At 47.1% G+C, this 119,970-nt stretch overlaps 2 protein-coding genes and 1 pseudogene across 7 annotated transcripts; 1 reads left to right on the forward strand and 2 right to left on the reverse strand.

Moving 5' to 3' along the window:
• Window positions 1-15,485: 15,485 nt before the first annotated feature.
• Window positions 15,486-32,800, reverse strand: LOC146049547 (alpha-1-antiproteinase-like; annotated as a pseudogene). The gene is made up of 4 exons (XR_014466141.1): window positions 32,159-32,800; window positions 30,982-31,252; window positions 30,289-30,433; window positions 15,486-15,674 (listed from the first exon to the last, which is right to left on the reverse strand). The product of XR_014466141.1 is annotated as an alpha-1-antiproteinase-like (transcript).
• On the reverse strand, window positions 29,217-108,947 carry CDKL1 (cyclin dependent kinase like 1). 2 transcript variants are annotated; one of them, XR_014466318.1, is made up of 10 exons: window positions 108,826-108,947; window positions 96,399-96,694; window positions 85,295-85,416; window positions 74,231-74,303; window positions 72,161-72,251; window positions 70,861-71,061; window positions 70,636-70,775; window positions 68,432-68,587; window positions 65,455-66,260; window positions 29,217-29,232 (listed from the first exon to the last, which is right to left on the reverse strand). XR_014466318.1 is itself a non-coding variant. In XM_083167544.1 (9 exons), exons 2-9 carry the CDS (start codon window positions 96,564-96,566, stop codon window positions 66,156-66,158), a joined length of 1,056 nt encoding a protein of 351 aa, XP_083023670.1. In that variant the 5' UTR covers window positions 96,567-96,694; window positions 108,826-108,947; the 3' UTR covers window positions 63,187-66,155. The 2 variants fall into 2 exon arrangements, 1 of the variants encoding a protein (XP_083023670.1); XM_083167544.1 differs by lacking the exon at window positions 29,217-29,232 and having other exon boundaries at window positions 63,187-66,260.
• On the forward strand, window positions 44,737-58,201 carry DMAC2L (distal membrane arm assembly component 2 like). 4 transcript variants are annotated; one of them, XM_083165889.1, is made up of 5 exons: window positions 44,737-44,887; window positions 48,321-48,431; window positions 53,014-53,222; window positions 54,871-55,042; window positions 56,581-58,201. In XM_083165889.1, the coding sequence occupies exons 2-5, from the start codon at window positions 48,331-48,333 to the stop codon at window positions 56,693-56,695; spliced, it is 597 nt and encodes a 198-aa protein (XP_083022015.1). In that variant the 5' UTR covers window positions 44,737-44,887; window positions 48,321-48,330; the 3' UTR covers window positions 56,696-58,201. The 4 variants fall into 4 exon arrangements, with proteins under 4 accessions (XP_083022015.1, XP_083022018.1, XP_083022017.1 ...); XM_083165891.1 differs by lacking the exon at window positions 44,737-44,887 and adding an exon at window positions 45,106-45,124; XM_083165890.1 differs by lacking the exon at window positions 44,737-44,887 and adding an exon at window positions 45,253-45,990.
• Window positions 108,948-119,970: the final 11,023 nt, after the last annotated feature.

Raw genomic sequence — 119,970 nt, forward strand, 5'->3', positions numbered from 1 at the left:
GTGCTGCAGGGTTACCTCCTCAGCCTGATCTTGGTCAACCAGTTCCTGCTTTAGGGCCGAAATCAGCTCTTCAGGGCAATTTCTTAGGATGTTCATACCCAGGATGATGGGGGAAACCTTTCCTTCTTCACAGGTGATTACCAAATACCCCTGTTTGGGTAAGTGTGCTCGTCCGATCTTCAGGTCGGCCTCCCAGTACCCGTTGCAGGTGACCTCTCGGCCGTTGGCAGCGACCACTTTCACCTGCGTGGGGGGCGGTCTAAATGGTACTTCTTTTCCCCAGTATTTTTGGAGGGTGGGTAATCGTATCATGGATACTTGCGACCCGGTGTCTATCATGGCCACTGTCTCTATCCCATTGATCAGCACTTTGATCCTCGGGCATTGTCCTACGTACTGGGACCACCATTCCTCTGTGTCTGGGTCTACTCCCGGTGTTCTGGGTCGCTGGCGTATTTCCCTCTGCATATTTGCCATGTCGACGGTGAGGTTCTCAACCTGCTTCTGTAGATCCTTAAACTGGTCGTCCGATTCTGGTCTGGTTCTGTGCGGCCTGTATGGCTGTGTCTCTGTTCTTCTTTGCCCCATCTGGGCTCGTAGAGAAGGCTCTCCGTGAGTACGGCTGTTCGTGAAACCCTCGTGATTCAGAGTATTCCTCTCCCGCTTCATCCTGTGTCCCGACCACCCCAATGGCGGCGTCTTTGAAGTCGGCGAAGGTCGCACCCGACATCTGCCTTCGCAACAGCCTCAGTGCGGCCCGTATGCTCTCTCGCTCGGCCCCTTCGGTCAGCTTAACTATTAGTGTCTCATCCACATTCCTCATTTCTTCTGGGTCGAGGGCTTGTATCGCCTTACTCATTTCTAGTAGGCTGAGAGCATAGTCCCTCAACGTCTCGCCCGCTCGTTGTTTTCTTCCGTAAAACTTCACTTTTAGTTCTGGGAGGCTTCGCGTCTCGAAGGTGGCGGATAGCTTCTTTAGTATCTGTGCTACCGTCGTCTTGTGTTCGGGTGCCCATGACCTCACTTCACGGAGGGCAGATCCGGTCAGTTGTCCTATTAGGATCTGAATCTCCTGTTGTTCCTGCAGGGTATACAGCAGGCATGTTGACTCCATTCCCCTCTTGAACTCCGCAAATGTGGTTCCCGGTGCCTTCTTTTTGTCTCCGCTGTAGCTGGGCAACCATGATGCCCCGAAGTAGTAAGGGAGCGTGATTTGGGTGGTTGGTGCAGCGGCGGCTTGTCCTTGTTGTTCATCCCCAGGTGCTGGTATCTCTCCGCCTTGCGCTGGCGCAGCTGGTTGCGCCGGTGTTTGTACCGCCGGTTGTGCAGCTTGATGTTCCATCTTCCCTGCTTGGTTGTCCTCTCAGCCGACTCGTATCCTGTTCGTGACGCCAAGTGTGATACGCCGCCGGTGGGGGTAGATAAATACCTTGAGTCGCGGGATACTCCTGGTTCCACACCGGTTCTTCGCCGTGTCGGCCGCAGAGAACACACCACCCTAGGAACTCAAGCAAGGCGCCCAGCAGGTACAACTACTTACGTTTTATTTAGTATGGAAGGTAAATCAACAATTGTCAAAGTATATCAAGGCTGTAACCGGCCTAACCAGCCTAACACTGCAATACTGACTGTACACCTGCCTAGCAGGATCCTAGGTACATGAAACTTAACCAGTTACCTCTAACATACACCGCGGTCCTACCGCGTCTCTGGCGAGTGGGAACACACCTCCCGCAGACCGTCACTTAAGCACGGGAAATGATGTTCTCACTCGGCAATACTAGCAACTCTATGTGGGCCTAGCCACCTATTCACATACGCTAACAACCCAACACAGGTAATACATACAAAACACAGGGATGAATCAACATACAATATGACAATCAAATATATCTTATCGCTACCCATCCTGTGGGCGAATCCCACCTAGGCATACGGTCCAGAATGCTGTCCCTGGGCCAAAAGGGCGGATGCTGGGTATTTCAAATGAATTAGGCAACATCTCCTGGTAACCTGGACTTTAGCCACAAGAGGGCAGTGTTCCACAGGTTAAGTCAAGGCAGAAGCAGTACTTTTCAACTTGCAGGAATTTACTGAGATCCCCTGAGGGGAAAGAATGAGCCCCCTGTTTAAATGGGACTAATGTGAGCCTCCATGGTGCTGCGGGTGTTAGGAGGGCTAACTTCACATTGTTCAGGTGCCCCTAGGTGTCCAGGATTCTGGGGCTCCGCTGCGCTGGTAGCCTTACGCCCACCGATGCTTCCTAGTGGGGTGCTGAGGGTGGCATAGGATAAATGTAATCTGCCGGCCAGTAAGGGGGCGGCAGGCATTCTGGGGCAGAGACCAGGGGGGTGCCCGATTCGGGTAATTTGCGTTGGTGACAGGGAGTGGGTCCTAGGAGGCAGGGCTGGGATCACCAGTGGGTAGGTTACCTTATGTCAGCAACCCAGTTGCAGGCTCCTGCCTGTCGCTATCGGGTCCCCTGCGGCTGAACGGCGGATTCTGTTTCTCCTCTGAAGAAGGGGGGAACGCGCTAGTGTGGGCGCTGCTACTGCAGCGTTGCCACACTCAGCCACGCTACTCCAGCCCCCGCTGCGCTCCGTGCTCAGGTCTCTCCTGCCGGCTGCTCCACTGCTGGGCAGCGTCCTCCTGCTGCTGCGGTGTAAGCGAGTCTTCGGCCGGTGTTCGGGCACTGTCTGGAACTCGCCGCTGGTCTTCTCCAGGCGCACGCTTCTTCTCCCTTCTGCCGGGCTCCACGTTTCTCCTGCTCTCCTCCGTTCCACCAACAACGCCTCCCTCCTCACTTCCGGGACCTCTGACTCCCCCAGGTACCTCCTCTCCGCTCCGCTGATTTGTCCCCTTTTGGCTGTCAATCAGCCTGGGGACAGGTTTTTCGCGCCCTCTGCTGAACGGGGTATTAACCCCTTCAAGTCCGCGGTCCTGGCGGCATGTAAAACATGGTTGCTCAGCAACCCGATTAACACAGCCCCCGCTGGACAAATTGGTCCAGGTCGGGGTGCCACACGAACACTCCACAACGCTTACGGACGGGTCTCTCCGTGCGAAAAAACCTGTACGCGAGAGTACGGGCATTGGGGGCGGCATAGGGGCGTGTTGAGGGGAGCGGCCGAAATAATGAGGGAAAATGGGCGTAAATATGGGCGTACACGGGGGTGTGCACCAAAAATGAACGGTGCTACTACCGCACGATCGCCTAAAGCACCGTTCATTTCGGACACAAAACAGGCGCCCGCCAACCGCCACCTCAGACCACCCCTACAGATACCGCATGCCAGCGTGCGCCTGGGTTTGCTAATTTACGCTGATTACTACTCAAACACATACACCTGAATGTAATAAGCAATGCTGCAGTCTATTAAGTCAAAACCATGATTTCACTACCTGCAAGCCACACACAGCACTCAAACACATTGGAAGCTTATCTTTCTATACTTCTCTACATTTAAAGGTTTGTTTAATTTAAGGTAAGAATCTTTTTAAGACCTGCTTATATATGCTAAGGTAGGTATTTGTTAAACAGTTATACACATTCACTACGTGCTTTCATAGACTTTACACAGTAGCACACTCAATCTACACAAGTCGACATGTGTCAACGTGTTCACTCTAATACAAACATAGGTTTTGTATTTATGATACAATAACATAAACCACATCTAACACCTACAAAGTATGTTTCAGCAATGTTTTAAACCCATGCCCACTATTTTGCACACAATCTTTGTATAGTACCCAAAATACAGAACTGTACCACTATCTGATCTGCTATGAATTGGATTTTACTACACTCTGGATGTAAGATGCCACCAATCACATTATTGCACTCACATCTCTCTAACAAAGGATTCCTACATCTGCTTATGACACTGTAAAATCATATATATTTAAAAAGTTATACATGTTTGTTCACAAGCAATTTTCTCATGTTTGGCCGATTCACACATCTTTTTTTAGGGAGGACACATATGCATTCCTACACAAATGTACCTTTTGACCCTTGTTTGTCTGCCTCACCCACTCCATGAGGAAAGCATTGTTCTGGACCTGCTTTTACCTACTACTGTAGGAGCTACCTCACCTGCACACAAACTGCTTTCTCACCTATTTAGTTGCTCTGCACATGTGCTGACACAAACTAATTAGCAGGGAAAAGTTGGATAGGAACATGGGAATGGCCATGGAGAGGGTTACACATGGGAAACTTCTACCACACTTCAACAAATGTTCAAAAATACCCTGGTCAGTAAGTACACATAAATGTAGTATTTGTTTCACACAAGAAATTACACATACAACAATTTTGTTTTAATTGGTAAAATAAATTTATTTGCTGTTCAGCATCACAGCTTATTTGACACTTTAATGTCATAAATCAAATAAACAAATAAAATAGACACAAAAATAAAAAAAAGAGCCAGAACAAGAGGTTGCATATCTCCAAACATGTGTTACCCTGCAAATGCAATGATGAAAGAAATGGGGACACCAGAATACGTACTGCAACAAACAGGGTGAATACTAAGCAAGATACACACCACCAAAAATTTATCCTGCATTTGTAGAGGTCAAAATAAGAACTTTAATGCCCATGGCACGAAAATGGATCGATGGCCAACTCAGGAAGTGGATGTCCAGTGCAATTTAAACATTTGGGGTCCAACCACAGAGGAAGTGAACCAGGTCTCATTATTTGGGCCCTTTTTTCCCCTTTTTAGATGGGGCCTTGGGGACAGGGGCCTTTGGCTCAGATGGCTTGCGCCGTCTTCCCCTAGTGGACACAGGAGGGTCAGCAGAGGTGGAAGGTTGGGGAGCAGCTTGGAGTGGGCCAGCAGATGGGGGATTGTCCCTTAGGGACCTGGCGGTGGTCAGCAGCTCCGCAAGAATTTTATTCTGGCGGCTGAGGTGTTGGCCAATGCTTTGCATGCCAGCCGCCAGAGTGTCATTCATGCGGTTGAAGGCCTCACACTGCTGCCTGTTTGTGGCCTTCCAATCCGCCAGAAATTCCCCAACCTGCTGCTGACGGACCGCAGCATCCACCCCTTGCTTCTCGATCCTCTCCAGCATCACCATCACGCTGGCATCCCATGTCTCCTGTGGCTGGGGGTGTCGTCTTGGTGGAGGCTGGACCACTTGCTCCACCTGTGGCTCTGCAGAGGAAGATGCTGCCGGTTCATCCTGGGTTTCTGCTTCTTCTAGGATAATAATTGAAAACAATGTCACCATCACATACGCACAAAAAAATATCTTTCAAAATACAATGCATTACTGTGACTTACCATCAAAAGCAGCAGCAAAGACCTCCGCCGGGAGCTCACTATCCATATTGGATATCCCCCTGACCTCGGCCACATCAATGACATCCAAGGTGTCCTGCTCCAGGGGGGTATACTCCAAATTATCTGGCATAGGCCCCCTCCCGGTGGACATGCTGTGGTTGTACCGGTCAGTCATCTTCCTCTTCAGTGTCGTTTTGAAGTCTGTCCACCTACAAGTTTAAAAATACAAATATCACCATGAGATATGTGCACCACTGTGCTACGTGACATTTCCTAGTGTGGGTGATCTTATGTTTTTTAGCCATATGTGTCCCACACACACATTAATGTCTCCATTAGGAGGCATTTCAGTGTCTCATCTCATTCATTAGGCCACTAAATGCACATACATAGATCACTATGCAGAAATGACATCATCCATGGCCAAATTATGCACCTCCACCTGTTGTGAAACTACACATTCCACCATAGCTTGACAGTGTGGTTATTATGGAGTAATTTAACTATGGGATGGCATACTGGGATGTGTAGTTTCTCACCAGCTACATGTGCACAGTTTGGTCATTCATGTTTCAGTAGCATCATATGGAACATGTTACAACAACTCTTTCAAAAACACACTTTCTCTTGTCCCATCACATACTTCACATACTTCACATGAGCAGAACTGTGCCCATAACCTCACATCACACCAATGGTGCATGTTTCATATATAAATGTGGGTTATGAGACATGGGCCCTTATTCAGATCGGTGCGGCCGGAGCCGCATACGGTGCTCCGGCCGCACCAACCAATCCCCGCCTACTATACGGATCGCCACGGCCGTCCGTACACGGACGGCTGGCGATCCGCATGAAAATGGTGGGGCGTACGCCTCCACCATGGTGGGAGCTGCCCCCTGCATTCGATGGTCGGCGACCATCGAAGGCAGGGCCGCACGCCCCACCAGCTCCCGCAAGCTGAGACCACACGGACAATCGTCCGTGTGAAAGCTTGTTTGGGGGCTGAGAGCTGACATCCGGCGATGTCAGCTTTCCGCCCCCATCACTGGCGTCATAGCCTCATTACCATGCATACGCCCCGCGTTTGCATGGGAACGCCCATGAAACGCGGGGCGTATGCATAGGGAAATGAGGGTATGAAGCCCCTCACGCCCCTATACGCCCCCTTTGCGGCGGCGAAACTTTATGTGCGGCGATTTCGGCTGCACATGCGCAGATTGACCTCTGCGCATGTGCAGACTGAAAACATCGGCGGTACGGCCGCACGCGGGCCGTACCGCGCGATTCAGAATAAGGGCCATGGTTGTGTTCACATGTGACATTGAAGTGTAGCACTATCTACAAACACACCTTTCTATTATTCTCAAAACATACATGTAACATATGTACACACATATGACATTATCAGGGGGACAAACACACTTGCCTTTTCTTCACCGCTAGCCAATCTCTGACCACTGGTGACACCTGGTTCACTTCCTCTGTGATCTTGTCCCAAAGGTTTCTCCTTGCACTGGCACCCGGCTTCCTGGTTGCCAATTCTATCCATTCGCGTGCCCTGGGCACTAAAATTCGCAATTCTGCCTCTACAAATGCAGGGTTTCTCTTTTTGGTGGTGGTATCCTGCTCAGTCCTCACCCTAGATGTTGCAGCTCGTTTTCTGGTGGCCCCAGTTCTCTCACCATGCACCTGCTGGGTCACACCTGTTTGGAGAGATGCAACCTCTTGTTCTGGCTGGTTGCTTGGCCCTTGTGGAGCTGGTGCAGTTTGAACAGGGCCTGTTAGTGAGGGGCCCGCTTGGTCTTGCAGGCTACTTCTCTCTTGGGCCCTCCTTCTCCGCTCCTGTTCCCTCTTCTGCAAAGCTTCAAGCAGGGATTCTGCTGTAGCTCTCTGTAGAGCATCCTCAGCTGCGGAATCCTCTGAGCTAGACATGTTTGCAGCAATTCTGGCCTGCATCTGACTGAATATTTATATGGTAATCTCCCGCCATGAACAAGGGGGCGTATATTTTCCCCCGCATTGTAGTTGCTAATTTACGCCGATATTTCCCGCCGATAATTCCCGCTTAAATTACGCAGGTCTCAACGCACCTGATCAATCACCTGTATATGCACATACACAGGTTGTGGAGCATTGTGTACTACATCGTGAAATGTGTGCACCTGTCATTCCAATGATGAGTGTTGTCAGCTGGTATCTGTTGGAGTTTGTGTATGCTTTCTGAGTCACATTTCAAAACATCACGTTATAATGCTTTCCTTACATATGTAATGAGTATGAAATTGTCATACGCCAACATGTTGCATTGTGCCTTTTTTATCAGCGTATTTATTAGTAGACGGTTGCGTGTATTATTTTCAGCACACTGTATATACAGTACGTCTCTCCATGGAAATCGGTGTATTGTGCCCTTTTATCAGCGTATTTATTAGTAGACGGTTGCGTGTATTATTTTCCGCACACTGTATATACAGTACGTCTCTCCATGGAAATCGGTGTATTGTGCCCCTTTTATCAGCGTATTTATTAGTAGACGGTTGCGTGTATTATTTTCCGCACACTGTATATACAGTACGTCTCTCTATACATTGAAAGCATGCTGTTGGTTATGGTGTGTGTATATCAGAACGGTCCGCGTAAGTTTCTATTCGCATCCAGTTTGTTAATGTAAGAAGGATTAATAAAGTTAATACTAAACAAACAATTTTTTTACACCAATCAGCAAGCACCAAAAGTGATATATGTACCTGCAATTAATAACTGCGCCATTGCCAATATAACTTCAACCAGGGCTAGGGCGTTTTCTACCCAGGAGCTGTTGGCCTTGGTTGAGGTCATGGACCGGCGCCTGGGGCCCAGGGGCCCATATGTGTCCAACATGGACAAGCGGCGGGCATATAATGCTGCCCGCCGGCTAATCTACGCCCGGACCGGCATACGCAGAAGCCTGGCACAAGTTGAGCGGCGCTGGTCTGACCTGCACCGGCGGCAGCCAGTGATGCTTTCCACACTTCGCCGCCATATTGCCCGATGTAAGTTTTTATTTACTAGTATGTCTGCGTTTTTTTTTTTCCAATGATTTCTGTAATTTTTATAAATATGTTCATGAGTATGTGGGTGTATAGGGGGTGTATATGGGTGTATAGGGGGTGTATAGGGGGTGTATAGGGGGTGTATAGGGGGTGTGTAGGGGGTGTATAGGGGGGGGTTTAAGTAGTCGCTCTGTTTTTGGGTGTAGCATATCAATTAGTTTGCATGATAAATGTCTGAAATATAACAGCAATGAGAATTTGTAAGGTTATGAGCATGACTAATGTGACATTTTCTTTCCCCCATTTTTATGAAACCCAACCTTCGATTTCTATGCCATCAACATGAAAATTTCAGCACGGGCAAGGGCACGCATGGAAGCCCGGGAGGAGGCAGCCCGGGAGCAGGCAGCCCGGGAGCAGGCAGCCCAGGAGGAGGAAGAGGAGGAGGAAGAGGAAGAGGAGGAGGAAGAGGAGGAGGAAGAGGAGGAGGAAGAGGAGACAATGGGTCCAGCTGGGGACCACCAAATTTCGACATCCCCTTCCACCAGCCACTCCCCTACCCCCACCCCCTCCCCTACCCCCACCCACACCACTACCCCCACCCACACCCCTACCCCCACCCCCTCCCCTACCCCCACCCCCTACCCTACCCCCACCCACACCCCTACCCCCACCCCCTCCCCTCCCCTACCCCCACCCCCTCCCCTACCCCCACCCCCTCCCCAACCCCCACCCCCTCCCCAACCCCCACCCACACCCCTACCCCCACCCCCTCCCCAACCCCCACCCCCTCCCCACCCCATTTCCAACCCCCCTACACCTCTCCACCACCCACCCCCAAACCTCTCCAATCCCCACTCCAACCCACTACCAGTATCCCAAGTCCTATCCCATCCCCCTTGCTCCTGACCCCCCCAACCACCGCACACCCAACCAGCGGCGAGCAGGATGGCTCAACTAGCCGTAAGTAAATAATGTGTCTAATGTTTACCTACACATTTCTACACATAAACAATCACAACAACCACATATGTGTATCCAACATCAACATTAGTTGCAACATATCACTGCAGGGCGACCATGAGGTGTGGCCTGTCCTTCTCCAGGAACAAGGGTCCCCTTGGTGGTTTTTTGGAGTGTGGCCATGGCTCACCCCTTGAATAATTGACATAACAGTACATCCAATGAGATATCCGACATTAGTGGTGTTGTAGTTATGTGGGTCCAGGTGTTGGGTAACTCCACTTCCCAGCATGATGTGCAACATTAATTTATAGATTGTTTTGTTCATAGTGTGTGAGGCCATGCGGATACATGCTTTACAAACATAGCTTTAGGCCTATAATTTGTACAGCAATGTCCTAAATTTAAAATATTAAGGAGTGCTTAAGCCGCAACAATGTCATAACCCTTAAATAGCACAGCCTAATTGTGAGGTTAGAGGTGAGTCCCCCAAAACAAAACTACCAATTGGGATACAGAAAACATTCATCCAAGAAGGAGTAATTTAATTAATGTTATTTACTATGTACAGTATGTGTGTAGTTTTTAGTACTGTGTTTACATCAGACCCATCTTCAATGTAGTTAAAAAATGTATGTGGCCTTCACACATAACTCACAACTTCTTATTATGTACAAATACAACAAACATTTGTGTATATTATATATATATATATATATTTTTTCATCCCTTCACTACAGACACTGAACAGCACCAGGAGGAGGTGGACAACATTTTGCGGGAGATATTCCTGACGTTATTTTATTTGAATATTCTTTTTTTACGTTTGGAGGCCCTCATTTAATTTATTTTTATTCCCCCCCCCCTTATTATGTTTGTACTAAATAAAAGTTTTTGTTGAGTTAGAAGTTGGCTGTGTTTTTAATCATAAATATGTTATAGGGTTTGTAAGGGTAGGTACATACAGATGTGTAATGTAAGTTATATTTGTAATTTGAGGTGAGGGGTAACGATTGCTGTGTGAATGTGTTTGTTTTTGAGTTAAATAACACATAGTGAAAATGCATGAATGTTCGATTAAAACATCACACATAACATCAGGGTAGGTATACATGGTAAAAAAATCAGATCAAACTAATTAGGGACATAATTTAGTACATACACACAAACACCAACATAAATTTATTTACAAGTAAAAGCAATGTGGGGACACATAGATAGTGATTAAAATGCCACATTAGAACATAACAAATATACATGTAATGAGGGTTAAAATGTTGTTTTATTAGGGTCTTTATTAAGGTAGACAATTGAGTTAATAGAAAACAATAATTGAATAACAATTAGAATAATTAATTAATTGTCAGAATTGTAGTTGAAAGGCAAGATTTGCAGGTCCATATATGTGAAGGGTATGCCAGCGTGCACGGACGTACGCTCACTCTCACGAGCGGTGACATAAGCTGAGTTTTCCATTGAAAACAATAGCGACCCGTCCGTGCAAGCTGGCGTACGCTCAGATAGCCGCAAGAAGTCGGTGGGAAGACGGACGAGAGAAGTCCGTAAACGGTGGCGTACGCTCTGTTGTACGCCAGTTGTCGGAGTGTAAGGGCTGGTCCGTCCGTGTACGTTGGCGTACGCTCAATTGTACGCCACTCCCCTTCGACGTTGTTTCTGCCCGTACGTATGCGGCTGATTTGTGGGTGGACTTAACACCAACGGCCGCGTACGGAGAGCGTACGTTAATAGTGAACGTACGCACGTTTGGCTGCTCCGATCAGAATAACCTCCTTAGTCCCTGGTAATATACCCATCAATTTATCATATGAATTATGAAATTTGCACCTTAATCCCCAGGAGTGAGCAATCCAATCAGTTTTAATCACATATTGTATGTATTATTGTACTATTTGTGTTTATATAAATAATTCTACTTTCAATATAATTTGTGTCAATCATTGTAGTAAAAAGGCGCTGCTCTCTTTGCATTGCTTTTTTCCTATGGTAAAACTGTTAGGGACTGACTACCCCTAAATAGAGCAGCTGCCTTTTCTTTGAAGACCAGCTCATACCCTCAGGCGCCCTTGTCTTTGTCTCTAACAGGACAAGACCTTTGCTTTTTTGAAACTTAAAATAACATCCATTAATGGTAAACGCCTGAATGTCCCAGAGAAACGGTCAACTCTCCTTAGATCCCTTTGGTCAGAGAGAGTAGATATCGCCGTTGCACAGGAGACTCATTTCAAAATGTCCGCCGTACCCCATCTCTTACCACCCACCGCTTCTTACTGGCATTTTATTCTAACAAACCTGACAGCAAGTCTAAAGGGGTAGCAATCCTATTTTCTAAAAACCTACAAGATTCTGATGTTTCGGTAGAGAAAAGTGTCCCGGTAGACCATTATTGGTGCATTGTAAACTATTCACCCCTACACATTTGTATCAATCTATGCCCCTAACACTGCCCAAATGTCCTTTATCAGGTCCCACCTTCCCCACTTAAATCCCCTTCTTAAGGGTACGGTAGTCCTAGGTGGAGATTAAAATTGGGTCCTGGACCCATCCCTTCACACGTCGTCCAGCGCCCCTCGAGTCTCCACACGAAAATTCCAGCAGGTTAAAAAGATCTTTCATGAGTTCCATCCTTTAGATTACTTTAGATTACTCCTCCTTCTCTGACCCTTAGAGGTTACTCCCGATTAGACTATATTTTCATTAGCTATAGACACCTTCCTTCTCTACTTGAGTCCTCCATAGGCTCAATAACCTGGTCCGACCATGCCCCAGTATATGTGACCCTGATGACTACCCCACAACTTCTGGGTCAGTGGACCTGGCGCTTAAATTAAACTTTGTTACAAGACTCAATCTGCTTTGGTGGCAGCCCATAGACGTTAAATCCCGGTCCTGGAGCCTGTAGAATACAGATAACAGGCACCAGGACCGAGGCATGCGCAGTACCAAACTAGATACTGTGCATGCACCTGCCCCTGGTTCTATGGGCTGCTGCGGGTACTGCCCATAAAAGCCAAAGGGGCAGCCCCGGAGTGAGGGAAAACCTCCCAGTGGGACTGCCTTGGGTGACTGGCAGGTCTGACTTCTAATAGGAAGTCACTGCCAGTCACAGTGATTCCAGTGCAGTCTCACAGGCTGCATCTGGCTTCACTACAGTGGTGGATTTTACCTAGGTTGGTATGCAATAATACAGGGCATCATATGGCAGAGTCTGGAATTATGGGTTGGTATACAATAATACAGGGCATCACATGGCAGAGTGCGGAATAATACAGGGCATCACATGGCAGCGTGCGGAACTATGGGGTGTTATACAATAATACAGGACATCACATGGCAGAGTGCGGAATTATGGGGCGGCATCCAATAACATAGGGCAGGGGTGTCAAACTCAAATTCATCGGGGGCCGCATCAGCAGTTTGGTCACCCTCAAAGGGCCGGTTGTATCTGTAGGTCCCCCTGTATAATTATAATGCCATGACACCACAGGCTGCTCCCCCTGTATAATATAAAATGAATGCCATGACACCACAGGCTGCTCCCCCTGTATAATAATAATGCCATGACACCACAGACTGCTCCCCCTGTATAATATAATAAAAGTAATGCCATTACACATAAATGATTATACAGGAGGAGCAGCCTGTGGTGTCATGGCATTATTATTATTATTATTATTATTATTATTATTATTATTATTATTATTATACACGGGGACACCTCAGGAAACAGCAGATATATATTTTTTTTTTATTGTGAGTGTGATCCTCATCCTCACTTACTGTTTCTCCGTCTGTCATGCAGCTGCTGCGGCTTCCAGCTTTTCTTCACTGCTTGCAGCGGACACACTGTCCCCGACTCCCGGTCCAGCTTCCCTGCCTGCTCCTACTTCTCTACAGACGCATGGGAGGGCGGCGTCATCGTCATGACGTCCCCACCCAGTGTCTGTCACTGCCGGGCATCAGAGGGAACAGGCGGCCGGGCCCTCCTCCACGTAGCCGTGGAGGCCGGCGGCCATGTTTCTGTAGCCGCATACATATGTGCCTACAGGAACATGGCCGCCGACAGTGGAGGAACAGGTGCCGCGGACGTGGACGCGGCCCGCAGCACTCCTGTATTAGACACACTGCCCCTGCGTGCTATCTCCTTGCGCGGGCCACATGACGAGGTCTGGCAGGCCGGATTTGGCCCGCGGGCCTTGTGTTTGACACCCGTGACATAGGGCATCACATGGTTACATGAGAGTGGTCACCTGACTATTTCTTCAACCTGCAGCTTTCCCCCATATTTGCTGCTCAGCACACCATTTACTTTCCTATCAGAAACGGAATACGCCAAGTATGGTCTCCAATTGATTCATATGTGCACATATTTGTTCTTATTATATTTTATATTTCAAATTTTTATCCATATATGGTATTATTAAAGTATTATTGTTTAGAATAATGATCATAAAGCATTGTATTATTCAGTGAAACAGATCGCTGGCCACAATTCCTGATTTTTTTTCCCATTGTATTTACTGAGGGATCTCACCCACCACTCGTGGACAGCAGCTAGTGTCAGCGCCTAACGATTCACCAGTTTTTAATGATGCATTTGATAGACATTGACAAAAGTTAGATAAGCATTAGTTAGACATTGACAAAAGTTAGACATACATTAGTTAGACATTGACAAAAGTTAGACATGCATTAGTTACACACGTTAACGCACTCAATATCCCATCAACTAACTTCTTTTCAAACCCCCAAAAAGTAAACCATGTGAGGGGACACAGTACACTTATTAATTGTGTGTCCATGTACACATATTAATTGTCCATGTCAACATTTTACTTGTGTCATTACTCTTTTCACCATTGGACTAATGCATGTCTAACTTGTGTCAGTTTCTAACTAATGCATGTATAACTTGTGTCAGTGTCTAACTAACGCATGTCTAACTTGTGTCAGTGTCTAACTAATGCATGTATAACTTGTGTCAGTGTCTAACGCATGTCTAACTTGTGTCAGTGTCTAACTAATGCATGTGTAACTTGTGTCAGTGTCTAACTAACGCATGTCTAACTTGTGTCAGTGTCTAATGCATGTCTAACTTGTGTCAGTGTCTAACGCATGTCTAACTTGTGTCAGTGTCTAACGCATGTCTAACTTGTGTCAGTGTCTAACTAACGCATGTGTAACTTGTGTCAGTGTCTAATGCATGTGTAACTTGTGTCAGTGTCTAATTAATGCATGTGTAACTTGTGTCAGTGTCTAACTAATGCATGTGTAACTTGTGTCAGTGTCTAACTATCGCATGTCTAACTTGTGTCAGTGTCTAATGCATGTCTAACGTGTCAGTGTCTAACTAACGCATGTCTAACTTGTGTCAGGATCTAACTAATGCATGTGTAACTTGTGTCAGTGTCTAACTAACGCATGTCTAACTTGTGTCAGTGTCTAATGCATGTGTAACTTGTGTCAGTGTCTAATGCATGTTTAACTTGTGTCAGTGTCTAATGCATGTGTAACTTGTGTCAGTGTCTAACTAACGCATGTCTAACTTGTGTCAGTGTCTAATGCATGTCTAACTTGTGTCAGTGTCTAACTAATGCATGTCTGACTTGTGTCAGTGTCTAACGCATGTCTAACTTGTGTCAGTGTCTAACTAATGCATATCTAACTTCTGGTTTTAGCCTACTGACTGTCTGACTAGACATTGGGCAGGATGCACTAAAGGAAAAATGTGGTAAAATCCCTGTTATTGGGGTTTTTACTGCATTGTGGTATGCCCGTACCAGTGACCTCCTTCTCACTAGCACCTTCCAGGTGCTCGGTTCTGAGCAGGGAGCTGCCAGGGAGACGAGAAGGGGTAGAGCCGTGGGGTCCCACTCACCCCCCACCAGCTACTTCACAGAGGGCAGCTGTTAAAGCATATGCGTTTAGTATAATTGCAGTAGCTGGCAGAGCGGGGGGGGGGGGCGGTAAGGGGGCAGAGGGTGTTAGTGCATCCCGCCCATTGCCTATTAGCTATACCACACCCATGTGACTCTATGTCCATAAACTTGCAGTGACCCAAATGAAGTCAGAGGACACACACAGGGGGAATAATTATCACAGCTCGGAGAGAGATAAAGTGGAAAGAGATAAAGTGAAAACCCTTTGAGAACAATGCTATTTCCATGTAAACTCATTTCTTTGGTTCTGCGATTCTTCCAGTGAAGAGAATGTTCCCAGGGTCTTTTTGCTGAATAATGCACAGGAAAGGACGGTTTAGTGCAATTTCCTTTGGGGCACTCTGTATCCCAAATCCAACAGCTGTGGCAGCGGCAGCCACTGTGCCCTTCTCATCCATGCTCAGCACAGCCCTATGTACAGCCTGCATTGGCCAATAAAATAAAAATATAGAATGAGGACAGTATACATAAAATATTTTTGAAAATGATTTGAAAGATCATTCTATAATACCTACATAGAAAGACAAAGTCATCCATTATAGCTGTATGACTGTATGAACAAAACCATATATATATCTATATATCTATATAGATATATAGAGATATATATATACACAGGGCCGCCGACAGGGGGGTCTGGGGTGTACTTGAGCCCCGGGCCCTGCCGCTCTGACAGAGGGTAGGGGCCCGGGCAACTCTCCCCAGCAGCAATGTCACAGGCTGTCACTCACCCCCACGGTTGCCCGCCCCTTCACTGTCCGGCTTGAGCCCGCCCACCGCCCGGCTCCGAGCTGATTACGAGCCCGGCGGCCGCGGTGGCACATTGTGACTGCGCACTTACTGCACAGTCACATGCATCCTATAGTGTCAGTGTGTCACTGACAAGACAGCCGCCGGCGGCGGGACTCGGCAAAGGAAGCCCCAACCGCAGTGTGACGTCATGCCGCGCGTGACTGACAACCGAAGAGCAGCGCAGCAGCACAGTCACGAGACTGCTGCACACTGCATGATATGGAGAGAGGAGCTTCCAGACCCGGTCCCCGGCCTTAAGGTACCAAAAGTTATCTAAAAGTGCTCTCTGTTGGAGTAAGATCTCTTGTTGCCTTACTGCCTGTCTTGAAGAAGGTCTGAAATGCGGACCGAAACGTTGATGACTTAAAGTTCAATATTTTAATGGATTTAATATATTGAAGTTTTATCTGCGAATTGGTGAGTGCCCTCCTTCAAAAATACTATGTTATGGTCTTGTGCCCTGGAGTGAGCACAACCTGGATGAACCAGTGAACTGTGTGCGGACTCCTTGTATATATATATATATCTATATATATATATATATATCTCCTATATATTTGGCTACATCTGTCACTCAAAGTGGGTGTCTGTGTCTATAACGCTCTGTTCCTGGACTTTCCTCTTAATGTGTGATTGCCTTCATCTGTGCTGAACACCTTTCAGCACAGATAAAGGCAACGCCCCCCTCCCGTGATTTGCGGCAAAACCTCCCCCCCCCCGCGCCCCCCCCCCTCCCCCTCCCGCGATTCGCGGCAAAAACACCCGCTCCCCCGCGACCCCCCCTACCGCGATTCGCAGCAAAAACACCCCCGCGACCCCCCCTCCCGCGATTCGCTGCAAAAAGAACCCCCCACGACCCCTCCCGCAATTCGCAGCATAACCACCACCCGCGACCCCCCCTCCCGCGAATCGCGGCAAACCCTCCCCCGTGACACCCCCCCCCCCCGATTTGCGGAAAAAACACCCCCCCCCCGCGACCTCCCTCCCGCGATTCGTGGCAAAAAGAACCCCCCCACGACCCCCCCTTGCACGATTGGCGGCACCCCCCCTGCGACCCCCCTCCCGCGATTCGCGGCACCCCCCCCCCCGCAATTCGCAGCAGCCCCAGGATTAAATGGCACATGCAAAACACTGACATGGCTATGGTCGACAATGAAAAAGGTTGACATGAGTTTTTGAAGATTTATTTTTAATTTTTTTAATTTTTTCATATTCATTGTCATGTGTCGACATGGACACCAATGAAGTGGCACACTTATGTCAACATTTACATGTGTTGACCTTTCTGTGTTGATTTTTTTCTTGTGGCGATTCGCGTCACACCCCCCGCAACCCCCCCTCCGGCGATTCGCGGCACCCCGGCACCCCCCCGCGACCCCCCCCCTCCCGCAATTCGCGGCAACCCCCCACCGGAACCCCATGAACCCCGCTCTCCCGCGATTCGCGGCACCCACCCCCCGCAACCCCCCCCCTCCCGCAAATCGTGGCACCCCCCGCGATTCGCGGCAGCCCCAGGATTAAATGGCACATGCAAAACACTGGCACGGCTATGGTCGACAATGAAAAAGGTTGACATGACTTTTTGAAGATTTATTTCATTTTTTGAATGTTTTCATATTCATTGTCATGTGTCAACATGGACACCAATGAAGTGGCACACTTATGTCAACATTTACATGTGTTGACCTTTCTGTGTTGATTTTTTCTTGTGGCGATTCGCGTCACACCCCCCCCGCAACCCCCCCTCCCCCGATTCGCGGCACCCCCCGTGACCCCCCACCTCCCGCAATTCGCGGCAACCCCCCACCGGAACCCCTGTGAACCCCGCCCTCCCGCGATTCGCGGCACCCAACCCCGCGACCCCCCCCCCTCCCGCAATTCGCGGCACCCCCCGTGATTCGCGGCAGCTCCAGAATTAAATTGCACATGGAAAACACTGACATGGCTATGGTCGACAATGAAAAAGGTTGACATGAGTTTTTGAATTTTTTTTTTTCATTTTTTGAATGTTTTCATATTCATTCTCATGTGTCGACATGGACACCAATGAAGTGCCACACTTATGTCAACATTTACATGTGTTGACCTTTCTGTGTTGATTTTTTCTTGTGGCGATTTGCGTCACATCCCCCCCCACCCCTTCCCCCCCCCCACAACCCCCACTCCCGCGATTCACGGCACACACACACACACCTCCCCCGCGATTCTCGGCACCCCACCCCGTGACCCCCCCTCCCGTGATTCATGGCACACCCCCGCGACCCCCCCTCCCCTGATTCGCCGCAACCCCCGCCCTGTAACCCCCCTCCCGCGATTCGCGGCACCCACCCCCGCGACCCCCCCCTTCCCGCAATTCGCGGCACCCCCCACGATTCGCGGCAGCTCCAGAATTAAATTGCACATGGAAAACACTGACATGGCTATGGTCGACAATGAAAAAGGTTGACATGAGTTTTTGAAGGGTTTTTTTTTTTCATTTTTTGAATGCTTTCATATTCATTCTCATGTGTCGACATGGACACCAATGAAGTGCCACACTTATGTTAACATTTACATGTGTTGACCTTTCTGTGTTGATTTTTTCTTGTGGCGATTCGCGTCACCCCCCCCCCCCCCCGCAACCCCCACTCCCGCGATTCACGGCACACACACACCCCCCGCGATTCTCGGCACCCACCCCGTGACCCCCCCTCCCGTGATTCACGGCACACCCCCCGCGACCCCCTACCATGATTCGCCGCAACCCCCGCCCCCGTAACCCCCTCCTGCGATTGCCGCAACCCACCCCGCGACCCCCCTCCCGCGATTCTCTGCAATCCCTCCCCTCCCGCGATTCGCAGCATCCACCCCCCCACAACCCCCCTCCTGCAATTCGCGGCACCCCCCGCGACCCCCCCTCCTGCAATTCGCGGCACCCTCCGCGACCCCCCCTCCCGCGATTCGCGGACACCTAAGTTGCAATACAGGGCATCTTTTATACAATTCTAACCATATTTCTCATATACAAACGTTCACAAATTAAGGGGGCGCAGCCCCTTACGACGGTGTGAAGAGCGCCCGTAGGGCGCGATGAATCACCTAGTATATAGATATATATATATATATATATATATATAGATATATATATATAGGGTACGGAAGAAACATGGCACTCCAAGGAACTTTTTTCAGACATCAGATCCATCTGACTGATCCATGCAGGCTATAGCCAAATACGACAGGAAAATAAAGTGTATTTTCCTGGCGTATTTGGCCAGCATTTAGCGGCCATTTTACGCTAATTAGCAGCTGGCCGCTTAGTAAATTGGGAATCACCATTCTTTTTGAATCGTGATTCGTATTCGTATTTTCCGATGGAGTATACATTCGTATTTGTAAATACAAATGTGCCATAAATAAGAATACGAATATTTGTATTTTTGGCATAGTAAATGCCAAAAATACGAATATGCCAAAAAAAATCGTATTTTACTATGGAAATACGATTTTTTTTTTTACGAATTCATCTTAGTCAATTTCCCCCCAAAAGTTAGACATGCATTAGTCAGACATTGACAAAAGTTAGACATGCATTAGTTAGTCATTGACAAAAGTTAGACATTCATTACACATTGACAAAAGTTAGACATTCATTACACATTGACAAAAGTTAGACATGCATTAGTCAGACATTGACAAAAGTTAGACATGCATTAGTCAGACATTGACAAAAGTTAGACATGCATTAGTCAGACATTGACAAAAGTTAGACATGCATTAGTCAGACATTGACAAAAGTTAGACATGCATTAGTCAGACATTGACAAAAGTTAGACATGCATTAGTCAGGTCCCGTGAGCATCAGGTCGGACCCTGCAGATTGAACCTGCTTGATCAATGGCACTTCTCGGGTGCTTTTTAGCACCCACGATGTGTTGTTCCGAACTGTAGGTGTGTGCCAGTTGTGAAGCACTCTCAGCCAATCAGTAGCCAGCTTATGTTTTGAAAAAAAACCATCAAATTCTGCCACCACTGTGCGCAGTGTCCAGTCAGCGCTTCCCAGACACTGCGGACTGACCGCCCCGCTGCGACGCTGTTTATGCACCTGCTGAAGACTACTATATTTATGCTTGCTTTTGCCCTTAGTGGTGATCCCCGCGCTCACTGTTCACATATGACTGCATAGCCTCTTGGAATTCCGACTATCTTTTGCTTCAGTTTCCCCATGGCAGGTTTTGTTACATGGTTTAGAATTCTTTTTTTTCTGATGTTCCCTTCCTTCCTGGTCCTATTCACTCCTGTCTTTCCTTTCCTCCCCTTCCCCCTGACTTTCGTGTCCTCCCCTTCCCCCTGACTTAGAAATCGCCATTGCACAGGAGATTAATTTCAAGATGTCAGCCGTACCCATCTCTTACCACCCACCGCTTATCACTGGCATTTTATTCTAACAACCCTGACAGCAAGTCTAAAGAGGTAGCAATCCTATCTTCTAAAAATCTTCAAAAAAGTTTCTGATATGTTGGTAGAGAAAAGAGTTCCAGGTTGACTAATATTGGTGCATCGTAAAATTTCTATGCACCCCTACACATTTGTATCAATCTATGAACCCAAAACTGCCCAAACGTCCTTTTTCAGGTCCCACCTGAAAGACCCTTGGATCACCTTCTAAAGGGTACGGTAGTTCTAGGTGGGGATTTAAATTGGGTCATGGACCCATCTTTTGACACATTGTCCAGCACCCCTCGAGTCTCCACATGAAAATTCCAGCAGGTTAAAAAGATCTTTCATGAGCTCCAATTGGCAGATTCTTGTCCTTCACCCGCAGAAACGAGATTACTGCTTCTTCTCTAACCCTCATAGAGATTAGACTATGTTTTCATTAGCTATAGACACTGTCACAAACCGCAGATCTCACCATCGGAAACATCGGTCATTACCCTCTCGATGGTCTGCGTTGCGTGGGAGGTCTGTCATCCGCATGGCATCCGATATGTGGCGTGATGTTCCCAGTGTCCCCGCGGGCCGATGCCATTGTCCCCTGCCGGGTTCACGTCACTCCCCAGCAGCATGGGAGCCGCCATGACACTCACAGTCAGCTGACCATCCAGACCAATCCCCGCTGACCATCTGCTCAACCTCTGACCTGCACACCTGTACCTGAGTCAAAGTGTGTGCTCCATTCCCCAGTGTTGATTGGTGCTGCGGCTGGCAGCCAATCACAGACAAGCAAGGCCTGCGGCCTTCCTTCCTTGTCTTGAACAATTGCTTATCTGCTCTCAGTGTTCTCCTGTGTCAGAGAAGTTCCAAGACTCCGAGATCTCCAGGCTCCCCTGTGTCTCGTTCCAGCGTCACCTGCACCTGCGATACTTACCTGGTTCTGTCCATCTCCAGAAGACTCCTGCCATTCCACCTCTGCAGTCGAGTAGCCGGTGCCCCGCTGAGTATCATCATTGGCTTCCGAGCCATCAGTGATATTTCACCATCTTGTCCTGAACTGCCGACAGGCTCCGTCGACTCCAGGGTTGACACCCCTCTGCTGTGTATCATAGTGACTTACCATCTACGTGCTATTGCTCCAGCGTATTCCTTGAGTCTCGCACCAGCTGTCGGCACCACGATCGACACCATTGGTCGACATCTCCTGCAATTCCCAGATTGCGTCCCCCTCGCTGAGCTCTCAAAAGCTCCTTCTCAAGCTCAAGTATTCTCGCCCCAGCCTGCGTCCAGAGGACCAGGGCAGGGGGCCGCGACCTGCCTGTCAGACGCAGCTAAGTCCAAAGCTCCTTGCGGGGCTCCCTGGTGAATACCGCTGGCAGGTTAGACTCCGCGCCCCTGTTCCTGGTCTCCGCCAACCCTCTGGTTCGCTGTGCCCTGATCCCCCTGTGTATGTCCTATATCAAGCCTTCTGCATTTGGCTACCCAGCGCCCTCCACTGGTTCACCACGGTCACAGCCGGGAACACAAAAGCCGCCTGCGCTGACAGACACCTTCCTCTCTACTTGAGTCCTCCATAGGTTTGATAACCTGGTCCGACCATGCCCCAGTATGACCCTGATTACTACCCCACAACTTCTGGGTCAATGGACCTGGCGCTTAAATGAAACTTTGTTACAAGACTCAGTTTGCAGAGGTGAGATAGAAAAAGCCCTGAAAGAACAATCACCAATTAGGATCCCAGCAGTAGGTATTCAGGTGTTGGGATCCTGATCAATGCGGATTACTGGATTCTGTGTTTTCAGGGCAGTAGTATATTTCCTGTACACATATGTCTACACACAGTTTGGCCCTCTGGACAAGGTGTCTGCAAATCTGGGTCTGATACTAACCAGTGCCCCCCCCCCCCCCCCCCCTCCCTACAGCCGTTGACCTCACAGGCCATTGTGGTGACAGAATTTGGAATCAGGGTGGTATACAATGCAGATTTATGGGTTGGTATACAATAATACAGGGCATCACATGGCAGGGTGCGGAACTATGGGGTGGTATAGAATAATACAAGGCATCACATGGCAGAGTGCGGAATTATGGTGTGGTATACAATAATACAGGGCATCACATGGCATAGTGCGGACTTATGGGTTGGTATACAATAATACAGGGCATCATATGGCAGAGTGCGGAACTATGGGGTGGTATACAATAATGCAGGGCATCACATGGCCGAGGGCGGAAATATGGTGTGGTATACAATAATACAGGGCATCACATGGCAGAGTGCGGAATTATGGTGTGGTATACAATAATACAGGGCATCACATGGCAGAGTGCGGAACTATGGGGTGTTATACAATAATACAGGGCATCACATGGCATAGTGCGGAACTATGGGGTGGTATATAATAATACACGGCAACACATGGCAGAGTGAAGAACTATGGTATGGTATACAATAATACAGGGCATCACATGGCAGGGTGCGGAACTATGGGTTAGTATACAATAATACAGGGCATCACATGGCAGCGTGCGGAACTATGGGGTGGTATATAATAATACAGGGCATCACATGGCAGTGTGCGAAACTATGGGTTGTTATACAATAATACAGGGCATCACATGGCAGTGTGCGGAATTATGGGGTGGTATAGAATAATACAGGGCATCACATGGCATAGTGTGGAACTATGGGGTGGTATACAATAATGCAGGGCATCACATGGCCGAGTGCGGAAATATGGGTTCTTATACAATAATACAGGGCATCACATGGCAGAGTGCGGAACTATGGGTTGTATACAATAATACAGGGCATCACATGGCAGTGTGCGGAATTATGGGGTGGTATAGAATAATACAGGGCATCACATGGCATAGTGTGGAACTATGGGGTGGTATACAATAATGCAGGGCATCACATGGCCGAGTGCGGAAATATGGGTTCTTATACAATAATACAGGGCATCACATGGCAGGGTGCGGAACTATGGGTTGTATACAATAATACAGGGCATCACATGGCAGTGTGCGGATTTATGGGGTGGTATACAATAATACAGGGCATCACACGGCAGAGTGTGGAACTATGGGTTGGTATACAATAATACAGGCATCACATGGCAGGGTGCGGAACTATGGGGTGGTATACAATAATACAGGGCATCACATGGCAGTGTGCGGAACTATGGGGTGGTATACAATAATGCAGGGCATCACATGGCAGAGGGCGGAACTATGGGGTGGTATACAATCATACAGGGCATCACATGGCAGGGTGCGGAACTATGGGGTGGTATACAATAATACAGGGCATCACATGGCAGTGTGCGGAACTATGGGGTGGTATACAATAATGCAGGGCATCACATGGCAGAGTGCGGAACTATGGGGTGGTATACAATCATACAGGGCATCACATGGCAGAGTGCGGAACTATGGTTAGTATACAATAATACAGGGCATCACATGGCAGTGTGCGGAACTATGGGGTGGTATACAATAATACAGGGCATCACATGGCAGCGTGTGGAACTATGGGGTGGTATAGAATAATACAGGGCATCACATGGCAAAGTGCGGAACTATGGGGTGGTATACAATAATACAGGGCATCGCATGGCAGCGTGTGAACTATGGGGTGGTATAGAATAATACAGGGCATCACATGGCAGAGTGCGGAACTATGGGGTGGTATACAATAATACAGGGCATCACATGGCAGAGTGTGGAACTATGGGGTGGTATATAATAATACAGGGCATCACATGGCAGGGTGCGGAAATATGGTGTGGTATACAATAATACAGGGCATCACATGGCAGGGTGCGGAACTATGGGGTGGTATACAATAATACAGGGCATCACATGGCGGAGTGCGGAACTATGGGGTGGTATACAATAATACAGGGCATCACATGGCAGTGTGCGGAACTATGGGTTGTATACAATAATACAGGGCATCACATGGCAGAGTGCGGAACTATGGGGTGGTATACAATAATACAGGGCATCACATGGCAGAGTGCGGAACTATGGGGTGTTATACAATAATACAGGGCATCACATGGCAGTGTGCGGAACTATGGGGTGGTATATAATAATACATGGCAACACATGGCAGAGTGCGGAACTATGGGGTGGTATACAATAATACAGGGCATCACATGGCAGTGTGCGGAACTATGGGGTGGTATACAATAATACAGGGCATCACATGGCGGAGTGCGAACTATGGGGTGGTATACAATAATACAGGGTATCACATGGCAGAGTGAGGAACTATGGGGTGGTATACAATAATACAGGGCATCACATGGCAGAGTGCGGAACTATTGGGGTGGTATGCAATAATACAGGGCATCACATGTCCGAGGGCGGAACTATGGGGTGGTATACAATAATACAGGGTATCACATGGCAGAGTGAGGAACTATGGGGTGGTATGCAATAATACAGGAGAACTTGCTCCTGAAGAAGGTGTATGCTACCCTAAAACGCGTTGAGCCTATAGCAGACTGAATTCCTGCCCAGCATCCTGGGAGAAAGTGTACTTCAATTCCGTCATTAATCATAAAGCATTGTATTATTCAGTGAAACAGAGCGCTGGCCACAATTCCTGTTTTATTTCCCATTGTATTTACTGAGGGACCTCACCCACCACTCGTGGACAGCAGCTAGTGTCAGCGCCTAACGATTCACCAGTTTTTAATGATAGACATTGACAAAAGTTGGACATGCATTTGTTAGACACTGACAAAAGTTAGATAAGCATTAGTTAGACATTGACAAAAGTTAGACATGCATTAGTTACACATGTTAACGCACTCAGAGGTAGATTTATTACTAGGCGATCAGGGGAATCTGCGCTATCCCTGTGCGTTATAGCAGGGGATAGCGCTTCCCCATATATTACACCTGCCGAGCGTTTACTCTAACGCCGGCGGTGTGGGGCAGGAGGCATAGCGCAGGGGCGATATTTTGCACTGCGGCCCTGCTTCCTGCCACATTTATCGTTCCGCAGCCTGCAGCTGTCGACTTTGCCAGCTGCAGGCGGCGATGCCCTATACCTAACAGCAGGGACAGCGCTGTCCCTGCTGCTGGCGCTGAGCTGCGCTGGGATCTCGCGAGACTAGCGAGATCCAGCGCAAGCGCAGTGAGCCGGCCGGGGGGGGGGGGGGGGGGAGGAGGGACATCGCCGGAGGGGGGAGTAAGCGCTCCCCGACTCCGGCGGCAAGATCTTAATAGATTTTGTCGGTGTCCCCTCCTGCTTCGCCTCGCTAATGAGGCGAAGCAGGAACTGTTATAGTGGCGCGATAGGCGCCGCTATAATAAATCTACCCCTCAATATCCCAACAACTAACTTTTTTTCAAACCCCCAAAAAAGTGAGCCATGTGAGGGGACGCAGTACACTTATTAATTGTGTGTCCACGTACACATATTTATTGTCCATGTTGACATTTTACTTGTGTCGTTACTCTTATCTCCATTTGACTAATGCATGTCTAACTTGTGTCACTGTTGAACTAATGCATGTCTAACTTGTGTCAGTGTTGAACTAATGCATGTCTAACTTGTGTCAGTGTCTAATGCATGTCTAATTTGTGTCAGTGTCTAACTAACGCATGACTAACTTGTGTCAGTGTCTAACTTATGCATGTCTAACTTGTGTCAGTGTCTAACTAACGCATGTCTAACTTGTGTCAGTGTCTAACTAACGCATGTCTAACTTGTGTCAGTGTCTAACTAATGCATGTCTAACTTGTGTCAGTGTCTTACTAACGCATGTCTAACTTGTGTCAGTGTCTAACTAACGCATGTCTAACTTGTGTCAGTGTCTAACTAATGCATGTCTAACTTGTGTCAGTGTCTAACTAATGCATGTCTAACTGTGTCAGTGTCTAACTAATGCATGTCTAACTTGTGTCAGTGTCTAACTAATGCATGTCTAACATGTGTCAGTGTTTAACTAATGCATGTCTAACTTGTGTCAGTGTCTAATGCATGTCTAACTTGTGTCAGTGTCTAACTAACGCATGGCTAACTTGTGTCAGTGTCTAACTTATGCATGTCTAATTTGTGTCAGTGTCTAACTAACGCATGTCTAACTTGTGTCAGTGTCTAACTAACGCATGTCTAACTTGTGTCAGTGTCTAACTAATGCATGTCTAACTTGTGTCAGTGTCTAACTAATGCATGTCTAACTTGTGTCAGTGTCTAACTAATGCAGGTCTAACTTGTGTCAGTGTCTAACTAATGCATGTCTAACTTGTGTCAGTGTCTAACTAATGCAGGTCTAACTTGTGTCAGTGTCTAACTAATGCATGTCTAACTTGTGTCAGTGTCTAACCAATGCATGTCTAACTTGTGTCAGTGTCTAACTAATGCATGTCTAACTTGTGTCAGTGTCTAACTAATGCATGTCTAACATGTGTCAGTGTTTAACTAATGCATGTCTAACTTGTGTCAGTGTCTAATGCATGTCTAACTTGTGTCAGTGTCTAACTAACGCATGGCTAACTTGTGTCAGTGTCTAACTTATGCATGTCTAACTTGTGTCAGTGTCTAACTAACGCATGTCTAACTTGTGTCAGTGTCTAACTAACGCATGTCTAACTTGTGTCAGTGTCTAACTAATGCATGTCTAACTTGTGTCAGTGTCTAACTAATGCATGTCTAACTTGTGTCAGTGTCTAACTAATGCATGTCTAACTTGTGTCAGTGTCTAACTAATGCATGTCTAACATGTGTCAGTGTTTAACTAATGCATGTCTAACTTGTGTCAGTGTCTAACTAATGCATGTCTAACTTGTGTCAGTGTCTAACTAATGCATGTCTAACTTGTGTCAGTGTCTAACTAATGCATGTCTAACATGTGTCAGTGTTTAACTAATGCATGTCTAACTTGTGTCAGTGTTTAACTAATGCATGTCTAACTTGTGTCAGTGTTTAACTAATGCATGTCTGACTTGTGTCAGTGTCTAACTAATGCATTGACAAAAGTCAGATATTGACAAAAGTTAGACATGCATTAGTTAGACATTGACACAACTAACAGCACAAGTAAAATGTTGACATGAAAAATCAATATGTGTACATGGACACCCTATAAGTGTGGTTATGGTATATTAGATCTACAATATCTAAGTCATATGGTCGATCACTAATGGTCGACAGGGTCAAAAGTTCATCAGGGTCCAATAATCGACAGGTTCAAAAGGTCGACGGGGTCCCATGGTCAAAAGTAAAAAGGTTGACAGGGTCAATAGGTCGACAGCCAAAATGTAGACTTGAAAAGGTCGACATGTTTTTTCTTACAAAAATTTGAGTGGACATGTGACGACAGGCGGTATTTCATGCCCTACCGTCCACTACGGCATGTAGGGCGAATATAATAGTGTGCGGCGCGTAGGGAGCCCGATGCATGGCGAGCATAGCGAGCCATGCAAGGGGACACGGTTCACTTAGACAGTGTCCATGTCGACATAGACACAAAAAAACTGACTAGACATTGTCTGCGAGCTGTACCACACCCGGAGGGTATTATCCATAGAAGCCTATGGGCTTCTTACCCCATCTCTCTCCCTCACCTTGCAGTAGCCGGCGGAGGGGGGAGCGATAAGGGGGCGGCGGGTGTTAGTGCATCCCGCCCATTGTCTATTAGCTACACCACACCCATGTGACTTTATAGGTGCCCATAGACGCTCCGACGCGGGCGTCCGTTTTGTGCTTAAATAGCACGCATCACATCACATCGCATTCCTTGTGCATGCGTTGTGCATGCAATGCGATGCGATGAAAAGCCAGTACAAACACTATGTGCAGCACATACTTTTTGGACTGTACGATGAGATGCCGCGGGAGCGCGCATCTCAAAGTACAAAACGGACCCCGCCGCATCGGAGCGTCTATGGGCACCTTTAGTCCATAAACCTGCAGTGACCCAAATAAAGTCAGAGAACAGACACAGGGGAATAATTATCACAGCTCAGAGAGAGATAAAGTGGAAAGAGATAAAGTGGAAACCCTTTGAGAACAATGTTAGTTCCATGTAAACTCATTTATTTGGTTCTGTGATTCTTCCAGTGAAGAGAATGTTCCCAGGGTCTTTTTGCTGAATAATGCACAGGAAAGGACGGTTTAGTGCAATTTCCATTGAGGTACTCTCTATCGTAAAAACAACCGTGGCAGCGGCAGCCACTGTGCCCTTCTCATCCATGCTCAGCACAGCCCTATGTACAGCCTGCATTGGCCAATAAAATAAAAAATATAGAATGAGGACAGTATACATAAAATATTTTGGAAAATTATTTGAAAGATCATTCTATAATACCTACATAGAAAGACAAAGTAATCCATTATAGCTGTATGACTGTATGAACAAAACCCCATATATAAATAAATATATATATATATATATATATATATACAGTATATATATGTATATGTCTGTCTGCCTGACAATGGGGTATAGAAGGCCAAACATCCTGCATTTAGTATTCCCCGGTGCACCAGATGGATGTTGGCGGTGACTGGGAGTTGGCTTTATGGACTCATGGAGACGGTCAGTCTTTCGGCCTGTTACGGGAGTGTCAGAAGTGTGTCGCTGACAGTGATCGCATACAGAGACACAGGGGAAAATTTACTAAGATGATAGTTCTATTGAAGATGGGATGTTGCCCATAGCAACCAATGAGATTCTACTTCTTATTTATTTAGCACCTTCTAGGAGATATAATCTGGTTGCTATGGACAACATCCCATCTTCAATAGAACTCCCATCTTTGTAAATTTGCCCCAAAAGAATCACTCACCTAGGAGGCCATATTCAGGCGGATAATCTGCATGGCCATCCAACAGCTGAAAGTTTCAATCGTGCACCTTCTGGAACAGTGATTTTCAACCTTTTTACCTTGTGGCCCACTAAATAAGATTTTAAAATTGCCAAGACACACCATGAGATCCCCACAGGCAGGGCCGGTGAAAGGCACCGGAGAGCCCTAGGGGAGGGAGGGGGGGCTGAGGGGTACCTGCTGCGCCGTCTGGCAGGAGCGGGCAGGGGTGTCCATGCCGCGGGGTAAACTGCGGCGCTGTGTATTAAGCTGTCGGCGGCAGCAGGGTCCCTGCAGTGATTAGCAAATAACTAGTGCTATCCGACGGCCGGGCGGCATCACGCGGGAGGCGCTTCTGATTTTGAAAACACTTGCCACACGCTGATTGGCTGAATCTCAGCCAATCAGCGTGCGGCAAGTGTTTTCAAACCCAGCAGCGCTTCCCGCGCTGCCGCCCGGCCGCCGGAAAGTGCTAGTTATTTGCTAATCACTGCAGGGACCCTGCTGCCGCCGACAGCTTAATACACAGCGCCGCGGCATGGACACCCCTGCCTGCTCCTGCCAGACGGCGGCACGGACACAGCGCCGTAGGTAGTGGTACCCCCGTGGCACGGACACCCCTGCCCGCTCCTGCCAGCACCTCCATGCGGGGGGGGGGGGGGGGCGAGGGGCGAACTGCCGCCCTCCAGTGGCCCTCCAGTGGCCGGCGCCCTAGGCAAATGCCTAGAGCTGCCTAGGGTTGGCGCCGGCCCAGCCCACAGGGCAAAACACATTGGCCCCCACCGGAAAAAAATACTTATTGGCCCCCATATTTAAAAAAAAATCAAACTGGTCGCCACAGGTATCAAAAATAAAAAACATCGCCCCTTTACATGAAAAGAAGAGACCAGCAAATAACAGTTGAACTGGATGTGGCTGTAAACTGGTTTGGGCATAACAGTGTGACACAATTCACTAAAATGTTCAAAATACAAAAGTGATACAAAAATAAATCCTCACCTTGGACACAGTCAAAAATCTACCTGTAACGCCAGTCAAATCTGCATATTCAGAAAACACGTCCGGCATGCCCAGTTCACTTAACTCACGTCTAAGATCAAGTGTGGCAGATAATGAGAGTTTGGGAAGTGCTAAAATGAACTCCCTGTGTACAAAAAAACACGAAAACAAAATATCTCTGTTGATATCTTTAGGACATTGACTTGTCGTATTGTAAATCCTGACATTGGGACATAATTGCAAGCATGGCTATTTTTCAGCAGGGTCCAGCAGGAACTGAGGCCCTTATTCTAGTTCACGCTTTCTGACAAAATATTTCTTAGATGGACAAAACCATGTGCACTGCACAAGTAACACCTGCCTCACCTGCAGTACACATGGTTTTGTCCATCTAAGAAATATTTTGTCAGAAAGAGTGAACTAGAAAAATAGCCCTGCTTGCAAGTATTAAGCATCCCCGGAGTGGTAAGTAACCACCGATTAGCGGGGGGTACGTTCGGTGGGGCGGCATTAACCTGCTCGCTGGACTGCACTGGGCCCTTAACTCCATCCTTATTGTTGAGGATTAGCATAAAATGCAGCACCCAAGACTGGGCATGGCATATGGGAATTTACTTTTTGAAACGTAACCGTAATCAGAGTTACTTATCTATCATCAAATCTCCAAGCTCTCTTACACAAGAAGAGTCTTACATTGGTCTCAGTAGTTTGGTCCATGTCTGCAGTGACCCGTTCCGGAGAACCTGTTCCACCTCGGGCAGTTTCCCAGCATCTGGTAATATTAGGACTGCAGCAGTGTTTCCTTTGTATGGGACCTCGACCACTACACATCCTGGCTCCTGTATGAAAGCCACACGGTACACCCCTCGTCGGCTCATCATTGGCACTTTCACAACCGTGTTTTTATCCACATGAAAGTCTCTCTCCCTTGTGGCATTCTCATCGAATTCCTGTTTCCATGTTCCTGAAATAAATTTGAACATCAAGAAATGCGACTGGTATCGCTCTCTTCTGAAATACCAAATTCCATTTTATTCCCAAAGTCCTTGCTCCACTTTACAACCAAGTAGGAGAAAAGTCCATGTCCAAACTGTTCTGCTCATATTCAAAGCAGAATAATTGTATAATGACAGCAGGATTGTCTAGTACATTGAAGAAACAACATCTACAGTAGGGAAACAATTGGTCATCAATGCCAAGAGGTGGATCAGTCATGGACTTCACTGTTCCCTGGGAAGCTGTTTGTCTCATGGGGCAGGTCATTGTTGTCCCAGGTTGGTCAACGCCACGACCAGTTTTCTTTGTGGACCACCGCTGGGCTGATCCGTAATGACCCTCTAATAAGTCTTATTGGGTCACTACAACCCGAGCAAATACAACTGGGCTTTTTCTACTTGCTTTCAAATCTCCCCATTTCCTCTATAATCGACATAGGCTGCCGCTGCTACATTTTGTCTGCACTGTGTAACGCCGACCTCCACAATAGGTGTTGAGGTCTAACCCACATACCATTATAAGAAGTTCTGATGTGACCATATTATAAATTTAACATTTCGCTAATGATTTGAGACTTAACAGTGTTCAATCTGCTATCACCAACTGAGTAGACCTCTGTACCAATACCCAAAGGCTACATTTATACAGTACTCACTATCTCAGATTTGAGGTGGTAGCGGGGTGCATCAGCCTATTTTAATGTTAGCTTTGCCTATGGCCTATGCAAGGCCGCTCTTTTTCCATTTTCTAAGCCCCAATTGGTTTTCCCTTTGTAAAAATCCACAAGAATACCAATGGGATTCCCCTTATATAGACTTGAGCATGTAATCATCTCTTAATGATAGATAATTAGCTTTCCCAATTTCATACTTACCCTTAAATAAAATTGTGTTTAGGAGGACTAGAACTGTCATTGGATCCAGACTATCCACCAAGTCTTTGATTTTCCCATCGGTTTTCTTTTCCGCGTAATCATTGATTTGTTTTCTTGCTTCTTCTGAGTTCTGGAAATCTGTAGGAACCATCTCAGAGTCATAGTAGTTCTTGGCATCATCTACAAACTTCTTCAGAAGTTCTACTCCTTTGCTAACAAATAGAGCGTTGACATGCTGAGCTGGACGTCATCGTTAGGCTGATTAAGAATGTGCAGCAGCTCCCGGAAGCCCTTATGGATGTCTTCTGTCGCCAGAGCAGAAGTGTTGAATCCAAGTCCTTCCAGGATCTGACTGTGGGTCTGAGACTTGGCACCAAGAGAGACCATACTAAATGCTACAGAAATACTTAGCGGAGAGAAGAAGATGTTGCCAGTGGGATATTTGGCAGCTAGATGTCCGTAGAGCTTGTATGCAAAGATTGCATTATATGGTGCTATGTGAAGGAGAGAATTTGTCTGCAGTGTGTGGTGGTGGTCATCATCATCATCATGATCATCCTCATTGTGTTGACCGAAATGTTGACCTAGAATCAGCGAGCAAAAAAGAGCTTGGCTCAGGAGCCCGATCAGAACGACCTTCATTTCTCTGCAACACATAAATTATCAATATACAGGTCTATATACATAAATATATATCATGCACCAGATTAGATTGTGGATTCTAACAAAATCCTAGCATAAATAAAACTAATAGTAGTAATTAATGGGGAAAGCTACTTGAATACCGTACTACTCATTGTGATTAATGATACCCTGGAATAGTAATTATTCTCAGGCATAGAAAACCTTCCTTGTCAAAATAAATTACAAAAAAAGGTTTACCAAGGCCAGGGCCACCATCAAGGGGGGATTACGGAAACTGGAGTCCTGGGCCGGATAGACAGAGGGCTCGACCCTGTCTCCTACAATTAGAGTCACCTGACTCTGAATAAGCTAACATCTACTTCAAAGCTACAAGTTCCACCAGCCGTTGCTGTCTGGGACCAGACTCAAAAGATGGCTCCTGACCATACATATCCTCAGTTCAAAAGGTCAGTGGCCATTTTCTGTCATACCAGTCCAACAGCGGTCTGTTACCTGGCCATGTAGTGGAGTTTGGAGCGGTGGTGATTTTACCGTGGTCTGAGCTTTGCACTCCCATAAGGAAGAGCAGCCACGGCCGTGTCTAGCAGCAGGTAATTATACTTTATTTGTGTTCGGCTGAGCAGCTCTGGTGTTTACAACCTCTGGGTGGGGTTACCTTAAAACAGGTGGTGCAGCCTCTGTTGTTACTATAATACAGATGGCGCAGCCTCTGGTTTTACTATAATACATGTGGTACAGGTGTTGGGTTTCCCGCAAATACTATGGATTTATTAGTGGTAAGCTTATTGCGGGTGGTGGCAGAGGTGTAAACCTGATTGGTGGACTTGCAACAAGGGCCTGGTTAAAACTTACAGCTGCCCTAGGCTAATACACCTGTAGCTCTCCTTATAATGCTACTATACACACGTGAATGGGCGCACAGGGATTCGACAGTCATACTGCCCATGTGCATGTAACAAGGATCATACAACTGGCAAAGATCATACAACTTGTAGCGTGGGAAGGAGACTTTGGCTTTAAGCAAACCCCCACCTCAGCCCTCACCACCACAGTACATCGGGACGGGTGATAGGCAGCTAACAAACATGGACTAAATTATGGGCGATGGTTGTGGATCCGATTCAGGCTGCAGTCTTGGACCGGTCTGTACTGGAAGAGCTGAGAGTTTAGCAGGCAGAATATACTACCTACGCATAAACCTTCTTGATGTGAGTGTTGACTAAACTCCTTGGCGAGGTTGCGGAGTCTAACTGCCCAGCGGGGGTTATCAGGGACCCCCACAAGGGAGTTTGGACAGCAGGTTGCGGCCCCTCGCCCCTCGCTATGTACTCACTATGGACAAGAGGATGGAGTAGAACTCGCTGAGGGTAGACCTAGTTTCAGGAAGCAAGACTTGCTGGGACTGAGTAAAGATCTTATGGAACCCGCCTTGGCCAGATATCAGAGTCCCGAAATAGCAGATAAAGAACTCAGGAACAACTACTTGGCTTGACTGGAATCTAAGGATAAACTTAAAAGCCCGATTTGTTTAGAAACTAATCCGTTTACTGCATAACTTAGACTTTAAACTGGCTATAAAACGGGATCCGGAATTACAGGAACCCAGGAAACAAACTAAACACACCTTCTTGGCATATACCGAGAACGTGACCCTGTGAGGAGTCCAGTGACGGTGGCAGGTGCTGATCCAAGAGCAGGCTGACCGGCAATCGAGAATACAGTGGTCCAGAAGTGCCAAAGCCTGGCCAACTCGTGTCGGACTGGAACCAGCTGAAGCTGGACAGGACCCAAGTGCGGAACTGGTGCTGACTGGTAACAGGCTGAAACAGGACAGGACCCAAGTTGGTACCAACTGATAGCGAAACCGGACAGGACTGGAATGGAGCTGGTACGAACCTGTGCTGAATTAGTACAGAGCTGATACTGATAGTAATGATCCGAACTGAGCTTGAACCAATCAGAACTTGCAACTAAAAAGTTGCAAAAATATATTTTGTCACGAGGGTGACGAAGGGAGAACAACAAGGTTTTGGGGGCACACTTATGTAATGAAAAAGATTGGATGTATTAAAATGTAACTTTTATTGGGTAACTATGCTAAAATATCAGTACGCGTAGCAACAAATAATTCTATCATACAAAATGAACATAATAAATACAATTTCGTGGTCACAAATTGAATTTTTTGGTAGCGAAAATAATTAGAATGAGTACACCATGTGAGACAGTCTGATAATATCCTTAAATAATTTTAGACAAATTTACAGATATGATTTTTTGCTCACACAGATGTATTTGACACATGACATGAAACCCCCTCTATGTATCATTAGTGCGGTGTGGTCCTGGTTCACAATTTGGAGTGTGAAAAGGAGGCAAGGAAAGTGGAGAGAAATGTATTGCTCCTTTAGGCCAAATGATGGTGTTACTGCTATCCGGTGTGTTACAGCTCCAGGTATTCCCCGTCGGTCACCCCTACGAGTACTGGCCCGGCCAATCACTGCTTAGCTTCTGAGTTTTGCAATCTGGCACTCAGTAACATTTGTACTGATACCAGTTACACTACTCCATTTTGGAGACTTGGGTACATTCCTTACCTAGAAATCTCTTTTTCACGTTTTGCTGATGGGATCTCAGTGACATCCTCATCACTCTCAATCACCATTCGATGTCTAATGATAGATGATGAGTAGTAGAAGGGGGTGCCACAACACCCATCTCTGTATCTATTTCTCTCCCTACGCTGCTCTCTCATTTGTTGCAGTATCCCCAACTTCTCTGCAATGTCAAAGGCAACAGAGGAGTAGGTGCTATTTTGCACCAAAAAGCAGAATCACACTTTCACGACCAAGGTGTGCTCTCATCCAAGGGTGAAATTACTGCCATACATCACTGGCACGCCTGATTCTCATTCCGAACTCAGAAGCTAAGCAGTGATTAGCCAGGCTAGTACTCGTAGGGTTGACCGATGGGGAATACCCGGAGATGTAACACACCGGATAGCAGTAACACCATCATTTGGCCCAAAGGAGCAATACGTCTCTCTCCACTTTCCTTGCCTCCTTTTCACACTCCAAATTGTGAACCAGGACCACACCGCACTAATGATACATAGAGGGGGTTTCATGTCATGCGTCAAATACATCTGTGGGTACTTGTTTCCTAGAACGGCGCCCATCGCGGGCATCGCATGAACATCGCATGCCATTATAATGGCATGCGATGCGACCGATGCGATGGCTGCATGCGATGCGACCGACGCGATTACAGATTTTACATAGGGAACAATGTTAAATGGCCCAATTGACCCGATTTTACAATGGCCCACAGACCCCAAATAGCCAACCTGAAGTGTGAAATGCCCCCCCCCAATTGTTAACGCCACCCCACGATCAACGTCAACCCGAAGCGTGGCGAGCCCGTGAGGGGCGGCGGTACGCGTCCTCCGACCTTTTCAAACCCCCACTATCCACGTCGGCGTGGAGTTGAGAATAGAAAGTGTTGCGAGTGCAGTGAGCCACCGAGCCCGAAGCCTGGCGAGCGGACGCAGAATACGAGCCCGAAGCGTGGCGAGCGCAGCGAGCCCCGCGAGGGGACGTGGAATACATGTTAAGTAATCCGTGTCCCCTCACGGGGCTCGCTGCGCTCGCCACGCTTCGGGAGCATATTCCGCGTCCGCTTGCCACGCTTCGGGCTCGGTGGCTCGCTGCGCTCGCCACACTTTCTATTCTTACCTCCACGCCGACGTGGATAGTGGGGGTATGAAAAGGTCGGAGGACGCGTACCGCCGCCCCTCGCGGGCTCGCTGCGCTCCCCACGCTTCGGGTTGACGTTGATCGTGGGGTGGCGTTAACAATTGGGGGGGGGCCATTTCACACTTCAGGGTGGTTATTGGGGGTCTGTGGGCCATTTAACATTGTTCCCTATGTAAAATCGCGGTAATCGCGTCGATTACATCGCATGCGATTTTTTGGCCGCATGCGATGCGACCGACGCGATTTTTTTCCTTGCGATGCCTAAGATCAAAATCGTGGGCGCCGTTCTAGGAAACAAGTACCCATCTGTGTGAGCAAAAAATCATATCTGTAAATTTGTCTAAAATTATTCAAGGATATTATCAGACTGTCTCACATGGGGCCTTATTTTGGATCACTCTTTCTTACAAAATCCTTCTTAGATGGACAAAACCATGTGCACTGCAGGTGGGGCAGATGTTACTTTTGCAGAAAGAATTAGATTTGGGTGGGGTTTTACTTCAAAGTGAGATCTATATTGCAGTGTAAAAATAAAGCCGTCTATATTTACCCTGCACAGAAACAAAATAACTCACCCAAATCTAATTCTCTCTGCATATTTTACATATGCCCCCCTGCAGTGCACATGGTTTTGTCCATCTAAGAAGGATTTTGTCAGAAAGAGTGAACCAAAATAAGGCCCATGGTGTACTCATTCTAGTTATTTTCGCAACCAAAAAATTCAATTTGTGACCACGAAATTGTATTTATTATGTTCATTTTGTATGATAGAATTATTTGTTGCTACGCGTACTGATATTTTAGCATAGTTACCCAGTAAAAGTTAAATTTTAATACATCCAATCTTTTTCATTACATAAGTGTGCCCCCAAAAACCTTGTTGTTCTCCCTTCGTCACCCTCGTGACAAAATATATTTTTTCAGTCTTTTCCGCGTAACTCTTTTGGGAGCACCGCCAACCAGACACCGCCAATTATTATGTTCTAAAGTGCGGTAAATATGTTGGTACAATATACAATATGTACGTATGTAATTTTCAATGAGAAATTGTTAAACTTGCCAGTGCCGACCCACACCCATATTGTAAACTAAAAAGTTGCACCAACAGAGAGGAAGTCCTGCAGCTGGGTTTTTAAACCCAATGCAGCCTTAGGATTGCCCTGGAGACCTCAGACCGACATTAGAAAAGAGGCCTGCAGATCAAATCACATGACCTGGCCAAGATGACGGCGCCCAGAACTGTGAGCTGACCACCCGCTGCAGCTACCGAGGATGGTGAAACAGTCCGTGACCCCCGCCCACCAGACCCCAGCGGCCAAGCACCGGAGAGACTCAGGAACCGCTGCGCCCAATGGGGTGAGTACCCACTCATCCTACTGCGGATTACCAATAACTAGAAAGAAGGTTACTAGGTTGACTGGGTCAAAAGATCAATCTATAAAAAGTCATCAGTAAATAAGGTCAACACGGTCCTTTATTTTTGTGGTTTTTTTTTTTTATATGTTTAACATTTATGACCCAAATTTAAAAAATATGTTCACCCGCCACAACTTAATGTTCTGAATAGTTGTATACATGGATAGCAAAATAAGCAAAAGTTAAGTTGAAACCCCCCCCCCCACCTCCCCCCATATGTGTGTCCACCATGTTTTGAAACTGTAAACCTTTTGACTGTAGACCCTATGGGTTGATTTTTAATCAATCATCCACCACCCAAATGATTGACAGGAAAATCACCCAATTGGACTATGGAGGATTACGATGCTTCTCCGCCAGGCGTAACTGGACATTAAAAGAATGAAACAAACACATGAAACTATAAATGCATAATAAATAAAATCTAATGAATAAAATATATACAATATAATAATATAATAAAATAAATATACGGTACTTGTGTATTATAGCGGCGTCCATCGCATCGCATACCAAAAGGCATGCGATGCGATGCAATATCGCGCGATATTGTACAATGTCATACAATTTTAAAATTGTATGACATTGTATATGGCATACAATGCCATACAATGCGATGCAATTAAAAATTGTATAAGCACCCTAATGGGTGCTTACAATGTTAAATGCACCCCCACGCCACCCCCCCACTATAAACGTGAACTCGAAGCGATGGCGAGCGCAGCGAGCCCGCGAGGGGCGGCGGTACGCGTCCTCCGACCTTTTCATACCCCCACTATCCACATCGGCGTGGAGTTGAGAATAGAAAATGTGTCGAGCGCAGCAGCCACCGAGCCCGAAGCGTGGCGAGCGGACGCGGATACCTGTGAAGCCCGCAAAGGGACGCGGATACCTGTAAAGGTATCCGCGTCCCCTCACGGGGCTCGCCACGCTTCGGGCTCGGTGGCTCGCTGCGCTCGCCACACTTTCTATTCTCAACTCCACGCCGACGTGGATAGTGGGGGTATGGAAAGGTCAGAGGACGCATACAGCCGCCCCTCGCGGGCTCGCTGTACTCACCACGCTTCGGGTTCACGTTTATAGTGGGGGGGGGGGTGTGGGGGTGCATTTAACATTGTAAGCACCCATTTGGGTGCTTAAAAGCACCGTTTAGGGTGCTTATACAATGTTTCATCGCATAGGGGGAAAAAATCGCGTTGCATCGCATGCCATCGGGTGCATGGCATGCAATGCAATAAAAACATCGCACGATGAACATCGGGGGTGCCACTATAATACACAAGTACCAAATATACTTCCTAAAATGCACATTCACGCCACACTAAAAAGAAAGAAACACACCCGGGAAGTAAAAAAACAATATACATAACACAATACAAGACATGGTCATATAAAAGACTCACCACAATAAGCAATGGCGTTGTATCGTTCTCCCACAGCTTCCCTATAACTTTCTCCTCCTCACAAACAGGGCTTGTGATTTCTAATCTTTCGGTGGTGTCACGGACCCACCGGTCGCCTGCTCCGATACGTCAATCTGAGCAGCTCCGGCCGTGACTGGGGTTCACTTTGGACTCTCGGGTCCTTTACTTGAGGTACACTGCCACCAGCCAAAACCTGATTTTAGCGCCTGAAACTGCGCAAGGGGCGGCTTGGCTCGCCCCTGACCACACAATACAAGATAACAATGGTAACGTTTCCCAGCCTTTCTCTTCTGAGGCTAATGAGTTTTAGGAACACAGAACCAGAACTGGGAATATATATTATTTATTCCTAGAAATACTACAGAGCTTTAAACAAAATGGTTACAAGACATTACAATGATTTTAAAAGTACACACAACGATTAAATGCAAATTTCAGAAATAAAATAAAAAGGGAAAAAAGACAGAACCGTATCTTACAATCCTGAAGTGGGGGGGTTCTCCACAAGAAATCTCTCGTCGCCTACAGCCTGTTTGCTAGACCCCCAGGTAGTGACGCTGACTATAGGGAGAAAGGTCTTAGTTATACCTTGCAGACTCCCTCATCCCTCCCACCCTTGGGATTCCACTCTTTCCATGCTGAAGGAGTGTGGAAGGTCCCTGGCAATGTATCTTTGACAGTCTGCTGTTTTTAAAGTGATTGATCCTCCTTCCTTGCATAGCAGACCCACTGATAAGAGATGTGAAGGAAGGGGACAAACTCTAACCTCTTCTTCTGGACCATGGTTTATGAGGGGCTCAGATCTTATCTTACATCCTAACTCCGGAGGAGTCCACAGATGTCACACTGAGGGAATACAGGCCTCAAACTCAAACCAGGGTCACCTACAGTTTACATACAAGACATGTCCTGATTCCAATACTCACAGGAGACATAACTATTACACCAATATCAGACATACATTGATTGAACAGATAATCATAACAGGAGGCATACGTTAATTTGATCGATCACCTGATCTGATCGTTACAGGTGGATTATATTTAGGTACGTAAAAATGAATTCAACCAGATGCGAAAACTTCCGTCAATCCGCGGCAGGTTCTGGCAGGTTCTAAACGACACTTAACCCGTTGCTTAGTAAATACAGCCCTTGTACTTGGGAAGGGCATGTCCAAGATTACATCTACATTTCGCAGTAAAAACAAAGCTGCCCAGTATTTCCTCGCAACAAGCAGAAGATGACAATATGGCCCTTAATCTGGCTCACTCGCAAACGCAAATTCCTTCTCAAATGGACAAAACCAATACTGCAATATAGATCTCACTTTGAAGTAAAACCCCACCCAAATCTAATTCTCTTTGCACATGTTACATCTGCCCCACCTGCATTGCACATGGTTTTGTCAGTTTGGTAAGTGAACCAGAATAAGGGCCTATGTTCCTTGCATTGCTAATTCTATATAAAGCAATATATATATTGTCAATTGTACAAATCGTGTAGCTGGATACATCCAAAATGATTTAAAAAGAATGTGCCTAGTAAATAGACCAGTATATCTGCAGTTAGTATACACTGGGAGGTGATTCAGTACGGCTTGGAAGGAGATGAATTAGGCCTCCTTCCGATGGTGGGGGTCTGCCCCTGAGCATATTTGCACATGTGCAGAACCCCTATACAAACACCTTCGCCAGGTCGTTTGCACGGGTGGGGGGGGGGGGGGGGGTTGTTTGAGGGCGGACGTGGAATGCAATTTCTAAGGCCCCTTTCACACGCTCCGGCTCCTGCCAGGCGGCGAAACCCCGCACGGCCAAAAGCCATGGCATACACAGAAGTTAATAATGTACGATTGTGTCCATTCACACGGGACGGCCACGGACCTGCCGCCGGATTGCAGCCGGATGTCTCCACTGGAAGGGACGGCTGCTGGGCTGTGGCCATCACCACCATTCTAAACTTCTGTGTGCGGCACGGCTTCTTGACCGTGCGGGGTTATGCCATCCGGCAGGAGCCGGAGCATGTGAAAGGGGCCTAAGGAGACTATTATACATTTTATACCATCGGGTAGAACACAAAAGCATGAACAAAATTATGCGGTTGAAACAATCAACAAAACCCGTTTATTAATCAATGTTTGACAAAACAGATCCTGCTCATTGCCGGCATTAAGAATATATAAGGCTTTGATAATTATTCCCCCCTAGCTGGCCACTTGTCTTTCATTAATAGTTTTTGGTATTTTTATATGTGGTTTATAACTGTGTTTATTATTATTTGTATATTTGTACATTTATTGCTTATTTTTAAATAATTGGCAACAATAAATGTACTAAGTTGCTTTTGAAATAGTGTGTGATTCAATCAATTCAGTCATACTGCACATGTGACTTAGGCCCTTATTCTGATCGGTGCGGAAATTCCCGCATGCGGACGGACCGCCGATGTTGATCGTCTGCGCATGTGCAGAGGTCACTCTGCGCATGTGCAGGCGATTTCGCCGCACGGATTCTTTATACGCCGCACAGGGGGCGTAGAGGGGCGTGAGGGGCTACTTAGCCTCATTACCCTATGCATACGCCCCCCGTTTCATGGGCGTTCCCATGCAAACGCGGGGCGTATGCATGGTAATGAGGCCGTGACGCGTGGGTACGGGGCGGGCATCTGACATCGCCGGATGTCAGCTGCCCGCCCCCATACATGATTTCACACGGACAAGTGTCCGTGTGGTCTTGTGTTGCGGGACCTGGTGGAGCGTGCGGCCCTGCATTCGATGTTCGGCGACCATCGAATGCAGGGGCTGCTCCCACCATGGAGGAGGCGTATCCCCGTCCAATTTCATGCGGATCGCCACATATCCGCATACGGACGGCAGGTGGCGATCCGTATGGAAGGCGGGGATTCGCCTGCACGGTTGCGGCCGCATATTCTGATCGGGCCGCACCGATCAGAATAAGGGCCCTAATTAAGAAGCGCAGCACCTCATATGAAATGTTGTTGTTGGTACAATAACCGGAGAAGTCTACCAGTTGTGGGGACTTCCAGGGATACTTCCTCATCTTTGCAGCCACCACAGCTTACCCCAGTTACGTTAGCAACTTTCATAATAGCATCATCGTGCCCTCGGGGGCTCGCTTCACTAGCCACAACTTTACTAAAGGTAATAGATGATGATGTAGACAAAGGAGGGTGGCGTGGACCCAGGGTGGTGCGGGTTACGCTACGTAATTTCCGTAGCATAAGCTGTGGCCGTAAAGATGAGGAAGTACCCTTCAAGGCTATTGTTATGTGGGAGTGTGTGTACAGACACACCAGAGGACAGCAGCTGGTATTACTGAAATCATTAAGGTTTATTATCTTAGCGCCTGACCTTTTTCTTTGTGATCACAGGCTCCCCAAATTGTAAACCCCCCTGTGGAACATTACGATCCACAGGTGGGACAGTGTCCAGTTAATGGAAATTGGGACAGTTAAGTACACCTTAAGGTGAGTACGCACTTGGTGATATATTGAACGATTGTGCTCCTTTTTTCCCTTCTGAGCGATATTGTTTATTATATCGTCCAGTCTGCTCGGCGAACGCTGTGCGCTTCCGTGACTCGCAAACGCCCCCCTCCGTCGTCTGCACATGTACAGAGAAGGGAGCACATCGTTAACGAGGGACATGTTGCCCCCCTCCACCAGCATTGCCAAGTGTGGATATACTTGCCGATGCCGGGTCCCGTTGCCACCAATAGCGCCCAGTGTGTACGGGCTATAAGACTGTTCAGAATTTTGTCATTTGGGGTAGCTCATACCTGTTATAGGGAAGGAAGCTGCTTCCCTATTACCTGAACACAGCTCTTGGGATAGGGACTGAAACAATAGGGCACAGGTTCACAAACTCGGTCCTCAGGACCCCACACAGTGCATGTTTTGCGGGTTTCCTCACAGAATCACAAGTGAAATAATTAGCTAAAACCTGTGGATCTTTTAAAATGTGTAAGCTTAGGGCCCTCTTACCTCCAAGTCTGTCAGTTGTTACCCAGTTTGTGTTATCACTGTCCACAATTGTAAAATGCAACGGAATCTGCTACGCTATATAAACAATTGTAAATATATAATAAAAGAATGTGTCAATGAGTATATCCCACGCTAAAGTTCAGACTCTCCCTAACTTTGCAAAGCTTCAAACGGGCTCTGAAAACTCACCTATTCATCAAAGCGTACCCTTCCGCTGCATAAACTAGTCCTGAGGCTGGTTCTCTGACCCCTGTCACACGCCTTGACCATCTCTGCCTGCTTATATTACTTGTAATCTATTTCTGTTATTTAATTACTGTAATGTTAAGTTTTGTCTCCCTGTACTGTTCCTTTGTACGGCGCCGCAAAACACTTGGGGTGCCTTATAAATAAAAATAATAACAATGAGTAATGAGTGACCTGAAAAAGTGCACCATTGGGGGTACTTAAGGACTGAGGTTGAGAACCAATGGGTTATACTATGGTATTTATTATTATATTTTATTAACAAGGTGCCACAAGCATACCTCCGAACTGTCCCTCTTACTGCGGGAAGGTCCCGTTTTCGGGGACGTTCCCGCGTCCTGCCCGGGGCCGCCACTGTCCCGTGGTGCGGTGGGGGTGGGCAGTTGGGAGAGAATAGACGCTGTGTGCATGCACACAGCATCTATTCAGCGACGCAGAGCAACGGAAAACTGGGGCGCGGCCTTAGGACGTCTTCCCGCGAGGCAAAGCCCCCTTTTCACAGGCCACGCCCCCTTTTCAGAGCTTGTCCTGCTCCTCAAAGACCAAAAGTTGGGAGGCATGCACAAGTGGTTGGCAGCACCGTACAGGTGGCACACATCAGAACAATACAGGGTGCACAGAACTAAACATAGTAGTAACTGCAAAACTAGAACCTAGAATGATGCTTCCATAAGAGTCAGTGCATTTGCTATTTCAAATGTTATTGGTGGATGAAGTAAAGGAAGCATTTGTAACACCTGAGGTAACAGGCAACAAGCAGCCATGACTTATTTGCCTATGCTGGGGAAAGGGGTACATTAAAGACTGTTCCATTTTCCAGAGACATAATGGAACAGTCCCTTTATAACACAAAAGCTCAGTATATATTAGTGATAGAGTAAAAATAACAATGTAGTATAATACAATACTATTATTATAGGGGAGTCCACAGAAGCGTCCCGCCTCTTTATACCGTGCAACCAATCCCGTATCAGCACAGCACAGACGGACAGTCGTTGTTGACCGACCCCGCCCCCTCCCGCTCTGAGCAACGCCTCCCACTTCGTTCTTCTCCACACTGGAAAGAACGCGCGACTACATGTGGGCGGAGCCTCCTGAGGAAGGACGACGTACAGCGTGCCATACATATGTGCGAACGAAAACAGGGCTCCGGAAACATGGCGCCGGCGCATGCGCGGAAGGGTCCTGCAATACACACTGGCAGTGCCAGTGTAGTGTACGCAATCGTTCGCGCAGGCATCTGAGTAAGTGTTTCCGTGTGTGTCTTGTTTTTTATATCAATGATATACGGAAGACCCGGCGGTGCCCCCGACTGTAGTAATTGATTCTATATACAGTCCGCGCCGCACTAGTATGATTACAACGACCGCTAGGGGGCGGTGTGACTATATGGCTGTAATGGCGTCACCCTAGTGCACGAAGTGCATGACAGAGCTGGTGCTGGGCCGTCATTGCTCTCTAGTGACTCCAGCAGGACACAGGTCGGCAGTACTACTGCAATCAGCATAGTGTGCAGTGCTGGGCACACCAGGGGAGGGAGAGAGAGAGAAGCAGCCATAGAGGGCGTATGGGTCATTAGGGTGACCAAATTAAGGGTAAGGTCGACAGGGTTGGAAGGTCTACATGAGATTTTCACTTTTTTTGTCCCAAATGATGACACAGTCGACATGGACACCGTCAAAGTGTATTGCGGCCCCTCACATGGCCCGCTGCGCTCGCCATGCTTCGAGCACGGTGCCTTGCTATGCTTGGATGGTAGGGCATGAATACCACCTGTTGGCACCTGTGCCCCTCCCCTAAGAAGAAAACCTCATGTCGACCCTTTAACTGACGACCTTCCCATTGTCAATCTAATGCTTGTGTCGACATTTCAACACTGTCGACCTTAGCCATGTTGAGCCTTTTCAGGTGTCGACCTAAGCCCTGTCGACCTTCAGTGGTTGTCCCAATGCATGTCGACATAAATGGGGTCGACCTAGTGACCATATCCCCCACAGAGGTAGGTGATGCCCCTATAGTCTCTTTTTCCGCCCCTAGCAGCACTGCCCATATCACTCCTGCTCTCCTAATGCCCTTCAGCAAGGCCATGGTATGGGGGCCAGTGTGTAGTGGCAGCATGTTGTGCGTTGGCATATAGCCATCACATGGTAACCACCCGGCTGGAGTGCCACATGAACAGCGGGGGATGGACATACACCATGGTGCTGTAGGCACTCATACTAGGTGTACACAGCAGAGTGGCTGCCCTCGGAAAGAAGCATACGATGGTGGCAACCTGACATCGTATGGAAAAAGCATTCCCATTGGATCATGAACATCGGTGATTGCCAACCATCGGTTTATTATGGTAATTCCTACTCTAACCCTGGGCCTGATTCACGTCCAGCTGCTTTATATTGGTAAAGTCATCATTTTCTGATGTTTGGTACATTGCGTATGCGCAGGACCCGTACGGCATATGTGCAATATGTGTCCTGCATCGTCACTCACATAGTCAGGGAGAGGGTAGCGATGGTCTGCGTCTCACATAACTGAGGCGTGTCACCTCAAGGCCAGGATATAGGTGTTCCCACTGAGATTTCCTGCCCACAGTGACTGAGCTGTGCCAACCTGTCTGTAGCCTGAGGGTTACTCCGCGTCCTCTGACATGGCGCTGGATCACACGTGTGTTATAGCACAGGCCTGACGCTGCATTATCATATGAGAGAATCACTGCTCTTTCCAACAGCTGCATCTGAATCATGCCCACTATTCACTCCAGAGGATGGGGGCTCCCATGTACAGGAACTCCCACACTGAGGTCACAATGATGACCTTCTTCTTATGTAGCAGCCAGGAGAATGCTCTTTGTATTGTAGTCTGTCACTGGGTTGCTTTATTCTATATGGGCAGTCACTATGATGCCCCCTGTATTCCCTGGATGTCACTAGGGTACTCTTTGGATTGTATATCATTCCATGGGTTGATCTTGCGTTCCCACCATGACCTGGTGTGGAGTTTGTATGTTCTCCCTGTGCTTGCGTGGGTTTCCTCCGGGTGCTTCAGTTTCCTCCCACATTCTATAAATATACTGGTAGGTTAAATGGCTCTTGACAAAACAATAAACCCTAGTTGTAAGTGTTTGTGTAGTATAGTAATTTGAGGGTAGCTAAGAACCAGATGACCCATCCAGCCTGCCCTTCGGGGTTATGGCCCCCATACAACAGGCCGACAAGTCAGCCACCAATTTCCCCTGAGCTGCCCCGGGAGAGATCGCTAGGTTTTGGCACTTGATGTGCATTTTATTTCTATGTGATAAATCACATGCGATTTATCACATGTAAGCCGTGGGGCAGCAGAATTGAAAAAATTCTATTAAAAAAGAAGGCGGAGCGATGTAGGGGCGATTTCTAAGTGATGTAGAGAGATCGCTCAGATTAAAATGCCCTGAATTCACCCCTTGTGTAGGGCCCATTAGGCCTGCCTACATGAGATCACTGTCATTATTTCTAGGGTCAATTTCAGTTCCCAATTTGGGAAGTTGGGTGAAAAAATTCCCATTTCCTTAATTGCGGGAGGTGTAGAAGCAGGTATGCTGTTTCGGATGATAACACACGGTGCCATTTTGGTTTACTATTTTGACTATACAGTCAGTTTTACAACAAGAGAGCAACAAAACTGATATCTCAGCGGTATTGTATAAACAATTCAGCCCAGGGTGACACAAAAGAGCCATCACCAATTAAGCTCTGATAGCATACAAATCCACAGAAATAGTGACACCCACTGGCGAAGAGTTATAAAACATATAACTGACTCATTTTGACGTTTGTGAGTGGAATCTATAAATAAACACTTCGTCCATTCCTGCACAGTATTGCACCATGTGTGTTTTTTTATGTTTGGACTTTTTTCAGATAGTCCAATTATCAATAAGTTCATAAAGACCGCATGTGTCAAGCAGTTATTATTGTGTAAGTCAGTTACATGTTTTATAACTTTTCGCCAGTGGGTGTCACTATTGCTTTGGATTTTTATAGTCAGTATTGTAAGAAAAGTTTGCCAGAATCGCAGTATGATTGTACCGCTTGCGATACCGATGCGCGGCCCCACGACGTTGGTATTGCAAGTAAATAGACTGTGCAGGCAAGGCAAATTTGTCTGTCGCATACAGCGTATTTAGCCATAGGCCAATCGCACATAGACAAAATTGGCTCCATGCACTTCAAGGGGAAATGACATTGGGGGTTATTCTAGTTCACTCTTTCCGACAAATTCCTTCTTAGATGGACAAAACCATGTGCACTGCAGGTGGGGCAGATGTTATTCATGAAGAGAGAATTAGATTCGGGTGGGTTTTACTTCAAAGTGAGATGTATATTGCAGTGTAAAAATAAAGCAGTCAGTATTTACCCTGCACAGGAACAAAATAACTCACCCAAATCTAATTATCTCTGCACATTTTACAGCTGCCCCCCTGCAGTGCACATGGTTTTGTCCATCTAAGAAGGATTTTGTCAGAAAGAGTGAACTAGAATAAGGCCCATAGTGAGAATCAGCCATAGCCAGAATCTTGCCGTGTTTATTTCCTTTTACAATGTACAGATCCGTTCTGCAGTAGTGCAGATTTTCATTATTGAATTACTTCCTATTTGCAATAAGATTGTAATCTACATTGTTTTATCTGATCTCTTCCAGGTAATACACCATGATTCTTGCACACCTTGTACGATCATCTCTCCGCACCCAGAAACCTCCCTCCTCAGGATGCCGATATTTTTGGGGGTGGCTAAATGCAGTGTTTAACAGGTAAGGCGCATTGTCACATTCGTTAAACAATGCTTTAGTACAGTGATTGCTAACCTTGACACTCCAGCTGTTGTTGAACTACACATCCCAGCCTGCCCTGCATCAGTTTTAGCATGGCCAAATAGTAAAACTGTAGCAGGTCATGCTGGGATGTGTAAACATAGAAACATAGAATTTGACGGCAGATAAGAACCACTTGACCCATCTAGTCTGCCCCTTTTTTTTAAACATGTTACCTCAAACCATATTTGATCCTTATTTTTTTGTAAGGATATCAATATGCTTATCCCAAGCATGTTTACATTGTACTACTGTATTTGCGTCTACCACCTCTGATGGTAGGCTATTCCACTTATCTACTACTCTTTCTGTGAAGTAATTCTTCCTCACATTTCCCCTGAATCTTCCTCCCTCTAGTTTCAGTGCATGTCCTCGTGTTCTGCTGCTCCTCTTCCTGTGACTAATGTCTCCCACCTGTACCTTCCTCCCTCTAGTGTCAGTGCGTGTCCTCGTGTTCTGCTGCTCCTCTTCCTGTGAAGAATGTCTCCCACCTGTACCTTCCTCCCCCTAGTGTCAGTGCATGTCCTCGTGTTCTGTTGCTCCTCTTCCTGTGAAGAATGTCTCCCACCTGTACCTTGTTAAAACCCTTGATATATTTGAAAGTTTCTATCATGTCCCCCCTTTCCCTTCTCTGCTCTAAAGTATACATATTAAGATCTTTTAGTCTTTCCTGGTACGTTTTGTGATGAAGGCCATGCACCATTTTAGTTGCTCTTCTTTGTACAGTCTCTAATGTATTTATATCCTTCTGGAGATATGGCCTCCAGAACTGAACACAATACTCTAGGTGAGGTCGTACCAATGACCTATACAGTGGCATTATTACTTCTTTCTTTCTACTGCTGATACCTCTCCCTATGCAACCAAGCATCTGACTTGCCTTCTTCATTGCTTTGTTACATTGCCTACCTGCTTTTAAGTCCCCTGAAATAGTGACACATAGATCCCTCTCTTCCTCTGTAGTTTCCATTATAGTGCCATTTATACTATATTTAGTCTTTGGATTTCTGAGACCCAAGTGCATGATTTTTGGCATTAAACTGTAGTTGCCAAGTGTAGTTCAACAACAGCTGGAGTGTCAAGGTTAGTCATCACTGCTTTAGTACCTACTCTCCTGGTTGCTGTATTGGAATACTTGAATAACAGGGAAGGCATTATGGGACTGAACCAGACCAGTGGGTACCATATAATGTGCTGGCTTTCTACAGGACATATAGACAGGTGCTAGCTGCTAGATTGTAGCCTGTAGTGCAAGTACACAACACTAAAGGGACCTACACACGGGGAGATTTGCTGAGAGATGTTAGAGCGCTCAGCATACAGTGATGTATCAGCACTGTATGCTGAGCGATCTGTCAGGGCCAGTGTTCTCCGGTGAGCGCACTGGCCCTGACCATCGATCTAACTAGATTTATCCAGCATGCTGGATATTTCCCAGAAAAGGACTGACTTACCAAAGGGCAAACAGTCCTTGTCTGTAGAAACGTGTTTAACTGATGATAGGGCTTGTTGTTATATACACGTGTAGAATTTGTCCCCTCAGCTACTGTCTCTCAATAATGTGGCACGTGGGCTACGGAAGCCCAGATGTACAAAAATGTGGCAATGAGTAACGGCACTAGATGAGATCACTGGCGATTTCAGTAGATCTTCAAGATCTGAGCCAGAGATGGCGTCACGGGGGACCGCACATCGCCATTGCTATGGGGCATACAAAGGGGCCATCCGTGCTTAATTTATAAGGCAGATCACTTAGAATACGGGCTTTTATCACCCCTTTTAGAATACCAGGGCCCAATTTATCTGTTCCAGTGATAAGCAAAGTGATGGCATTTATAGCAGATATTTTATGCATCTCTAGCAGAGATGTTGGCACTCAAAGGAAATTGCACAGCCCAAAATCCGCGTCACGGCAAATCCACAGTCCCCAAACCTCCATATACCCTCATCCACTCCAGAATTCTGACACTCAAACCTCCTACTTGCTCCAAAATTGCCGCACATTCCCCAACATCCCACTTACACCCCTTTCACACCAAGAAGCAAATTACTGGGTTAAAGCTTTTCAACCCGGTAATTTGCTGAAGAACCCTGGTATTTTGGTGGCTTGAAAGGGTCACAACGGGTCTTAAATCCTGGCACTCCGACCCTACTCTTGACCAGGGTTGGAGTGCCGGGATACAACCATACAATAATAATATTCCCCTCGGACTCCTAACAAGCTCTCGGCCGACTCCTGCATTCAGCATTATTTTGCCCCCCCCCCCCTGAAGCCTGTACATAGACGATAGTTTGTCCTCGCCATGCGAAACCTTAAACCGAGATGCGCACAGCGATAAACTCCCAGTAAACCATTGGCTGCCCCGTCCTGCACTCCCAACGCACAGCACGAGACACACAAGGAGATATAATACAGTGCGATTATTGTTGCCGAGGCTCATGTATAGGTCACGTCAGTTATCTTTTATCTGGAGTCAGTCAGCTCTGGAAGCAGCTGTAGCTGGTCTCTTTCTCCTGAGCAATAAGATACCGCAGGACTCTTATCTGAAGTGCAGAGGTAATCAAATCTGAGGCGTATTCAGACTTCTCTATAATCACCAAACTTAATCTGGGATACAGCGCAACAGCAAATAAACATTGTTCCAGCTGAAAGCACACTTGGTAATTAGGAATATAGAAGATTAAAAGCCAATCTGCCTGCAATGGGTGTGTTTCCCTGTGGTCCGCAGAGCCTGACGCCTTAAGCTGGTTCCTGCATTTCATAGAATTATTTAAGGCGTTCCAGTGATACACCTTGATGGACATGTGTGCTGTAATTGCAGATGCATCTTCTGTGTTGGTGTCATGACACAATCACAAGCGTTCTAGAATAAAAAGAAAAGGGTATTCGTGTGATGACCAAATGAAGCCAGTAGTAGGGACGGAATTGTATGTTTATGCCGTGAATCCGGTGGATAACTGTCTAAGCACACGTCGAAATAACGGACCACCACCGAATTCTAGATTGTGTCATTGAAATGACATTATTTAAACCATGTAAATCTGGCATGTCCAAACTGTGGCCCTCCAGCTGTTGTGATATTACACATCCCAGCATGCTTTGCCATAGTTTTAGCATTCACTCATAGCAAAAATGTGGCAAGGCATGATGGGACTTGTAGTTTCACAACAGCTGGAGGGCCATCATTTGGACATGCCTGATTGTAAATAGAATGAAAGTGTAATTAAATACAATTACATCTCACCCTTTACATTACAATTACACCCTTAACAGGTGTGGTATGGGACTTTGACAGTCGGGATCCCGACAGTCATTATCCCGACATCGGGATCCCGACTGTCCGGAGTCAGACAGCATGACGAGCGCAAAAAAGCCCTTGCGGGCTTGCTGCACTCGCCAAGGTGCGGGCACGAGCGAGGCACCTATTCTATTTTCCCTCTATGGGGGTCGTGGACCCCAACAAGGGAAAATAGCGGGTGGCTGTCGGGCACCCGGCTGTCGGCATTTTGACAGTCGGGATCCCGATGTCGGGTAAATGACTGTCGGGATCCCGACTGTCGGGAACCCGTCGGGCACCCCCCTTAACCCCCAACTAAGGGCATGAGAACCAAATAACGGGGTACCGGGCTCAGGGATACTTATCAAAGAGAGAGAGAAAGTGGAGAGAGTTAAAGCACCAACCAATCAGCTGCTGACATTTTTCAAACACTGCCAATACCATAGTTAGGAGCTGATTGGCTGGTACTCTGGGCCCAATTCAGACTCTTTCAGAAGGCTGTGAATTTGTAGCCCATCCGACCATTTCTAAACCGCGTACACGCATGGTATGCTGTGTGCATGCACGGGGTCCCCTTGTGTACAGACTGCGCAAGGGGTATCCGTCGCTGGCCGGACACCTGGGTAACTGACGGGTGGGAGGGGGGGCATTCCGGGGTGGGCGCTTCCATAGAAACGCTGTGCGGGCATGGCCCTCGCATCCATAAGAGCAGCCGCCGAGTAACTCCTGGGCCACGTGGTGACTGCAGGCTCCGGGCAGAGGAGGAGAATCCTTTAATGGTGAGTAACTAACGAAGGATTTCTCCTCTGTGCGGTCCCGTACACATCCGCCCGCAGCCCTGCACATGGGTTCGGCCAGCGGGGGGCGCTGTTAACCTGCTCACTGGGCTCCAAACACACACAGCCCAGCGAGCTGGTCTGAATTAAGCCCTTTATCCATCTTTAAGCTTTGATAAATATTTCTTTTGATTTCTGAATAAATTATAATAAAGTCAGTAGATTAGAATAAATGACTGAGAATTGACCCCTCGTGTATGAAGGAGAAGCGTACAAAACAGGCCATTGTTAACGTCTGCAAGCTCCTTGCCCTTCACCACGGGGCGCGCCGTACCTTCTCGCAAGAGTCTTTGTGCCGCTACGTGTTCCAATTCTTAACATCGGACTTGCGCGGTCTGGTGTTCCCTTGCCATCCATTGGATGCAGGTGTGTTACCCTGATGTGTTTTCATGTTTTTCCCCTTTTCAGAGTTGACCATGAGCGTATAAAGGAGGTGGGCCCCGACCGAGCCGCCTCAGAATGGCTCTTGCGCTGCGGCGCCAAAGTACGTTTTACGGGACTTGAGAAGTGGCAGCAGGATTATAACGGGCTCCCAACCGGACCTCTGGGGAAATACAAGATCCAAGCAATCGATGGCAGCGAGTCCTGCATTATGTACAGAGGGTTTGACTACCTAGGTGAGGACATATCTGTTACTGGATGGCGCTAATGGGGCCGGTATCATTATGTATTGGGCAGAAGAGGAACACTGACCGTAAAAAGTAGTTATGTAGCACTAGATAATATCCTGACCGCAGGTGGAGGCGATCACATCTTGTGAGTCCTACCTATTATATTTCTGTTAGCGAGCAGATAAATGGGGCCCGAACGAATGCCCGTCCAGCGAATCCTGTTGGAAGCATGCAAATGGATGTGTGCGCTGACAGTGGCAGCTCGTTCCTTTTGGCAGGACGGGGCTGCCGTTGACCACGATGCAGGCACCCCTGCTGCAGCTGCTGTCACCGCTTCTCCCGGTCCCCGCCACGCTGCGTTCCCGGTGCCTGTACTATTATTATTATTATAATTTTATTTATAAGGCGCCACAAGTGTTTCGCAGCGCCGTACAAAGGAACAATACCCGGAGACAAAACTTGGCATAACATTGAATAAATAACAAAAATAGAGTACAATTAAAGAGCGCCACAGTTCAATACACATTACTGCTTAAATATAAGTAGTGAGGACTCAATAAACATACAACTAGAGGCTTGAGGCCAATGATGGAGATGAGTATGAAGATGGTCACTGAGTGTTGGAGTAAAGGAGCGCTGTGAGTGACATGTGACGAGAAGAGGGCTTTGACTACAGGAGGGAAGAGGGCCCTACTCGGAGGAGCTTACAATCTAGTAGGAAGGGGAGACAGACAGATTACAAGAGGTGCAAGCGAGGGGGTGGTGGTTAGATAGCAGGATGTAAACAGGCAAGGGGTCGGAGAACCAGCTGGTTTATGCAGTGGAAGGGTACGCTTTGATGAATAGGTGAGTTTTCAGTGCCCGTTTGAAGCTTTGCAAGGTCGGGGAGAGTCTAATGGAGCGAGGGAGTGCGTTCCACTGAAGGGGTGCAGCACGGGCAAAGTCCTGTATTCTAGCGTGGGAAGCAGTGATCAGGGTGGAGGAGAGACGACAGTCGTCAGCTGACCGTAGAGGGCGGGAGGGGGTATGAATGGAGATGAGGTTAGAGATATATGGAGATACTATGATGACAGGCACCGGGACTGGCGCATGCGCAGTACAAACCTCTGTACTGCGCATGCGGCCAGCTTCTATGGACTGCTTCGGCAACAGCCCATAGAAGGGGAATCACGGTCCCGACGCCTGAGTAATACAGATGACAGGCACCGGGAGCAGCGCATGTGGAGTACCGACGTAGGTACTGCGCATGCGCAATCTCTCGGCAGCCCATAGAGGTTCGTCCCGGAGGGAGGGAACACCTCCTAATGGGGCTGCCTTGGTGACTGGCAGATCGGACTTCCAATAGGAAGTCACAGTGAAACACATCCATTCACATGCGAGGGGACAGGGAAAAAAAATCATTCGATGGTCGCCGATCATCGAATGATTTTTCCCTCGTTTGCGATTAAAAGTCATTCTAAAAAAAGTCTAAACTGACTTTTATTTTGGCACGGAAATGTCCAAGAAAGGGGCAGGCACTGACGTTGTGTGACGTGGCAGTTAGGAGCTGATTTCCCAGGCCTAATCAATCTGCCCCTGAGTGAGAAGGTAACACAGGAGCCATGTCACAGTTGTGCGGATCCAGGGCTGAGGAACTGTTGTCTCTTCCTCCCAGAGGGTCTGGAGCAGCTGGAGGAAATAAAGCTGTACAAGTGCATGTATATCGAGGACGCCTGTCTGGAGAGAATAAGTAAGATCCAGAACCTGCAGCAAAGTCTCCGGAGACTGGAGATCATCACCTGCGGAAATGTAACCGATAAAGGGATCGTCTCTCTCCACTCCCTGCGGTAGGTGCGCTGCACATTATCTGTGGGAGGGGGGGGGGGGGCAATTATTGTCTACCCCTCACCCTACAATGGCTGCACGTCTCTTCCCAGATCTGCATATCGCTAAGGGGGGTGATTCAAGTCCACTCCTTGCGGTAGGTGCACTGCACATTATCTGTGGGGGGGGGGGGGGGGGGTTATTGTCTACCCCTCACCCTACAATGGCTGCACGTCTCTTCCCAGATCTGCATATCGCTAAGGGAGGTGATTCAGGTCCACTCAATGCGGCCCGAATTTGTTCCCCCGGCCAAGGCGTGGCGCTCGTTGTGTGAGGGGAGGGAAGGGGGCGGAGCAGGGGAATGCAGGCGTGTTGAGACCTGCTTGGGGCGGTGGGCTGAAGTCACATGACGTCAGCGACCACCCGGAATTCAGCCGTCTCCGCTCAAGATAGTCAGTCTAGACTTTTATCTGCGAAGTGGATGTGGTGAATATTCACCATCGCTTCTCAATAGCAATGTGCATTCTATGACATCACTATGTAACGTGTGTATATGCCGCGGGTCTGGGGATGCACCTCATACAGAGACAGCGGAAAACCTATATGCCCCACTGTGTACCTGGCCTCTACTTACATGGGCTTATACGCTCCTGCCCGACACTTCAGGGCGGCCATCACAAGGATAAATCTGATAGGATAATTCAGTGTGATGTCACCGTACGACGGGCCTGATTCATATTTGTAAATAAATCAAAAAGCAGCAAGTTACTTTGTGTCACGCGTGTGAACAAACAATGTTGCAATGCTAGGGGAGCGAATATATTTATGTATTTGGTACTTGTTTCCTAGCACGGCGCCACCGATGTTAATCTTATGTCATCATGTCTATCAGATCGGGTCGCATACGATGCGATCTGACCCGATTTTAAATTGTACACCCACCGTGATGGGTAATTAGTATGTCAAATGCCCCCCATTGTTAACGTCACCCCACTATCAACGCAAACCCGAAGCGTGGCGAGCAGCGGCGGTACGCGTCCTCCGACCTTTTCATACCCCAACTATCCACGTCGGCGTGGAGTGGATTTTATATAGTGTGGCGAGCCCCGCGGATTACTTCACATGTATTCAGCATCCGCTCGCTGAGCTCGCCACACTATATAAAATCAACTCCACGCCAACGTGGATAGTGGGGGTATGGAAATGTTGTATAACGCGTAACGCCGCCCCTCGCAGGCTTGCTGCGCTCGCCACGCTTCGGGTTGGAAGGGATATAAATAGATTGGATAATAAATAATAAATAAATAAATGAATAATAAATTGCAAGGGACATAAATAGCTCCGCTTGTGGCTCTTTTAAAATGTGTCGGTGAGTAATGAGTATACCTGCCGGGTGACCTGGAAAACATGACCTGTTTGGGTTCCTGAGGACTGGGTTTGGAAGACGCGGTCTTAGAGGTTTGCTTACTGTTTCTGACCACGAACTGTAATTCATATCCTCTGGAACAGCGTTTACTTGTCACCGATCATCGGTTACTGATGTTATCCCTGTCATTTGCAGGAATCTGGAGTATTTATATTTGAGCGACCTCCCGGGGATCAAGCAGAGAGAGGTCACCGTGGAGCTTCTTCAGAAAGCCAACGACTCCCTGCGCATAGAGTTAGACCTGGATTAGCCACCGCGGGTGGACTTCTTCTCTCTATGCACATTAAAATATTGCAGGGTGCCCGCGCTGGACAGGGAGTATATAGGATATACAATGGCACCCAATGCATGACTGGCTTTAATATATTCTTCTTCATCTCCGGCTTAGACCCGCCACTGTTTTTTCTCCTCTAATAACAACAGATGTCCCATAAAGACCAGGAGCATTGTGGGTATGTCTGCGTACTTATTTTGAGCATCTGATAATAGTTTAGGGCAGGTTGTCCCATAATATTCTGTTGCCAGTGGATTTTATTTCCCATTTCGGGGGTCAATTATATTGTTTGTGATGATCTCAAGGGCGCGAGATTTGCACAATAAATACTCGCTAGAGCTCCAAACAATTTTGTGCAAATTCAGCTCAAAAAGGGGGCGAGTTCAGGTGCCATTGCTAAAACTATGCTGCCACGCCACAGCGGACCCTTCTCGTAAAATGGGATTGACCCCCAAAGCTGAATTTTTATCTATCACATTGCTAAAGTACCACCATTGGTTGTACAGAGTACAGGAAGCCACGTCATAGGCCAGTGATGGCTAACCCTGACACTCCAGCTGTTGTTGAACTACACATCCCAGCATGCCCTGCTACAGTTTCAGCATGGCCAAATAGTAAAACTGATGCAGGGCATGCTGGGATGTGTAGTTCAACAACAGCTGGAGTGTCAAGGTTAGCCATCACTGTCATAGACCAAACTAATAATTTAAAATACAGCCGCTGCATTCTCACGGTGCTAGTAACGGCGCCTCGTGCTTCATGTCACAGTTAGGACGGGGAATGTGTTTATCTTGGTTCCGTCCACAGAATTGCTGCATTGTCTTTATGTACTAATACAAAGAAGCACTTTTTTTTTTGCATTTGTGTCCATCAATCTGCGATATGTTGTCCAATTGCGCTTTGGCAAGATATATATTGTGATATTTTGCATTCATTCTTAGCAAAGACAAGAAAAAATATCCTATGTATTATTGTAAATGTTAATACAATGTAAAATATTGATTTGTAAGATTTACAGTGTGGGGAATATCCATCTCTGTGGTTCTCAACACTCGGCCTGAGTGCTGGGGAGGTCTGTCGGGTGCTTCCAGTTGACAGATCTACAGTCAACAAGTCTACCCAAAAAGGTCGACATTTAAAATGTAGACAATTCGTTTTTCATGATTTTTTTTTTTAACCACCTTGTTCTTGCTTTCCCATCGATGTCAGCATAGAGGGAGAACATAAAAGTGTACATAGCATAGCGAGCACACGTGTTACCCTAATTGGGGGTCCACGTCGACATTCTCTACCTTTTTTATGTGTCTACATCTCCCATGTCAACCTTTTTGACCCTGTCAACCTATTGCGGTAGACCTATTGACTGTCTGTCTATTTAGTCATCTGCACCCGTCAGGTGGGATTACTCACCACATAATTAGAGAAATCTTTAACCCTTTGAGTTCCAAGACAATTTGTAAAATAAAATACAGTAGGTGTGAAGATTTTGACACTTTTTTTTTTGTTAGGATTTATATAACAGATGTGAGCGACGCTGGTATTTTTTAGCGGATAGTTTGCGCGTCTCTCGCAGAAATGTTTGCACACAAAGGGTTATAACCTGACCTGTTGGTGGGACTAGAGTTCAGAATAACACGGATATAATACGCTTGTAGGGCTCCCAGCCCGAAGCTACTGCTGCAGACCCATCATTTATACCTGGGCAGAGGCTGGGCAGGGAGTTGCAGCGACCTCCGCTCTCTCTCTAGCTGTGCCAGCTTCATTTTTTGTAACCTATCCGGGCTTCCCCAATGTAGGTAGATCACTTTCTTGTAAGGACGGATCTGCTTACACAGGCACATTAGAGGAAAGCCACCGTGCACCTCTAGCTTACCTGTTCAGGGACAACAACCTCTGTAACACTTCACTCCTGGGAGGAGAGGCCCAATTCTTCAGTTCACCCCAAAACGATAAACGGCATACGGTAAATCCAGACACCCCGGCACAGGGGGAGATCTGATTACGGCCCTGTCTGTAATTATCGGCAACTTAAATAAAATTATAGGCAATGAGATTTGGGACATTCTCCTCCTCCATGGTAGCCAGCTGGATGTCACGTATACTGGAGTTAGCCTGTCTCCAGGATGAACAGAGGGGAGATCCTCCCAAACCGAATCCTACAGTTACTGCCCACTTCACGGATCTGTCCATCGAAGGTCCACACAACCCGTACGCACTGGTGATCTTCCACCATGTGATCAAGGCTACAGGTGCGGACTAATCACTTTGGCGCACGTGCGGTTTGCTGAAATCCAGGAGAACAGCGCAATCTGCCTGTCGCACCCAACTCAGTCTTCCCCTAAATCACAATATATACTCACTCCTGTGGGTATGGGTGATTGGTCAACATGACTAAGGTCAACGGTTGGAAGGTCAACAGTCAAAAGGTCAACTTTTGTTTCCTCCGTTTTGTTCTGAATGTCGATATAGTCAACCTGGACACCAGCTAAGTGTACCGTGTCCCCTTCCGATTGTCCCACCAAGCCGTAGTGGATGGTAGGGTATGAAATCCCGCCTGTCGGCACATGACTCAAAAAAGAACGTGAATAACTAATGTCGACCCTCCTATTTTCAATTAACGCTTGTGTCACCCTTCCAATCCTGTCAACCTTACCCATGTCTACCTAGGTGTTGACCTATTGACACGATCCCCACTCCTGCTAGAAAGCAGTGATAGAGCGGAACTACAATCCTGAGTCAGAGTGGAGTCTGTGAAACGACGCGACGACCGGACAGGTTTAATAACAGATACAGACTATGACCCAATTCTCGCTCCACTTAATAATCCACACTAGGAACAACACATTTACAAAAAGACAATTTAAAAAGTTTTCATTTTGTATTATATGGAGTGAATTTTGGAGATGTGACCGCAGCAGTACAGGTGTGACACTCGCTGGTATGGTGGATGTACTGTACATTAGTCACAACAACCCGGGTGCAAAGTCTCCAGTTTTATTAAAACACAGAACGGTCTGTTGGAAAAAAAATAACACAAAAAGAAAAATACAACAAAGTAACACAATAACAATCCCATGATAAAACGCTTCAGGTAATGCCAAGTTTGTGTACAAGGTGTAAGGTTAGTTTATTCTACACAGCACCGGAGAGAGTTATTGTAATCCAGCTTGTTGCAGAGCCAAGCACTGCCCTGGGGACAGCAAGGGGTTAATTTGTGCCGAATAATAGCGTATAAAAATCCCGGACACGTTTTGGCACTTATCGGTAAAAAATGCCCATTTTCTTTAAAAAAAATTGATTTGTGTTTTATACATGTCTTATTTCCCATGGAGTGTAAACTGCACTATTCAGAGAATTCTCCGCAACCGGACTGGGGATTATAACAGTCCAGGTCATATCTAAATATTATTATATGATAGTCAGAATTATTTTACTGTTTAAATAGTTGCTAATTGTAAAATATGACATTATATAATATGAACAGAACCTTGTGACATACATACAACAGGTATGTGTGTAAACACACACACACACACACCTCCTACCTAGCATAGTCAGTGTCATTTACACAGAACAGGAATTCAGTTAGCAGTGATCATTTACCATTGGTGAAAAAGGGTGGAACACTTGGGGCTATTCAATTACAGACCTTTTTTCTTGGCCTGTAAATTACCCTGTTACACACAGGGTCAATTTACTAAGATGGCAGTTCTATTAAACATGGGGTGTTGCCCATAGCAACCAATCAGGCACTACTGCTTATTTATTTAGCGCAGGCATGTCCAAACGATGGCCCTCCAGCTGTTGTGAAACTACAAGTCCCATCATGCACTGCCACACTTTTGCTATTAGGGAATGCTCAAACTTTGGCAAGGCATGCTGGGATGTGTAGTTTTACAACAGCTGGAGGGCTACAGTTTGGACACGCCTGATTTAGCGCTTTCTAGAAGATAATATAATCTGATTGGTTGCCCATAGCAACATCCCATCTTCAATAGAAGAAAAAAAATGAGTAAATAAACCCTATAGAATCCAGGATAAGTTGCGCACGTATGGGTTAAACTGCTCGCGGCACCCATAAACGGGCCATTTAACACGGTTGTCTTTTAGAGTCTGCTCCAGCTTGCCAATAAATCCTCATTAACAACAGCCACCATCTGTAATTGCATAACTCCGCTGCTTCAATTAGCCAGCGGTTAATTCCTGTGGCCAATTGAATTCCCCCTGTAATCTGGTACACACTATCGTCCTATATGTCGCCCTGGAGGATTGGAAGGACCAATCCGCTGTTTTCATTCAGTGTCCCACCTGATGAGCCGCACACACTGTACAGCAGTGGTGTCAAACTCACAGCCCTCCGGCTAGTTGTGGAACTACACGTCCCAGCATGCCCTGCCACAGTTTTAGCAATCCATTATATAAAATCTGTGGCAGGGTATGCTGGGACGTGTAGTTCCTCAACAGCTGGAGGGACATGAGTTTGACACCACTGCTGTACAGGATAAATAATTAATTGGATACAATTTTCCCGTGCATTATAGTGTAAGTCGTACATAAGATTACAATGTACGCTTTATATAGTGTGTTCTAGAATTCAGTGAAATTGGAGCATCCATTGCACCATCCTATAGTGTGTGAATCCGACTTTACACGTTGGAGCAGGCCTACACAAATCAGACCTCATAGGACCCTAACAGTGCATGTTTTCAAGCAAACTTCAGGAATAATTACTTGCACCTATAGATCTATTATGTTAGACAGTTAACACTCCTGTGCTCCAGCAAGGTGATCTTGAAAACATGCACTGTTAGGGTTCCATAAGGACTGGGTTTGCTATAGATCAAACATTGCACATTCTTTTATAGATCAGCACATACATGAGTTTTCGCTGACCATAGAGATATTGGTTCTTGTTCACACTCCTATGTACACACAGCGCCGTCTACAGGTCACCACGAAGCATGCCCCGGCATCTACCTATATCTGTACCACACCTGTCTGTAATTCCAACACCCTAAAGGTGCCCACACACTAGAAAGATCTGCGATCATAAGATGTGCGCATAAATTAGCCTTCAAATCTTTTGTCCGTCCTGGACAAAAGATTTCAGGCAAGCGCACATCTTTACCAAAGATTTCTCTTAAGATCCCGTGTGCGTTCCTATGGATCTTTTGTTAAATCTTCTGATCTTTTGTGCAGCACGTAAGATCAGAAGATTTAGCAAAAGATCCACGGGAGCGAGCATCGACCGATTATCGGTAAATATCGGCCGATTTATCGAAAATCGGCCAATCGGCCCAAAAATTGTTCTAGTGTGTGGGCACCTTAACAGTCAAGGTTAAGGATATCCATGCTTAAGGACAGGTAATTAAATTAGTACCTCATTCAATGTCATTAAACCATCTGTGCACAAACAGACATCCTTAAGACAAGGACTGTTGTCCGGGTCTTAAAACTTTAGGCCCACTGGAACCTGGGCAGAAGCCTTTGTTGCATAATCTGTGATACTGTAGGTGATTATTGCTTTGGTTAATTTATTTATTAACAGTTTCTGGTACTTGTTTCCTAGCACGGCCACAATCTTAAGTAATCGTGTCCCTTAATTAAGGGACACGATTACCCCGATGGACCCGATTTCTTTTGAAATCAGGTCCATTTTGCCGGCTAGGAAACAAAAATCGGGGGCATCGCGTCGGTCGGGACCATTAACATTGGTCCCGACGCGACCGACGCGATGCCCCCGATATTTGCATTGACTTCAATGTTAAAAATTTTTTTAACATTGAAATCTTGTCGTGAACGGTAAAATATCGGGGGCATCGCGTCGGTCGGGACCATTAACATTGGTCCCGACGCGATGCGACGCGATGCACCCGATTTTTACATAGGATTCAATGTTAAAAAAAATTTTAACATTGAAATGGTGTAAAAATGTAAAAAAATGTGAAATGGGTCAATATGACCCATTTGACATTATAAATGTCCCCGTCGTCGCCCCACGATAGACGCCAACCCGAAGCGTGGCGAGCGCAGCGAGCCCGCGAGGGGCGGCGGTACGCGTCCTCCGACCTTTTCATGCCCTACTATCCACTAGGGCGTGGAGTGAGAATAGAATAGTGTGGCGAGCGCAGCGAGCCACCGAGCCCGAAGCGTGGCGAGCCCCGCGAGGGGACGCGGATACCTTCACAGGTAAACGCGTCCCTTCGCGGGCTTCACAGGTGTCCGTGGCGACGCGGACACCTGTGAAGCCCGCGAAGGGACGCGATTACCTGTGAAGGTATCCGCGTCCCCTCGCGGGGCTCGCTGCGCTCGCCACGCTTCGGGCTCGGTGGCTCGCTGCGCTCGCCACACTATTCTATTCTCACTCCACGCCCTAGTGGATAGTAGGGCATGAAAAGGTCGGAGGACGCGTACCGCCGCCCCTCGCGGGCTCGCTGCGCTCGACACGCTTCGGGTTGCCGTCTATCGTGGGGCGCTGTGTACGCGCTTCAATTTGGGGGGGTTTGGAATTTTTTTCATTCAATCCAATGTAAAATTGGGTCCCAGGGACCCAATTTACATTGGATTTAATGAAAAAATCGGGTCAAAAATCGGTCGGTCGCATCGCATGCGACCAAATCGCATGCGATGCGATCGACCCGATTTTTTTCAGCACGACCACCCCGATCTTAATCGGTGTGGCCGTGCTAGGAAACAAGTACCCAGTTTCTTATACAGCGCACACTATGGCCTTTAGGTACTTATGTATTATCTGGACTCCCATGTTAAATGCACCCTATTTTTTCATAGCCTACTATCCAACTACGCATGGAGTTGATTTTATATAGTGTGGCGAGCGCAGCGAGCCCCGCGAGGGGACGCGGTCTCATAAGAAAAACGGGAGTCCAGATATTACATAAGTACCGTCCCTTATTCAGATCTGATCGTAGTACAAATTTGTTCTCAAAATGGGCAAAACCATGCTGCACTGCAGGTGGGGCAGATGTAACATGAATAGACAGTTTTTTTACACTGCAATTTAGATTTCAGTTTCAACACACTCCACCCGAATTTAGCTCTCTCTGCACATGTTACATCTGCCCCAACTGCAGTGCAGCATGGCTTACCCATTTTGAGAACAAATTTGTGCTGCGATCAGATCTGAATAAGGGCCATATTCCGCATCGCTGTACAGAGAATATTTGAACATTCCCATCAGTCCCTGCCCCAGTGGAGCTTACAATCTATATTTCCTACCACATGCACACGCACACTCAATTAGCCATTTTGGATTGTGGGAGGAAACCAGAGCACCCGGAGGAAACTGGAGTACCCGGAGAAAACCCACGCAATGACCTTCAAAAGACACAACTTGTGTAATCACCGTATTTTCTGAGCTTTACCTTCAGCCAAATAGAAGATTTGATCTCGCCTAAGATACTACTCTTTCAAGCTGGTCTGATAAATGAACAATTGCGATAAACACGGACTAATACCAACTCTGCCCATAGCTGTAGATTGTGAAAAAAAAACATCATTGTAGTTTGTATGCAATTTCTATATAATGCAATTGTCCCAAATGTGCGGATAGTCATTATCTAAGGTCTGTACAGAATATTGTACTGTAGTTTGTGGGCAATCTCTGTAGTTTAATGAATAACTGGAAGTGCCTTCGGGTAATGCGGTGCCAGATAAACAAATGCTGCAAAGTGGAAAATTAAAGGCCGGCTCGCGCCAGCTTAATCCAGATCATTACGGTCTACATCTAATGGAAATCTTATTCAACAGACCCACGGGTAGATGTGAGGGTATGCAGTCATATTACCGACAGTCAAAGTGCCAACCACCATTGGCCGAAGGTCAAAATGCCAACATGTTCAAAATGTTGACATACATTTTGCCGACATGGTCAAAATGTCAACATTTAAACGCTTGACATGCCAAAAATTTTTTTCTTAGAAATCGACTTTACCATCCAAGTAGGGATAGAAGGGGGATATGGGGTCCATGTCAACAGGCACAAAAAATAAATAAAAATAAAATAAAAAAAGAGTAAAAACAATGTTCACTTGATTTTCGTTGTGTCAACATTTTGATAATGTCGGCATAATTCATAGACATTTTGAACATGTCAGAATTTTTTGCAGTCACAATAAAGTCTTGTGTATTCTAAGGGTAACGGAAAAGCTCCTCATACTACTGAATGGTATGACCCCGGCAGAAAGCAGATGCTGTCCATATAATGGTGTGCTTGCTGCCTATGGGCCCGATTCAGTACCCTAATGCCATCGCAGCTGTGAACGTGTACGTCGCGGCTGTGCCAAGTTATGCCAATGCCGCAGTACAAAGACGGTAGGTTGCAGATCAGTCCAGTTATGGTCCAGTTATGTGTGTTTCACAGCCGCCACTGCCAGAGCTCATTTTTTTCTTTTTCTAAGCCCGCCCCCAGGCTCCTATTGGCTCGTTTTATCATCTGGGGGGGAATGACAAGGAAAAGCTGAATGCCTCCCCCTGGGTACAGCAGCGGCTGTGAAACGAACATCACTGCCAATCCTCAGGGACCAGCAGCCAGCACGTATATTACATATAACATTACATGTATGTTTATATGTTTTAAATGCAAACATATAAACATACATGGGGGTTTATTTTCTATAAGATGGCATGTTGCTATGGGCAACCAATCAGAATCTACTTCTTTATTTAGCACCTTCTAGAAGATAATAGATAGAATTTGATTGGTTGCCCATAGCAACATCCCATCTTCGTAAATAAACCCCTATGTACACACATTTATAAAGCTGAACCATTAGTCCTGGGAATGTCGCCCCAGGAGAAATCCATTTTGCACTGAGGCATAAGGCACTATTGGGGTAATTCAGACCTGCTGGCTATCGAGGATGATAAATCTCCTTAGTAGAGCCCACAAATTGTTACTGTCCCAACCCAATCAGGACAGTTCAGCGCACGCTATTGGCTCTTCTACCATATGTAGACTGCAGGGATACTGTCCAGTACAGTAGCTCAGGCTGGGCAAGGGCTGGTATTTACACCCAATGTACCCCGTGGCTGGCAAAGTACACTCCCTACTCCCCAGTAAATGTATTTACAATGAAACATTATAGGACCTGTAAAATAATCTGTACAGTAGCTGTGAATGCGACCGTAGTTAGGGACAGACAGAAAGCCGCTGTAGTGGAAGCCGTCTGCGGCACAGGAGAATGTGCAAGTGTAATTACATTGTCCGTCTCTGGAACACAAACACAGATGGTCTCAGCTTCAGTACATACGAAGCAACAATGAGGTTTATTAGCGGTTCAACTGCCGGATCCTATAAACAACTTTCAAAGGCCGAGCTCGCTGTTTACCGGAATAAGTGCCGCATCTCGTCTCTGCTCGCAAATTCCTGCCGCATTGTTCCAGGTACAATAAATATTTCACTAGTCTCTTTCTCTCATTAAATGTTGGGGAAGCGATAGTTGAACTTTCTTGTGTTGTAATATTTCTTGCTCTCCGGTACTGGTAGGAGGTTACTGTTGGTGAGCTGCGGGAGGTGCTGCAGCTGTAACGGGAGAGATCGGAGAGAGTCAGAGGCTGCAGACGTACAGTACAGACACAGCGAGAGATTTAACACAGCAATGGGGACATTTACGCACTCCAGCATCTGCAGACAGAAACGGAATTGCCGGTACCTGCCGCTAAATAAACTACACAGGATTTGTAGTTCAGGGACAGCGCGAGGACTGAAATTCGCATATTGGGCCTAATTCAGACCTGATCGGAGGACAAATTTGTGCTCAAAATGGGCAAAACCATGCTGCACTGTAGGTGGGGCAGATGTAACATGTGCAGAGAGGGTTAGATTTGGGAAGGGGGGGGGGGTGTTATGGGTTATTTTGTTTCTGTGCAGCGTAAATACTGGCTGCTTTCTTTTACACTGCAATTTAGATTTCAATTTGATCACTCTCGCCGAAATCTAACTCTCTCTGCACATGTTACATCTGCCCCACCTGCACTGCAGCATGGGTTTTCCCATTTTGAGAACAAATTTGTCCTGCATTCAAGTGCGAATTAGGGCCCTTATTCAGATCTGATCGGAGTACAAATTTGTTCTCAAAATTGGCAAAACCATGTGCACTGCAGGTGGGGCAGATGTAACATGTGCAGAGAGAGTTAGATTTGGGTGGGGTGTGTTGAAACTGAAATCTAAATTGCAAAATTAAAAATAAAGCAGCCAGTATTTACCCTGCACAGAAACAAAATAAGTCACACAAATCTAACTCTCTTTATACGTTACATCTGCCCCACCTGCAGTGCAGCATGGGTTTTCCCATTTTGAGAACAAATTCGTCCTGCGATCAAGTGTGAATTAGGCCCATTGCTACACTAAAGACTGAACAGCCCCCAAAGTGCTCAGAAATTCATTACAGTACATTACCTAAGATCATCTAGGTAATGTTGTGACACGTCCTTTTCGGAGAAGGACATTTATGTGTTCGGTGGTATTAATATAATAGCTAATGCAACCTAACAAATTAATAAGCACCAGTGACATCACTGTAGTATAATAGTGATGTCACTTGTTCCTATGTGTTCTCATACATCTTTGCTGCAGTCACGCCAAACACCCCTCTTGGCACGCCAGGTCGTATGAGAATCTTCCGGCATTGATCAACTTTTTGCCAGAAATGTGTCTTAATCGCAATGGCCCTTATTCTGATCGGTGCGGCCGGAGCCGATTATGCGGCCAGGACCGTGCGTGCGAAACCCCGCCTTCCATACGGATCGCCAACTCCGTCCGTATGCGGTAAGAAGCTGGCCGAACGGACCGCACGTGTATTTTTCACGGAATACGCCTCCTCCATCTCAGGGAACCTCCCCCATCATTCGATGGTCGCAGACCGAGTGGTCTACCAGCTCACGCAACCTCAGACCACACGGACATTTTTCCGTGCAAAAGCAGGGATCTGGGCGGGCAGCTGACATCCGGCGATGTCATATGTCCGCCCCCTACACGTGCGTCACGGCCGCATTACCATACGTACGCCCAGGGTTTGCATGGGAACTCCCATGAAACGCGGGGCGTATGCATATGGTAATGAGCCCAAATAGCCCTTCACGCCCCTCTCCACCCCCTGTTCGGAGTGTTCACATTTCATGTGGGATTTGGCCGTACGCCCCGCTCGCACATGCGCAGAGACGCCTCTGCACATGCGCAGACACAAAACATCGGCGGCACGAACGCACGCGGATATTACCGCACCAACCAGAATAAGGGCCAATGTGACTAGGACTCAGCAGGAGACTGTGCCGATTAATGCGGCTCACTCACGCCAGGCACCTCGCGCTGCATGGCGTACGGAGGTTGGATGTATTGTGGACGGATCTGTAGTTAATTAATAGCCTGCAGATTGCTCAGGGCAGCGTGTTACAATGGACAAAAGGAGGCGATAATAGACAACTTAGAGGCTTAACCTGACATGTACAGAATAATTATTTTGCTGTCAATCTCGTCTTTTTGTGATCCCTTTCTAGATTATATCAGAGTGTGCTGCACATAACCTTCATGACTTGTCTGAAGGATGCAAGAAGGTTCGATTATTTGGATTACTGGAACATTAAGTAATAAGCAAGTACATATAGGGACTGATTCATACCATACAACAATGTTGTTTTACTCACGGTGACAGTTAGGGGGACAATAGGGGTTCTCTGTGTCCGCACAATACGTACCCCGGGGAAGTATTTCCTGTGCAGTCTGGTCTGTTTTCTGCTGACTCGCTCCGAGTCCTTTGCGGACTCCTCTTCTTCACGGATGCTATCGAAGTAGGGGTGCTGCAGCAGCTGCTGACACGACAGCCTCTCTGCGGGGTCCATGTGGAGGCAGCCCTGCGCAGGGAGATAGAGGAGGACAGGGGGTCAACATGGATTACCAGGTCACATTACATACTAGAGACTGTGGGCCTGATTCAACTCGGATCGGATAAGCGAAGCTGCTCGCGGCACAGTTCCTGACCCGGCCACTTGTGGGCGACAGACCCTCACCACAACTGCCTCTGTTTGTCCAATCAGGCAGAGGCGTGCACTGCGGTTGCAGGACCCGTCCTGCGCACCCCTAGAATACTCTGCAAGCGGAAACTTGTGCCCCTCACTGATCTCACATCAGCCACCTCAACGGCCACATTAGGTGCCAGAGATCCATCAGACACCGGCTACTACTCCCCCCCGTACACGTGTCATATGGAGCTTTTGTTACACTCCCCCAAGTAAGGGCGGTTACACTTTGCCATCGCCCACTTCATGCCCCCCAAAAATCATGGGATGACACATCAGGTAAAAGTGTGTGTGTGTGTGTGTGTGGGGGGGGGGGGGGGGGGGGGGGGGTAATTAGTGTTTTAACACTCAGCGCCTGATGTATCAAGCTTCAAAAATTCATAAATGGAGAGAGATAAAGCACCAGCCAAATCAGCTACTAACTGCCATGCTGCAAGCTGGGTTTGAAAAATGACAGGTAGGGGCTGTTTGGCTGGTGGTTTATCTCTCTCCATTTATCACTTTTTGAAGCTTGATACATCTGGCCCTTATCCAGAGTATGGAAGTTACTATAATTAAGCACCAATCATCATTTGCATTTAGCCAACTCCATGTGCACACGTGTAGGGACATGGGAACCTGTGGGGCAACATACAGCCAGGTGTGCCAACATTAGCAGCACAGAGTAGTGATAGGATGCTGATGTCACTAGTGGGAGGAGCACTGTGGTGACATCACACCTCTATATAACACACCATTCATTCATCCAAATTACTATAACCCGCATAAATAATCCATTCTCATATTAGTAACGCTATTCTATTATCAGGGACAATGTGATCCCTACATTCTGAGCCTAGATACCCCAAACGTGGGGGTTTATTTGCCTAGGTTACCAGACTATTGCTACAAACAGGTACAAAATAGAACCAACCCTAATTTAACCAAACCTGTTCAGTAAGCTGGGTATGTTATCTGCCTAACAAGCAGGTAAATGCTGCCCGACAAACACATGCCCCTCCCCCCGACAAGCGAATCCCCGCACTAACATGCAAGTGGATGCGTACGCTTATACATCGGCTCGCACGCGGCTGCACAAAGGAAAAATGATTCGATAGTCGCTCACCATCGAAATTTTCCACCCTTTGGTCTGAAAAGTCTATACTTACTTTACGTCGAAATGGGGGCGGGCGCGGACGTCATGAGGACTTATTAATCAGGTCTAGGGTGGTCTAGCCCCCAAAACGCCTGGATTGGCTTTTCTAATCCCAGGATTTCGGGATTAGACTGCGCATACGGCTTCTCCCGTACCCAGCAGTGCAGCTCTGCGCAGAGTGACGATGTCAGAAGTCGCGCTGTGCGGGCCACGCAGCCAGCCTGAGCTGCTTTGATTATGGACGTGCCGCCCGCACCGTTATCTCACGCCCTGCGCTCCCGGAGACAACGCTCACCCACCCTGCTCTCGGCAGCATCATCCCGCCCACCCACCAACCCAGCCACACCCGCCCATCACATGTAAGTAAATATGTGGGGCGGCCGGTCGTTTTTTTATTTTATTGGGGAAGCCAATCCTGGGAATCCCGTGATTGAGCATTTTTCAATCCTGGGATTCGGGACTGGCTTCCCTAATCAGGTCTCATTTACGGTCTGCGATGTAGGGAATAATACTACATTCCCTTTAAATTCTATAGGAACCTGCAACAGAAATCCTGGGCAACTGGCTTTGGGAACATTCCTAATTATGGGCCTTATTTTTACTCAAAATTACTCACCCAAATCTAATTCTCTCTGCACAAGTAACACCTGCCCCACCTGCAGTGCACATGGTTTTGCCCATCTAAGAAGGATTTTGTCAGAAAGAATGAACCAAAATAAGGCCCTATGTGCCCTAGGGATGTTTGTACCTTCATAAGTCCCAGAGCCTGTGTGGAGACGTATGAAAACCTCAGTTCCAGGGGCTCTGTGTTTTCGGGATCCGGGATGCTGACCCCGCTGAAGTACTGGTTTGTGCTGAAGACCTGCTGATGCCGGGGAATAAGATCACCTATGGAGAGAAGAGAACACACACACTAACAGAACTGACCAAACCCAGCAGCTCTGTATTACTGGTCTGTCCTCCTGTAACTCACCCAGGCTTTTCCTGATCAGGTGCAACTGGTCCACATCCGACTTCCCTGGCCAAAGAGGTACCCCCGATAACAGCTCAGCGAACACGCAGCCTATGGCCCAAACATCCACCGGGGGTCCGTACTGTGTGTCTCCGACCAGCAGTTCTGGGGCGCGGTACCACCGAGTAGCCACATAGTCCGTGTAGTAGTCACAGGGCCCGGCTGTTAGTCAAAGATAAAATGATGTCGGAGATTATATAGAACACAGGTTCTCAAACTCGGTCCTCAGGACCCCACACTGTCTATGGTTTGCAGGTCTCCTCAAAGAATCACAGGTGAAATAATCAGCTCCACTTGTGGATCTTTTAAAATGTGTCAGTGAGTAATGAGAGCACCTGCCGGGTGACCTGGAAAACGTGAACTGTGTGGGGTCCTTAGGACTGAGTTTGAGAACCCCTGATACAGAACATTTTGCACAACTACACAATGCAACTAAGTATCCAATAATAATGCTTCTAAAAGTAGTAGTGACACAAGACTCTTTTTACAAGATTATTTATGTGGTAGCCAACTCCAGCCCTCGAGAGCTACCAACAGTTCCCAATTTCCAGGCCACCTAGCTGGTGCACAGGTGTATTCATTACTTACTGATACATAGTAATTAATTCACTTGTGATTCTGTGAGGAAATCTGGAAAACATGAACTGTTGGTAGCTCTGGGAAGACTGGAGTTGGCTACCCCTGATTTAGATTCATCATACGATTTTTATACAACTAATTGCTAGAATGTATGAGCCTAGCCAGCTATCGCAACACCTACAGATTTGACTGATTGGGCCTGATTCGGGTCTGATCGCACAGCTGGGAATCTGCAGGCCGGGCGATAATCGATAGACTGCGAATGTGCGAGGCCTTCCTGCGGTAAAAGCCTGCTGGTTTTCTTGATCGCTGGCTGTTTGCAAGGTAAGTGACAGGAAGCCGGCATTTTTGGGTGGTAACCGGCAGATTTCTGGGAGTGTCAGGGAAAACGTAGGCGTGGCCAGGTGTTTGAGGGGAAGTCATGTGACGTCAGCCCCGCCCCCGATCAGCCTGATTCTATCCATCAGGTCTGAAGCAGGCCTATTATCTGCATACATTATATCCAGAGAGGTCTCCTATTGGCTGGACACAAGTCCACCAGTAACGTTTCTATCAGCTTGACCAATAGAAGTCTAATTCCCAGCATCCCCCTAACATTGCCTTCCAGCGTTCCCCTGCTTATTGTACCTACACAGCCAAGACCACAATGGCAATCCGTCCCCCTCTGTGGTTCAGTACTCACTTAATATTCTGGCAAATCCAAAATCACACAACTTGATGACCGAGTGCTTGGTAATGAGGATGTTTTCTGGCTTCACGTCGCGGTGAATACACTGGGTGGAAAAAGAGAAGGATATCAGCGCAATGGGATATAAACCCAGTTATAAGGGTTTATATACGAAGATGGGATGTTGCTATGGGCAACCAATCAGATTCTATTATCTTCTAGAAGGTACCAAATCAGATGAAGAATCTGATTGGATGATATGGGAAACATCCAATCTTCAATATAACTTTGTAAATAAACAGAGAGAGTGGAGCTTCCACGGACTTCCTGTTTATATGGTCACTGTGTCGTCCACAGGAATGTCGGCATACTTTAGGTTGACCACTGAAGGTCGACCGGCCTTAGGTTGACACCCTCAAAAGGTCGATATGGCTGTAGGTCAACAGGGTCATTAGGTCGACCCAAGCATTAGATCGACATGGGTTTTTCACGTTCTTTTGTTACAGCCGACAGGTGGTATTTCATACCATACTATCCACTAGGGAGTGGAGGGGATGCGGGGCACCGACATGGTGCCGATATCGCCTGCGTCGACATTCGGGACTTAAGAAAAACAGCAAAAACCCATGTTGACCTTTTGAATCTCGACCTTCCCCATGTTGGCCTAATGCTTGTGTCGACCTAATGACCCTGTCCACCTTCAGTGGTTGACCTAATGTATGTAGACGATGCACACCATGGCACCATAGTAGCCCACCATGGCAGCATTTGTGCCACCACAGAATGACACACCATGGCAGCACAGTAGCCCACCATGGCAGCATTTGTGCCACCACAGAATGACACACCATGGCACCATAGTAGCCCACCATGGCAACATTTGTGCCACCACAAAATGACACACCATGGCACCATAGTAGCACACCATGGCAGCATAGTAGCCCACCATGGCAACATTTGTGCCACCACAAAATGACACACCATGGCACCATAGTAGCACACCATGGCAGCATTTGTGCCACCACAGAATGACACACCATGGCACCATAGTAGCCCACCATGGCAGCATTTGTGCCACCACAGAATGACACACCATGGCACCATAGTAGCCCACCATGGCAACATTTGTGCCACCACAAAATGACACACCATGGCACCATAGTAGCACACCATGGCAGCATAGTAGCCCACCATGGCAACATTTGTGCCACCACAAAATGACACACCATGGCACCATAGTAGCACACCATGGCAGCATTTGTGCCACCACAGAATGACACACCATGGCACCATAGTAGCCCACCATGGCAACATTTGTGCCACCACAAAATGACACACCATGGCACCATAGTAGCACACCATGGCAGCATTTGTGCCACCACAGAATGACACACCATGGCACCATAGTAGCCCACCATGGCAACATTTGTGCCACCACAAAATGACACACCATGGCACCATAGTAGCACACCATGGCAGCATAGTAGCCCACCATGGCAACATTTGTGCCACCACAAAATGACACACCATGGCACCATAGTAGCACACCATGGCAGCATTTGTGCCACCACAGAATGACACACCATGGCACCATAGTAGCCCACCATGGCAACATTTGTGCCACCACAAAATGACACACCATGGCACCATAGTAGCACACCATGGCAGCATTTGTGCCACCACAGAATGACACACCATGGCACCATAGTAGCCCACCATGGCAACATTTGTGCCACCACAAAATGACACACCATGGCACCATAGTAGCACACCATGGCAGCATTTGTGCCACCACAGAATGACACACCATGGCACCATAGTAGCCCACCATGGCAGCATTTGTGCCACCACAGAATGACACACCATGGCACCATAGTAGCCCACCATGGCATCATTTGTGCCCCCACAGAATGACACACCATGGCACCATAGTAGCCCACCAATACTGTCACTAGCGCTCCTCCTGCAACCACAGAGCTAGAACAGTCAGAGATGCAGCACAGGTGAGATGAACGCTGTCAGTTCTGTTCCAGATGTCGGTCTCACAATACCCCAACCTTACAATACAGACCGCTACAGACTTACATTGTGCCTGTGGCAGAAGTTCACCGCTTGTAGTGTCTGCCAGGTTATACTCTTGACAAGATGCTCAGGTACCCTGCAAAAAACAGGAGGGAACAGTGTGAACAGAGAGCTCAGCAGGACAGGGTGTGATTGGGCGGTAGGGATGGAGACCCAGGTGGGTGGCATGTTGGGGAAGGTAAGCAGCAGACGGCCACCAGTTCCCAACATAGGGGGGGATTTATTAAGATGTGTATTCTACTTCACATGTGATGTTGCTATAGGCAACCAATCAGATCCTGTCTACTATCTTCTAGAGGGAGCTAAATAAATAAATAAGTAGATTCTGATCACATGTGAAGTAGAATACACATCATAGTAAATTTCCCGCATAGAATGGTCGGCTACACCAAGTAAGGCAACATTCAGAATGTCAAATGGCCAAGTATACTTACCTTCCCCTGGACTCCCCCCCCCCCCCCCCAACCATAACCCCTTCTCCCCAAACCCTAACCATATCCCCCCCCCCCCACACACACACACACAGTCCCACCTAGCGCCTCAACATACCAATCACCCACGACCTCAGTGCTGTGAGGCGGTAATGCTAACCCCTATGCCAACTGTGCCGGACATGACTTTTGTATCATATTCTACTTTTCTTTATGGATGTGGGTGACCCAGGGCCATCTTAACAGCAGTGTGGGCCCCTGGGCAAAGCAATGCACTGGGGCCCTTCCCATTCTCCCCTCCTAGGGGTGGGGGGTGCTATCAGCAGCATCTTTGATGCCCCACGGGTGGCAGGGGGTGCTCTATCTTCCATTCAACATGTAGGACCTGGAGCAGTAACTTCTGCTAATTACTCCTTTACTGCACAGGTGGTGGGAGGTAGAACACTAACGTGTGGAAGGGGGCACTGAGCTGATTGAAGGGTCCCTTGTTAATGACTTCCAGGGAGGTAGGGGGTGTTTTATACGCAGGGGAGGGTTGGATAATGGAGTGGGCTTAATATTCGTCATTTTCCAGTGGAAGGGCAACTTGTTTGACTGCAGATATCGCCATTATCTGGAAATAGATTTCTTAGCCTTCAATAGTATAAACACCTAGAGTCCCAACTTTCAGGAGGTGCTGGGAACTTGGGGATCAGAGATCAGGAGCCAGAGCAATCCATTGACAAAAATATAAAACTGTACACCAGACGTTTGGAGCTGGAGCAGGGACCGGCTGCTGGAAGGCTGATATCTCTGGTTCTGGGCAGGATAGAGAGAAGCCGCTAGGGTTGTCAGAAAGGGGAGAGTCACAGATTTTGGAATATACTCTCAGAAAACTCTATAGCTGTGTACACACGCTTAGATTTTTCTTTGTTTTCGATTCGATCTTGCTTATAGAAGCAAAATCGAATCCACATCGAATGGTTTTTAGGACACTTTCGATCTGCATTCGATTCGATGCGCGCTCCCATTTTCTCAAAATCGGATAGAAAAAATCTACTGTGCAGCCAAGGAAATCTCGAATTCGATCCAGTAAATCGAATGGAGTACATTGTGCCTACATTGTGAAATCGAAATCGAATCAAATGCAAAAGTACAGATCTAATGCCAAATCGAATGGGATGATCTAATGCCAGATCTAATAGAAAATCAAATCTAACATCAAATCTAAAGCAAATCTAAGTGTGTGTACAGGGCTTAAGTCAGAGAGAACCTGGGAAATATGACTGGGAATTGCAATTAACAGGTCGGATGTGGACTGCTGCTTTGAAGTTGGATATCTCCAGTTCCCCAGGGCCGATATTAAAAATTCTGGTATCCCTGGAAAAGGGGATCCTCAGCTATCAGCATAGGGCCCCTGGGCAAGTGCCCATTAAGCCCATACGAAAAGACGGCCCTGGGGTGACCAAGATTTTGTTAACTGAAATAGTTAACGTTTGAAGTGAGAACACAATTAAAATGAATACACAAATGGCTATTATTACCCAGCAGATTGAAACTGGACAGCAGGGTAATAAATATAGGCGAGGTTGTATTATATTAACCATTCCTGACCTGTGGGCACTTACCGGATTGTGCAGCCACAGAATCAGACAATAGGAGAGCGCTGAAATGAATTCCTTTCCTGTCATAAATTTGCACGCAGGATGGGCTGTAAAGCAACGGCCCATTCAAGTCTGACTCTTAAATGCCACAGGCCTCCTCTCCCAGTTTAACCTCTTACATGCTGGGGGTTAATGAGGCCTATTCTGTAACTCCTCTCTGCAGCGCAGACATCAGAGGCCCCTCATGCGATTTTATGAGTTTCCCGGATGGGACATCAATGGCCACAAATACAACTGACAAGTGGTCAGTCACTCAGGCTCTGCCTGTTTGGGCAGATAAGCCCCTACCCCCTAACATAGACACCTGCTTCAGCAGCAGAGTGTGAACATTATAGCAGTTTTGTTAGCACTCATAAATACATAAATACAATGCCTTAATGCCTTAAGGTGCCCTTACATGGTGCACCAGCAGCGTGCATTGCGATGCGTTATTGCGCGGGAGCACGCATCGCATCGCACGCTGCTATCACAGCGTGTATGGGGGCCTTTAAATATATATATTTATGTCAAACAACAACTATAAGAAACTGTAAATAAATAATAAACAATAAAATCACTATGAAATAAGACACATAAGCAGACCTTGCTGATTAAAATGATATGCAGCATGCCTACTTTCTGTGTGCAAATATACACATAATATAGGTATGCTGCATATCATTTTATTCAGCAAGGTCTGCTTGTGTATCTTAAATGCATACAGTAGCAATGCAAATAAGAAGCATTCTTGGGAAAAGGACAATGTTTTCAGAGTTGCATGGGAACTGCAGAATTATTTGCATTTCAATATGCTGCATTTGTCCCTACTTTACAATAAAAAAAAAAAAAGGTGCCCGAATTTTCTGTCGGACCCATACATAGCTTGATATCGTGTTTCCTCCCTATAGTACCCATTTGTTTGGTCTTAATTTAAGAAAAATATTATTCCTCCTTGTTCCCCCCTCTTCGACTTTACCCATCATCGGAACTCAACAGTAGGGATGGCCATCGACCATCGATGATTAAAAATCAAAGATGGTTTATGACCGATGTCGAATAGTTTTGCGATGGGGGAGAACCAGATGGTTTCCCACCATCGATGTCAAGCTTAAACTAATAGTTTTGTTTTTGCTTTTTCACTAAGAAGCTGGGACACAGAGCTTAGCTCCGAACCCGACACCCACAAAGCCCTGCCCCCGTATTTTCATTGGCCCTCAGGCCAATCAATCAAACAGAATGGATGGCCATCGATATGTAAAAACACAGTGAAGTCCGAGCACTGCATATAGTTCTAGTGGGAAGATGGGGTTAGGTTGGGCGTAGCTACGTTTTGGGCGCCCCCCCGCCGCCCATTCAAACCCCCCCAATCCCCCGCAGCCTTACTTTCACGCTGGTCCCGGCGGCTCCGTTCTTCTGCTGAGGACCACCACAAAATGGCCGCCCCCATACAGCAGACAGTTTCAGAGAACTGTGTGCTATATGGGGGCGGCCATTTTGTGGTGGTCCTCAGCAGAAGAACGGAGCCGCCGGGACCAGCGAAATAGGTAAGCCTGCGGGGGATTGGGGGGAGGTGTAACTATAGCACCGCAGCCCCTGGCGCCCCCATATGCACAGCGCCCCCCCCCCCCCCCACGGTGGCGGGGGCTGCGGTGCTATAGTTACGCCAGTGCTTTGCCTAGTAGCCAGTTAAGCATGGCCAAGCCTACACTTGTGTCAAACTTTTTATCATGACAAAGCTTCCCAGTAATCCCAGACATCATGTCTGCGACAGAGCTTTACATTTTGGCAGGGAAATGCTTCTTCCTATATGCACAAGTGAGGGGGGGGGGGGGGGGGGGGGAGTGTTGCAATGGTTTAATATGCATATGACACAGTACTGATGCTCTGGGGAAAAGTTGGTTTCCTATAATACCTTTGTTTGTGTTGGTGACTGTTACTTCAGATTTAAGATTAGCAAAGCTTGTTCAACAAATTAACAAGCACTTAACTTGCACTTATCTGAACACAGGCTGCTTACGGCAAGCATTTCCGGGACTTCGTCTGTAAGAACGAAGCAGAGCAAGAGTCTTAAATGTCACTGAATCATATAATCTTCTGAGAACAGGATCAGTTGAAGATAAACTGTTTCTTGCACTATACTTTACGTTTGTTGTGGGAGGATATGTAACGGCTTGCAAGGAGCGAGAGACTGCATTGTTTTGCAGTCTGTTTAGGATCATATACATACGAACAGGATGACCGGGTCAATAGGTGTAGTGTCATTGGCGTATATGAAGAAATAAGGAGCTGGAATTTACATTTAGGACTTTCCCATTCAGAAATGTATCTACTGTATCAGTTTATTTCTTAGATTATAATCTTGCTCTCCGAATTTAACACCCTTCCTCCAAATGCTGCCCCTCTCGGCCTCCACCATGACTCGATTTCAAAGCGAACCCCTTTGTGTAAATTGTAGATGCAACCGGCCTCAGGATGGGATGCAGTGAAAATCCCGACAGTCAAAATCCCGATTGGGTCATAATACCGACAAGGACAAAATCCCGACAAGGACAGAATCCCGACATTTAAAATACCGACATTTAAAATACCGACATATAGAATGTACAGGTGAAACTGTCAACATGACTTTGGGTCGACAGGTCGCGAGGTCGTCATGGGTTTTTTCACTGTTTTTTGACCCGACATGTGCCGACAGGCGGTATTTCATGCCCTACCATCCTCTAGGGCGTGGTGCAGGGATGCTGCAGTGTGTGGCTGGGTATGGATCATTAGGTCTACAAAAGAATGGTCGACAAACATTGGGTCGACACCATTAGGTGGACACGGTGAAAGGGCAACATAAGTCTAGGTCGACAGGTCATTAGGTTGACACAATCATTAGGTCTATATGGGCAAGGTTGACAGTCAAAAGGTCGACATTGGGGGTTTTCCACTGGTTTTTTTTTTTAACCCGAATGTCGACATGGACACTGAGCCATACAAGGGGACGTGGTGCTACATTTCACAGTGCTCACCATGCTTCAGGCACACTATTTTATTCTCCCACCACGCCCTAGTGCAGTGGTTCCCAACCTGGGGCACTAGTACCCCTGGGGGTACTCTGCAGACCAGTTGGGGGTACTTGAAAATAATATTGGTAATGGCGGACGATGAAAAGGTCTTTTGATGGCTGAAGAAGGCCCATTGCCATGGAGACAAACCATGTTGTGTCATATGCCTGACCAGCAATCCACTGGGAGCTTCCCATGCTGCCCTCAGACATCAGCAGTCATCTGCCCAGCACTGACAAAGGTGGAGGAAGCAGCGGCATTAATCCTACCGGTATTAGCGGGAATCCTGGAGATAATACACAACCAGTGTCTAGACACAGAAGGGCATGATTCCTGGCTGTATACTACTCCTCCGCTCCTCCTTAATATAAGGACATGCATAAGGATCCGCATACCGCTAAGTACTGTCCATACTTCAAAATGAGAGGAGGGGGTACTTATCAATGAAAAGCCTAATCAAGGGGTGCGGGAGAGAAAAAAGGTTGGGAACCACTGCCCTAGTGGATGGTAAGGCATGAAATACCGCCTGTCGGCACATGTCGGCTCAAAAAACAGTGAAAAACCCCTTGCCGACCTTTTGACTAGACCTTGTCCATGTCGACCTAATGCTTGTGTCGACATAATGCGGACCTTTAGCGGACTGGTGGGCGGGCATGAGGTTATACTGCATGTTCTCTGACATCAGGTGGCACAGCTGGGTAACTGGACAGCATCTGAGCTGCTGGTGCTTAGCACTGCCCGCCATAAATCTATACACGCCACGTGCAAATTAATCCTGAAATCACGGCGATTTTCTTCCAAAATCCTGGGATCTTGCTGACCCTGGGACTGGCCTTCCTATATGCAGCTTGTCCCCCTTTGAACTTTTTACTGTAGTTCTGCCGAATTCCTGCACTTTAGGTCACTTCCCACCTGGACTACTGTAACCACCTTTTTCTTGGCTTTCCCCCAGTACATTGTATCCAGAAAGCTGCTGCTAGTCTCATCTTCCTCTCTAGTTGCCCTGCTTGGGCTTCCTGTCTCAGACCATTGCTTCATTGGCTTTCTATCCCCTGGTGGGATACGGTCGTATTGTCAACCCGACTTAAATCGACAGTCATTAGGTTGACAGGCAACAAGGTCGACAGGGTTCTAGGTCGACATGGGACAAGGTTGACTGGTCGACATGGTTTTTGTCACTGTTTTTTGAGCCGGCATGTGCCGACAGGCGGTATTTCATGCCCTACCATCCACAAGGGCGTGGTGGGAGAATAAAATAGTGTGCCCAGTGCAGCAAGGCACCGTGCCCGAAGCATTCCGAGCGAAGCGAGCGGCTGCAGTTGACTTCCAACTGTATCCACGTCTACTGTGTCGACATCCGGGTAAAAAAACAGTGAAACAACCCATGTCGACCTCGCAACCTAACCCATGTTGACCTAACGCATTTGTCGACCTAAACCCATGCCAACCTAGACACCGGTCAACCTTCACCCATGTCAACTAGAACCCTGTCGACCCAACGGTGTCGACCTAATGACTGTCAACCTAAGTTGGGTCGACATTACGATCCACACCCCCACAGGCTGATTGGGGACGGAGCTGATCTCATATTTTCCCATATTTTCCTCCCAGAAAACGTCCAGATACCACCCACAAATGCCGGCTACCTGTCAATCAGGCCTTGCGCATGCGTACTGTCGATAATCACCTGGCCTGAATTGGGCCCATTGACTCAGCTTGATATTATGATTCCTCAGTTCAGAGTGACCAATGTTCAAAAACTTATCAAAAGTAATGTTAAACGTGTGCATGCGAAGGGGCGGGTATTCGTGGGGGCGGTGTTACGCGGCTCGCTAATTTTGGCTGCTTGGTGAACGAACCAGAATCACCCCCCTTAGACCCTTCTCTTTCTTATATATCAAGATATCCAATATGTAGACTAGCCAGTGAATAAGAATAAATAGCTGGGGGCGATACTCTGCCTCTCTACTGAAAAGTGTCTCCTCCTGCCAACTGCTCGGAATGTTCAGGCAATCGTGGACAAAGAGGGTCACAGGGCACCAACCACAAGAAAGACATAGAACATGAAATAGGAAACCAAATATGATTTTTTTTGGTTTGTGCTTTAATCTCCGATATACGCAGCCGCTCCCTCGCTCCTTATCACACTCATTTATTACGCTGATAAAGGAATGTCAGCAATAAGTACACACCGCTATTTGCACAAGGGCCACAATTAGTCAGCCGCATGCAAGACCTTCCTCCAATACAAGACCTGCTGAGGAAATGTATCAAATATTGCCATAGCACCAGGTCCCTGCGCCAGAGTGTGGCCAATAAATTAGAACCAAGTATCGTTAGCACAATGCTGAAAGCAAACAGCAACAATGACCGCTGACAGCCAGCCCTGCTAGTGCCGGTTACTTAACTGGGGGTGTTTCGGAGAGGATGAGAGATGGGCCCCTGGTGACGAGGGCAAGAACGTCAAACTGAAAGCTTGTGCCGAATACTACCGATACAATAGTAGGGATGTAAATGTACTTTTAATTATAATAAGGGAGTTCTCATGTTGCGCCTACAGCTGACGGAAGCTTGCGAGCCACATTCTGACGGAGCTCACCGCTGCTTCCCCGCCACCTCCCTGCACTCCACCTCCCCATCCCTGCCCATCTCCCTAAAGCAGACACGGGCAGGGACTTTGCCGCCCACTGCCGAGCGACAGGGACGCATGTGCGTCCCAGTCAGATGGAGCGCCTCTCCGCCAGCTCTCGACAGCGGGGCAGATCCGGCGAGCCCTGGAGCTGCAGGAGAGGTGCTCTATCCGTAGATCAGGCCTGGCCTGTACCTCTACAGCTGTTGTGAAACTACACATCCCAGCATGCCCTGTCACAGTTTTAGCATTTTCTAACAGCAATAGTGTGGCAGGGCATGATGGGATGTGTAGTTTCACAACAGCTGCAGGTTGCCCAGGCCTGGACTAGGTAATATATGTAAAAAAAAAGTCCTTATTTTAATTATATATTTATTATATATATATATATATATATATATATATATATCTAGATATATATATATATATATATATATAGAGATATATATATCTATATATATATATAGATATATATAGATATATATCTATATATATATATAGATATAGATAGATAGATAGATAGCCCTTTCACTGCGCTGAGTCCCCCCTGTTAGTGGGGGAAAGAGAGTAGTACAAGCAACAAAGATATTGAGTGCGCCTTCTATTGTATCACCACCTTGATACGAAACGTGTCGGGTTATTGTGACTGAAAAGATCTAGACTCCATATGGAACAACATTGGATATTGTCGTGTTGATTTTTAATAAATTGTACAACTGTTTTATGAAAGTGTTCATCTCCATCTGAATTTCAAGGTGGTGGTGATACAATAGAAGTATATATATATATATATATATATATATCCTGAGGCGTAGCTAGGGCGGTGCCGGCGGAGCGTGAGCTCCAGGCGCAGAAAGTTGACAGGGCGCCGGAGCCACACACCGCGAACGGCAACCCTGCCCTGCTGTATACCGCACGTCCGCTGCCTGAGTTAAAAGTCTACATAAAAATGGCTGCCGGCCTCCTGCAATGAGGACATCTAGTGCAGGAGGCCGGAAGCAGGAAGTAGCCTGTGTCTGTGCGAAACGGACTTGACTGCTGCCGTCGAGAATGGAGGGCGGCACTTTGGACTCCCCCCTGGATTCAGGTCAGCGTTGGCCGCACCCCCGTCCCCACTGTCCAGGCCGGTTCAGAGCCGACCGCCCCCTAACCAGCCCCCAGTTGCTGAGAAGTTTTCCATGTGCCTTTTCTTTGCTGCCCACCCAGTGCCGCCGGGGGGAGGAGGGCTGTCCACGGCGCTTCCACTGCCGTGCTGCCAGGAGGTGCCACTCCCCTGCCCACCATGGATCACGGCAAACTCCACGGCCCGCACAACCCCCCGTGCCGTAGAGTAGGTCGGCGGCCGCATCGCATCCACCTCCCCTCCCTGGACCAGGTCGGAGCAGAGGGGATCACCTGGGGCGCTGACCGGGCCTGCATCGGCCCTGGGTAAGACAGGGGGAGCAGCCTGTGGTGTCCTATTGATAGGCAGGGGGAGCAGCCAGTGGGGTCCTGTTGATAGACAGGGGGAGCAGCCTGTGGTGTCCTGTTAATATACAGGGGAGCAGCCTGCGGGGTCCTGTTATTATACTGGGGAGCAGCCTGTGGGGTCCTGTTATCATACAGGGGGAGCAGCCTGAGGGGTGCTGTTATTATACAGGGGGAGCAGCCTGTGGTGTAATTTTGATACAGGGGAGGCAGCCTGTGGGGTGCTGTTATTATACAGGGGGAGGAGCCTATGGTGTAATTTTGATACATGGGGAGCAGCCTGTGTGGTCCTGTTATTATACATGGGGAGGAGCCTGTGGGGTGCTGTTATTATACAGGGGGAGGAGCCTATACAGGGGGAGCAGCCTGTGTGGTCCTGTTATTATACATGGGGAGCATTGGGCTCTTTTTATTATACTTTACTGAATCTGGCCCATAGTGTTGTAGAGCTCTGATGCACCCTCTGTGGCAGGACAGCCTCACTCCATCAGGCACAAATCACAGATTTGTTGTATGTACCAGAGTTTACTCGCCCCTTGGGCACCATGAGTAGCCTTATGTCACCCCTCGTCACAGTGGTGGCTCCTGCCTGATTGTTGTACAAACACCCCCCCCCCCCCCCCCCCCCCGCCCCTGCTGCTCTCCCACTGCTCTCGGCCACCTGTACATTGCAGGTGACAGGTGCCGGGACTGGCACATGCACTGTATTGACCTCGGTAAGTGTGCACAATGCAGGTGACGGGCACCGGAACCAGTGCATTCAGTCACCGGACACTGTGCAGATCCCATGGCTTGCAGCAAATGCCTTGAGGTTCTAACTGAATTGCGTGAGCATTTACAATATTACTGGAAAAAATGATCCTGCAAAATGCGCGGAATATTACTGCAGGAACCAATGGCCCCACTAAGTGAATTGCTGGGGAGAGGCAGAGATAACTAGGGGTGGTAGCGAATGTAAATCCGGGGAGAGGTAGAGAACCAGGAAGTAGGATGTACAACACTCCTTTACAGTGAAGAAGATACTGAATGAGATTGGAACATTTGTTGGCATTTGCAAATACCCAATTTGTGCAGTAAATATTAGGATTCCCTTCTACAGAAGGTGAAGAAGTAGGAGGTATCCAATTATCCACGATCATTGATCATGGCTCATTGCTTCACCCGGGGCTATCCAATTAATGTCATATTCAGCTAGTCAGAAAACCGAAGGCTGATTAAGCTTGAGGTGACATAAACTACCGAAGGGTTCTGAGCTGCCTGCACTTTAGGTTGTGTGTTTTGCTAGGGGTTATGATGATCAGTATTAGCCAATTAGGGAGCAAGGGAGGAGTTCCTATAGTTAGGAATAGCCAGGAAGTCAGGTGATCAGCCTCTCTGGTCCGGTTTTCCCCACCCTCCCTCCCTATTTTTCTATCTTCTTGGAGGCGGTAAAGAACGGTCGCTGTTCAAATGGAAGTAGTATGTGGATAGTGGGGTGCGCTCTCCCGACATTGATACGTCACTAGCCCATGCCCCTTGGACAGGGGATGGGCTACACCATCCGCACGGGTGGGTTGCGAGGGGAGAGTTGAACACCAACGATGTGTGAACAGTGTGATGTGATCTTACCCCTCTTTTCTCTATGACCGTTCTTTATGGCCGCCACCCTCTTTTATAGATCAATATAAATAACTGTCAATCAATAAATTTGACATTCATATTGAAACGCCAGCACTTGTGTCTGTCTCGTTATTTTAGTGTTAAGTTATATAAGGTTTAGATAAGTTTATTGAAGTGTGGGGCATAAAGATTGCCGATGGTAAGTTTATGATGGCTGGGGATGTGTATCATAACATGCGTCATCAGCGGTAGCCTTATTCCTTACTCACCCCCGAGGATGGCGGTCCAGCTCATGGAGGACTGTGTGGTCACAATATTCGAAGACCAAATGCAGCTTCCTCTTCCGTCTGAACACCTCCAGGAGATTCACAAGGTTAGGGTGCTTTAATTGCTGTAAAAGAGAAATAAAAAAGGGAAACATGTAATACGGAAAGTATTTGTGTGGGGTAAAGTGGAATACAACAAAATGGGGCACACTGGGATTTCTTAACATAAGAGTTGTAGGGCATTTGGGCTCGGCACAGGAGGTGGCGAATGAGGTGGCTGCTCTAACACACTGTCAGACTGTGAGAAAAGGGGTGTGTAAAAAGTGGTACAAGTCTCAAAAGTTTGTATGCGAAGAAACCCTTAGAGCGGAGGTTCCCAAAAGATTTCCTCAAGCCAACTCAATGTTCCAGGTTTGAAGTATATTCATGGCTCAGCACAGGGGTAATTTCACCAAAACATAGCAGGAAAAACCTCAGATAAAGAAAATGGAATGTTATGGTCTGTACATGTGTATTATACCGTACTCCACTCACTCTGAAAATAAGGGAAAGGCTGGGTGTACAGTTATCTCAGGGGTATTAGAAGGGTTGTGTCCTCCAGTACCCGTACATGGACGATAAGCAAGGATTCAACTTTACATCCAGGTGTGTTGTGATATCTGGAGCTGTTGTTTGTGTAAAAGTGTTTTAATAAATGTATAAAACATACAACATTAACAATAAAATACAACAAAACGGCACAGGTGGCAACAGTGCAGTCAGAAGGCGGAGACCCACGCGAAGAGGTTGCGGCTGTAATCAACAAGTATGAAGATGTGGACCACCACTGTCTTTTTTGTCCTCAAACTGACGCGTTTCAAGACTTTGGGGTAGATTTATTAAGCTCGGTGAAGTGATAAAGTGTCTGGTTTTTATCACCGGCCAATCAGCTCCTACCTGTCATTTTTCAAACCAAGCCTGTAACTTCACAGGTAGGTAAAAACCTGTGATAAAAACCAGACACTTTATTACTTCACCGAGCTTAAGAAATCTGCCCCTTCATCCCTAATGGGTAAATATAGCAAAGGTTCTTTTTTAAAAGATGCAATAGAGAAATGATAGGTTGCTAAGGGCAACATCACCTATTTTCATTTTTAGAACCTATAGAAATTTGGGTACTTGTTTCCTAGCACGGCGCCCCCGATTTTGATCGAAGTGCATCTTATCGCATAGCATGCAAAATAGCGGCATGCGATGCAATTCAATTTTTAATTGTACAAGCACCCTGATGAATGTTAAATGCACCCCCATTGTCAACGCCACCCCACTTTCAACGCCAACCCGAAGCGTGGCGAGCGCAGCGATCCTGCGAGGGCCAGCGGTACGCGTCATCTGACCTTTTCCTACCCCCACTATCTACGTTGGCGTGGACTTGATGTTAGATAGTGTGGCAAGCGCAGCGAGCCACCGAGCCCGAAGCGAGGGAACACGGATTACTTTACATGTATTCCTCGTCCGCTCGCCACGCTTCCGGCTCGGGGGCTCGCTGCGGTCGTCACACTATCTAAAATCAACTCCACGCCGACGTGGATAGTGGGGGTATGAAAAGGTCAGAGGCCGCGTACCGCCGCCCCTCGCGGGCTCACTGCGCTCGCCACACTTTGGGTTGGCGTTGATAGTGGGGGTGGCGTTGACAATGGGGGTGTATTTAACATTGTAAGCACCCATCAGGGTGCTTGTACAATCAAAAATCGAATCGCATCGCATGCCATTTGCTGGCATGCGATATTTCATTGTACAAGCACTCCTGTTAATTTAATGGGAATATCGCATCGCACGCATCGCATACCACTAAATACGGCATGCTATGGTATGCGATGGGCACCGTGCTAGGAAACAAGTACCGAAATTTGTCCTTAAGCATTCAAAAACTACAGATTTCCCTTGTCGATACTATAATATGCTAATGCCACCGGAGGTGTGAGCGATATCTTCTAGTTGCCCGCGCTGCTTAGCGAAGCAGAATTGTTTTGTTTTTTACGATGCAGCATGGCATACTAAATCACACCGCTGTCCCCTGCATGAAGTGCATAGGTGCCGATTCCGGGGCTGCTCCTTGGCGAGAGCACCCACGGCAAATTATGAACATCCATGTACTGAGCTCACAGGTCGCCCACTGGCTCCTCGCCGCCCGTCTGTACTGCTGAGTCTGACTTTGAGCTACCAGCAGCTACCGGCTCCGGCTCCCTTGATTTGTCCCTCCCAACCCTAGTACTACGCTCAGTGGGTGGAGTTAATTCAAATGATCCTGCTGATCAAGGAGTGTCATTTAAAGTAACTCCGCCCACAGAGCAGAGTACTAGGGGTGGGAGTGGCCGCACGCATCCTCTCTGACAGTAAGGGGGCGCCAAAGAGGTATGGGCAGTCCCCATTGTAGAGGGAGCATCGCTGTGCCTGGGCGGCTGGTGACTTACTGCCACAGTGCCATTTCACCAAAACATATACAAGTATTATTTTATAGAATGTTCCATGGAATTGCATCTATACATTGCCTTGCACCCCTTGTGGGCCAATTCGACCCAAATGCAGGGCCACACCCCCTCCCTAAAGGACATGCCCCTTTTCACAAGGCCACACCTTTTCAAACAGGCTTGAGCACCCACCAGCAAAAACATAAACCGGCACCCATGGGGAAAGGTCCCGTCCTCTGTCGGATTGGCCGGATACAGACACCTGATCATGCGCAGACCACGAACCAACAGAGCGTGAACCATTGTGTTGCCTACATCTCCGAATAAAACCCTGTGTTTCTTTCATGGTTTCCTTCTGATTCACAACCGTGGGATCATGGTGCGGCTAGTCCTACATCACAGGGAGGGGTTTGATATTGTGTAATAAACAATAATTGCGCAGCAGGTTAGGATTTCACGGTATAACATGTGCGGAGAGATTTACATGACCCGTGTCACAGAGGCAATGGGAAAACATCAACTAATACCTCCGTAATCAAAACACAAACAGGGGACTGAAAGCCCAGGCGTTCCTGCTGCTCGCAGGACACACAAACAGGATTCGCCCCGTCCTCTGCTAAAGCTGCTCCTACAGGTATTGTTGGTTACAACTCAGCATTTACCAAATATTTGCTCGCTAACAGGTCTGTATAGGGAGGATCAGAGCAGCTTAGTTACACAAACACACTGGCAGATAGTGCCTGGCATTCCAAGGATCAATAAACAGAGGTTGTTACTATTTGCTGAGCGCAGGGAAAACATTTCTCAAGCAGGTCTCCACATGTACGACTAATACTGATAAAAGACAGCGGGCATTCCGGGCTGCCACTCTCTGGCGTGGGATAAAGAAGAAACACCGGTGACAATTGTACAAGCTGTAGCCATTGACCATAAGCTCCGGCGGACAGCACGGGCTGAGGTCTATGGCCTGATAAGGAGGACAAGGTATCTAGTTATTCTCCATTGATATCTACCAAAGCTACATTAGAACATGGCTATCTATATGCAATAGACATTGGTTATAATTGCTGGAGCACTGACTCCTTACTGGTTATTCAGCCAGATCTGGGCTAACGAAATATAATACAGCATTATAAAATCTACTACAGGGGCAGCCAATAGCTTACATAATGCCACCATTCCATTCACATCCATAACTCATTACACACGTCCAACAGAATTCCTAAGCAGTCCCATCCATCATGGTTCCATCAGATATAACTCATTGCACCTACCCAACAGAGTTCCTAAACTGTCCCATACAGACCACCATGGGCCCATCAGATAGAACTCATGGCACGCACCTACCCAACAGAGTTCCTAAACTGTCCCATACAGACCACCATGGGCCCATCAGATATAACTCATGGCACCTACCCAACAGAGTTCCTAAGCTGACCCATACAGACCACCATGGGCCCATCAGATATAACTCACTGGACCTACCCAACAGAGTTCCTAAGCTGACCCATACAGACCATTATGAGACCATCAGATATAACTCACTGGACCAACCCAACGAGTTCTTAAGTTGTCCCATACAGACCACCATGGGCCCATTCTCTAATTTTATTACACAAAATGAATTCCATCCTGCTTAAGATTCCCCCAGATCAATACTTTACCGACCTGGTATCATCATTATCATTTCTCAATAAAATGCTATCTACCATCCAATCTGCCCATTGTGTATCTATCTTCAATGTGGTCATCCATCCAATCCCATCAGTGTATCTGCCTTCAATGATGTCATCCTTCCAATCTTCCCATCAGTGTATCTGCCTCCAATGCCGTCATCCTTCCAATCTCCCCATCAGTGTATCTGCCTTCAATGCCACCATCCTTCCAATCTCCCCATCAGTGTATCTGCCTCCAATGCGTCATCCTTCCAATCTCCCCATCAGTGTATCTGCCTCCAATGCGTCATCCTTCCAATCTCCCCATCAGTGTATCTGCCTCCAATGTGTCATCCTTCCAATCTCCCCATCAGTGTATCTGCCTCCAAAGCGTCATCCTTCCAATCTCCCCATCAGTGTATCTGCCTCCAATGCCGTCATCCTTCCAATCTCCCCATCAGTGTATCTGCCTTCAATGCCACCATCCTTCCAATCTCCCCATCAGTGTATCTGCCTTCAATGCCACCATCCTTCCAATCTCCCCATCAGTGTATCTGCCTCCAATGCCGTCATCCTTCCAATCTCCCCATCAGTGTATCTGCCTTTAAAGATGTCATCCTTCCAATCTCCCTATTAGTGTAACTGCCTCCAATGCGTCATTCTTCCAATCTCCCCATCAGTGTATCTGCCTCCAATGCAGTCATCACTCTAATCTCCCCATCAGTGTATCTGCCTCCAATGCCGTCATCCTTCCAATCTCCCCATCAGTGTAACTGCCTCCAATGCGTCATCCTTCCAATCTTCTCATCAGTGTATCTGCCTCCAATGCCGTCATCACTCCAATTTCCCCATCAGTGTATCTGCCTTCAATTCTGCCATCCTTCCAATCTCCCCATCAGTGTAACTGCCTACAATAACATCATCCATCCAATCTCCCCATAAGTCATTTTGCCTCCAATGCCATCATCCTTCCAATCTACCCATCAATGTATCTGTCTCCAATGCCATCATCCTTCCAATCTCCCCATCAGTGCATCTGCCTCCAATGCCATCATCATCCAATCTCCCCATCAGTGTATCTGCCTCCAATGCCATCATCTTTCCAAAATCCCCATCAGTGTACAGTATCTGCCCCAATCTCTCGATCAATTTATCTGCCTCCAATGCTGTCAAGCTTCCAATCTACCCATCATTGTATCTGCATCCAATGACATCTCCCCAATAGTGTATCTGCCTACAATAGTGTTCATTCTAGCACCCGCCATCTTTGAAAACCCATACAGTTCCTCTTCCTGCCTGGGGTGTTGCTGTCTGCTGTAGTGCTTCTAGCACAGTGTGGTCTGTATATCAGCACTGATATGCAAACCAGACCTGTGCTAGAAACACCACAGCAGACAGTGACACCTCAGGTAGGGAACAGGAGCTGCATGGGTTTTCAAAGATGGCGGGTGCTAGAATGAACACTAGCCTACAATGCGGTCATCATTCCAATCTACTAATTACTGCTTCTGCCTCCAATCTCTATCACTGTATCTGCATCCAATGCCGTCATCCATCCAATCTCCCCAACATTCTTATTTCCGCATTCATAGATGTACGCTAGTGAGCAAGAGAGCTTCAAGCGTGGTTTTCTTTGCAACGCAGCTGCTGATATAAGCAAGTGATGCCACCATCCAAAAATGAAAAGACACACCCACTGGAGAGGCTGCAACTCGCAATTGCGTAACAGGAAACCGACTGCTCAAGTAGGTCTATGGCTAAACAGACTAGCTACAGCAGTAACAACTGAGACGCCATCAGATACACACCCCAAAAATGGCCATGTCATGCCCGTATTTTACAACCACTCCCCGTTAACACAATGTTCACACAACCGAAACGGTCACTTCCTGTCGATCACATTGCGGAGGCATCCTGATTGTATGCGGGTCCGTAGCGATACCTGAACGCATGTGCAACGTAAATGCAGCCAATAATCGATCAGTTCTGTGGAACATCGACTTTGCGTACTTATCTGAATCAGACCCCCAGTGAGGTCATCCTATCTCCCATAATCCTTTCTGCATCCAATGTTATCACTGTTGCAATCTCCTCCTCATCAGATCTGCATCAGATTTCATCATCTTTCCGATCTCCATCATTTTTCCCACCAGCTCCCACACCCCATTCCTTCCCCAAGGGTAAAATATTACATATGTGCCATTTTAATCAAAATATAATAATAATAATTATTATTATTAATTGGCCTTATTCATGTTAAGCTGTGCACCAGTACAGGGCCGGTGCAAGGCACCGGAGCGCCCCAGGCGAGTCGGGGTGGGGGCGCCCCGGTGCCAGGGGGAGGGAGGGGGGGTGGTACCTTTGTAAAAAAATTGCTGCCCCGGCGTCCCTGCAGTGCTGGGGCGGTCAGGGGTGTCCGTGCCGTAGGGGTACCTGCGGCGCCGTCATGTGTATAAAGCTGGCTGCGGCCGGCGGGGTCCCTGTAGTGAATAGCAAATAACTAGCGCTTCCCGCGCCGCTGCGCGCATAGCGCTAGTTATTTGCTATTCACTACAGGGACCCCGCCGGCCGCAGCCAGCTTTATACACATGACGGCGCCGCAGGTACCCCTACGGCACGGACACCCCTGACCGCCCCAGCACTGCAGGGACGCCCGAGCAGCAATTTTTTTACACAGTTCGCTGGGGGTGAGGGGCGAACTGCCGCCCTCCAGGTGCCGGCGCCCTAGGCAAATGCCTAGAGCTGCCTAGTGATTGCGCCGGCCCTGCACCAGTATAGTTAATGTTTGCAAAGGTTGTTAAGTAAAAACACATATTAGTTTGGCGTTGCGTTTGAATCAGACATGTACAATCCTGTATCTTCTCAAAGCCTTCAAAAGGAGATAAATCCCCTGTGTGTTAATTAAATGTCCTAGATACCTTAATTTACACAGCTGAGCAGTGAAATGCCTAATAATCGGATTGTGGAGGACTCTTGAGATTCGGTGACTCTGATCTGCCTTATTAATCGCTAAAGACTGGCTCCCGTTTCTTGCATTGGGAGTTATTAATCCTATGTCACACACATTTTACCCATAGACTTCCTCTCTTAAATGAAGTGGGCAAATAATCAGAGAGTACCAAACACTTACTGCAGAAATACACTCCACAATGTGCGATGATTACATTGTATTATCTTCACACACCCCTTGTAGAGATTACTCTATAATGGTGCCCATACACTAGTGTGATCAGATGTGATGCAACATATTCCTCCATCAAATCCCATCGCATCTGAAGTGATATTTTACCCGCACCCGATGTGCGATGTCAAACCAATCAGAGGCCTCACATTCAGGCCAAACGGGGACTTGCCCCAATAATTGGCTCATATTACACTACCAGGTAAGCTTATCTACCTTTCACCTTAACCATGGGCCGATTCCATCTTTACAAGTAACAAAACATTTTAAAGAATAATACAAGAAAAGTAAATGAGAAGTTTGAGTGCAAAAATGTAAATGTAAAATCATATCCTACGCTGTATACTACTATACTTTCTAAAATAAAGGCTTTGGGGGATCTACAAGTCATTATATGTACACAGTGTTGGATTGGGCATGAAAGGATTACCGGGGATAATGCAGTGGTACGGCCCATATTTGGGGGTGTGGCCACTCTCCAAAGGGGGTGTGACCAGTTGCCACATCGGTTAGAGAGTGCATGGTCTGGGCCCCTTGATTAATACATATATAGTAAATACTGCTAGTGCATACATGATAACGTACAGATTAATAACAGCAAGGCACCGTAGAGAACACACCACAGTCCTGTGCAGTATAAGGTGACATATGTATTATTCAAGTGCACACTTTGGAAACTGATCTCTAGAAGAGAAGGTGGCCGCCCAGGCAGTGGGGCCTACAGGGGATTCCCCCCCTGCCCCCCATATGGGCCAGTCCAACCCTATATGTGCATAGGATCCTGTAAAACAGGTGTAAGCTGAACAATGCATACCTGCCAGCTACATATTTAGGAACGCTAGAATTAGCTACAATTTGCACTTCTAATTTATACATGGTCGTCTATTGTTTAGAAATAACAGAAGCCGTAGGTAAGGGCGGAAGTCTCTGACCAGAAAACCTAGAAAGAAAGAAGGAGTGAAAATTTACAGTCCAATGGTGCATCTAAAGATGCACAGACCAAGCAAGTGAGGTATAAGAAACGTGTAACCGGATATATCTGTAGCTATCTGTAAATGTTTGCATGAGAAAACGTTAACTCATGGTGATTTACGTTTAGATGACTTCTAAACATGGGTAACGTTGCAGAGGGTTTGGATTAATAAGGGGCCGCGGTCTTCCACCCTGGGAGCTGGCTCCCTTCTTTATCCATGCAATGAACCATTGCTAACACGGACCCTCACAGACTAATACATGGGTACATTTGCAGAGGGTTTGGATTAATAAGGGGCAGCTGTCTTCCACCCTGCGAGCCGGCTCCCTTCTTTATCCATGCAATGAACCATTGCTAACACGGACCCTCACAGACTAATACATGGGTACATTTGCAGAGGGTTTGGATTAATAAGGGGCAGCTGTCTTCCACCCTGCGAGCCGGCTCCCTTCTTTATCCATGCACTGAACCATTGCTAACACGGACCCTCACAGACTAATACATGGGTACATTTGCAGAGGGTTTGGATTAATAAGGGGCAGCTGTCTTCCACCCTGCGAGCCGGCTCCCTTCTTTATCCATGCAATGAACCATTGCTAACACGGACCCTCACAGACTAATACATGGGTACATTTGCAGAGGGTTTGGATTAATAAGGGGCAGCTGTCTTCCACCCTGCGAGCCGGCTCCCTTCTTTATCCATGCACTGAACCATTGCTAACACGGACCCTCACAGACTAATACATGGGTACATTTGCAGAGGGTTTGGATTAATAAGGGGCAGCTGTCTTCCACCCTGCGAGCCGGCTCCCTTCTTTATCCATGCACTGAACCATTGCTAACACGGACCCTCACAGACTAATACATGGGTACATTTGCAGAGGGTTTGGATTAATAAGGGGCAGCTGTCTTCCACCCTGCGAGCCGGCTCCCTTCTTTATCCATGCAATGAACCATTGCAACAAAAGACCCTCACAGACTAATACAAGGCTAATGGAGGGGAGCAGAGGTCTCCTATTAAATTGTACATATTGGAACCCCATTAGATTTAGAGAACGGCAGTTACAGGTTGTAATAAATGAGGCTGAATATAGAAACCGCTTTAAAAGGAAGGAAGAACGAATAAGGGGAACATTTTCTACAGCTTCTAAAAATGACAAGGAGGTGATGTTGCCCCCCAATCAGATTCGGTCTATCATTTTCTAGGAAGGAACAGAGAAACGATGGACAGAATTCGGATTGGTTGCTATGGGCAACTCTCATATGAACTTTTTTCATTTTCAGAAGCTTTCGCAAATTTACCTCTAAGGGGTAAATTTACTAAGATGGGAGGTCTACTGAAGATGGGATGTTGCTATGGGCAACAGATCAGAATCTACTTGTTTATTTAGCACCTTCTTTAAGATAGACAGAATATGATTGGTTGCCCATAGCAACAACCCATCTTCAATAGAAGTCCCATCTTAGTAAATAAACCCCTAAGAATCTCAAAAAAAGACCAAGTCACTGAGGCCTGACTTATCGAGGCAGGAAATGCCGTTGGGTATGTTCTCCTCTGTCCAACGACCCTGCAAGGTTTCACCCCATATAGAAGAACGGACCCTACACAGAAATTCATAAAGGAACAGTGACAAGCAATGAAAACATTGTTCTTCCACTCATCTCGGCAGCATTTTCCATAGTGGTGTCAAAACGGGGGAAGGGGGTAGGAGGAGTGGACACATTGATCAGTGTTGCACGGGGGTACAACTCTGACCAGGGACAGTGTGGAGTTTGTATGTTCCACCCCTGTTTGATTGAATTCCCCCTAACTGTCCCACTGGTAGGTTCAAAGTTTTTTTGTTTTTTTTCAACAATTTTAACTTTGTTAGTAAATTTAAGGCATGCTAAACAAACGAGTAGTTCCAAGACTAACAATCTGCAGTTAAACCAGGGCAGAGTAATTTGATTGTGGAGATCACTCATCCAGAAAAGAGACAATAGCAAATATAGGGGTTAATTTACTTAGATGGGAGTTCTATTGAAGATAGGATTTTGCCCGTAGCAACCAAATAGATTATATCTATTTTCTTCTAGTAGGTCCTAAATAAATAAGAAGTAGAATATGATTGGTTGCTATGGGAAACATCCCATCGTCAACAGAAGGCTCATCTGCGCCATAGTATGAAAAACAATAAAATGATCAAGATTGCTATACATGGTCACCTGAATATGACCTCTCAAATACAATAGTACTGTCAGACCATTGACAAAGAAGACGGGAATGTAAATCAAAGAACAGCGTATAACAAGAACCTCACCCCCCAAACCCTAAGGGGCCTACACACGGGGAGATTTTGCTGAGCGATGCTACATCGCTCAGCAAGATCGCTCAGCACACAGTGATGTGCTGAGCAATCTGTCAGGGCCAGTGTTCTCCGGTGAGAACATTGGTCCTGATAGGCGATATTACTTTATTTATCCAGCATGCTGGATCTTAATCGCTGGGCGATTGCACCGCGCGGGGCCGCGCAACACTATCGCCCCTGCACACGGAGCGTTGTAGGGCATTTTCTAAGCGATCTAGTTAAATTAAGTCAGATCGCTTAGAAAATGCCCGGAAATTGCCCCGTTTTGAGGCCTTATAAGCCTCCTGCTAGTGCCTAAAACAAACGCAATGCCGGCAGTCAGAATTCAGACATTGGGATTCCGGCGCCTGTCTTGTGGCAAGTTGGCATGCCAGCATCAGTGTTATGACTGCCGGCATCCCATCCGCCGAAGAAATCAGAGTGGTACGAGATAAGTTCTGGAAAGGGAACAGGTAAAAAATGAGTGTTCCTAGTAATAAATTATTATCACCAGCATATACCTTAAGCATGCGTATCTCACGCAGTGCGATTTTCTTAATGACTGGATCATCTTCCGATTCCAAGTATTTCTTTATTGCCACGATCTGCCCAGTGTCTCGATTCCGGCACTTGAAGACAATTCCGTAGGAACCTTCCCCTATTTTCCCGATCTTCTCGTATTTGTCCATGAAGACAGCGCCTGGTGAGATTGACCTTTAAATCAGGCTCTCTGAGGCTCAGCCTTGAGCGAGAGAGACGCAGGTCTACGGAATCAGATTCTCTCCCCAAATAGCAATGTGTTTTTTTCGGGTAACACCTGGAAACGAAACAAAACAGGTCCCGTTAGAGTAGGATACGCTGTGAATACCTAATGCACAGATGGAGCGGGAGGGGACGCCGTAACAGGATAATTTATGGCGATGGGACCCTATTCACTGGAGAGGCCTGAGGACCATCGGTAAATTCAACAACAAAAGTACAGGGAGAAGAACGACCCTTTAATGACTGAGAGCAGATCTAAGTGCAGCAAAGGGTAGTGTGATAGAAAACGCGTTATTTTGCCGGAATAAATAGATCACATTTGTTGTTTGGTAGAGTTTTCCCCTCCGCAGAGTTTTAAAATAATTTACATTTAATTCTCTGTGAACTACATTCAATGTAACTCATGCAGTAGACTCGCACAATAGGACCCCAGGCTGAATGTACAGCCCACGGCTCTGGCGTTACTCCCCGACAGCGATTAGAACAGCGGGAGGGAGCGGTAATAAAAATGTTGCAGGGTGAAAACAAAACCGACAAAAACCCAGCATAGTGCATGTGAAACATTTATACCGAATAATCATAAAAAAAGGCTGAGCTGTATACAATTAGGGGCGACTAAGGGGGGCTCTAGAGGTGCTGCGCAGGAGGGTAGGCAACTATGGTTATACCCCATATATTTGCTATAAGGTTCTGACGATGGTCTCATTTTTTATTTTTTTTTAGTATGCCCGTAATACATAGGACCTATATTGTATATTTCTGAGCTTCCAAATCGCACTCCATTTGGGTTCAGTGTTCCATCACTATAATGTAAAGGGCCCAAGGGGTCCAACCAGACCACGCCCCATGTTGTTGGCTCTTTAGCTTGACTACAGGTATTTTTCGTCTCTTTACCTCTGACCGGTTGGCCACCCCTGATGTAGACCTTTTCCATGTCGTACTTTGGACCCTGTTGACCATTAGTGGTCAACCATATAACTGTAGACCTAGACATTCCAAAATACCATAACCGGAAAACATAACCTGTGGAAGTTAATAACCAAAATGGCTGCTCCCGCACTGCATTATATCTATGGACTATCTAGGGTTCTGTTTTTTATTTTTTATTTCTTTATGCAATCCTAAATCCTTTGTACTATATGCTATATCTTTTATGCCTGTAAAGCAGTCCTATTATTATTATTAATTATTATTATAATTTATGCGCCACAAGGGGTCCACAGCGCCTAACTGCAGAGTTTAGAAAAAGAAAAAGAAAGCAAAACAAGAAAACACTTTGTTACTGTTAAAGACAGTATAGTACGGGTGCAGGGTATATAAACACATCTGCATCACCAGACGATACGGATATAAGTATTAGGGTGGTATAAAACCAAGAGATTAGATGCCATCGAAATAAAGTATGGAGATGGTTTAGGTAAAAGGAACGGAATCGGAGGTCAGAGGGCCCTGCTCGTGAGAGCTTTAGAGAGTATATATAAATAATATTCGTATTATTACCTATCACCAGTCACTGCTCTCCATAATGCAAGAGGCAGACTATGGAAATATTGGTGCCTATACTAATTAGTAGGAATCACACCTGTCAGACACCTACAGTATAATTGTATTCCTCCAGAGATATAATTGACCACATCAAATAAAAAATATTTTGTTATTAGTCTCTTTATAGTGTACTGATATACTGTAGCTTATCAAATGACATTTAGAATCCACGTTATCTATTACTATCTCCTTAACATCGCATTGCACCCCTCTGCCCCCTGTTTCTGCACCAAAATGTAAGGTGTAGGCCAGGGGTGGCCAACCGGTCAGAGGTAAAGAGCCGAAAAATATCAGTCATCAAGCCAAAGAGCCAACATCATGCGCGCGCCTAAGGCGCGCGCGCCAAAAAGGGGCGTGATCGGGGGAGTGGTCAGGGGCGTGGTCATATGACACAAGGAGAGTGGCCACATGACAAAACTTTATGCCCCCAGTGCCAGATATACCCACCACAGTGCCAAACATCATATGCCCCCCACAGTGCCAAACATCACATGCCCCCCACAGTGCCAAACATCACATGCCCCCCACAGTGCCAAACATCACATGCCCCTCACAGTGCCAAACATATGCCCCCCTAAGTGCCAAACATCATATGCCCCCCACAGTGCCAAACATCACATGCCCCCCACAGTGCCAAACATCACATGCCCCCCCACAGTGCCAAACATCATATGCCCCCCACAGTGCCAAACATCATATGCCCCCCACAGTGCCAAACATCATATGCCCCCCACAGTGCCAAACATCATATGCCCCCCACAGTGCCAAACATCATATGCCCCCCACAGTGCCAAACATCATATGCCCCCCACAGTGCCAAACATCATATGCCCCCCACAGTGCCAAACATCATATGCCCCCCACAGTGCCAAACATCATATGCCCCCCACAGTGCCAAACATCACATGCCCCTCAAAGTGCCAAACATATGCCTCCCACAGTGCCAAACATCATATGCCCCCACAGTTAGGAAGCTGGGCCCTCCAGCACAGGTGTTGCCCACAGTGCAACAACTATGCTGGAGGGCCCAGCTTCCTAACTAAAGGGCCCACCTAGAGGGCCAGGAGGGCCCAACAAACAAATGAGCCACGGGCCAAGAGGGCCCGACTAATGCGCACACAGGCCAGAAGGGCCTGAATTTGCCCACGGGCCTAGTGCCCGACACCCGGTGGTCTAGGGTGGATGGAGGGTAGGAGGCCAAAGGCCCCTACCTGGTGTTGGGAGAGGCCGCTGGGGGGAGCTTCGTCAGCTCTTTTGCTTCCCACCCCCGCTGGCCTCTCCGGGAGCCATCTTCTTTTTTCTTGCAGAAGGCGCCGGAGATCTTCTGTCTTGATCCCGGCGTCTTCTGGCCTCTTCAGCGGCGCCGGAACTCTTCTCCCCGCCGCCGTCTTCTGCGCCATCCTCCGGCGGCTTCTCGTGTCTTCAGGAGCGCTCCTGCGCTCCGCCGGCGTGGAGAAGACTTTTCGCCCTCCCGCTGGCGGCTGATGTCAGACGCCGGGGGTAGGGCGGAAACGGCGCGGCGAGCGCTGATTTGCTCGCCGCGGCCGTTTCCTATTGGCCGCCGATGCGGCGTTTTGAATTTGGCAGCCGAATTGGCGCCAAATTCAAAACCCCGCTTTGCAGACGGGATGGGAGGCTGGAGCCGCACTTTACAGCGCGGCGAGCCGCGGGTTGGCCACCGCTGGTGTAGGCAATGAAGACTGCAATATCCCAGGATCCACCACAGATCAGCCCTGGGGGAAAGAAGCTGATAGGTAGAGAGGGTGGGGGGGGGGGGGGAGCAGGCCTGGGGCTACATGTGGCCCCTCCAATAAGGCCAGGCTTGGGTAGTTAGCAGAGGAGGCTCCAGAGGGGGGATCTGCAGCCAGAGCCGGATTAAGGGGGGGCTCAGGGGGTCAGTACCACTGGCCCCCCTCTATTTATGGCCCCCTGTGGTCGGCATGTTTTTTTTTTTTTTAAATAGCTAAAGGTTTTGTGCATGGGAGAGGGGTAGTGCTGCAGCTTCACCTATCTGCAAATGTGACAATGATTAATGGTGCTGAGCATCGGAAGGGAGACAAACTGAGTGCACAAGTGTGCAGTGCATTACTCTGCAGTTACACATTGACTATTGATCCTTTAGCCTGAGCCCCTTATGGGCCCTTCCCCATTAGAGCTTTCAGATTATCAGCCTGTTGTACATTCTAGATCCCACAAGACATCTACTACCAGCAAGTTTGTATGTACTCTCCAACGTCAGTTTTCTTTATTCTTTCTCACCACATACAGTTGTAGACCACATATATTATGGGTATAGGATAATCCAGATGCCTTTACTAGCACGCTTACCCATGGGGTTTACATGTACTCTCTTATAGCAATATAACATAGTAACATAGTAATTAAGGCTAAAAAAAGAGGTTGGTCCATCAAGTTCAACTACTGACTTGTAACTACTGACTTGTAACTACTGACTTGTAACCACTGACTTGTAACCACTGACTTGAGTCATATCTATAGGATTCCCTTGGTGGCCAGTTTTGATTTAAATTCATTAACAGTAGTTGCTGTAACCACCCCACCGGCAATGAGTTCCAGAATGTTACTGCTCAAATGGTGAAGAATCCTCTTCTTAATTCAGTACAGAATTTCTTTTCCTCGAGCCTCAGTAAATTCCCACGTGTCCTAAGTATAGGCCTGTTACTGACCAATCATCTCCCAGTTCCATATGATTCCCAATCCTGTAATTGAACATAATAATCATATCACCTCTCAGCCTCCGTTTCTCCAGTGAGAACATAATCTGCCTGGTATAACTTATCAATGGCAGTTGGTGTGACTCCAGTCTATTTGACTGTGATGCAGGCCCACCTCCAGAGCTGCCACTGTTAATTAGTAACCCAAATTTTGCAGACATGGCCTAGCGACAAGGGGGCAGGGCCTATACTTCCAGACCCCCTCAAGGCCACACCCCCATTTTCGCCGCTGTGGGGGCATGGCTAGGGGCTCTTTGAGCTGATGACCATGCCCCCAGCCCCTCAGTCTCCAGTAATAGATGCTGTGCGGGCTGCAGGAATAGACTGCCAAATGCCCCCCACCCACGGACACTGCCAACCCCAGGCAGGATGCAGGAATGTCCCCAAAAACAGGGCGGTCCTGCAAAATGCGGGGCAAGTGGGGCGGTATGGTAACCCCCCTCTTCTAGGCGCACCATGTAAATAAGATACAGGGAATATTTAAACCAAAACAAGAAGGAGACAGATACCCAGACAGACTACAGCAGGCTCACAGTACCACAGATGTACATGATGTACTGTACACTGTGCTGTATACTATAGAAGGGAAGCAGAGTCTGGGGCAGGATCTCATGGTTACTACTTTCCCCCCGGGGCAGACCTTGGTATATGAAGTAGGATCTCATTCCCTGGGTTCCTGGCTCATTGTCAGTGCGCGAAGCTGAGGTGTAATTTAATGCTTCAGAACAAACAGAGGCCTTGGGACTCGTGCAGGCTGCAGACCATCAGGCTCCAGCGGTGACATTAGACGCTCTCTCACCAGTGACCCGATACGCCCCGACCTTGTACACTGCGCCTCCAGTTTCCTCTCACTTTCTTTTATATAATTTTTTTCAAGCAGTTAGAAGCGCGGTATAACCGCTTGTCACTGTCATTGTTTTATCCGGCATGAATCGTGCACAAGACAGTAGTCTTATGTATTAAAGTGTAATAAACAGTCACATTAGGACAAATAGACGTTATCCGAATAAATATGGACGCTATGTAGCTACGCCGTCACGCCATGAGATGCGGCGGCACTCCCGCTGCTCTGATGGACAGTACAGGTCACTACGTACTATGGGCCTGAGCCCACAGTAGCATGCGAGTGGATATGTACGCTTACACGTCCGCGCACATGTGGCCGCAAGAAAGACAAATCATTCTGAATCACCCACAAAGTTTGGGGCCAGGAGACGAACGAAGATCCAGGCCACCAATCTATTCTATTCCAAAAGGTCCTCATGTATGAATTCGTCAGTCGTACCAAACAGCCCCTCTCGGTGCACCAGGTCACGTGAGTCTCTGCTGGCGCTGTGCGTCTTTTTTTTTTTTTGGGGGGGGGACGGACGGACGAAAATGCGACCAAGATGCACCAAGAGACTGTACTGATTAACTTGATATGTGACACTTGTATAAACTCAGTCGCACACAGATATGCAAGTGCTACAATGTAGCAGCCATGCTACGCTCTGTATACAAAGTGTCATGTACCAAATAATCATATCATAATCAGCATAGTCTCCTGGTGCATCCTAGTTATATTACATTAAGGTAGTAATTCACAAAATGAAGCACTTTTTCTAATTTTTTGTATTTAGTGAGGCATTGGGGCTGAGATTGAAGGGGGTGTACACGCCCACGTCACTGTACGTGCCCATATGCTTTTAGCCACACCTATACAAGACTGATCATGGCCACATGACCCTGGCCACACCCACATGTCACTGGCCACACCCACACAGCTCCTTTAAATCTTACAATAAGCCCTTGATTATTTCCAGCCCGGGGTCCATGTGATTCTTAGCTCGGCCATGCTTTCAAACATATTGCAAGTCCAAATATTTTGTTTGTCTTACTTCATTGCGGTATTTTGCATATTAAACCGCAAGGTAGATGCAACACAATGGCATCATCTACCTCAGTGGTAGGGAACACTTGGCCATAGTGCCAAAAGGTTGCACATTGCTTCTCTTCTATACTTGCACAAAATCTATTGCTTGTGCATAAATACATCTAAAAAGATGCAAATATATGCAGTGGAGTAACTCCCAGAGACATTGGAAGCACTGGCTGCTGGGCTCCAGCTGTCAGAAAGCCACTAAGAAAGAAAGGCTGCTGAACTAGGACAGATCTCTCTCCACTGATAGTGATTTGCTGCTGCCCAAGTTCATGAACCCCATTTGCAGCCCCCTTGAGCGGAAGAGTCTTTTAATGCTTATTATCAGAACACAGTGTGTATATAGCGACCCACAGCGCTGCTGTTGTGTCTTATACAATGAAAGGAAGGAGATACGTTTTTTTAAGAAAATCCACTATTATGATATAACTTTAATGGGAGGGATTTATTAAAGTTTGGAGAGAGAGTGAGAGATCAAAATGTGAGAGATAAATGTGTGATTCTGGTTGATTCGCTCGGATGTGAATTTGCATCCTTGCGAGTCAACCTAACCCCGCCTTGCGAATGGGGGTATGCCGGCCCACCATTCCATTCACAGCCTGCAGGGTAACACTCAAATCATTCGATGGTCGACGGCCTGCCACGTCGAAGTTGTGTCAGTTCTGAAAAGGGGAAGGGAGCTACCAGACAGTTGGACGTGGCTTCATGTAGAGGGGGCGTGGCCTAGCAACACAAACGCCTGCTTTCTTCATTTTCGGGGGTGCTTCCCTAGCACCTGGGCAGCCCTCGGCCCCCGAACCCCTCCCTACACTGATGCATCTCTTCAGCGATCACCTACACAGAGCAGCGGCGATCTCCGGCTCCCCCCAACCCCCCCCCCCCCCCCAGTCTGCGGGACATTGCCAGCCGTGGGAGGGACAGCGGGAGAGTTTACAAATAGCCGTACTGTACTCTGTAATCGGGACAGTTGGGAGGTATACGATGGTCTGTCAGTATACCGACACCAGTATGCCGACTGCCATCAAAAGACCGGCGCTGGAATCTCAGAAGGATCATGATGCTGACACCAGAATACCGACAGCCGGCATCCCGATCGGTCAGTGTGTGGGGCAGGTTAGGTTAAGGCACTAGGGACTAGGGGGGACTTAGGCTGCGAGCGGCGAAAGGTGATAGCTAGGCTGCATGGAGGTGGCATATGTTAATGCATAGGGGGGCAGGGGTTAGTGTTAGGACACTTGCGGAGCCACTATCAATACTTCGTATCGGGATGCCGGGGGTCGGCCTTTTGCCCTCCGGGATATCATATGTATTCACTCTGCATATCCTGCATAACCTTTGCTACGCCCCCTTCTTTGAGTAAGCCTTGTGCAAACACCTTGATACACTCCAGCAATGCTCCTTGAGTCACAAGCTGAAATGTGAGCGATCTGCAAAAGACTCTACGTCACCTGTATTCAGTATTGGCAGCTCTGGAGAACACGCATTGGTCATACACACCAGAGGTCGGCAGAACAGACTTGCATTCAACTCTGCATCAAATGAAATGTGCCATTATGTGACCAGTGTAACCGCAGCCTCGGTGGGCAAACCAAAAAGCCTAGAGGGTGGGTCCTACCCGCATGGGAGAAATACTGAAATAGAGAACACCGCTGGAGGGTCCTTGTAGATGGCCAGTATAACCCAGAACATTTTTAGAACGGATTAAATAGTGCTATTGACTAGAGTATGGGTAATTAACCTCACAGCGTATAATCACCCCTCTACCCGAAGCCAATGGATTTGGTTATTGAGCCAGGACACTTGTCAGACATTAAATGAATAGTGAGTGCACCTGCCAAGCAACCAGTTCTCAAGCCACTACCTGTCAACACAAGCGTATTATAGGGATGATCAGCACGGACGAGCTGGGCTTAGTCCTGGCTCACTCATCTGATAAAGTGACGATATCCAGGTAACAAGATTAGTCTGATATGGTGATCACTGTCCTGCAATTACTGACTCTGACACTCTAAAGAGATTTTAAACTTTGCCGGGAAAGGGGAGAGAGGAATTTAAAGGAGAGGGAGGATATTTATCAATAGGCTTTGTTATTTTGGATTCAGTATTAAATCCCGGCGTTCAGAATCCCGACGCTGGAATCCCGACAAGGGGGGGACGTGGATCGCCCCCCCCCCCCTTGCGGGCTCGCTGCGCTCGCCACGCAGCAGGCCCGGCGCCTCGCTACGCTTCGGACACCCCCGGAGGGAGAAAGTGTCGGGATTTCGGCGATCGGGATTCCAGCATCGGGATTCTGACCGCCAGGATCCCGACCGCCGGGATTTACACTGCATCCTGTTATTTTAGTCACCATTTAAATCCTATAATAAAAAATGTGTTTTTTTTTTTTTACTTTTAATTCTAATGCTAAATTTGGCAGGATTTTAAATTACCCCAGTCCATTATATTGGAATCCAGCGGGTATGGTTAAAAACCGGACCGGACAGTACCCCGGAACGCTGGACCGGACAGGCTCCATTCATCAATATCTGTCATTCTGGAGCTTGTAGTGTCCGGTCTGGGGGGGTGCATTGTCGGGGGCGTTTCGTTCGGTGGGGCAGCTGTGACACCTGTCACCAGGGAGAGCAGAAGGGGAGGATACAACCTCCCTGCATGGTCCGGGGTGTAATAAAAACCGGAACGGTCCGGACCACACGGGGGGGGCGGGGGGTTTGGGGTTTTGTAATCTCTCCTTCCCCATGTCACTGGTGAAAGCTATCACAGGGATCCCCCTGGCGCTCTGGGGTCTTGTCCGGGTCCTGTTTTTACTTAGTCCTGAATCCAGCGGGACATATTCTGTCTTGGCTTATCACTGGGGTTGGCTACAATCTGACACTGCTACATTTTCCACATGGGGCTGTGAGGGTAAGGGGTGGGGGGGGGGGGGGGGGTTGTTTAATTGTCCAGTGGCACAAAACAAATGCACTTGTTTTAATATTACATAAATGCAGGATTACATGTACCCTAAACAATTCAGACCTCAACCCAAATAATTATTTCTGCAAAGGTACAGTTGATAGACAGGTACAGTATGAAAAAGGTTCCCTGAACATGGCTTTTGAAAACACAGCAATCTTATCATTTAAGGATTATTTATTTACAGTTTCTGATATAGCGCAGCAGATTCCGTTACGCTTTACAATGGTAGCAATAATGTACAGATAAATACTGACTGCATTATTCTTACACTGCACTTTAGATCTCACGTTGAAGTAAAACCCCACCCAAAACTAACTCTCTCTGCACAAGTAACATCTACCCCATCTGCAGTGCAGCATGGTTCTGTCCATTTGAAAAGGAGTTTGCCTTTGCGAGAGAACCAGAATAAGGGTCGTAGTGACTTGTACATTTATAAATCTGCTCTGGATTAGTCCAAACCCCCTTCAAATCTTTAATGATAAATGTGAATTATTACTATCTTATATTTTTATGGTGCTGCAAGGAAACCGCATCACCTACCAAATTACATATGGGCAAACACCGTGATGTACGGTACATGACAATACAGAACAAGGACATACACCATCAAAGGTCCACAGGTCAACACATGAAATAGGTAGACATGCTATGGTCGACACAAGCATTAGGTCGACGATGGGAAGGTCCACAGCCAAAAAGGTCGACATGAGTTTTTCACAGTTTTTTTTCTGCCGTCAGGCGGTATGTCATACCCTACCGGAATCCCGACCCCCGAAATCCGCTCGGCACACTATTTTATTCTCCCTCTATGGGTGTCGTGGACACCCATAGAGGGAGAAATTGTTGGGATTTCGGTGGTCGGGATTCCGGCGTCGGTATTTCGACCGCCGGGATTTTGACACCATCCAGTGTTGACTGTCCGATCTTGTTATTTATTTATTAACAGTTTCTTATATAGCGCAGCGTATTCCGTTGCGCTTCACAAAAGGAGACAGTAATAAAACAAACTGGGTATTTACAGAAAGTCTAAGGTATAAGGGGCCCTCATACCTTTGACTTTACTGTATTATAAAAGAGAAACTGCATCATAAGAAAGAGGATCGATCTACCACTGAGGATGCTGGCGAGATCCTCCTGGCTTTCCGTACACCTATATATATGCATATTCCCATACACTATGTACCACTCAGCCACAACAATTGTAGATTAAATACATACAAATCTATTTATTGAAAGACATTCCCAAAACATAAAACTATTTAAAGGCAGGTTCAAGCGCATGGTGTGAGTGTCATATAAAGAGAACAGCAAATACAAGACAAGACCAAACAAAAACACCCGATCTGATAAAGGAACAACAAATAAGGAAATGGTAAAATAGCAAATGCAAAATAAGAGATTAAAAGTAACTATGACACTACTAATTGCAACTCAACATGACAGATCAGTATCCCCAGAGGTACAATACGCTGCAAGGTTGTAGTGGTAGAAGTAAAACCCAAAACCCAGGGGGGGGGGGGGGGGGGGGGATCAGCAAAAATACCCCCAAATATTAGCCACAACAAGGGTAAGAACCCGTCTCCAACACGCGGACCACGTTTGCATCATGTATGTATTTATGTAACAAAGGTGCTTTGGTAGGATGCAATAAACTTGTTCATTTATTGCATCACCACCAGTATTGTTATATTTGCATTGTATTATAGAACTTGGATTCATATACTAATACGGAGTGTCGTCCTTTCTTCATGACAACATAATCCACATTTATCTCTGTCTCCCTGCCGATCGCACCCATGTGCCAGGATTTCCAACAGTGGCAGATCAGGGATTGCTCACCTGTGGGTACAGCTCAAAAAAAATCGCGCTCCCTGGACACTCAAAGTGGTTTTTTTTTAAACCTGTTTGTGCTGTAAAAGCTATATGTATTAACCCTGTGAGCGCCAAGTGAATTTGTGACAACAGTTGTAAAATTTGGCAAACAAACATTTTTATTCACCATAATGACCTGTAATGTTTACCGTATATATGAGAAATATATATATATATATATATATATATATATATTATTTATTTTTTACAAAAGTTTTTTTATTTGAATTTATATAACAAATGTGAGCGACGCTGGAATTTTTAGCGGCTATTTTGAACATCTTTCACAGAGATGTTTGGCATTTGAAGGGTTAATATTGCACATTTTCTGGCTTTTAGATTGTAATAAAATACACAGATTACAACATTCACAGTCAAAAGCAAAATATAGCATAAGCGAATTCTTGTTCCCAATAAAAAGGTGTCTGTAGAGAACGGGGGGCAACTCTGGCCATGCAATGTCCTGCGATGCCTGGTTGGGCACATATACGGTACTGCCAAGATGGCAAGTTCCCCTATACGCTTCTATATGGTGCGAGGGGGTGTGAAGATTTGTATTTCTCTTGTACAAAAGCAGGTGTGTAGTACCCATAGCTATTTTTCATATACATTTTGATTTAATAATGTTATAAAATAAATGTGTAATATAATATGTAACAATGGTAAATTTCACAGCTATGTGCAGTGCCCACTTATACTGTGCCGCCACAGGACCATAAACATGCCAACATCATTTACACAGTCAGTTTGTCGATGTAGTACTGACATGCATGAATGAAGTCATTGGCCGCACTACAATTATCAGGGAATCAATGAGCCCATTGATGATAGTTTCAATAGATTGAGTTCAAAAATAGATAAAAATATATATATATATATATATATATTTCTTGGCTACACTGGGATGAGCCAATGAGCATTACACAGAATACTACACACAGGTAAATATAACGATGCCTGATAGTGTACTGAACAGCAGCAGCACCAGGTCACTACTACACCGGGGAGCCGGCTGTCACCAGAGAGGGTTATTGCAGTGTACACCAAGAAAGCCCTAAAAGCAAATGATGGTCATAATGAAATGTCGTGCATACACCTGTGTGGGCTATTCTAAGCTACAGATAGCAATGCATATACTGTACATGGTATACAGCCTCTTACCTGCTGCGCTCAGCCCTTGTCCTGTCCTCTGTTCCTGCAGCAGCCACTCACTGAGCTACTGATCAAACACACTGACTGACTGCACTACCCGGCCCGGCCGTCTCCATGGCAACTCTGCACCCGCCTTCCGAACACGCAGCCAATGCTTCTCTCCCGCCCCTGGAGCAGCATCTTATCAGCACTGCGTGTCAATCAGCTATATTGTCTCAATGAATGACATATATTGCTCTCTGTCCATTTGCAATCATTGAGCATTACATCCATGATGGGCTAACACGGAGATTTCCAGTTGCATGAAACTCCCCTCAGGAGGGACATACTGGCCCACTGGGATACAGGTGGAAAACCCATATTGGGCCCCCTTGCCTGAGGGCCCACCTCCTCCTCTAGTATATTATATACTGTACATATTTTGCACTCTAAAGGTGCTCAATACGCTAGGGCGATGCACATGCGATTTGGTTACATTTTATGCGATTGCGATGATAGATTGCATAAAAAAATGTCCAAAATGCATGTATTTGACATCAGGTCCAATGCACGGCCCCTTGCGCATCGCATCGGAGCCGGAGGATCACACACGCCAGGCAGGCTTCGCTGGGATCACATACGATACATCGTATACATAAAGGACCCCATACAATATATCGTATGCTGTCCTGACACCCTGGAGGTTTCCGGGCGGCACAAGGGGGGATCGCAAGCGACTTCGCCCCACAGAGATGTATGGCCAGATTACTATTTAAGCCTTTGTGGTAGCTGGCCACACCCCCTCTGGAGAATGGCCACACCCCTAATTATGGGCCTCTTCCAGAGCAATCCCCAAGAGGGCCCTTCATGTTCCAGTCTGACACTGCCCCTCGGCATCACAAGTGACAGTATTGTCACTAGTTGAGGATGTTTTAAAATGTGCCAGACAGTAATGACTACACCTGTGCACCAACCTGGAGATCTGGAAAACATGTATTGTTTTGGTGTCCATGGGGATTGAGTTTGGGAAACAGTTCTGGAGACCATTATATATAATTAAATCTGTATTATATATAAAGCGCTGCCAAGAATTGAACAGGGTCTGGGTATGGGGGTTGTTGACAAATTTGGATAGGTGTCGTCATGACTCCCATGAAAAACAGAAACAAAATGTGCATACTCCAGCTGAGATTGGAATCTCCAACAAGCCCAGGTCCAGGTAATCAATACCTGATCCACCCTTCTCGGGGAGGACAAGACCTGCAAAATAAAGTCTTGGGGCCTGTTACCCCTCGTTTTTGGGGTTCCCATTTTCCTCCCAGGTAGGTACAGACCGATTAGCCATTGGCTCTTCCCCCCTTCCCCTCTCCAGCCTCACCCCTATCTCTCCGGCCTCACTCCTCACCTGTATCGTTATAACCTCTATCTCACCTGTGTCTACAGACTCATCTCCCTGTCTGTCTACCTCCAGCTTATCTTATCTGTGTCTCTCAGCAGCATTCCTTGCCCTGTGTCTCTCAGCAGCATTCCATCTCCCTATCAAGTACATGCTATAAAATGATAGGCAATGTTGATTGGTTGCTAGGGAAAACATCTCCATTCTTTTGGCTGCCTGATACATCTACCAGTAAGTGTGTTATTTAAAAAGGAGCAGAGAAAATACATTTCAGAGATACATACTGCTTCTTAATCCTTTAATATGTATATAGTTGTGTCAGTCATCCGTACTGGGCTGCAGCATAACACGATGGTGTCATACGGCTGACCTGGCAACGCTACAGGCCAAACAACATGTGCCCGCAGGGACATAACCTGTTCTCTCTATAGCCTCACACCATACATTAGCATCAACGTGAGCTCGTTATTTGTACCAAAGCTATAGTGGGGTATTCAATAAAGGTCAATTCTTCCGACAGTATGAAAAATTGTCAGTTTTCGATGATTTTCAAGCAAATTTACATTCAACGAGGGTTGACCACCCGTGCTATCGCCATCGATGGTGACCGCACAAACAGTCATCAATGGCAGTATAATATCTGTTGGATGACCATTGATGTTTTGACTATCGATGGTCATCTTTTTCCTTTGACTGACTGGCCCATGGGCCAATCAGTACATGGGGGCAGGGCTTCTCTGGTGTCAGAGGCGGAGCTATGCTCCGTATCCCTGCACCTTCAGGAGAATTTAAAAAAAAACAAAAAACGATTTAGTTATGCAGCGCCATCGATGGAGAACCATCTGGTTCAAAACTATTCTACATCAACGATAAACGTAATTTTTCCAATAGTTGAAAAATCGGTACTTGTGTAATAGCAGGGCGCCCACTAAGCAAATTGCTTAGCGGGCGATTCTGCATAAGAAAATCACATCGCATCGCATGCTATACATTTGTATGAGATGCAATGAGATTTAGGCACCCCCAACTATCCACGCCACCCCGAAGCGTGGGGAGGGGCGGCGGAACGCGTCTTCCCGACCCTTTCATACCCTCACTATCCCTGTCGGTGTGGAGTTGATTTTCTATAGTGTGGCAAGCGCAGGGAGCCACCGAGCCCGAAGCGTGGCGAGCCCTGCGAGGGGACGCGGAATACATGTAAGGTAATACATGTAAGGTAATACAAGCCACGCTTTGGACACGGTGGCTCGCTGCGCTCGCCACACTATCAACTCACTATATAAAATCTACGCCGACGTGGATAGTGGGGTATGAAAAGGTCGGGAGGACGCGTTCCGCTGCGCTTGCCACGCTTTGGGGTGGCGTGGATAGTAAGGGGGTGCCTAAATCACATACAAATGTATAGCACAGTCAATGCATCACACCCTATAAAATCGCATACGGACGCATGCGATTTTGCGGTGATGTGCGGTGCGATCACATCGACGGCGGGTAGAGAGCAGTGAATAAATTACATAGGAAAATCACATTGCATGCGATCGCATCACTTGCAAAAAATCGCATGCGATGCGATTTTCCTGCAGTACGTATGCTAATTGGGCGCCCTGATAAACTACAAGTACCGAAAAATCAATTCTTGAAAAGGTCGAATGTAGGGATGGCCATTGACCATTGTCGATTCATAAACATCGATGGTCGATGGCCATCCCTACATTCAATCTATTCAATCCAAGTATTGATTATTTAATCTATCGGAAAAATCTTCACAGTTGGAAAACACATGGATCTGCGGATTACTTGCCAATCCGCGTGTTTTAGTCGAAAATGCGGCAGTTTTCGATTATTTTCCGTCGAAGCAGAGTCAACTTTAAACAAAGAAAAACATTGAAAAATAGCAGCATTGAATAGGTATTCAATCCCCCCCCCAATAATGACAAATCAATTCACATTAAAATTTTTGGGTCACAAAAGCTTTTACTTTATCACTGCGCAGGTGCGCCAAAGATGTCACCATCACCGGCACATCCGCGCAATTCATCATTGGAACTGGGGATGCGGTAGACGCTGGGGGACACCTGAGGACCAGATGAGTATGAACAAAAAAAGAAAAAAGATATTCCAAAATCCGGAGTAATCCCCTAGCAAAAATGCTCGGGACCAGAAGCATTTTGGACAGGAGATTATTCCAGATTTCATATCATCTTTTTTTAGGGATACTCAACCTGTACCTATAAAGGACTGTGGGGTAGATGTATGAAGCAGTGATAAGAGAGAAGTGATAAAGTGCCTGGTACTGTATCACCGGCCAATCAGCTCCTGACTGTTATGCTGCCCATACACTTGTGCGATTGGATTCGATGCGACATCGAAGTGCGATGTCCATCGAACCCGATCGCATCTTGTGGTGCTAAAAGTGCCCCCTTACAGCACCTGATGTCACATGCCATTTTGAGATAGCATATCGGGTGCTGGAAGAGGGCGGCGTTGTAATGTAGTGCAAGAAGTAGCACTAGCCGGCGGCGGGGGTCAGCGGTAGTGGTAGAAGTGTTTAAAACACTGGATATATCTCAGCCAATCAGAGGGCTGCCCAGCGTTTTAAACACTTCTGCTGTCCGCTAGCGCTACAGCTACAATGCTGCCCTCTCCCGCCCCGTCAGTGATCCCCCCGGCCCCCTCTCCCCATCCCATTGCCACTGAAAAAACATTCCCTCCACCCCACCCCAGCCCCCACCAACGAATCACTCCTGCGATTCGATAAATACTATGTGCAGCACATAAGATCTTGAGACTCGACTTTCGACCGGCGTGCCCGCGCATCGCGTCCAATGGTACACATTTTGTGCATACGATCATTCGATTTATCGGCCAGATGTGGTCGAAATGGAATGATTACATGCAATATCTCACAAGTGTATTGGCAGCATTAGACGCTGATTGGATGGGAGAGAGGGACACTTGTAATGATGTTATTTGAACATCACAGAAGGAATCAGCACTGTTGGACATCTCACATTGGGCCTTATTTTGGTTCATTCTTTCTGACAAAATCCTTCTTAGATGGGCAAAACCATGTGCACTGCAGGTGGGGCAGGTGTTACTTGTGCAGAGAGAATTAGATTTGGGTGGGGTTTTACTTCAAAGTGAGATCTATATTGCAGTGTAGAAATAAAGCAGCCAGTATTTACCCTGCACAGAAACAAAATTACTCACCCAAATCTAATTCTCTCTGCACATGTTACATCTGCCCCCCCTGCAGTGCACATGGTTTTGTCAGAAAGAATGAACCAAAATAAGGCCCATTATCTGCCTATGCAGCCACAGAATTGCGAAGTCTCTTCACTGCCCATATAATTAATTGGAATATGTGCTCCTAATTAGCATCCAGCCACCCATTCTTGCTCACAGGTTCCGATCAACAGATTGCGATCAGGATATGACTCCAATTAGCAGTGCTGCATGTGTCCTGACGCATCACTAATGAAGAAGTGGTCCCAGAAGATTGGTTTTATACATTCAGGAAACCATTAATGATGTTTTTAAGGTTACAAATCCCTGTGGTTTATACAAAGGGAGGCAAGCAGTGTGGGAAATGACGTCAGTACCAGCACCGCGTACAATGCAGCAGCCAAGGCAATGTCTGCTACAGGCGACGTGACGCTGTGTAGTGCGTCTTTGTGTTGTGCCTGACCGTCAATGGCGAGATTAGTTGACATTTATAGATTTGCTTTAATACAGTAAATGCTTTCATATGTAAATTGACAAACAGCACCTGTATGTACAGGTGTAATGTTAATAGCATTGAGCTTGGTGTTGTAAAAAGAAAGCAGTCTACAGGAATGTTATATATATAAAATTACGCAGAATGTTTATATGATTTTACATTGTTAGTTTTGGTGGAACAATACGATCATATCTGAGTGGCAGAAACAGTCACTGAGTTTTGAGCTGTGGAGGAGGGGGGGGGGGGGGCTGCTGCGATGCCACACCCCTCTGCTGCCACTGGTCCACGCTGCTGGTCCTGACCCCCGTTGCAGTACCGGTGCATGTGCTGGCCCACAGACTCTGTGGGCTGCTTCGGCAGCAGTCCATAGAAGCATAGTCACGGCCTGGGTCCTCGCATTGCGCATGTGCAGAACCCATTTTTATGGGCTTCCCCCGCAGCAGCCTGTAGAGGCATCGCGGAAGGAGGGAACACCTCCCAATGGGACTGCCTTTGTGAATGGCAGGTCGGACTTCTAATAGGAAGTCATTGCCAGTCACAGTGAAGCCAGTGCAGTCTCACAGGCTGTATCTGACTTCACACAGTGGCTGACTTTGCCTGGGGGAGGGGGAGGACTGCAGCCCATAGGTAATCCCTGCAGCCCATAGGTAAAAACCACCACTGGTACTCCAGAAGAACCAGCTAAGGACTGTCCCATACAGTCCACAGAAATTGGAATCCCATGGTCCCCGAAATCAAATGGTGCAGATGGAAACTAGGGATTCGAAAGTAATTATGCTTCTCTACAAATCACTGGTGAGACCTCACCTAGAGTACGGAGTACAATTCTGGGCCCCGCACTATAAAACGGACATCATAGAATTAGAAAAAATCCAAAAAAGAGCAACTAAGCTTATTAGGGGAAAGGAGAATTTAAGCTACGAGGAGAGATTAAGCAATTTGGGACTATTTACACTAGAGAAGAGACGTTTAAGGGCGGACATGCTCAACATGTACAAATATATTAGGGGCCAATATAAGGAACGGTCAAGCACCCTTTTTTCTGCTAGACAGGAATCTAGGACGCGAGGGCACAAGTTTAGATTAGAAGAAAAAAGATTTTGTTCATCTAGAAGGAAAAAAATCTTTACAGTCAGAACAGTCAAACTTTGGAACTCTCTTCCTGGAGAAGTGGTGTCGGCAGACACTATAAATACGTTTAAAATAAGGTTGGATAAACATTTATTGGTTAAAAACATCCATGGGTACAAATAAGAAACATAATCCTTCTCTAAAATACCAGAGCATTCTATACTAATACGATCCAGAAGTATTAAGGACCAGATGTATCAAGCTTCAAAAAGTGAAAAATTGGAGAGATGAATGTCTGGCTAGGAAGATCAGCCTCGCAGCTGCATTCATGATGGACTGGGTGTGGTATGATTTACCGACGGTCGGGATCCCGACAGTCATTATCCCGAAGTCGGGATCCGGATAGTCATTATCCCGACATCGGGATCCCGACTGCCTGGTCTCAGACAGCGTGGCCAGCGCAACAAAGCCCCTTCTATTCTCCCTCTATGGGGGTCGTGGATCCCCACGAGGGAAAATAGCCGACGGCCGTCCTGCACCCGATGGACTGTAGCGGTGAGAGTCTGTATTGGGGAAGACCAGTAAGAGGACTAATGCATTAATCAATGCGGGAGATAAAGAGCATGGATTAGAGTTTTAACAAAGTGAGATAAGGTCCCATCTAGTGCTGGACACAGAGCAATGTTACTCCCTTCTAGTGCTGGACACAGAGCAGTGTTATTCCCTGCCTAGTGCTGGACACAGAGCAATATTACTCCCTTCTAGTGCTGGACACAGAGCAGTGTTATTCCCTGCCTAGTGCTGGACACAGAACAATGTTATTCCCTGCCTAGTGCTGGACACATTGCACTGTTAGTCCCTTCTAGTGCTGGACACAGAGCAATGATATTCCCTGCCTAGGCTGGACACAGAGCAATGTTATTCCCTGCCTAGTGCTGGACACATTGCACTGTTAGTCCCTTCTAGTGCTGGACACAGAGCAATGATATTTCCTGCCTAGTGCTGGACACATAGCAATGTTATTCCCCTGCTAGTGCTGGACACAGAGCAGTGTTATTCCCTGCCTAGTGCTGGACACAGAGCAATGTTACTCCCTTCTAGTGCTGGACACAGAGCAATGTTATACTCCTTTCATAACAGAAGCTAATTCCCGGGTTAAAGCTTTTCAACCCGGGAATTTGCTGAAAAAAAAACGGCAGGTTTTTCTTTGGTGTGAAAAGGTCAACACGGGTCTTAAATCCCAGCACTCCAACCCTGCTCTTGACCAAGGTTGGATACTAGGGATTTAAAACCTGTGTTGACCCTTTCACACCAAAGAAAAACCCGGGTTTTTCTGCAAATTCCCGGGTTGAAAAGCTTTAACCCGGGAATTTGCTTCTGGTGGGAATTAGGGTCAGGCTTCACCAGGCAAAATGACCCAGCACTCGAAAATGCCTGGTCGCCAGTGTGAAAAGGGGTATTATTCCCTTCTAGTGCTGGACACAGAGCAATGTCATTCTCTTCCTAGTGCTGGACACAGAGCAATGTTCTTCCCATATAGTCCTGGACAAAGAGCAGTGTTATTCACTACCTAGTGCTGGACACAGCGCAATGTTATTCCCTGCCTAGTGATGGACACAGAGCACTGTTCTTCCCATCTAGTGTTGGACACAGAGCAATGTTATTCCCTTCTAGTGCTGGACACAGAGCAATGTTATTTCCTGCTTAGTGCTGGACACAGAGCAATGTTATTCCCTGCCTAGTGCTGGACACAGAGCAATGTTATTCCCATCTAGTGTTGGACACAGAGCAGTGTTATTGGTACTCTTTACCTAGAACGGCGCCCATCGCGACCATCGAATGCACTAAAAAACGGGTGCGATGCGATGCGATGCCCGCGATTTTCCATAGGGATCAATGTTAAAAGTGAGATTGGACGCGATTTTAGTGTTCAATGCCTCAATGCCCGCGATTTTTACATAGGAAACAATGTTAAATGGGCCACAGAGCCCAAATAGTCACCGTGAAGTGTGAAATGGCCCCCACAATTGTTAACGCCACCCCACGATCAACGTCAACCCGAAGTGTGGCGAGCGCAGCGAGCCCGCGAGGGGCGGCGGTACGCGTCCTCCGACCTTTTCATACCCCCACTATCCACGTCGGCGTGGAGTTGAGAATAGAATAGTGTGGCGAGCGCAGCGAGCCCGAAGCGTGGCGAGCGCAGCGAGGGGACGCGGATACCTTCACAGTAATACGCGTCCCCTCGCGGGCTTCCCAGGTGTCCATGGCGACGCGGACACCTGTGAAGCCTGCGAAGGGACGCGTTTACCTGTGAAGGTATCCGCGTCCGCTCGCCACGCTTCGGGCTCGGTGGCTCGCTGCGCTCGCCACACTATTCTGTTCTCAACTCCACACCGACGTGGATAGTGGGGGTATGAAAAGGTCGGAGGACGCGTACCGCTGCGCTCGCCACGCTTCGGGTTGACGTTGATCGTGGGGTGGCGTTAACAATTGTGGGGGCCATTTCACAGTTCAAGGGCACTATTAGGGCTCTGTGGCCCATTTAACATTGTTTCCTATGGCCAAATCGCGGGCATTGAGGCATTTAACAGTAAAATCGCGTCCAATCACAGTTTTAACATTGATCCCTATGGGAAAATCGCGGGCATCGCGTCGCACCCGTTTTTTATGTACCCGCGATTTTTTACCCCCGACGCCCGCGATGCTAATCGCGGGCGCCGTTCTAGGTAAAGAGTACCGTGTTATTCCCTGCCTAGTGCTGGACACAGAGCAGTGTTATTCCCTTCTAGTGCTGGACACAGAGCAATGTTATTACCTGCCTAGTGCTGGACACATTGCAGTGTTAGTCCCTTCTAGTGCTGGACACAGAGCAATGATATTCCCTGCCTAGTGCTGGACACAGAGCAATGTTATTCCCTTCTAGTGCTGGACACAGAGCAATGTTATTCCCTTCTAGTGCTGGACACATAGCAATGTTATTCCCTTCTAGTGCTGGACACAGAGCAATGTTATTCCGTTCTAGTGCTGGACACATAGCAATGTTATTCCCTTCTAGTGCTGGACACATAGCAATGTTATTCCCTTCTAGTGCTGGACACATAGCAATGTTATTCCCTTCTAGTGCTGGACACATAGCAATGTTATTCCCTTCTAGTGCTGGACACAGAGCAATGTTATTCCCTTCTAGTGCTGGACACAGAGCAATGTTATTCCCTTCTAGTGCTGGACACATAGCAGTTATTCCCCTTCTAGTGCTGGACACATAGCAGTTATTCCCCTTCTAGTGCTGGACACAGAGCAATGTTATTCGCTTCTAGTGCTGGACACAGAGCAATGTTATTCCCTTCTAGTGCTGGACACAGAGCAATGTTATTCCCTTCTAGTGCTGGACACATAGCAATGTTATTCCCTTCTAGTGCTGGACACATAGCAATGTTATTCCCTTCTAGTGCTGGACACATAGCAATGTTATTCCCTACTAGTGCTGGACACATAGCAATGTTATTCCCTTCTAGTGCTGGACACAGAGCAATGTTATTCCCTTCTAGTGCTGGACACAGAGCAATGTTATTCCCTTCTAGTGCTGGACACAGAGCAATGTTATTCCCTTCTAGTGCTGGACACAGAGCAATGTTATTCCCTTCTAGTGCTGGACACATAGCAATGTTATTCCCTTCTAGTGCTGGACACATAGCAATGTTATTCCCTTCTAGTGCTGGACACATAGCAATGTTATTCCCTTCTAGTGCTGGAATCATAGCAATGTAATTCCCGTTTAATGCTGGACACAGAACAATGTTATTGCGTTCTAGTGCTGGACACAGAGCAATGTTATTCCCTTCTAGTGCTGGACACAGAGCAATGTTATTTCCTGCCTAATGCTGGACACAGAGCAATGTTATTCCCTGCCTAGTGCTGGACACAGAGCAATGTTATTCCCATCTAGTGTTGGACACAGAGCAGTGTTATTCCCTGCCTAGTGCTGGACACAGAGCAGTGTTATTCCCTTCTAGTGCTGGACACAGAGCAGTGTTATTCCCTGCCTAGTGCTGGACACAGAGCAATGTTATTCCCTGCCTAGTGCTGGACACATTGCAGTGTTAGTCCCTTCTAGTGCTGGACACAGAGCAATGATATTCCCTGCCTAGTGCTGGACACATAGCAATGTTATTCCCATGCTAGTGCTGGACACAGAGCAGTGTTATTCCCTGCCTAGTGCTGGACACAGAGCAGTGTTATTCTCTTTCTAGTGCTGGACACAGAGCAATGTTATTCCCTTTCTAGTGCTGGACACATAGCAGTTATTCCCCTTCTAGTGCTGGACACATAGCAGTTATTCCCCTTCTAGTGCTGGACACAGAGCAATGTTATTCCCTTCTAGTGCTGGACACAGAGCAATGTTATTCTCTTCTAGTGCTGGACACAGAGCAATGTTATTCCCTTCTAGTGCTGGACACAGAGCAATGTTATTCCCTTCTAGTGCTGGACACATAGCAATGTTATTCCCTTCTAGTGCTGGACACAGAGCAATGTTATTCCCTTCTAGTGCTGGACACATAGCAATGTTATTACCTTCTAGTGCTGGACACATAGCAATGTTATTCCCTTCTAGTGCTGGAATCATAGCAATGTAATTCCCGTTTAATGCTGGACACAGAACAATGTTATTGCGTTCTAGTGCTGGACACAGAGCAATGTTATTCCCTTCTAGTGCTGGACACATAGCAATGTTATTCTCTTCTAGTGCTGGACACATAGCAATGTTATTCCCTTCTAGTGCGGGACACAGAGCAATGTTATTCCCTTCTAGTGCTGGACACAGAGCAATGTTATTCTCTTCTAGTGCTGGACACATAGCAATGTTATTCCCTTCTAGTGCTGGACACAGAGCAATGTTATTCCCTTCTAGTCCTGGACACAGAGCAATGTTATTCCCTTCTAGTGCTGGACACAGAGCAATGTTATTCCCTTCTAGTGCTGGACACAT

This window comes from Crinia signifera, chromosome 12, assembly GCF_055691185.1.
Source record: "Crinia signifera chromosome 12, ASM5569118v1, whole genome shotgun sequence".
NCBI lineage: Eukaryota > Metazoa > Chordata > Amphibia > Anura > Myobatrachidae > Crinia > Crinia signifera.

What these genes read in the sequence shown, in the direction of transcription:
- DMAC2L (XM_083165889.1), top strand. Translation starts at nt 48,331, where the DNA reads ATGATTCTTGCACACCTTGTACGATCATCTCTCCGCACCCAGAAACCT. An exon ending in CTAAATGCAGTGTTTAACAG is followed by an intron (nt 48,432 to 53,013) that starts GTAAGGCGCATT and finishes TCCCCTTTTCAG; the next exon opens with AGTTGACCATGAGCGTATAA. An exon ending in CAGAGGGTTTGACTACCTAG is followed by an intron (nt 53,223 to 54,870) that starts GTGAGGACATAT and finishes TCTTCCTCCCAG; the next exon opens with AGGGTCTGGAGCAGCTGGAG.
- CDKL1 (XM_083167544.1), bottom strand. Translation starts at nt 96,566, where the DNA reads ATGGACAAATACGAGAAGATCGGGAAAATAGGGGAAGGTTCCTACGGA. An exon ending in TGGATTTGCCAGAATATTAA is followed by an intron (nt 71,062 to 72,160) that starts GTGAGTACTGAA and finishes TTTGACTAACAG; the next exon opens with CCGGGCCCTGTGACTACTAC. An exon ending in ACAGGAAATACTTCCCCGGG is followed by an intron (nt 66,261 to 68,431) that starts GTACGTATTGTG and finishes CTCCCGTTACAG; the next exon opens with CTGCAGCACCTCCCGCAGCT.